This window comes from Filicampus tigris, chromosome 4 (assembly GCF_054856515.1).
Source record: "Filicampus tigris isolate MCC_2025a chromosome 4, RoL_Ftig_1.0, whole genome shotgun sequence".
NCBI classification, from domain to species: Eukaryota; Metazoa; Chordata; class Actinopteri; order Syngnathiformes; family Syngnathidae; genus Filicampus; species Filicampus tigris.
The window spans coordinates 13,547,591-13,691,769 of NC_141220.1; the positions used below are offsets into that span (position 1 = coordinate 13,547,591).

General features: G+C 40.4%; 1 long non-coding RNA gene across 1 annotated transcript; it reads left to right on the plus strand.

Annotated features, from left to right (window-relative positions):
- The first annotated feature begins 837 nt into the window (after positions 1–837).
- Positions 838–109,940, plus strand: LOC147148545 (uncharacterized). Its single transcript, XR_015086522.1, has 4 exons — positions 838–1,039; positions 30,406–30,519; positions 109,631–109,684; positions 109,795–109,940. It is a non-coding gene; the product is annotated as an uncharacterized LOC147148545 (long non-coding RNA).
- The last annotated feature ends 34,239 nt before the right edge of the window (positions 109,941–144,179 follow it).

Consider the following 144,179-nt stretch of genomic DNA (forward strand, 5'->3'; position numbering starts at 1 on the left):
CAGCAAACCGACACATTATGATGTACATAGTGCTCTCCATTTACTATTTTAATCAAATCGGTTCTGATAATGGATGGATGGATTTCTCATCTGTTGTGACCTTTGTTTTTCAGATTGACGGACAGGCGGATCTTTATGTTTAGCGACGGAAGCGCGGTTAAAATAACATGACGGTCTGACCGACAGACGATTACCGTAGAGATGACCACATAAATTTTGGTGCCGATTGATCGCCTTTTGGGGGGAAATTACCAATGTATGTACAATAATGGACAAATATTGTTTGGTTCTTTCCATGACGGGGGTCAATATTGCTGACTAGAAAGAGTAGTTATTACTGATTTCTCCAAAACAAATTGATAAAATTGAAAATGCAAGCTAATATAATTTTTCTGATTAAGAACAAAAAAAAACATAAATTGAGCATGTGGCCCATCCCAGCCGGATGATCTTTAAATCGTGGTATGTAATATCACATATCACAAAAAGCAAGCATGTATTATGCACATTCAAGACAAATGTAATGGTAAATGTAATAATAGTGAAAGAAATTAAATTAAGAAAATGTAATGAAATGTAAGAGGTGTAGTTAAAGTTACTGCGTTGTGTATATTCTGTGAAATAATTATTTAATACGCGTTTTATTTTATATTGTAATAATCGAGTACTTTCTTATAAAAGCGCTAATAAACCCAAAATCATTCTTATTTACTAGTGTGCTATCCATATATGATGACAAGTGGGCGTCAAAAGTGACGTGCAATACTTTGGATCCATTTCTCACTGCACGGGACCACTTCCTTCCGAATGTGCCTTCAGTGAAAGAAGAGACGTTGAGAGGAGGACCTCAGGTTTGAAACCCGGCCCAGTAAGCATTGGGGCGTGGACGAAACTCCTCTCAAACCAATCCCAATTCACGCTGAAAAGTTGTAAACAAGCCTGACACGCTGGTTTAAAGATCGACGTTTGCGTTTAAGACCAAAAACAAACCCAAAAAGAAGTAGGTGCTACGCGTGAGTGATCGAAAAATCACAAGCGGGTGAGTAAACTGCGTCTTTCAAATGTCGTACACTTACATAATTCCGTATTTGGCCGCGCACTTACCGTGTATATCATACGTGTGTGAGCGCTTGTGTTTTCTTGATTCGTAAATGAAGTAGTGGCGCAAAGCTGCTGGGAACATCTGACACTAAAGCTTACACGGATGGATAAACTAGTAGATTGACACACGCGCACGCACACGTTTACATGACATGTCTGTACAGTAGTGGCCAGTGGGACATCTTTGTCATACTCGTACTAAAAGTACATGTTACTCATTAGACAAACCTTTGCACTAGATGATATTGGCACACTATTTGTACTACTAGTGAAACATTATATGTTAAGTAGTTTATTTTACTTTTATAATCACTAGTAGTACTATATTAGCACACAGTTTTTAACTAGTTCACATTTTGACCTCACTAGTAACATGTAGTTGTCCTACTAGTAGGCTATGTATGCCAAAGTTATCCTACTACCAAGGGCAAAGAGCCTACTAATAAATGAATTACACCTAGTCATTTTACTATTGGCTTTTGCATTGTGGATCACTCCTCTGTTTCGGTGTTACTTCGGGCAACCTGTTGCAGTCTACTCTGTCACTCTGAGCGGATGTGGGCAAAATTCAAGCTCCTCAACATGTGCATGTTGTGAGATCCCTTGGCAGGACCATCCCTGTAAGGAGGGGCCGAGGAAGAAAGGTGTGGACATAGCTTCCTGTCAGCTTTGAGTTTTGGCAGAAATTTAGATGCTGTAACAACTGATTATACTTTTCAAGAACATTGGTCGATTTGACAGAAACTGTAATGATAGTTCATTGATCAGGTGTAATTTTTCTCCCTACTCCTCACAGATTTAAAAAATAAGATGCATACAAAAAAATAGAGTCGAGAATGAATAAACACTCCATATGTTGCTAAAATACATACCAATAGTAAGGAACAAATATATCACAGAGTCGATAACATTCAGGAAAGTAGTGTTGGAGAATATAAGCGTACCTGGCAAACTGTAAAAATGTGTCTGATAGTCGGCCAAAGTACTTGAAATATGCCAGAAGCATAGAAAAATGTCCATTTGGATTTAAAAAAAATGCTTATTCACCTAAAAGGTTTTGAAGGAGGTTTGTCAACTTCAAATTTGGAAAATTTGACAGTGTACTTGATCTTTCCGGAAATTTCGAAGTAGGATACCTGTTCCACGTCATCGTTAGTTCTGTATTGTCGTAAGATGGGAAACAATGCGGTGAAACTAGGAAAACAACAGTTGCATGAGTGTGGCTCATTGAATGACCACTTTAAAGAACCATTCAGCTTAGTGCAAGCGCTCTGATTCCTTCTGAACAATGCACAAACTTTCACGATCACCAGAGAGGCAGTCTTCAGTGGCCTTTTTGCTCAGGTCAGTGCTGAGCTTAGTTTCTAAAAGATGATCCAGCATCAACAAGGGGTTGTTTGCCCCTAGAACAGTTTATTTCTTTATTTCACTTGCTTGTTATGGGAAAAAATGTTTCATAATGTGAACAAATTTGAGCTTGACCAATTTAGGACTTTCATGATTCTAACTCTATGAATTATATATCAGAGTAAACATTTGTTACCAGAGAATGTCTGAAAATAGATTCACCATCTTGTAGTATTCGTGGAAACTGCAATGTTTGCTCAATCACAGCCTCACTGAAATATATCGCTGGCGTCAGGCCAAAACCATGTACCTCCGAAATAGTCACTTTTAAGGGGACCCCAAAAATGGCAACTATTAGCAATGTGACGTGAAAGAAAGCAAACCATTTTCAACACTTTAGATTGGTCAATAATGTGTAAAAGTAACATCCACATGTGTGGACTGACCAATAGTAAAGATTTTTGAAAAAATATGAAATTCACCAAAATGTAAGTTATGAGGTTTTGGACCGACGCCAGCGATATATAACAACCAATACAATACAACAAGCCATTTGAATTTTACAATAGAAAAAAAACATTCATCTCATTGCTTATGACATTATTGATCAAAAATGCACAGGTGGGCATTCCGTCAGACTGATGGACCAGACCGTCAGTCCGTCACTGGCGCCCCTTATGCTGACGATTGACAAATGATGGGACAGCTTTTAAAATGACGGACTGATGAATGATAGAAGGGGGTTTTCATCCGTCATTGTAATCGTCACTGACTGTCGCAACATGTGACATACGAGACTGTATAATTGCTTGCTTTTTTTTTTTTTTTAAACCAGTGATAAAAATAATGGCATCGATCTGTTTTTGACACTGAAAAAACACAGTATTGCACTGGTACCAGTATCCCGTGCAACACTAATACAAAGTATATATCACATTGCTGTTTAATTCATATTCCACAAACACAATATTAATCAAAATACTGTGTTTGGACTAGTGGGGCCGCATATAACATATTTGTAAATAACATTTCTGAGTTAACTTCCCTTTAAAATAAATTTTTGTCTGAAACTTTTTCATGCCTCTTATTTAGATTGATGTCGGCATTTGTGCAAAAATATGTGGGCTACTGTAATACTTCTGTTTGCATTTGATGATTTTATATAATAGTACTACTGGATGCATTTAATTTGATACAAGTCTGTTTAATGTCACTTCAAAATGAAGTGAGAAAGGGTAAGCAGTCAAGGTGTGTTGGATATTTTAGATTTTAGATTATTGTGGTATAAAATGGCCTTTATCATGATGATTTTTCTTCGACATCAGCCAACAAAAACAATATAATGTAAAATCTAAACTTTGCTTGAGTGTCATCTAAAGAAATGAGGATGCTTCACAGTAAGATGAACATTTATTTTCAGGTTGAGTTGCCCCCGCAGATAAACAACAAGTGCACTGACGTCAGTGTTTCCTGTCAGAGCGGCAAACAAGTGTTGCTGTGTTGTGCTGTGTTTTGATAGGTTAAATGCACAACGCAGTTGCGCTGCGAATGTGCCGCTTATATTAAGAGTGAGTTATCTACATCTAGCATCCTTTGGTTCTTGTGTGGAAAATCACTTTCAGCTGTTTAGTTATGGGAGGGCAATCAAAGCAAAGACCTCACTGAAAGAGGAATAAGATTGACACATTTCAGGTACATTCATGTGTGACATTGTCAAACAGATCGTGGGCAAATTGTTACCTGTTTCTAGTACGTTAGCATTCCTACAGGCTAGCCCTTGTTTTTACATTCTAAACATTGTCAACGTGTTCCATTATGTGTAGCAAGTTATCTTTAATAGCTGAGAAGGGTAGAGAAAATAGGGTTCATCAATGTTTTATGAATTCATTTCGTGGAAGTTCCTTGATTTATGTATTTACAGTGTTACGGTTGCTAAATTATGTATTCAATTAAGTGGACACAAAACAGTATTGTACTGAAAGAGAAAGATAAAAAAAAAACATTCATTATTCATTGGATTATATGATTGAATAAAAATGAATTGCACTAAACAAAACGGACTGAGGAGGGCACCAATACACCACAGAAGCATCCAGCCTATCGTTGCCAAGAATAAGAATAAACAGAAACACTGCTGCTATCAGCAGAGGGAGCTGTTAATTCAATCTCACCCATTTTGCTGGCTGGAGAAGTCAAACTCCTTTGAAGCCTGTAGCAGCATCGCTAAGGTTGCACTATGGCCCCATTTCTCAGGTAGCATAACTACACTCAACCAGATATGGCATCCAAACAAAGGTTCACTCCGCTTATCCTTCTGTAGCAGCATTTGAGATTATGCTATTATCTGAACACTGTATCGGATTGGCCAATATTTTGCATTTTGTGCACATTTTGTGATTGGCTGTAATAACCTAATACCCCGATCCACGAATTAGTTTGATGCATATACATTTGTCTGTGGTGGGCCACTACAAATGAATTGTGACTTCCGACAATACGTTTTGGCACTACTTAATATGATGATTAATATGATGATCAGAGCTGGGCACTTGACCGTTTTTTGCCGGTCCGGCCACAACCCTCCACCCTTGACTTGGGTACCTGGCCCGCGACCCTCCGGCCATATTCATAAACATGTCGCCAACGGCACAATGCGTTGGTCATGTGAATCATTGGCCCATACATATCGATAATCGAGTCTAATTTTAGCATTTTTCCTTTCCGCCAATCTAAGTCAGAAAAGTCCTGTTTGTCTAATGTTCCTAAAAGATTGTGTCAGCGTGGGAGTAAATTCTGAAGTGGTTATCAAAACATTTAAACATCCATCCATTATCCAATGCGCTTATCCTCACAAGGGTCGCGGGCGTGCTCGAGACTATCCCAGCTGTCTTCTGGCAGTAGGTGGTGTACACCCTGAACTGGTTTCCAGCCAATCGCAGCCATTTAAGCACTATGGAGACAATATAAGGACATTTTCCATCCATTCATTGTCTATACCGCTTATCCTCACAAGGGTCGCGGGGAGTGCAGGAGCCTATCCCAGCTGTCTTCGGGCAGTGGGCGGGGTACACCCCAAATTGGTCGCCAGCCAATCGCAGGGCACACAAAAACAAACAACCACTCGCACTCACAATCACACCTAGGGGCAATTTAGAGTGTCCAATCGACCCACCAAGCATGTTTTTGGAATGTGGGAGGAAACCGGAGTACCCGGAGAAAACCCACGCAGGCACGGGGAGAACATGCAAACTCCACACAGGGAGGCTGGAGCCGGGACCGAACCCATGACCTCTGAACTGTGAGGCGGACGTGCTAACCAGTCGAACACCGCGCCGCATTAGGAAATTGTATTATACAATATTTAATTTAGTATTGATAGATTCATTGGGGTGGCAGGTGGAGTGGTGAAACTTTAGGTGGGGGTGGCAGCTGTGCCTCTAAAATTTCAGGTTAGGGGCCACTGTGCTCCGAGTAAAAAATAGTCTGGAGCCCTGTGTGGAATCTTTCTCTTTTGAAATACTGTTAAAGAGGAAGTCAAAAAGTCCAACATTTTCTGTACAATAATATCAGTCAGTCAAACTTGTGTATACTGTACGTATATAACACTGTTCACACAAAATATGCAACTCAAAGTGCTTTACATGAGTTAGAAACGACCCCCCACAATACTAGCCCACGAAAATAAAGCCCCCCCAGACACACACACACCACCAGAGAAAGAGAAAACACGATGAAACAATTGGTCAAATTGTGGCCACTGGTGTTGTAATGATTCACACATTTGACTTTTGTGTATCTGATTCCCTCTCACTGCCTCCTTTAGAGCTGTCCGTGATTCACTGATGAACAACCGCTGTAATGCTGCAACCTGTTTCATTTGCCTTGTTTGTACCTTATTTTGTATTTTACCCTTTCGACCACCATCATATCGGTTTTGCTGAAAACAGATGGCAAAACAGTTTTACTGTGTAGGCAGCAACCTCGTTTAAATAGTTTACAGCAGAACAAGTTTGCAAACTCTCCAACGTACATGCTCATTTAGACAAACTCTCACATTATACTGAGGAATGTGGCACCAATGTGTTGGTGCTTTTAAGGCTTCTTTTATGGCTGTTATAAATATATTGTTGCTCTTGGTTGCTTGTAGGTTGCAGTGTTTCTGTTTCAAGACTGTGCTCTGTGCTTTTGCTGCTTCATTCATTGCTTTGTTTTGTGGCTGCTTACATCAACAAGTAGTGCTTCATGACATTCATTCATTTATTGAATAGTACACAGGATAATTCTAGCAGTGATTGGATGGTAGTCCCCAAATTTTTAATTTGACCTTCAAAACCAGTAGCCAAGCACCACCTCTCTCTGGGGCTCAGTATAGTATAATAAATGTAGCAACAGTGCTTGGTTTCTTTAAGCGGAAGTCAACCCAAACATATTTTTTCAAGAATATGTTCTTTGCAGGCCGACTTGTTGAAACACGGCATTCTGATTAATATGGTGTTTGTGGAATATGTGGTCAGGAAAGTCACGCGTTTTTAGCCACCTGAAGGGGCGGCCATTTTGTCACGTCTTTCGATTGAAAATTACATCAAAGTTGCTCAGGGCTCTGATAGCAACCAATCATGGCTCAGCTTCAGAAAACAGATGAGCTGAGATTGGTCGTTACCTGAGCCCTGAGCAACTGTGATGTCATTTTCAGTCGACAGAAGTGACAAAATGGCCGCCAAGATGGCTAAAAATGGGTGGATTAACTCTTATTCCACAAACGCAATATTTATCAGAAAGCCTTGTTTCAACTAGTGGGCCTGTCCAGAACATGTTCTTGAAAAAAATGTTTCGGTTGACTCATCCTTTAAGTTCTTTTTACACTGCATGTAAACGCCAGATTTGTTTCTGTCATTTTATAAATGGCACTATTGTGTGCCTTCTGAACTAGTATTAGAGCCATGAGAACGATGGTGTGTGTAAGATTGTTTCGCAATACGGGACCGAGCAGCGAATTTTTAACACCTGACACTCACTTCTCCCACTCTGTTGTGTTGAAAGCAATTGCCGCTGTCTGAAGAAGTATTGTGTACGTCACAACAGACACTGGCGCTAATATCAGCAGGCATCTAATTTCTCATCCTGCTTCGCTGGGTTTTGTGTAAAAGGTAGATGCCAGATCTGCTGTTACTCTGTTGTGCCAAATTTAGTGGACCTCTTTGGAGGAAGACTGGTCTGAAGACTTATATTCTGATACATAAGGACAGTCATGGTTTTATCAGGTTACACACTGCTTGAAATGACACACTTAAAGCATTTGTGTCAAATCACAATGGCCACATAAGTTATAATGCAGCCATGATGTGTGCTTGGTCTGGTTTTTACCTTGCTTGTTTTCATTTTCTGTGTTTCAGTAATATTTTTGCAATGTAGTCTTTGGTTGATGTTTTTTTCATAATTTTTCAGTCAGCCGAGTGTAATTATATTTGCTTTGACTTTTTCAATGTTTTTTGAGTTTTTGACATACAATATTTTACTTCTCCAATACTGTACTAAAACATACATACATTGCACTGGCCTGAAAACAGATTTGTTAGTGGATGGGCTCAAACACTGTTTTGATTATATTTATGGTTAGTCATCTGATCTGAAGCATACATTTGACATCAGGGACATTCTTGCTCTCATTGAGTTACTCAGATGCTGCAGTGTGCGTGCGTTTGTGTGTATGCGTGTGTGTGTGCGTGTGTGCTTTTCAAAAGGCATTAGCAGGAGGTTCATCAAGGCAATGTTAGAAAGTTATACATGTGTATGTTAAACTGTCCACATTTTCCAATTCAGTGCATACAGTATAATGTGGATAGAATGAAAGTGATAAACAATGTTATCAGGTCGAATGTAAATCATAATGTAGCCAATTATTCACTGGTTTGTTGTTCTTGTTGCCACCTTGACAATTATGGCGGGTAATTTATTTTTCTTTCTTTCTTTTTATTCCTCTAATGATGCTGTTTCGTCCATGTAATAAAATGCTGACCTCTAGCGGCAGTATCGTGTTCTGCACCAAAATGTTACAGTGGCACTTGATAGAGCTACCTTTCAAGACTAAGCATTGATATTGACAATCAATAATTCAAATGTTGGATTACCACATTCCAATGCAGTTTATTAATTTCTATTTCATTGCTTAATTCTTCTTCTTCATCTTCTTCTTCTTCTTCTTCTTCTTCTTATTCTTATTCTTCTTCTTCTTCTTCTTCTTATTATTATTATTATTATTTATTTATATTATTCTTGTATAATTTTAAGCACTAAACATGTGTCGGACTAGATTATATCTTCTCTAAAATCGGTTGTGCTCTGGCTGGAAATAACACCTTAAACTGGCACAAAAAAAAAAAAGTTAATTTTAATTTGTTCATTAGTTTTCTCTTGTATATTGAAGCTACCATCACTTGTTGATGAGAAATAATGTAGCCTGTCATAGTTCTAACACTACAGGTGTTTAAAAGCATTGTATGTATTATGATGTAATTTAATGAATCCTTGTCCTTACATCTAGTTTATATTGCTTTGTCACGGGGGAAGCTCGAGCATTTGAGTAATACAGCAATAAGTCCTTTAATACCACTAACGTTTTGTTTTCCTCCACTAGGTGGCACAACAGATCTGATGATGGATAGGAAGCAATTTATCGGCTTTATATGGGTGATGCTGGAGAAGTGTAGTATTTACTGACTTAGACAATTTGAGGAGCTAATTTAGAAGGTGTACCACATTTTTTCATACAATAAATATTCTTTTCCAATACTCAAAGTCCCAAAGTATGAACCTGATGTTTTGTTGTAAAGCAGTCCACTGGCCAAACTATAGCACAGAAGGAAAAAGTCTGCATCACAAATCTGTTTGTTTCAAAGTTGTAGATCTCTCTATAGAATAAACATCTATCTTGGGTTTTTTTGCTTGAGAAAGGAATGGACTTTGAATATACCTAATTTATACACTTTATAAAGGTGTTAGATGGTGACAACAAAGGGTATCGCTATTTCAATTATTTTTTTATTTTCTTGTACAATTTGACAGTGTATTTATAAACAGTAGTAGAGCAATAATCCCTGTGATTCGTTGGCAACCAGTTGTAGGTGCACCACGGGTTGCAAAGTCAGATGGCATAACATCCGCCTCATCCCCGGCTCAAGTGAGGATAAGTGATGTAGAAAATGGATGGATGCGAGAACAGTAGTCATACTTGTTTATGATGTATTTCATTTTTATACAACATGTAACAAAATTAAATATTAATGAATAATGTCTTATTTCACAGACAAAACCATGAATTCTAAATGCAGCAATTAGTGAATGTAGTACTGCTTAGTATGAGCAAAGTCATGCTGTGAGTGAGTGGTTATAACTCGTAGCTGAGACTTGACCAACTCAGAGCTCCCAGCTTTGACCTACTTCTCTTTGAAGTCAAGCTACATGGCCCCTGTGACCCTAAAGTCTGACCCTAACATGGAAGTTTACACTAGAAGAAAACCAATCTGCAGTGTTTTCAGGGAGGATGGATGTGGATTAGATGGGAATGTGTGCATTTAGGTTAGTGTTTGTAAAAGAGACAGCACAGCAGAGAGAAAAATCAGCACTAATATAATAATAAATAATTGAATAATAATAATAATAATGAAAATAGTTAAAAGAAAAAATAAGGTGCCAATTAAGAACAAGAGTCCTTTTCAGTGACGTCATATACCATAGGAAGGATGTAGTATTATGAACATCCAAACATTTCTCCAAGTGAAATCCCACGGTGAAAAGAACTGAGCCATATTGTTGCCTGGTGTTATTCCTTCATTTTGAGCTCTGAATATCCTTGTGTTATGTGGTAGATGGCCCAGGAAGCTTGGGAATATCTTTGCACGCGTGGATGTTTTTTGTTTTCTATGGCATATTGAATGAAAAGAAAACTTCCCCGATGAATAGTTTAGTGTAGATGACCTTTGGTATACATTGTCATTAGGATTTTGGTGTTTGCCAGTTATTGAATGCACAAGGGCTTCTGATTGTGTTGGGGTATGAATAACACTTGTGAATGACTATATAGAGGAACCTCGAAATTGAACATGCCTAAAGTTGTACGGTTTGGAATTAAACCAAAATATTTCTCTTAAAACAGTACTTTAAAGTTTCATAAAGGTTTTAGCGGTTGACCCACCGGCAGCATCTTTAAATGATAACTCCATTTGTCTTAGGCTATTTCTATTTTTTTTTTTGGGGGGGGGGGGGGGGGGGGGTGTTTTCTGATGGCACCACAAGGTGCCAGTGATCGCAAAGATAAATGGTTATGACGATGACCACTGAACAAAAATGTGTTTGATTGCAACACACGAAAGCAGTGCAATGTGTAAAATATGGCCAAAGCAAAAATATGTCAACATCAATAATATAAGAACAAAGTCAGTCTCCTCTATAGTAAGCACAGTAATAATCGAAGTAACCGCTCACTCTGTCACATTTTCTTGTTAAGTTTGAACACTGCAGTTAACTTCTTTTTACACTTGTATGGGAGAGAGTCAAGCAACACTGTCTACTTCGTTAAATTGTGTGTCTTGTGTCATCAGCAGGTGAGGAGTTTTTGTTTACTTTTTTTTACATGCATTAGAACATGATTAGAAAAACTTGTGTTCAACCACAGTGCTGTTGTATTTGCCAAGGGCCTTGTATTTATGAGGGGCAGTAAGGGACATCATTCAGGAATAGCTCTCACACTACTGAATGGCTCTCATTCACACTAGTGTGAAGTTTTTGTTGCTCAACCAATTCAGGGTATACCCCGCCTACTGCCCAAAGACGGCTGAGATAGGCTCCAGCACGCCCGCGGCCCTCATGAGGATAAGCGGTTCGGATAATGGATGGATGGATAAACACAACTGAAACGCGCTCATACACACTACTGAAATGTTTTCATACACACAACTGAAACCCTCTCATACACACTACCAAGATTTTTGTTACTCATAAAAACTGAAATGTGCTCATACACGCTAGTAAAATGCTTTCCTACACACAACTGAAACGCTCTCATTCACACTACAGAAATTCTTTCATACACACAGCTGAAGCTCTCATACACATTAATGAAATGTTTTCATGCACACTACTATAATACACACTGGTGACATTTTTGTTGCTCATTCACACAACTGAAACATACTCACACTTACTACTGAAACACTCTCCTCCACACTACTGAAATGCTTTTCATACAACAACGGCTTTCTTGCCACAATTGTACTTTTATGAATATGAAATTAATTTGACGCACTTGTGAGAAGACGCTGGCTAATAAGAGTATGCGGATGGGTCCGCTGTGTTCTGGCTGCAACATTCAGCCGAAGACGAGGGGGGGTGACTGCTCCCGGATTGGAAACGTATTCGATTCATTTGCCTACTTCAGTTCCTTAATGCATTACAGATCTGATAATTTGCTGTAATAAAGATTAATTGTTGAAAAATACATTAGGAAGTACACTGAAAAAAAAATCTCAACTCAAATCGCAGTCGCAATTATTTTGGAAAAAAAAAAATCACAATTAGATTTTCCATAATTGTTCAACCCTAGTGTGTATGAAAGCATTTAAGCAGCATGTATGGGTGTGTTTCAGTTGTGTTTATGAGCAAAAAAAGTTTCATTAGTGTGTATGAAAGCATTTCAGTAGTGCGTATGAGAGCGTTTCAGTTGTGTGTATGAAAGCACGTCAGTAGTGTGTATGAGAGTGTTTCAGTAGTGCGTATGAAAGCATTTCAGTAGCATGTGTGAGTGCCAAATGTGTTTATGAGCAACGAAAATGTCACTAGTGTAAGAGTGTTTCAGTAGTTATGAAAGCATTTCAGTAGTGTGTATGAGATCGTTTCAGTTGTGTGCATGAAAGCATTTACCTGCGTGTATGAGCGCATTTCAGTTTTGGTTATGAGCAACAAAAATGTCAGTAGTTTAGAATGAGAGGGTTTCAGTTGCTTGTATGAAAACATTTCAGAAGTATGTATGAGCGTGATTCAGTTGTATTAATGAGCAACAAAAATGTCACTTGTGTGTATGAGAGCCTTTCAGTAGTGTGAAGTGTGAGCGCTATTCCTGAATTATGTCCCTAACTGCTTCTCATATGTATTGTGAAACCAACTACTCATTCACGAAAAGGCTTGCTCACCAAAACCTCTAAGGGACATGCATTGAAGCTCATTCTAATTACCACAGAGCATCTGCCTCTGTGTAACTGCAAGTTGAACAGCAACCTGCCCACTAGCTTGCTGTCTTTTTCCAAACGCGTGAAAGAGCAGAATTTGTACTCCTTGGTGATTTAAACTGGGATATGATTAAACCACCTGGCATCGTTTTAGAGCAATATGATGCACCAGATAATCTGTTCTCCCACTAGAAATGACAATAAAAGTCCTGAAAAGGCAACTTTGATTGATGTTTTACTCACAAACACACCCCAGAAGTACCTATTTGGGGTGTTTTGTGCTGAAATCAGTGACCACTGTTTTACTTCTCGTGTCAGAAATGGATATTTTCAATAAGCAGGCCCCTATTAAAAGGTTTAGGATTAAAAGTCGACATAGCCCCTGGTTTACTCATAAGCGACAAAAAAATGCTGCCTGACGTAAAGCACGCCACACTAAAACTCAAGCAGACATCCCGGCCTTTGAGCAAATAAAGAATAACTCCTTGCAAGCGGTTCGCAAAGCCAGGTCTGAATATTTTCAAGTCAATTTTGTCTTTGTGGCTGTGATCCGAAAAGTTTTTGGAAAATGGTGAAAGTCCTGGAAAACAAACCATCCTGCCATCTGCCTGTCTCACTGAATGTTGATAACATCATAGTATCAGATAAATGCCGTATGGTGGACTTTTTTAACAATCATTTCATAACATCAGGCTCTATTTTGGATTAAGTAACTGATACTTTCCTTCCACCAGATCCTACGTTCTCTTTGTCTGCAGCCTCTCCAACATCCCTCCCAGCCCATGCCACAAACCCCACTCATAGTTTTAATCTGCGGGCGGTTATCCTTTTGAAAACTGCGGCCCCCATCATTGCTGCTCAAATCACAGGTATTTTTAATTTGTCCTTACACACTGCTGAAATTCCTCTAGCCTGGAAATCAGCAGCAGTGCATCCTCTTTTTAAAGGGGGTGATCAGGCTGATCCAAACTGTTATAGGGCCATTTCTATTCTGCCATGTCTGTCTAAGGCTTGTGGGTAGACAGTTAACTGACTACCTGGAGGTCCAATCCGGCTACAGAACTGGGTATGGGTGTGTAACAGCAACCCTTAAGGTCCTTAATGACGTCACTTCTGCCTTAGATTCTAATGTGTTTTGTGCCGCAATTTTTAGAGATTTAAGCAAAGCTTTTGACACAGTTCATCATTCTGCTCTCATTGTACGGCTCAGCCGTATTGGCATCACAGGGAACTCCTTGTCTTGGTTTTCTAACTACCGCACAGACAGAGTGCAATGTGTGAAAGCAGAACAATTTCTTTCCCAGCCTCTCGCTGTCACCAAAGGTGTCCCCCAGGGATCAATTCTTGGCCCTACAGTTTTTTCAATTTATATCAATCATATCGCAAATTTTGTAAAGGATTTGTCTATTCATATATACGTAGACGATATGGTCCTCTACTCCACTGGTCCCTCTACTAGAGATAGACCGATATGCTTTTTCCAGGGCCGATACCGATGCCGATTAATCAGTGATCAAGGAGGCCGATAACCAATATTTGAAACCTATATTCATTTGTAGAAAAAAGGGTTAAAATGGTGTCAAATTTTTGAAAAATAAAAACTCCAGCACTTGACTTGGTTTAAAAGCCTTTAAGCACCTGTATATTCAAAAACTTTTGTGATTTACAACATTTTAAAGCTTTTTTAGATCTTAGAAAATAGACAATTTTGTTTTACAAGTTTAACAAAAAGTGTCGGGAGCTCCCAGGCTCAGATGCATGTCTTATACTTCAATGAAAACAAACATGTCCTCAAAGTTTACTACAGTAAATAGTTTTCTAAAAATCCACTATAACTGAAATGTTTATATTTCACACATCTTTGTTTTAAAGTTCAAAAACAGAAAAGTGCATCCTCAACACAGCTCCTAGCCAGAAAAATAATCTCATCTCTCAACACGGCTGTGTCTTCTCTCCATTGCTTTTTGTGGCTGTTCTGACTTTCTGTGGAAGCAGAAGAAGTGACACTTTTTGCTCTAAATGCATGTGACCGGACTTTCACTTACAGTACTTTGCCGTCAATTTTTGCACCATGTACGGCACTAGTTTGTATGGAGCGGTGGTTGTTTTAAAGTGCTCTATAAAGTTGAGTCGAGTTAATCTTTTCATGACGTGGGTTACGCACAGACTCACACTCACTCACTTCTTACTTTTATCAACATTTTCCTGTCAGCAACTTCATTGCTCTCCGGAGCCATGTCGTTCACAAAGATTTCACCTCCGCATTGTGACAATGACGAAGCGGTTAGCTTCAAGGCAAGATATCTTATCGTGGCAAGCAGAACTGCCCCTTGTGTTTATAAGACATAGAAGGGCTCATAGTAATGTTACAAGTGGTTGTCAGTTATAGTAGACTGACATTTATTAACATTTCCTCAAAGTCTGTTTAATAGCTTGAATTTCTCCTGTGCCGTGCTGCTCAAGTAGCGAGTGCTGTGCCTTGCTGCTCTAGTAGCGAAAGAGACACAGGCAGCTTTATGCTGATTGGCTGTTACCCACTGCACAAGAAACCAATCAGATGGTGCTGTGGGCGGGCCAATCTGCTTTGGAGGCAGGGCCAGTTGCGCAGCACAGAGAGAGAGAGAACCATGCCGCAGCAAGCTGCAATAAACCAGCTTTTAATTTATCGGCCTTAGAATGAAAAAAAAAAAAGGCAGATGCCGAAATCACCAAAATGCCAAATATCGGTGCCGATAATCGTCCCGGCCGATAATCAGTCTATATCTACCCTCTACTGATATAGTCTGTCAAAAGCTTCAGCAGTTTCAATAAAATTGAGCAGGCTTTATCTCATTCACATCTTAAACTAAATACCTCCAAATCTAAAATTATGTGGCTTGGTAAGAAGGAATGTGTACCCTTAACTGTCCCAAGCATTTCCACCTTTGTTGTAGCTCTTCTAGACCACGTTACAGAATAAAAATATTTAGGTATCTGGTTGGACACTCACATTGACGAACTGCAGTCTAAAGGCCCTGATATACCAAATTGACGTCGGAGGTCGTGAAGCGTCGTGGCGTCTTTAAGCGCTGTCTGATTGGTGTAGTGGCCATCGTCGTAGTGTCGTGACCCGTCTGTAAGCGTCTTTGGGGCGTTTACGCATGTTGAATCGGCATCGCCAATCGTGACATTTGGTCACTCTGATTGGTTGTTAGCTAGCAAATCAGCGCGCGGAGCACCAACGTGAAGCGGCAAAGGCGGAAAAACAGTGAGCACGCCTTCGCTGCCTTAATCTTCTCACAAGTACAAGAGCGAGGGTTGACAATATAAGTATTTCACAATACCGTGTCAAGAACGTGATGGTTTACTTCGCGTGGGAGTTCATCGTGGGCGAAGAATAGAGCCGAATGCATTGTTTACGTTGTTATAATCAGCCCCCGGCCAACATCTTTCCAGTTGGAGTTTTCTAACCATGAGAAATGGAAAACTGCGATCCGCTTAATAACAACTGCTCCCTTCAGGACTCACCACTGCACTCTATATTCATCTGTAAGTTGGCCTTCATTGAGTACGCGACGGACAACTCACTGGTTCTTGTTAATCTATAAAACACTCCTTGGTCTATCTCCCCCCTACCAGTGTCAGGTGCTGCATATATCAACCCCTGCGTACAATACTCGCTCAGCTAACTGGATTCTTTTGAATGTTCGGTATAAAACTTCTGCACTGGGTCTGTCTGCGTTTCATGCTGCTACAGCTACCACCTGCAATGATTTGCAGAAATCACTAAAACTACAATCTCTGATCTCCAAGGCAACTTTTACAGCAATAATCATGGACCTGCTTGAAGACGAGTGTAGATGTTCCCTGGGCAGTTAGCAATGTTTTGGTTTTTTTGGTCCTTGGCACGTAATTTCACCTTGTATCTTTGTTGTCATGTTTATTGTTTTACTTATTGTATTACTGATTTGATTTGATTTTTATTTTCTGTTTGTTTTTGTTTGCTGTTTTGTTTTTAATTACATATTTTTCTTTTCTCAAGAGGCTTTGCCTCTTGTCAGGCCACAGTTGTAAATAAGAAGTTTGTACTTAATCTGTTTTGCCTGGCTAAATGAAGGTTAAAAACCATAAATAAAAAATGATACTGTTTGCCTTAGTGAATTTTAAGCTTGGCCATGGCCTTGGTCATATGCTGAATTCTTAACTATTTGGCTTCAGCTAACTGGACTGAAACCAAGATAGTGATGTTTTTGATAGGATGTGACAGTCAGTTACATTAAAAATCGAAACAAGTCAATTGTCAGTGGATAGAGTTTGGTGGTCATTTTCTGCTTTCTTAGTGATTGAACATTTCTAATTGTAAAATATCCATTAATTTTCTTAATATAGATGTTCTAAAGCATTTGGATAAGGCAAAGGATTTTTAAAATGTATGACTATTGTTATTGAAGGTTATCGAAGTTATCTGTACTAGATGCTGCCTGCTGGGCATTTAAGTAGAAGACTGCACACAAGCGTGGGGGTCACAACAGGAGTCAACCGAGTGTTGTATTTGGGCAACTGAAATGCAGTAGACAGCGGATGCCTTGTAAATACGACAAAGTTGCCAAACCTTATGAAAAGGTGTGATGAAGATGATTGATGGGTGCGTGTGTGCATGACAATGTACATCATCAGCCACACACTTGCTAATATGGATCTGCCAACACACTTGCAGTAATAGTCGATCCTTGTACCAGGCAAGTAGGGCAAAGGGCAGTATAGCTTTATGTGACCCTAGACAGAGGCTATGTGTTTATTTGGTTCTGGCTGCATATGTATCTATATGTGAGGTCTGAGGAAGAAAAGATGAAGAAGCTCGACCATTTGGGAAGCACATTAGGGGCCCATGACCCAGCAGAGGGCTATCCTGATCGGCTCCAGAATTCCCCGGAGCAGCACCCAGCATGGAGGAACAACTATGGCCTTTGTTGGGAACGCTGTTGATCTCACAGTCAGTTAATATAGACTTTTCCCACTGACACTGCCAGCAGTCTGAAGTCATTTAATGAAGTGGCTGCTGAGTTTAGAAGGAGTCAGTGTGCTCGCTGCTTGCTTTGACAGAATGGAAAATGTCTGTGCTTTGCAGTGTACAGTGAGTGTGACCCGTTGCGCATGCTCAGATACGCACGTCATCCATTGTTCCCTCTAAGCTGCGCACTCGAGCAATTGCGCACTTCTCTCGCCCTCTCAGCGCACACGATGACGCGAGCACAAGCCATGCACACACATGACATTTCTGCGCTCAGTCCTTCATTTCCACCCCAGTTTAATCTACAAACAGGACACCACACATTCCCACTTCCCTTACAGTTTCAGTAGCGCAACCGAGTGTGCACATGCAGTTGTTCTACTATGGTTTGATGCATACATTAACATACAATGCTAAGATGCTGCAGACAACACACAGATTGCTTAATTCAGGAAGTCCAAACATTGGTGCAGTACTTAAATTAGGCTCTTCCGCGCGTTTCAGTGGTCAGGTAACTAGAATTTTTTTGTGTTTTATTAAGTGACATTTTCCATAGTATATGAGTGGACAATGTGGGACCACATTTATACAGTATATCGAGACTTAATGATTTAATTTTAAAATTATGCTGATTTTATTCGTGTCACACATCTCTATTCAATGATATGATATATTTTATATCGGTGGTTTGAATTTTTTGTGTAACATTCTTGCATCATGTAACGCAGGGGTCACCAACCTTTTTGAAACTGAAAGCTATCTATCTAGGGGTGAAAAGGTACACGTGGATGGATTAATACGTTTCGGTATGGCATGTTCGGTTCGGTCCACTTACTAGCGCGAGTTTACGCATGGGTGCTATTGACTTTTGCACGCGGGACAGGAGGGTCGCGGCACAAAAGAGAGAGCCAGAAAAGAGCCAGAGCTCGAAGGTCCCCCGTACACTGCTGTCTCCTGTTTGGGAACATTCTGCCTTTCCTGTTAAAATCGCCGATGGGGAAAGGTTCGCGGAGGAGTCCCAAAGTGTTGTGCTGACATTGCTACATGAGATTGCCGGCTATTTTGCAGATAGCGCGTCTAACATGCATGGCATCACCCAACTGTGAATGTTTCTTAGACGAGGAAGCAAAAACGTCAAACATAATTACGAGATTTTCATATTGTAGCGTCTTCCAGGAACACTCCGTCAGACGTAGTTTAATTACCACGTTTTTATTAATTCAAGTACAACTGCTCGCGCTCTTCTTTCTCCGCTGCTCCACTCGCTTGCCGCACGATGCATCACAACTCAGCAACACACAAAAAAAAGTTAGTGTATTTTTTTCATTATAAAAAGAGTTTTAGTATAGTTAGCAATACTTGTAACTGTTATTGTATTTTTTTTTTCATTAAAAAAAGTGTAATGCGTAAAGTGTAATGACAACTTGTCTTTAACTTGAATACTTAGATGTGTCATAGTAATAGGCTGTTGCTGCTGAGTATCTAAAGATTTCAGTGTTTTAATAATTTACAAAATCAAGAGATCTTTATTGTTAGTGTATTTTTTATTCTGGTGTAATTGCTTAGAATATCACCTGAATGGTTCGCTTTTGTTTATTTTTTCCCCCCCAAAATATACCATTTACTTGTCATCTTTTCAAAATAAACATATTTAAAAAAAAAAAATCTGTTTTCTTGTACCGAAAATATACCGAACCGAAGTTTCCAAAAAAACTAACCGAACTGAAATGAGATTTAGCTTAGCGTCACACTCCTACTAATATCTAATGGTTTGAAGACACTGATCATATTCATAATTTCCCAATCATTTGGAAACAGATGAATACCAGATGCAACACATTATTTTCATGAATCTTTGATGGGGTTCACTTCAACAACATTCCTAGAATATAATCTACCATCACTGGTGAGCTATTTTTAGAACAGGCCCGCGGGCTACTCATTTGGTCCTTGGGCGCTACCTGTTTGTGACACCCAATGTAACTTGTTATCATCTTATGTTTTGGACAGGTGTGATGTCTGGTGTTGCCCACCGTGGTCCAATGAATGCTCAGAGAGTTTGTGTGAATGCTCAGACGCATGGAAAACTAGAGGGAACATTGCTTACGCCTCTCTACAAACATACTGGCACGTGTATTAGCATAGTCGCACATTCCAAGGTGTCATGAAGAGTGACTGTGTTTATTCAAGGAAAAATGAAATATATTTATGGAATAATTCCTTGCGCATTGTTATAACCCCCATGGACATGCTGTTGTTGAAATAAACAGGTTCAATTTCTCAGGTTTGGTTCCTTTGATCAAGTGTCACTGCCATCAACTGAATGATGGTGTAGTCTGGCTTTGTTAGAATCAGTTAGGATGAAATATGAGAGCTGAGTGTATAAGCACTGGCCAGTATTATAATGACAATGAAATAGGCCACTGTGTAATCACAAAACATTTAACAGCTAAAAGTGCAATTCAGTAGTCCGCTTTCTTTTCGAGAGAACACCATCGTCTGTGTCTTCTTTAAAAGTAATTTTAGAAGTACTACATGGCATGGCATGTCTTCTCAACTGGCAGAAGTAGATATTACTGTATTATTGTTTTGGAAGTTTGAGATTCTTGTGCAATTGTGGTTAAAACAGCCAAGTGAACCAAACTGATGCAAACACTGACACTAATGCAAAACACTCCATGTATCATTTTTTTACAGTATTAAATTCCATAGAACCAAATCACATGGTTGAAAACCTGTCACAATCGAATGCCATTTTCAGTCTATGAATGGCTGAAGACAACTTATGAAAAGTGCTTTAATTCTTTTGATGGTTGGAACAAACTGTAAATGATGATGATGAAACTATTCACCACTGGTTTGAATACTGTTTTTAGAAAGCATTTTGATGGTAGCCCCTGTCCGTTGGTGAGGTTGTCGTGACTGTTCTCAGTATTTATCAATTCTTAATTGATGAATCTTACTTGTTAATTATCTGAGGAGAGTTTGTCCACATTCTAGATTGCTAAGAAATATTGTTTATAATAGCAATATTTTCTACAGCGCAGTTGCCATGCATTTTCTTTCAATGAGCAGTCTGGCAAGGAGTTTGAGATTGAGAATGTTTGTCATCATGCATGTTTCATTTACCACCCCCCGCTTTTAAGAGATAATTGAAACTGTCATTAACTTTAGTGAACACTTGCATCAGTGCAACAATACGATTGTCTAGATGAGTTTTCCAGCTCGGTAGGCAACTGGCTGTATGGGGGAAGGGACGCAATATCTGTCAGACACTTAACGTCCTCCAATATATTTGGTGGGATTTATTGAAGAACATTACAATTTTATTCCGCTGTCTTTATGTAGAGTTTGTAATTGCTGTTGTGTTATCGTGCTAAGAGGCACATGTAGGCAGTGTACAGTGAAATCTGTGAAGGTATTCATCTTTTATTACTATTATAGTGTAGCTCTATATTGTGTGTGTGAGGGGCGGGGGTGATGTGAAAGAGGAAGAGAAGCAGTGGAAGAGGTCAGAGAACACGACTCACGATAGTCTTGAATAGCTGTTGTCTCCTTTTGTTCAAAACTATTGTTTCTAATTTACAGACCCAAGGCTGGGGACACGAAACACTAGGGCAGACACAATGGGGCGCCGCGCATCAGCACATTTTGGAGATGAATGCATTCATTTAAATAATATCATCTACACACAACGTTTTTAGCTCGCTGATAGGTTCATTATACATCCATGTGGTCAATGATTTGACATCCGAATGGTTGTTTTTGGTGTTGTCCGCCTTTGTATTAATCTGCTATCCACTTCAATTTACTGTACTGTATATCTGTACTGTATGGGTTGGTGTAGTACAGGCAGAATGATCTTAAAACAGTTTCCTTTCTGGCAACCAAGTGACAAATACAAAATAGCTAATAGGTGATATCAGCAGATATTTGTCAAACTCTTCCCTCAGGACATCCTATGTTGCTCGCGTGCTTGAAATGGGACAGTCTTGATTGTTTTGTAATGTCTTTGTGGTTATTTCTTTGGTCCATTTATGAGAGCAAAACTTCACCTTTCATGTCCATTTTCACGGTTGTCTATTTATCCACATTTGCTATGAATGGACAGTATCGCTGCATGTATTTGATCGCACCTCTATTCAAGTCCCCATCTTTTCATCTAAGGGCAGATTGCAGTCTGTTTTGGTGTCCTATTGTGCAGCTGTCAGTTATTTTCAAAACACTCAAGTGTCATTTGCCTCAGATTCCGTCCCTTTCAATTCCCGCTTCTTTTCCATGGCTCTCTAGCATACATTTCATTGAGTGTGCATCAGCGGGCAAATTCATTCTTTTTCAAACATTTTCATAGCAGCCATAAGCCTCCCTTTTAAATCCAAGGACAATGTGTTTTTGTCCATCCTTTTCAGCGGCAAGTGTGGGGATTCTCATTCTCTCCCTCTGCCCCTCGCTCCCTCTCTCACTTTCCGAGGGCATCTGGGGGGACCCCAGAGCGTGGTGCTTCTCTCGGCACTCAATTGTCTGACTGTAATGAACCATGATGGGAGATAACAGAATGAAATGTTATAATTCATGCAGACCTCAGTGAAGAGCACGTGGCTAGCAGTGGGCCTGGTCTGTGATTGCCTCCTGCTCATCTTCTAGAACAATACGCTTGCGCTGCCAGCGCCACTTGCCCTGCTCGGTCGGGCCAGGCCAGCGTTGTTTTGTCCCCTCACTCCTATTCAAAGTCATTTAGAGCTGAAAGGTTGTCTGTGATCACCGACATGCCAGAACATCTCTTTGGGAAACTAGGCAAACTGTCTACCTAAACCAGATGTCGTCTTGGAATTCTCTCATTCTTTTCACATCAACTCTTGATTTACATAGAGTTGACCCTTGGAACTTCAACTTTAAGGAGGCTGTTTGACCTTACATTGGGGATTTCAGATTTTGAATTATTTTTGCCAATAAGCGAGAGTACAATAAATCCATCCCAGAAGTCAGACTTTAGCAATCACAGTTCTGTACTTACAGTATAATAATAAATGCCACGTGTATCGTGCTTTTCAAGACACCAAGCCAGATGCTTCACAGGTTGAAGACCACCACTTTCCCATGTATTGCCTTTGGTTTATCAAAAGATATACTCGGAAAAATCTTTTTGCATCAAGGTTTTCACATAATTGAGGTCATGTGAGACAGGATTCGGTTATTCACATGCGAGCTCACCAGATGCTTTGCCCCTTTGTCTTACCATCTCATCCTGTTTTGGTTTGGTTGGTGGATCATGTTTTCGATTCTTGATCAAATTTTAGATCACAATTTAGCCCAAAAGCTGAAGCCCAAATTCTGAGTGTTTTGACTGTTAGATGTTTCTGATGGTCCACTCTTTTTGTTCTCAGGTTTTGAACTTAATGTCCTTCTGGTGTGCGAAAGTCCCCTGGAGGACAAAAGGAAGTTATTTTGTAACGTTATTTATCCAGTTAAAATGTGCAAATACTTACTTAAAACTGTAGTTGCATTGGCCTGTCCCAGAAGAAGAATTGTAATATATGTGTGATTAGTACACGTTATACTAAAGAAACTTTTGTATTCTCCGAAGGACTTTGTTTGAATAGTTATGGATTCATTTGCTTCACTGCAGAATTGCACTAATGCTTGTGTCACATTTGTAGGCTAACCAAAGTACATTTCTGCTTCTGTCCTGTGTGCTCTTAAAGCGGAAGTCAACCCAAACATATTTTTTTCAAGAATATGTTCCTACCAGGCCCACTAGTTGAAACAGGGCATTCTGATTAATTTTACGTTTGTGGAATATGAGTTAAGCAGCAAAATGCACTCGTTTTTAGTCATGACTGGGGGCGGCCATTTTCTCTTCTGTCGACTAAAAATGACATCACAACTGCTCACAACAGCCAATCGCGGCTGACCTGTTTTCAGAATCAAAGCCGTGATTGGTCGTTGTCAGCAGTTGTGATGTCATTTTCAGTCGACAGAAGACAAAATGGCCGCCCCCAGAGATGGCTAAAAACGAGTGGATTAACACTTATTCCACAAACGCAATATTTATCAGAATGCCCTCTTTCAACTAGTGGGCTTGCATAGAACATATTCTTGGAAAAAAAATGTTTGCGTTGATTTCCCTTTTAAAATATCAAGAAACTACATCTTGCTTTCACTGGCAATTTAAAGCAGCACTGGGCAAGAATTCGACCAAAATATATTTTTTTCACAATTTTGATGAAACATTGACTTATAAGTAGTTGAATGTGACTTTTGTCATGACCTGGGGGGGCTGGGGCAGGGGGCTGTATTATTTTCCTCCTTTCGCTATAAGTACGGAAGTCGATTCGAACGTCTACGTGCTATGACTCGTGTCATGGCAGAAGCCCCAAATTAAACAAAAAAACAAAAATATTATTTAAACAAAATTTGATTAATTACCTCATCGCTATTCAACTTTCACACAGCCACTGGTAATAGAAATGTAATTCAGTCCAACTTGCAGGCCTCCGAGAGCTCAGGAGTTCACTGGCGCGCATGGGAAATGCGGTTGACTTTTGTAAAAACATTACCGCTTTTGTCCACATAGCGCTGCCATAATCAACAAAAACTGACATATGACACAGTGACACAGAACCTGAACTCACAAAAAATGCTAAGAATTGACAAAGTTTTATCGAGTTTGTGATCGCTTATAACCTTGCCACTCCATTCCCCAGTTCTGAACTGCCTGAAGAGATGATTATGGGCCTGATTTATGAAGATCACAAAAAGTGTGATAAATAGTGTGTTTGCGCTGGCAGACTCTGCATGCTGTTGATGAGCGTGTTGTGTGTGATTTACTCATATTGCAAAATTTTACTAAGATCCTAAATAGTGAACACAAAATTGTGTGTTCACTCACTGTAGGAATACAGGTTGTGATTATCAACAGGGCACCTTTGTATTTCGAAGAGGGTTTAGCACTGTAGATTTAGATTTGTTTTTTGTTCATGAGATAATTTGGGAGAGCACCTCACGCACTTATTGAAGTTTGAAGTGATGGGACTGAAAGACAAACAAACATTTCTGAGTTACAGAAAAAGAATCAATCTCGCCGATAACTTTTGGGAAGCGAGTCACCGCATAAAAGCCACATTTTGTTAAACTTGTCCCGAGTGCATGGCAGTTGGATATACATGTATGTGTTCATCCTGCGCAATATTATAGAGGTGCAACGAATAATTAACAACTAATTGATTATAAAAGTAATCAATACTTTTTTGATAATCAATGAATCGTTTAGATATCTTTTTAAATTTAAAATTGTCCAAATGCTCAGAATTTCAGAATTTCAGCTTCTCTACAGTTAATGTCATCCGATTTGTGTATCCCTCCATGATAGTGGACTGATTATCTTTGTGGTGAATCAGAATAAAACATTTGCTTTGGAAAACGATGAACATCTAGGCCAATTTTCTGCCATGTTACGGACCAAACCAGCAACTGAATCATAATTGATTTGTTTGTCAATGGTTGTGGTCTCTGCACTGTCAATTTGAAATAATATAATGTTAAAGTTTTATTGAAATTAGATGATTCAATTTAGCCACAAAACAATCAATAGTCGATTCTTAAAATAATTGTAAATTGCAGCCTTACAATATTGCGTTGAAAATGTGGGACAAATCCTTCAGCTTAGTCTTTAAGAGACATCCATTTTGTTGACTTTTTCCCCACTCATCTGTTTGTGTGTACACCGCAGCAGTGCGGACTGTGTGTCTGTGATCTTTTTTCGTTACGGACATTGACGATCTTCTCCCTCTGATACTCCTGGTACAGCGAGCAGTTGACTGTCCGTAACGTCGCTTGAAATGTTCTAACCATCATCCGAAAACTGCACTGGGGGTAGGCCAGCACCAATTGTCACAGTGTGCCGTAATGACCCCAGAGGAAGAGAGAAATAGTAGTTTGGCCTTGTGTGACAAAGCATGACTTTTTTTTTTTTGTGAGTGGCTCAATATTAGCCCTTACATCATTTAGATTTTAGAAGCTCCAAAATTGCATTGCTGAAGAGATAATAGGTCACAATTATTTTGGGGGTAATTTAAAAAATGGTTACACAACAGCATCTGCCTGATGCCTCTTATGTTGCCTGCCTTATGCTGGCACCTCTTTGCGTGGTAGTTTGCGCCTGCCTTTCAGACATTCTACTTGAAGATGCAAAATCGGTGGATAAATTACATTCCACGTATTAAATAAATATATTTGCATATGCACCTCCCGCAAACCAAAAGTGCATGACAATTTACCATCTTAGGCAGACACAATCCTGGTTGTTCCCATTTAGTGGATCAGCTTCCACATCTTTTTGAATGGGTAATCAAGTTTGCGTCTGTATTTGCACGCGCAAACCTGTAGTAAAACATGCCCTAAGAATGCAAAGCAAATTAGATCAAATAGCTGCTTCTCTGCTTTAACAAGTGCATGTGTGTGTTGTTGTGACAGAACTACCAATAAATAATGTAAACACAGTACACTGACTAAAATGAAATATCTATTATGAAGCTGGTCTGCAAGTTTTCTGGAGGAAACCCTGTTGCTTGACAGCAATGTTGCTTCCAACAAAACAGTGGCACCAGGTGCCCAGCAAAATGACAAGTAAGGAAGAAGACGATGGCTCCGTTTCTTCTGACTCTTTGGGCGGCGGTAGTCACTATTTCTCATTGTTAGAAAACTCCAACCGGAAAGCTGTTGGCCGGGGGCGTATTATAACAACGTAAACAATGCATTCGGCTATATTCTTCGCTCAAGATGAACTCCTATGGGAAGTAAACCCTCACGTTCTTGACACGGTATTATGAAATACTTACATTGTCAACTCTCGCTCTTGTACTTGTAAGAAGATTAAGGCAGAGAAGGCGTGCTCACTTTTTATCCGCATTTGTCACAACCCGTTGGTGCTCCAAGCGCTGATTTGCTAGCTAACAGCCAATCAGAGTGACCAAATGTCACGACTGGCAACACCGATTCAACATGCGTAAACGCCCCCCAGACGCTTAGAGACGGGTTACGACACTAAGACGGTGGTCACTACACCAATCAGACGGCGCTTAAAGACGCCACGACGCTTCACGACCTCCGACGTCGGTTTGGTCTATCAGGGCCTTTAAATATTATGACCACAATATAATTTTAACTTGTCACACACACAGGTAAAAAGGATAATAATAGTTGGTGCACAATTTACATGTATTTAGGCGTCTTAAAGCTTGATTAAGCCGTCTTAAAAAAAAAAAAAACGGCTTCAGAATCTCTCTTTATCCTAAATATATGTGGAAATATGCATCTACAACCTGCATCTAGTCGGAAGACTGTTTAAAATTAGAGGCGGACCGGCCTATAGACAGGTACTATCCCCCCTCGGAAAAAAAGGCCAATGACGGACGGCGGGAGTGTACCCACGCGGCTGACGGATGACGCATGACGGACGCTCAGTTTGTAGTAAAATGCCCAGCTCTGCTTTTGAGTTGGCTCTACATTAGATAAGACTTATCTAAGTTGATTGTTTATTTGGGCATACATTTTCATTGTGCTTCGTACAGGCATGTGCCTTTACATGAGGCTCACTCAGTACTTTCTGACTGTCTTTAAGATTTCTACACAACCATCAAACAAACAAACAAACAAACACAAAATAGCCTTCAGTGAGTGACCTGTTTGAAGGTCTCACAGGAAAATTGTTAATGGGTAGAACGTAGACTAGTTGTGCCACCAGCAAAGATGAAAAGAGAGTCATAAGAGAAACTGTACTGATGCCAAGAAACTGGAATTTGTGAAAGTTGAGAGTGATTCCAAATGGTTTAGCAAAACCTGGAGAATCCCACAGCTCCATGCCCCTGAACCATGTGTTCGCCGCAGGCTCCTTGCATGCAGTCAGACATACCACAAGACTAAAACAATGAACATTAACAATTAGCCTGGTAAAGAGAATTCTAAAATGTGATTACATTCTTGGGTTTACAACAATCCTATCCCACTTACTCAAGAAATCGCAAAAGGAGCATAACCAAATCAGGACTGAGTGAAATATGTTACAGTGCAGATTTGTAACAACTATAAAAGCTGAGAGGAAAACAGGGAATCTCGCTGGCAACACATCCATCTCAGCTCCACACAATGGTGGCAGCAGCCTTCCTTCGCTCCCAGGCTTTACTGAAGGAAATGAATGTTTACCCGTGTTATTTAATGGTTCCTTTTTGTGTTGTTAAAGAATAGAGCCAAGCAGCAGAATGATCAAAAAGCTTGAGATCCTGCCGCCGTTAACGCACGATGCCGCATCAGGTGTGGCTTTGCACTCACAGTTGAGGTGGGTATGCTGGAAAGGTGGCATCTTGTCAGCTCGGCCTGCCCCGCTCCACGCGTTAAACTACTTTGTGCCCAAGATATAGGTTCAGGTTTTGGAGCAGGAGAGGTTTTATATGGAAAATATAATCATTATATCCATGGTGCACTCACCCTGGCTGGCCACACTGTGGTGCTTTATGTGCAGCAGATAGAAGGGCTGAAGGGATGGATGACGACTTACTGTATTCAAACACAGATAGATCACTTTGACACAGAAGTAGATCTGCAACAAAGAGCTTTTTCTTTTTTATTTTGATAAATGGTATTATGTCATTTTTAACTGGCAAAGCGTTGAAGCGTGTCATTTTGTATTTGATCGATTTAGTCCGCTTCTTCTTCGGTGGATGTTCACAGCACGACAAAGATGCAGTAGTCTATGAAACTCTTGAAGCTTTGTAATGTTTTCCCAGCTTTGCCTCTCGTTCTGTGTCTTCCTTTATGGTTTCCATCCTAACATCTGCTCCCAGCCAGCCACCTGTCTGCTGTCAAATGCAATATTAATGTACGCCATCCACTGTTAATTATTACCCCTGAATGTGGTCATGTCAAGCTGAATATGCATAACAGGATTGCAAAGACCCATTTTATTAGAGGTGATCACTCTCCTTCCTCTCCCTTTCTCCTTCGCTTTTTCTCCCCCCCAGACCAAACGCCATTTCTCAGGTCTTTCTATCCACTGAAGTTGTAATTGTGAGTGTGTGTTTTTGCGCGTGAGTGTGTTTGTGTGTACTCAGCGTGCCTCCATACACCACTGCAGCTTGTTTCCCAGGAGACGCACAACTGCGTGTGCGAGGAGGGTGGCAGAGGGATGGTCGAGGGGTGGATGAAGGGATTGGGTGATGGAGGGGTGGCATGTCGACCCGGGGAAGGAAAAGGGGGGACTGCGGAGGGGTGAAGTAATGAGAGGTGTTGTCGGAGGGGAGCTGCGGAGGGGGTGGCAGTAAAGCGAGGCCAGGCGGGTGGCATGGCAGTGGGGCCTCCTTGTGTCCTCGTCCCCCTTGTCCCTCCTGGTCCCTTTTGCGGACAGCATCTGCAGCCTGCTTTACATGCAAAACACACCCTGCGGAGAGGGCGTCTACACATGGGGCTAAGGGGACAAGAAGAAAAGCATTCCTGAGGCAGTGCTGGGAGAAGAGGGAGGTGGGTCTCTTCAACAGCCTCTCTCTACCAGTGTCTCTCCCAGATGAATCCGCGGGGGAAAGCAGTAATGAGGGATGAGAGGATACATTCACTACAGATGATTTTGCTTTGGTTCTGCTCGGCGCTCATTTCCATACACAGTCAATGCCATTTTTCTCCTGTCAAGTTTCATTTGCAGCAGACTTGACACAATCAACCAATTTCATCCTTATGGCAGTTTCTACTTAACCCAAGAACAAGCTATTAAGTCCGTGAAACTTGAGCGAGTGCAAACATGAGAAAACCGTGAACGGACCACTTTTGGAATTTCAGCACTATATTTCACTTGACATAAACGATTATTCCGGTAATCACTAAACACTTTGCACCTGCGGGTGAGTGCAGTATGTATACGCCCAATAGATTGCAACACAACACAGACAACAAATATGATGGACATGCCATTGATGTGGTCCCTACGATACATAGAATATTTTGTCCCAAGTGGGTCCATGTGGTTTGTTTTAGAATCGGGGGAAATCATTTTCAACATAGTTAAAGTTAGGGCCTCTAACAAGTACAAATGTGAAATGTGCATTTTACAAATTATGTCACATTTTGATTTTTGTGTGTCCTTTCTTTTGTATTTTATTGGATCTTCAATAAATAAAATGCTTTAACATTAGTGATGACCATTTGACAATATTCACTTATTGATTCGGAGGAACATTGTTTTTATTGGCCATTGATCTTTGCTTGGTAGTGGGAGAATCTCTTTCTGAATGTTCTGAACTCCCATTTCAACATGTCATAATGAGCAAAATAATGCTGCCCAGAGTGTTTTTGTCATAGCGGAGGTCTTAGCTGATATCTTGTTGAACAGTGGAACCAACTAGTTGAGACTGAATTAACAGTGCCTCCGCTGGTTGGCACTTTGTATTGCACTACATTTTGCCTCCGATTTATTAATGACGCGATTGCTCAACAATTCCCCAAAGTTGACTGAATTAGTAATTATTTTTTCAATTACAAGTCTCATCCATAGTTAATATGTTTGGGACATGACTTGTCACATAAGCAGTTTTGTTTACTAAACTATTTTGCCAGGAAAAAGCTGCAGCCAAATGAATGGCACCCATTTAATCTTTGACAAAACAAAAACAAGTGAATTGTAAATGACCCACACAATTGATTTGCCATGCTACATGTAGCCAGACATTTTCAACTACCTCATTAACTCCACGCTCTCCTACGCAGGTGGATCTCTAAGTCTGGCTGGGTACAAATGGACAAAACTTGGATTCTTTACGAACCTTAAGCTTTGGTGTGTACTAAAAGAGAGAGGGCGTCATCATCATCATCACTGGCAGGGTAAGTGTCCACATTTGTCGTCTTTTGGGAACTTTTAGAATGTGGCAAGATGATCTCCCTTTCCCATCTACTCATTTGCTCTGGCATCATGGAGCACAAGAATTATCAATCATGGGTTGACTTCCTGAAAAATGATTTGTTCAACCAGCAACTAATCCCAGTGAAGTCAGCTGAATAATTAAAAAGTATAAAAAGATGCTACCTGAGTGGCAAAAAATTCTGCTGTAGAACAGAATTGGCCTGTTGGATTAGTGATGAAACGTCTTAAACAACCAGGAAGAGTCCTATTCCCTCAACTCAACTTTTGCGTATTGTGCGTTTTGGGCGAATACACATGTGGGGTGGTTTCGGTGTTAAGTAAATGTGAAATCCATGATTTCGACTCTGGTTCACTTGAAATGCACATTTATAGAGCGTCAAAGTAATCTGAAACAGCCATTATATTGGAATTGGTCAGTTCCATATGCAGTGTAAATCCAGCCTTAGTGTTTCTCTCAAGGAATTCTCCCAGTCTGAACCACACTTGTAGGAAAGCATTAATCTAAGTAGAATTTAATATTTTCCTCATACCCATTGTCTCTTATCTTTTTCTGCTGAATTTGGGTGCAAACAATCTGTCCACAGAAGTTGTCTGCTCCTGGCAGTAATGTTCCTTATTGTTAATAGAGGGAAAAAACATCAAGGGATAACCCAAGGTCTAATATTGTAATGCTGCATATTATTTCATAGCTTTCCCATTTTCCTTCCGTTATGTTCAGTGTTAAGTCACCGTGGTGCCTCTAACAATGTATCCAACACTAACCAGATGTCCTGGCATGTGAGTCATCTACATGTGTGTGACTTTGTGTGCCTGTGTGTGAATGCCACCTGCCAAGGCAAGCAAGCACATATTTCAATGTACTCGTATTGTAAACGCACGCCCTTTGCACTGTTAAATATCAATTCAGACAGGTTGAATGGGTCACAGTTCGACAGGCAATGGCATTAGACAAATAACACAGGCACACTTTTAGCCAATGTTTCTCAGACATTGGTAATTACACCAGGACTGTCATTTTGTGCCCATTTTGAAGATACAAGTTACCAAAAATGCCTTTTTTTATCCTGCCAATTGAGTCATTCTTGGGATGTGGGACACTCAAGTAATAGTTTGCGGTGTTTCGTCTGATGCAGACCATCTTTGAGAGCTTTTCATCCTTCCTAGTGAGGCATGAAGGAATACATATCCTGCTGCTTTTCAGGTTTGTCAGTAAATCCTAGAAAAAGAAAATCTTAAATTTGAGGAGATCTTGGATTTGAGGAGTAGATGGTTTAGATAAATTTCTACATAGAACTACCACACACAAAAAGTCTATACACCCGTGGGCAACTGACAGGGTTTTATACTGTAAAACAAAATGAAACCAAGACAAAAAAATGTCAAAACGTTTTCCGCAATTAATGTACTTGATACCCGTACAACTCAATAGGTGTGCACACGCTCTCATAACAGGGGATGCACCTGTGCTCAGAATTAACCATTGACATTCCAACTCATTTTGTCGTGTGGCCGTCATGCGCTGAAAAATTGCCGTTAATGGGCCGCCACGCGCTGAAACTTATTAAGATAGATTCACACCGTAGGCAAATGCGTCACAGATCTGATTGTTTTGCCTATATGCAACCTGTATCTGATTTATTTATGACAGTCTGAATGGCTTAATTCAGATTTTTTTCAAATCCGACCTGGGTCGCTTTCATATGCGGTTCTAAATGGAATAATACGTATCAGATTTTTTGGCTAGCTCGCATATATCTGACATTGATATCTTCCGTAGCCCAAAATACGCTCAGCGCGTGCGGAGGGAAAGTACTGGCAGCAGGGGGATCTAATCTGCAAAGTTGTTTTGAGTAACATTATTTACTTTATATTTTACTTTAATCCCACGTGAAACATGAAGCATAAAGTGGACATTTATGGTAATAGTAGTAATTCAGCCACGGTTCAGATCGATTAATTTTTTACGCACGGTTATGACATAATGTCATTGTTAGTGATGTCTCCATGAAATGAGTTATTAAAGCATTACCTCATAATTTCCCCCAAATACTGTATTTATTTCTACCTCCTACCTAATCGCTTCACTGTATAAATGCCCCGACATGCTGGACCACACTTACTTCTGCAAACACAACGTCGGGACGCGACAGTGACGTCGTCTCTTCTTCTGCGCATGCGGGTTATATGCGACGCATGTGTTCATACAGCAGACAAGACCAAGGTGGCATTTATAACGTAATATGAACGCTTCCACAAAAAAAATCTGATTTTTTTCCAAAAATCCAGCCGTCACACGCTGAAATATAATCATTGACTTTTATATACATTTTTGTTAGACAACCAAAGAAGAGTAAGAAAAAAAGACAAATGTTTTCTATTGATATTACTGTTTTTCCTTTAATTTCCAAAAAACGATAAATGAAAAGTAACAGGCTATGATTATCAACTTACCCCAATTTCTAAATAAGCCACCACTCTAGCTGTTTGTACTTTCTCTTCCCACAAACGTAAGCTTCCTCTCACTTGTTTCAATAATGCTGCAGAAATGATTTGTGCAAGATTGCTGTCTTTGTGTAACTACTGTTTGCAACAATAAATAGAGGAAATGAGTGCAATTGCCTGACTTAGTGTTAAGATTGTACTATCAGGAGTTACATTATTGTCAGCTCAGGTTTCAAAGGACAGATTATAAGAGCGCTGGTACAAGTTACATTATGTTGAATGTAGTTGTTGTACTTGTCAAGAGTCCTGCACAAGTTTCTCTTGAACAAGCCAGCCGGTCTCATGTGTTCTATTGCCCAGCGTGTTGTCAGATGCAACATCGTAGCCAGGATCTAAAAAATTAAGCCTTTCTCTGTTTCACAGTTTCTATTTCACTTGTGTGATTATTGTGTTGAGGAAATACTTGCATATTGTGGAAATGACTGCGCTACAATCACATTTTTGGTAAACTATATCCACACACTTGTAGCATCCATATGGCCGTATACGTAAAGCGACACAAGTGCCTTTTTTAGTGTCGTAAAGCAAAATAAGTGTCAGCAAGTCGGGTTCTAAAGCTACCTACTTAGGCCTCAAGAGCTCACTGTGGATATTCTCTCTGGATCTGAATTAGGGTGCATTATAGTAATTATTTTTTTCTGTATTACCAGTCGCCAAGGCATCAACAGTACCGTCCACCCCCCAATTGTCTTTCCCCATCCTCCAGGACACAGCCTGCCAGCTAATACAGACAAGTAGATGGACAAACAAATTTAAATAAAAAGCTCAACTTTTGTTCAGTACAGTACTGAAATGATCGGTAATGTTTAAAGGAGGAAGTCAACCCAGACGTTTTTTTCCAGAGAATTTTATATGCAGGCCCACTAGTCTAAACACTGCATTCTGATTATTATTGCGTTTGTGGTATATGAGAAATCCACCCATTTTTAGCTAGCTCAGGGGGCGGCCATTTTGTCACTGGTGTCGACTGGAAATGACATTGAAGTTGCTCATGGTTCAGATAACGACCAGTCATGGTTCAGCTTCAGAAAACAAATGAGCCATGATTGGTCGTTATCTGTGGGTGCATTTTGCTCCTTAACTTATACTTGATAAAAGCAATATCAATCAGAATGCCGTATTTTAAATAGTGGGCCTGCATAGAACATATTCTGGAATAAAATATGTTTGGGTTGATTTCCACTTTAAAAATGTTCAATTATTTCCATTGTTCTAAAGTGTTTAAAAAAGATCAAAATCTATTTATTTTATCAAACATCTAATTATAATAAATATTATAATTTCCTGATTTAATACAAATAAAAATAATTACAAATTGTTTTGCTGTCAGCTATTATTCCACTGTGTTTTACTCGTTTTAAACTTTTTACCGTGGTGTTGATTCACGTCGGTGTTATATGGTATTCTATGCAAGTTTGTTCAACGTACAAATTTTGGTGTTGTGAAAACACTAGCTTGTTATATCATACAACTTGAATGACAAATAATGTTCTTCTTAGAAATACTGGACAGAACAATTTGATGACTAAGATGAAGTTTCATTTGGCACCGCTGCAATCGTTCATCGCCACCAGTAAAGGCTATGCACACCAACTCTGTCTGTCCTCCCAGCTCATGTCCAAAAACATCTATCTCTTCATTTTATGTCAGCGTAAATAAGGGTTTAAATGTTTATCTTTCATTCATTATCCCTACCGCTTCTCCTCACAAGGGTCGCGGACGTACTGGAGCCTATCCCAACTGTCTTTGGGCAGTAGGCAGGGGACACCCAGAATTGCTTGCCAGCCAATCGCAGGGCACACACAGACAAACAAACAACCGCACTCACAATCACACCTAGGGGCAATTTAGAGTGTCCAATCAACTTACCATGTTTGTTTTTGGAATGTGAGAGGAAACCGGAGTACCCGGAGGAAACCCACGCAGGCACGGGGAGAACATGCAAACTCCACACAGGGAGGCCGGAGCCGGGATCGAACCCACGACCTCTGAGCTGTGAGGCGGACTAGCTAACCAGTCGACCACGTGCCGCCCTAAATTTTTACCTATTGTAGGTAAATCCACAGGTTACAGGGGATCGAGCATAGATGCAACAACACCGTTTAGAGCCACTGGTGTTGTTTTCAATTGGTGCATACTGTGGCATATTGTGGCTATCTAGACTGAGCACATAGCACACATGCACGCATTCCATATTTTCGGATTTAATTGTTTGCAGCATTTTGTCAGAAACAAAAGCTGCCATTTTGAAAATTTCTACTCTCATACCATATTGCAAATGCCTACATTTCAAGCTTCACAAGCTCCTCATATGAAAGAACAGCCAAAACAGCCGATTTTATCAATTAAATAAAACGGAATAAAACATGTAATTTTTCCATGTTGTTTACACACAAAAACAGGTGAAAAATGCAAGATTTGAAATGCCAATTTTCCTATGTAAACGCTAAAAGCTAAATCTCCTCTAAAATGGACAACTTGCGCATGAACGGAGTGTGTCACATTCACTCATGAATGGCAGAAAACGGAACTGTTGCACGTGTCTATCAAGATGATTCTTCTTCAGCGAAGTATACTTTTGCAGTGACCAACGCAGACGCATTAATCCCATAGCTGTAATTCTAACCCTCAATATGTGACTGAAGCAAGGGAAATATATACTGTGATGTGGGATCAGACCAAGAGGACAACCAATTAATAAATGTCTGTATGGTACAGCGGCGAAGCCATGGCTCACCCAGATTGACAGACTTCCCACCCAGTGAGATTCATGAAAAAAAAAAAAGTTTAAAGTTTTTGTAAATCATAATGAAATTACAGTGGTACCTCTACTTACGAAATTAATTGTTTCTGGAAGAAATTTCTTAAGTAGAAAATTTGATTAAGTAGAGACGTGTATTCCATGTAACTGCCATGCAACTGACATAAATGTTTTATAAAGCATAAAAATGCATGAAAACATGTTACAATTAGATTATTGTCCAATAAATTAGAGTTGTGCTTAATGTAAAAAAGCAAAGAATAGAGTAAGGAATAAAAATTATGGTCGTTTACCTTTTAATTACCTTTTTTTTCTTTTCCTCGTTTCTAACTCACGTCAAACTATCGGAAGACCTCATGGCTCGAGGGGCAAATGACGAGGACGCTATATCTATCTATCTATCCACACACATAGAGACATACGGAAGAGGTCCCTCTTAGCCAATGGGATGCCAGGAAGATGCTTGGCCAGTCAATGGCAGAGCAGCTATGAGTATGTTGCGTTCATGAAACTCCGGAGCTGCGAGTAGCAGCCCATACTGTAAGTATCACCCCATACTTTTACCTTTCGTATCCTGAAATTTCTTTCGTAACTAGAGGCAATATTTTCCTGTTGAGGCGTTTCATAACTTGAAAATTTCATATGAAGAGACGTTCGTGAGTAGAGGTACCGCTGTATTTTTGAATTTGTGTTTTATTGTGTTGAATATTAAGAATGGCACAATTGTGGTTGTCTAAGGAAGATCTGAACTTCGTATTATTCACTTTGTCATTTTATTTGAATATACGATGTGTCGGGACAGGAGGATTGTGCTGAGTGAGGGAAATATTCAGGCCCACCCTGATTTTTCCAGGCCCACCCATTAGTCACGTTCTGGCTCTGCCCCTGGTATGGTACAAGCACAATATGCAAATGACAATGTTATTTTCTGTTTATAGAGCTCAACATAATTAGACAGTTTTAAAATGTGGGTTTTAATATGACAAACATACAGAGTAAGAGAATAGTCAGGACCAAATTTGACGCTTCGTAAATGCTGTTTCCATTTCGATTGCCCAGTTCATCAGAGACATATCTCTATTATCAGACCAATTGCAACAGATGCTCTCACATTGCTAATTTGTTTGCTTGTAACATAATCATATGCCACCAAAACATTGCATGTGGAGGCTTGAGCATGCAGTAAACTGCCTCTCAAAAGCTGCATGGAGATCACGGGAGCATTAGTTGTGGCAGCTGGGGCTGTTGGGCTGACTCAACAGCTGTCTAGATTGTCTACTTTTTGGAGCTTTGCGCCAAAAGTGGAACTCCAGGAATCATCCTCGGTGTCCTGCAGCACATACTGTACCTTGCATGCTTGGGGAAAGCAAGCCTTTGCTACCTTGCAGCCACCGAATCTTTATTACCGTGAATCTTGTCGTTCATATTTTCTGTCTTGTTTATGTAGTGGTCTATCTTAATCTTTCTCCCCTTGCAGTGGCATAGAAAGCCTTTTGGATACCCAATTCCAGATGTTCAAGCCACTCTGAAGAGGAGAGGCGTACCATTGTATAATTACAAATGTACACAATTAGGATCCGGTTTTAAGACTGGCTCTAATCTTAGCTGAGTACCTCCCTGGGCTGTCTAAAGAAAGAGTTGGTATTGGGAGTTTGGGTTGACTGAGCATGTGGTCAATTGGATGGGATCTTCAAATGGAAACTTTAAGAAAAAAACAAAATAAAACAGTCTGTTCTCGAAAAGGATACATTGCTGTTTGGAACTTGTCAGTAATGTTGTGTATGCGTCTATGGCGGTCTGTGTTTGCAGTATACCAACATACATTCGCAAGAAGCAAACATGAATCACGTGTGGTGGCACATGGCAAACTCACCACTATTACTGAACATTTATGTTTTGTGAAGTGAGGTTTTGCTGTAAGATTTGTTTTATGGTGCAACCGCCCTTGGACGTTCCAAAATCTCATATGACATCTTTGTGTGCCACGCATCAACAACTCAGTGCATACTCTTGTTGAAAATAGTTTATTTCCTTTCATCGTCCTCCTTTTTAAGTCACATTTCCCCCGACACCAAAGACAAAATGGAAGCCACAAAGGCCTCTCTCTCTGTAATTTTCCATGTCTCCCTACGCACAGAGCATAAGCAGATGGAGATGCAGCTAACTGCCCTTATGTGTGCGTGTGATTCTGTGTGAATGCATTTCCAAATGTCTGAAATGTACAAATACGACCTGGCTTTCTACATTGAGCTTTTGGCTTCTTCCACAATCCACAGCTGTCTTCAACTTTTTTGCACTCGCACATTTTGGCCTGTTTTAATCAAGCTGGAGGTTGTTTTCCCCCATGGTGCAGTTTATTTGGTTAACACAGTAATTTAGAATGGGTGCGAACCAAAACAACTGTTGCGAGACCATGCTTATGATATATTTTCGAGAGCAACGAAGCCTAGATTCTCCATACAACTATTGAACTGGTTAACAAAGGCCATGTTGTGTTTCACTGTGCTGGTTGGTTCACTCACTAGTCAGTACACGAAACTGTCTTATTGTTTACTTCAATACGAGAATAGATGTTTCACTGTGATTCATTTCGGTTTACATTTTTTACTGTCTAAAAATATACCAAACAAGTGTAGAAACCAATCAACTCATTTGGACCAGAGAAAACAGTTGTGAAGGCACACTAACTTATAAAGATAAAACCAAAAATAATTGTATAAACTGACAGCGAGTCTTCAACCTCCTGCAGCCATTAACTTCCTCCTTTGTCACTCCACATTGTGTCCTCTCCATTAGTTTTGATCAAGAGATCTTGGAGCTGGAGTTGCTTAGCTCCTCCCACACTGGGAAGGCTGAAATACATTCCCTGTTTGTATAATGACTACGTTTACATGCAGTCAATATTCGGGTTAAGGTCAAAATTCAGGTTTCTGAAACATTCGGAATAACCCGTTTACATGCGTGAGCGGACAGAGTTACTCCCGTATACATGGTTACTGTGTTCAGTTGTAATATTCCGATACAAACGCCGATGTACAGATAATGCCATGACCCAAATAGGCCCAATTTCCATTTCTTACTTTCTACCATCAATAAAAAAAACATATTCATGTTAGGCGGCACGGTGGTCGACTGGTTAGCACGTCCGCCTCACAGTTCAGAGGTCGTGGGTTCGATCCCGGCTCCGGCCTCCCTGTGTGGAGGTTGCATGTTCTCCCCGTGCCTGCGTGGGTTTTCTCCGGGTACTCCGGTTTCCTCCCACATTCCAAAAACATGCATGGTAAGTTGATTGGATACTCTAAATTGCCCCTAGGTGTGATTGTGAGTGCGGATGTAGCCTCTGTGTGCCCTGCGATTGGCTGGCAACCAATTCGGGGTGTCCCCCGCCTACTGCCCAAAGACAGCTGGGATAGGCTCCAGCACGCCCCGCGACCCTTGTGAGGATAAGCGGTACAGATAATGGATGGATATTCATGTTACTCACAACAGTAATAAAGCAGTCGGTTTCTTCCTTGCTCCAAAAATGTGGTTCTGTGGTGCGTCTCAGTTTCGCCATGTTTGTTTACCTTTGCTTGTGCATTTCCGGTGAGTTGAGCGCCACACACACTGACTTGTATGCATACATATTTGTGTGTCTGTATACCAGTGGTGTGCTATCAGGGTCTTCAAGGGGTTCTCTGCATACCCAACCACTATCACAGGGTTGTCAAACTCATTTTTGTTGCGGGCCACATCGTGGTTCTGATTTCACTCGGAGGGCCGTTATGACTGTTAACCCATGTAAATGTATATTATTTATACACAACTAATTGATGGATCACTAGTTTTGAAATCAGAAGCCAGTAAATAGTTTGTTCAACTATTTTTCAATGTATTTTAAAGGAAGGATTGGTAACAAATGCTTGAAATATCGAATATGTTGTGTGAACAGTGAAGACAGTTTAAAACCCATGGCAAATCAACACATGATTTGTCTTCGCGGGCCACATAAAATGAGGTCGTGGGCCGGATCTGGCCCCCGGGCCTTGAGTTTGATACCTGTGCACTATCAGAAACACAGACCTACATTTACAACTTAAACGAAGTGGTATTCATTTCCAGCAGTCATATGTTTTCATTACATAGCGTGTCTTGGCCGTGCGGCTCCTAGTCATTTGTAGGTTAATTTTTTTTGTCCAACCAGATATAACCTTTGATTTGTTGCCGTGCAAATATTATTTTGTCCAATGCCTTTAAAACCTCAAGTGCAGATGTTGGTGACCGTCACACCATTGAAATCGCTGGTTCTTCTTTTAGCCGATCAGATTGTAGATTCACCTTCAGAAAAGCCGTCCCACAGGCCTTGTGATAGTGAGTTCCTCCATCCTCTCAATGGTTCAACGACTATCACTTCTGATTGTCCGATTGGTTCAGCTCTACTATATGTGTGGATGAAGGTTGATTTACGATGGAGAACAATATCTGACCATGATTTAAAATTTTCTTTCAAGGCGACCTTGTCAAGAAAAACTGGACTTTATGAGGCTAGTTCAACAAACAGTGCTTTGCTGAGTGGCTTGTTTCACTTTTTTTTTTTTTTTTGGGGGGGGGCACTTTCTGAGTAGTTATGTATGAGCGGAACAGTTAGCATACACAGACAGGCAGGAGCCTTTGCATTAGCATCTGTGGTTAGTACAGTCTTATTTATTTGTTTAAAGTTTTTATATTGATAAAAATTATTGTGAAGCTCTATATTGTACTGTAGAGGTTTGGAGTTGTTGTGGTGATGTATTGGAAGATAAAGGTAACTGTGTTTTTTACTTAAGTAATATCCTCAAATATGTGGAATGCTCTTCTTTAATGCCATACATCAGCCTTGCGTTTGTGGGTATGTATGCAATGCGTGCGGTTGAGAGGGCTTGGAAGTGAGATTATTCAGGCAATCGTCTGTGAATCTGCAAAGATATTTTTAGTAACAGTTTAGTAACACGCTGTGTGAATGTAGCCATAGATATATAGCGTTTTTTTGGGCCATTATTTGTGACATGATGCCGTTATTAAGAGCTGGATTAGGTCACTTAAATACCCACTGAAGGCCCATGTCCAAAACTCAGTCGGCCACTGCCATATACACACTGTCGTTTTCCGTGGAGACACAAAATAATGTGACAATGCCGCAGAGAAATCAATGTATTCAAGTTGGGCTCGCTTATCGAGTGTCAACGTAAGAGACCCGCCATTGGCTTCACCCTCTCACTACGGCAAGTAAGCAGCATCACCGCGCATACAAGTACTTCCTGTACTCAAAAGACCAAGATTCCTTGTTGATAGAACTTGCGCTGAACACAAACCAATGTTCCTTTCAAAGGAGGTATCACAATCACGTTTATATGACCAAATATTCGGGTTAGAAAATGGGTAATGGGTAAAAACCCAAATATGAGCATATTTGTGTTTTTGCACGTTTACATGGCCTTTTAAAACCCGACTGTTACCAGTATTCGGGTTTTGAAAAGATTATTGACTGTAATTAAAGTAGTCATTGTCACCCTCCTCTTTTCCTCACATACACTCACTCACCAAATGCCCTGAGTTGTCCTAGCTAGCTAGCGGCTGTAGAGCAAGGGAACAAGAGGCCCCACCACTGGGCCAGCTGTTCCAGACTCCCTCGCTACCCTCTGCCCCACATTCCCTCATTCAAGGGAGCTTTGTAGTTCTGACATCTTGGAACAGTTGAGCAGCTCAGGTTCTAATGTTGCTGTAATAGTAAGGAGAGAGGGAGACAGAGGGAGTGTGGGAGTACGTGCGGGTGGAGAAAAAAAGGCTTTATGTGTGCTTGCATGTTACGCTCAATCCCTCCGCTTCCCCCTCCGTTGATCCACTCAAACCCCTCATCTTGAATCTCTTTACTGTACATTAACACGACCTATGCTGGCGTGTTACACTTCACCTACACTATCCCATAATACAGTTCTGTCTTGCCTTTAGGGGTACAAGGCTTTAAAGATAATACTTCTTAAATTCTGAGGTAGGGTTTTTTTGGCACTGGAAATTGCAGTTATCGTTAATTAATCCCAATAGTCTACATTCGTGAAGTGTTTTCTTCAAGACACAACCATTGACTCCTATTGTGTCCCTATTTGACAGTGTCAATGTGCTACTTTATCGCCCAAAAATTGTTCCTTCATGTCAAGTCAAGTCAAAATTAATTTATATAGCCCTTAATCACAGGAAGTCTCAAAGGGCTTCACATGTCCATAGCTTCATCTCCTAGACTCCTGGGGCATTGTTGATGTTGTTTTCCTCAGTGTCCACAAGCTACTTTTTACTCTGGTAAAAGCAAGCTAAAGCACTGGACACAACTAAAACGATCACAAATAACAGTCTGAATTTACACAAAAGCCTGCAGTTCAAACCACGGTATTGCATGATGTCAAGCTAGATCTCCACTTTCGAGGCCTCTGTCAATCTGTGTACATACAGTATATTGTTCAGCTCAGTGAGCATCTCAAAGTTTAAAGGCTCTCCCGCAGCTCTGAGTCGGCTTTGTCTTTTATGCAAATTGCTGTCGGTGCCCAGGCTGCTCAACACAATATGGTCAATTCGTCAACCTAAAACATTTGCCGTTCTTTGTCATCATGCGTAAGGCTGCACGCATATTATTGATTCAAAACAACAGGAGACATGTAGCTCTGAAGATTTGTTCTTTTGTAGCATGGCGATGTCATATTTTTAGATAGTTCCAATGTCAACATGCCTAGCTGTTGTGTGTACGAGTGTACGAATCGGAGTAGAAAGGAGTTACAATTTTTCTCAATTCCAAGAGGAAACAGGCCATTTCAGAAACATCGGAGGAGCCTGTGGCTGCAAGTTATTAAACGCACAGACTGGACCGAGGACATTATTAGGAGTGCCCGCGTTTGCAGTGCTCATTTCATATTTGGTCAATTATTGTGGCTATTTGGTTTAACGTAACCTCTATGTCTTGAAATGTTGAATGTTGAGTAAGTGGTCAGGAATTGTGCCGTAATGGCAAGGTCTTTACCATCTCCAACTCATTCAGCTATGAGTTTTGGTGCATACGAGCTCCATGTATCCATGTAACTTCCATCCATCCATTATCTGTACCGCTTCTCCTCACAAGGGTCGCGGGGCGTGCTGGAGCCTATCCCAGCTGTCTTTGGGCAGTAGGCGGGGGACAACCTGAACTGGTTGCCAGCCAATCGCAGGGCACACAGAGACAAACATCCACACTCACAATCACACCTAGGGCCAATTTAGAGTATCCAATCAACTTACCATGCATGTTTTTGGAATGTGGGAGGAAACCGGAGTGCCCGGAGAAAACCCACGCAGGCACGGGGAGAACATGCAAACTCCACACAGGGAGGCCGGAGCCGGGATCGAACCCACGACCTCTGAACTGTGAGGCGGACGTGCTAACCAGTCGACCACCGTGCCGCCCTCCATGTAACTTAAACTCTTAATTCGTTAACATTATTGTTGGTGATGTCTACCTTAGCTGTTTTTCCCTGGCCCGTCCTAGAACACCTCAGCAACTGAAAAGTAGCCTGACACTGCGGTGCCACTGACATCGTCGTCACAACAATTTGACACGATTCTCAGGCAACAAAAGAAACTAGCTGACTACCTGGCTATGTTACTCACCCTGCCATGCAAGTGCAGTCATCTGTTAGGATGTAGTTATCATTTCGACTGACGATGGCCCAAGCAGCGCTCTCAGTTTTCTCTCTAGTGTAAACACTAGGTTTGTGAAGTAAAGATGAATATCTGGCCATTGGACATTGGACCACTTTGTAACATCTTCCTCCCACTCTGTAATCCCATAAGGAGTCTTTTGGTTCCAGGTCCGTTAAATCCGGTATTCATTGTGTGAACACATCAGAAGTTGACAAGCGTCTCAGAATTGTAGTTTGCCGACGATGACTGAACCTTTTACCAATCTGCTTTGAACTGTCATTTGCACCAAACTTTTACTTTCAGCCAGAGCTATCTCTGTCACATCTCATAATGTTGATTATTGTCATAGCTCAGGTAGAGCTTCAGTTTAACTTGCTCAACTTATGACACTTGCCGTGGTTCACTTTGTATGTCTCCCTTTCCCCTCAATAACATGTCATTCAGAGAAGGCAATTTAGGAAGGTTTGTCTGAGGTTACAGTACATCAGTAAATCCTCTACTTCTTTGTCTCAGTATAAGAGCTAATACATGTGCCTCGCAGTAATAGGGCTGGTCACAATTCAGAAATTTTGCAATATAGCAAGTAATCTGTGCTGGATGGAACGGAACCCTCTGGTCAATGACATGCAGACCTCTTAGATTCCTCTGAGTGCAACTGTCAATGGTCTCAGTGATAGAACTTATTTTGCAGATAATGCATTTTTTCTCTCATTCCGCTGTCATGCCAATACATGACACGCATACAATGAATGTCTTTTTGTTGGAAGTTTAGAAGTGCGTCTATATGAAGTCAGTCAACTACAAAAAGATGTTAGAAACTGAAATGTTGTGTTTCTTGTAGTAACCACTGGTGACCTTAAGATGGAACTGCTGCATATATTTTTGGGGGTTTCAAAACAGAGTTCTCAGCTTATGATGTGGTACTGAATTGCCATTCAGTGTTTTAGTCAAGCACTAACTTAAGTGTGTATATGCATTGATTAGGGCTGCCCTCATTTTGTAAAAGTGTCATAGCTAGTTTATTCTGTAATGCACCGATTAAAGCATCAACTGAATTATGTATAATGACTTAAAATAAATACTTTATTTGAACGCCTGATCAACAATATCAGCTGCATCGACTGTTCTTCTTCACACTCGAACACTCTATTACATTTATACACCACATTTTATAAAGTATATGATTAACATAACTCGTGATTTAGGTAAGAGACAATTTATTAAAATTATAAGATTTTGAATTAACAGTGTTTGTATGTACAATGTCATGTAGCATAAGATATTGAATATATGAATTTAACAAAACAACAACTGAGATCTTTGAATCGGTATTTCATTTCGGCCATTTCCCACACATCTTTCATGTGAGGAAGATGTCTGGACCTCTTCATTTTTGTTGGTAACTAAATATGTAAGTACTGCGATTCAGTCCCAGAAGATCTATTTTGAGAAGTTGTCATTTGGGGGCTTGGGAGCCAGTAACAAGGTCATACTAACAAAATAAAATCATGAATCATTGAATTTTCTTTGCATCAAGATTCTTTATTCAACCATAAGAAATATTGCCAAGCAGCCTGGGTATTACTTCAGCATTTTTTCAGCCAGCACTACAGATTGTACTTATTTCCATATAATATCTGGGCCAAAAGGAAGATGTCTGTTCAGGTAAAAGGCAAAAATTGCCACCCAAGCCAGGCCCTCTTATTGGGTAAAATAATGTGATAGTGTTCTTGGCAAAGCGAGTATGCGTTTTCATTTTTTTTCTCCCAGTACTCCAGTTGCATGAAGGTTCATTGAGATTGTCCATATGTGTGAATGTGAGCAGTTGTGTATAAGTTCCCTGTGATTGAGTGGTGACCAGTCCAAGTGTATCCCACCTCTCGCTGAAAGTCAAGTGGGATTGGATCGAGTTACCTGTGACTCTAAATGACAAAAGGGTATGGAAATGGGATGGATGACTTTTAGATCAACAAGTGGTCTCCAAGGAGACTTTTCTATTGACGCCCACAAATGATTAGAGCGCAAAATCATTTTCTGCACACGTTTCGGAACGCTGGCAGTGGAAGAAGAGGGTAAAGGGACCGGGCGGGCCTGCTTGGAGCCCAACTGAGGCAATTAACATTTTAATGCATTCTGAGACACAAAATCTGTCAAGGTATCATCTGGAGTTTTCTTTATAAATGTCATTGTAAGTGTTAAAAAGACAAATTGCATTCCTGATTTATAAATATTTACTGTCTCAAGTTCTCAACTCAGATGTATTGCTAGAATGATACATTTGCTGGTATAATGTAAAAAAGAAAAGGATAATTTACTCTTTGCTCCCTAACTTCATCAAACATACACTTTGAAGCTTTTTCTCTGGTTGTCCCTTCTAATAGGAAAATACTAAAAAAGCCATTTGTTAGTAAAATAAGAAAGTCATTTGTCAACAATTGACTCCAATGAGACTGATTATCCCCACACAAAACAGCAGGTGTGAAAGCACAAAGAGTGAGGTCATAAACACTGGGACAATTTAACTGTCCAACATAATTGTTTTATTTTTTATTTTTGAAGGATTGACTGAGCCTGACACCAAAAACAATACATACATACAATGCATCTGATTTTGATTTATCCTTTGATATTACAGCAAGTGCAACCAATTCTTGTTTTTAAATTCTGCAATATGGCACACAAACCAGATATGACTGTAGTCTGATCTGTGGTCATGAGGGCATGAAATTCAGGTTTGGAACCCATTTACAATATCAATATCAAATCTGGTGGTTTTAAGGTTTGGTTGCTTTCTTTGAGACCTACAGGTGTGACGCCATCTGGGGCTGTACTGTTAACGGTCTTCTTTGAATGATCTCCACTTGGATCGTATTCTCTTCTACCCTTCACAAGTCTTAGTTATTGTTTAATCAGCAGAATATTTTAATAGTATTTTTTGTCTTTTCTTTTGTTATACAAGCAGCCCTAAAGGGTAACTGAGGAAGAGTGGCGACTCTGTCTCTGAGCATGCAATCTCATGATATGTGACAACCAGAGGTGGACATTCCGTCCGACTGACTGATGGTCCATCTGTCCATCACTGTCAGATGCCCGTTTTCTGACTTTAGACGATAGACGGGAAACTTAAAAAAAAGAGATGGACTAAGCACAGTCGGAAGTGGATTTTTCTCCGTCTGCGGAATCATCACTAACCTGGTCAAGTCCGAACGGAATTCACAGTCCATCATTGACGGACGCCTGTTTTGCATATGGTGGTAGGCACCAAATAACAGTCCGGAACAGTCCATCCCTCTGGCCCGGACGGACGTCCATTTTGCTGAGTGTACAGCACGCTGTTTGTGATGTAATACTCTCCGAGGCTGATTGCCTGCCGCGAGAGGGGAAAAGGCTTGTTGCTTGCACTCCAAACGCATCATTTGCACCGCCCCACATGCAACTACGCCTGCCCGGGCTAACTACATTGACTTCAATTGAATCGCGGCGCCATATTCAATTGAACAGTCACATGTGGTAGTACCAAAACTGCTCCTGCGAGATTTGTTTCTCCACACACGGACTGATGGTGCTCCAGTCGACACTCCGGAAGTGGCGGGGAAACCAACGAGCCAATCAGCAACCCGAAGGGCTGACCAATGGAAGCGTTCCCTGGACTGGGCGTCTCCGCCCATCCATTCATGTCCACTGCATTGACATATAAACAATGACCGCTGTTAAATAAAGCAGTTACATTACAACTCTCGACTTGTTCACTTCGTCTCCTTACACACATACAATGTGTGGTGGCAAGCGGTTCGTCAAACCGTTAAACCAAAAGTGGGTGCCCACAAGTTAAGCGGATATGTATAGTAAATTAGCCAGCTAATGAGCTTCAAATAAACCTCTTAAGGACAGAGAGACGAGGACGGAAGAGTACTGAGGTCGTGGACGGAGGACGTACGACCGTCAAAAAAGGGTTAAGTGCCCAGCTCTGGTATTTTGTATGCAGTTTTTGCATGAAAAAAGATCTTATGACAAATAAATGTACATTTAATTGTTACTCAAATACCATGTAGGAGTTTGAGCGTCCTGGGTAAGAGTGAACACAAGATCTGTTGACAAGTCACCAAACAGTACAATGGAAACATACTGGTGCTATGACGACTGCATGCACTTCCTGTTCTTGGTATTCATGTTTGGGAGGATTTCTAGGAATGTGTAGCAACTGTTTTTTGCTGTGTATAGTCAGATAGATTTGTCAACACATTTTATGAAGTTTCTCATATATATATATATATATATATATATATATATATATATATATATATATATATATATATATATATATATATATATATATATATATATATATATATAGAGAGAGAGAGAGAGAGAGAGATTTGTCAACACATTTTATGAAGTTTATATATATAAATGTTTTTATATATATATATATATATATATATATATATATATATATATATATATATATATATATATATATATATATGCATTACATATATCATGTAATGCTCATTTAAAAGTGGGATGTCCAGTATTTAAAAGTTATTGTTGGGCTTTTTTTTTTTTCTTTCTTTTTCGGGGGGTCTTTTGTGCCCTTCTTCTCACTGATAATTTCAAAACACATCAACTATAAGTGGGTGTGCACCACATTATCCCAGTCATTTTTATTTAAAGAATTTTTTTTGTTTGTCAACAAATGTTTTTGTCCCTCTCAAAAAGGTTTCTCTTTTTTCCTATTCAGTTGTACAGGTCTTAGGTCACATTCATGATGGAAAAAGTTTCAGCATGATATATTTTCCTCTCAGAGAGAGATACACATATGACATATTATACATTATTTATATATTATACATTATTTATATATATATATATATATATACTACCAATCACGGCTCAGATTCAGAAAACAGGTCAGCCATGATTGTTCGTTGTGAGCAGTTGTGATGTCATTTTCGGTCGACAGAAGACAAAATGGCGGCCCCCAGAGATGGCTAAAAACGAGTGCATTTTGCTGCTTCACTAATATTCCACAAACGCAAAATAAATCAGAATGCTGTGTTTCAACTAGTGGGCCTGCTGGGAACATCTTCTTGATTGAAAATATGTTTGGGTTGACTTCCGCTTTAAGAAAAGATTTCATTAAATATTGTTGTGAGTACTATAAACAAATTGTTTAGAAAATTTGATATATTGCCCACCTGTAGTTATTTAGTTATATTTTATATTATATGTTATATTTTTTATGCAAAAAAAAAAAAAATAGCAACTTTTATCACAACTTGCAACTTTTAGGAAAATTGCCTGCGAAATTAGGCATTTTAGACCACAACAATCATAAAAAATGAACTTAAAATTGTGGATGGACTGGTTGATTACTATGCCATGTTGTGTTGTGCTTTGTTTCTCATTTTGGTTACCATGGTGATATTCGAGCAAAGAAGTGATATAGCATTGTGACATATTCACCTTGTTTGTTGTGTGGGCAAAATATATCTAAGGCAACAATGTAAGATCATAGACATGATAAATTTAAGTACAATTGCTTGAAATCATATTCAATACATTAGTCTACATTTTCCTCTTTTGATCTTTCAAGGTTTCATATTCATAGAACACAGAATTAATTGTGGGAAAATCTTCTCTAGTGGTGTGTGGTCACCATGTGACAGTTGCCATCTTTCTCATGTATCATCAGTCTGCTCCTGTGATGATTTAGTCAGAACGGAACATGGGTCTTCAGAGAGTTCCATCAAGTCAAAAGTCGATTTTGGAGCCATCTGGCATGCCAGGCTGCAACACTGCAAATTACTTCAATACTGTCTGTGCGCTGTGGCCGCCAACATTTGACTTGTGCTTACAAGGTCATGACCCTCAAGTCAGTTCCTTCCAGGCGGCCTATCTGACAGCAGGGTTAAGTTTATTTGATACCCATGCCTTGGCTACTTGGAAGTGCTAAGTTTCTGGAGTTATCCCACTTGTCTTTGATACTAAGGTTTCTGTTATATCCCCACTCCGTCCATTGTGGCTTTTAGTCCATCTGGACAGAGACAACTAGACTATGACACACAAACAGAGTTTCTCAGTCGCACATCATTTGTCAGCCATTGACTTCACCTTCAACCGAAAGTTATTTCCTTCTCATCACCTAATACGTCGACCTCCTCATCACCAACTTTTAAGTGACCAAGGTAACATTTTTGACCAGCATGCATACGGTAATTGCTATTACTAATTCTTTTAGACCTGGAATATACGAGGTGATGTACAGCTAACTTTAGTGAACACCATTTTGAAATGACGTTTAGGCATCACCGTATGTTTAGTAATTGTAACATTACGACCTTCAAATATATGGGCTTTTATTTCGGACTTTTGTGGTCACTCACAAAGTAACTCTCCCCTGAGAGCTGCCCTGGAATTTGCTGAATCTTTGAACCCTGTGCACAGCCGGCTGGTTTCACAGGCCTGAGGAATCTTTCAGTGGCCCCTGGTGCCAGGAGGAAGGCATTAGGTGTCAGGCCAGATCCTCAGTTGTCCCTGCTCAAGCAATCCCTAATACAAAAAAATATGTCTACGAAGCTACAACTATGTATCTGTCTGTCGTTACATACTGTTATTTATAAGTATATTTGTGTGGCAGGACTACAATAATAAATTAGTCATCTATTGTATGTTTGTTAAATGTTAAGTTTTTGTCCTGTTATATAAGGATGTGCTGTTGAACAATTATTCATACCCCTTGAGCCTTTTGACATTTTGTCACCCTACAACCACAAACTTCAATGATTTGTTTTTTATTGAGATTTTAAATGATTGGCCAACACAAAGTAGCACATAATTGTGAAGTGGAACAGGTATAGTTTTCAAAATTTTAGGCAAATACAAATCTGAAAAATGTGGTGTGCATTTGTATTCAGCCTCTGAACCAATACTTTGTAGAGCCACATTTCTCTGCAATTGCAGCTGCAAGTCTTTTGGTGTATTTCTCTAACAGCTTTGCACATCTAGACAGTGACATTTTTGCCCATTGTTTGCAAAAATTTGAAGCTCAGCCAGATTGGATGGAGACTATTTGAGAACCACATTTTTCAAGTATTGCCACAGATGCTCAAAAGGTTTAGGTCTGGACTTTGACTGAGCCATTCTAACACTCTTTGATCCAAACCATGGCACTGGAGCTGTGGCTTTATGTTTATGGTCATAGTCTTGCTGGAAGATCAATCTCCTTTCCATTCTCAAGTCTTGCAGCATCCAACCAGTTTTCCTCGAGAATTGCACCATATTTAGCTCCACCCATCTTCACATTGTATTTTATTTGTATTAGCTGCAGTCGCCACGTTATAACATGGGATATTTGCAAAGATAGAGGTCACACAGATGGATTTTTAAAAAACGTTTACCTTAAAGTGAAATCAACCCAAGCATATTTTTTTCAAGGATATGTTCTATGCAAGCCCACTAGTTGAAACAAGGCATTCTGATAAATATTGTGTATGTGGATTAAGAGTTAATTCACACGTTTTTAGCCATCTCTGGGGATGGCCGTTTTGTCACTTCTGTCGACTGAAAATTACATCACAACTGCTCAGCCTCAATACCACTAACTGTATGTCCACTTCTCAAGTATCAGTATTGCAAGGTTTTAGGTTGTTGTCAGATTAATATGGTATGAAATAAAAGAAGGTGAGCTATTCCTCTACAATGAACAGGGTTGTTTTTCTCTTCACTGGTGTCATATGAGGTTCAAGACAGTGCTTTTGTAGTAGTCTTGAGGGAATGAAAATGTGTACAGTATCCCAGAAGTCCTGGCCAAAAGTCTTATCTAAAATCTCCACATTGTCCTTCTTGTGCCGGGATGGCATTCATGAAAGAGCTGCAGTGTGTTAGCTTCCTGGTAGTATGAGTAGTGTCGTGATGCAAGCATGTTATTGTTGAAAGCATTTATTTTCTTTCAGTAACTTGGACAGAGGAGTGGTACGTGGACCTAATAACATTGTTAGAAAATATCTCTGACGGAGGGGTTCTAATAAGAAAGTTGGGTTATATTCTATTATTATTAAAACATGAGTTCAGGTTTTCACTCAACGGTGTATTTGGTTCCCATCATGGAAGCATTTCCTCATTTATGTTTTATATATTATAAAGTTATTGTTTCCCGTGTACAATATTACAATCGAGCAGTCACATTGTTTGTGGAGCACCAGAGGTTGAAGGCATCACTCTGCAACACAGGCTTTGAATGTCAAGCCTGTCTGACTTGGTCAGGAGTTCAGCCATTCCGCATTCTTGACCAAAGTATAAAGCAGACCTAATCCCCTTTACCAGGTAGCTGGAGTTGGCAGTGGAGCCAGAAATTCCTACAGCATACCGATTTGGGGAAGTTGCTAGGGTTTGGATGGACAATTCGGACAACAATAGAGCACTCTCATTCAAAGAAAAATAGGGTTTAAGTTGTGTGAGAAAGCCCTGCCACCACAGAGATAGGTCCTATGTGGAATGTGACATATTTAGAGTGCTTTTGATTCACAAACATTGGCCGCATTTGGAAAAAAGTGGGTTGGGATAAAATAGGGCATCCAGAAGTATGGTCTCGAGCTGGGAAAGAGTGGGAGACAAAGACAGAAATGAAAACAGGGAGGGGAGGTGGTTATAGAAGTTAGGGATGTTTGTTTTTGATCTCATGACAGCCAGTCTGTAGCGCGAGTGTCCAGCAAGGGAGGACTATGGTAACACTGGGCTTCACAGAAGCTTACCTGGCCATCAAACTGAGCAACTGATCTGCCAGCCTTACTTCCAATAGCACAATGTCAGGGATCAGGATCAGCTCGACAAGAGTGATTTGAGCGACACAGAAGGCAGCGTCTAGCTCCTTTATCTGGTGTCATAATGCTGCCAAAGTCACAGGCCTCCTCAGAGGTGGAGCAGTAATACTGACCTGTCCTGCTGCTCCTCTCAGGCCCAGTGGATTAGCAGTGAAAAGGCCCCTAGAGAAAAACTGTGGGTGAAATACACTGGTCTGTCTTTGTCTCATCTGTCTGCTGGGCTGGGGCGCACTGACTTTAGCCCTCTGTCAACCAGGCCCGGTGAAACCTCTCAACAAAAGCTATTCATCTCTTGTACTGTATATGCCAAATGGTGGGCATTCCTCTTCACGAGTTGTTTTGTAAGCTGCATCTGTCCGTCTGTCTCTCTGCAATTACAAGTCTGTTCGGAGAAGAATGGTTTCTGTGCAGCTGGGGTTTTCTGCATTTGCCGAGTAGATCTGATTAACCTTCTGTCTGCTCGTTAATGACCAATGGACCGACATGGTTTTTTTTTCTGTGTGATTTAGTCATTGAGAACCATTATTAGGTTTTTGCTTGTAAAAGAGCTGCACTATTTAAGGATGTATTTGCCTTGTAAGGTTTTCTTGTCTTGAGTTCTGTAGCATTATCCACTTGTATTTGGTTCTTGAGATACTGCATTAGACCTACTGCATTATACAGCGGAACCTATGAATTAGAATGCCCCTCAAGCCGTACAATTTTCTAATCAATAAACAAAGACGCAAAGGAAATATACTGGCTGATGAGTGTCTATTATACTTTTCAAAGACCAACCAGAATCCAAATCCATATACAAACATGTCGGAACTTTATGTCAGTTCCACACTATGCTTCTGTGTAAGGGTCTGACTAGGCTGAAGATTTACCCTGGTTTCATTTCAATTCTGTGTTATTGTGTCACTGTGTTTCTGTACTCTCCAAAATAGGCAACAAAGTGTGACTCTGTGATGTTTACCACTGTGTTCCCATTAAAAAAAAAAAGAAAGAAAAGAAAAAGCTGCCCAAAGAAAAGAAAAAGCTGCCCAGAGGTCAATTGCCCATTCCCAACCAGCTCACCGTTTCAGTGGCTGGAAATCCCCGTGTGCACAAAGAGGCCAGATATGATACCACAGCACTGCAGGCAAGGGAGGGAGCTTGGGACAGTATTGATACGGTAAGCACTTTTATCTGGGAAAGTCCTTAAGGCGGTGTAACCAATTGTTGTTAATTGTATGGGACTGCAAGTGTGGCAAGTATGTATTACTGGGTTTGAATTGAGTTTATTATGGTAATCTTATTGGCAATCACTGCTTGTCTTTTGTACTTACAAGTCATTTCCATTCAGTGTATTACTGTACACAGTGGTACCTCTACTTACGAAATTAATTGGTTCTGGAAGAAATTTCTGAAGTAGAACATTTTGTAAGTAGAGACGTGTCTTCCATATAAATGCACTAATCCGTTCCAAGCCCCCCAATATTCAGACATGTTATAAATGTTTTATAAAGCATAAAATTGCATCAAAACATGTAACAAATAAAACATGTTACAATTAGATTATTGCACAATAAATGAGAGTTGTGCATAATGTAAAAAACAAAGAATAGAGTAAAGGATAAAAATGATGGTCGTTTACCTTTTAATTGCTGTCCTCATCGCTTTTTGCCCTCGTTGGTTCATGTTCTCTCTCAGAGGTGGTTTTTGCCTGGCGTTTTGTAAAGAACTGATTTAATAACGTGGCGACTGTCGATACATGACGGTCATATTCTTTGGCGAGATCAACCAAACGCATCCCTTTTTCATTCCTTTCTATTATCTCTTGCTTTGATGGACAAAATAAACAATTTTCTCCTTTTTTTCTTTTCCTCGTTTCTAATTCACATCAAACTATCGGAACACCTCATGGCCCGAGGGACGAATGACGAGGACGCTGCATAGACATATTTATCACACATATATATCTACCTGTCTATCTACACACATAGACACATACGGTAGAGGTCCCTCTTAGCCAATGGGATGCCAGGAAGATGCTAGGTAATATCCAATGGCAGAGCAGGAAACTCCGGAGCTACGAGTAGTAGCCCATACTGTATTTTTAGCTTTCGTATCCTGAAATTTCTTTCGTAACAAGAGGCAATATTTTCCTGTTGAGGCGTTTCGTAACTTGAAAATTTCGTATGAAGAGACGTAAGTAGAGGTACCACTGTATGATTTGGTCCAGTTGAAAGCAACTTTTGAAAGTCACTTGTACAAATGTCACAGGTTCCCTTTTTTCAATGCATTAAATAATACCTCAGTTTAACTATACTGGGGAACCTAAGGACCGACTGTGCCTGTTTAATTTTTAATTATTATATATATATATATATATATATATATATAATGATTACTAATAATAATAATCGATGGTCTTTGGTCTTTGAGCCCTAAACTGGAAGTTACATCAGAATATGAGACAGCATAGATTAAGGAGTCAATTTTACTTATCATTACATATCATTGTTTTTATAAAATACAGTGCTAATTCTTTATTAAAAAACATGTTGCACAATAAATGGTGCTTGTTTTTGAGGGTCTGAAAAAGATTATTTTCTTTTGCGTCATTTCAATGGGGAATATTGATTTTATATATGAGTAAATCGAGATATGAGATTGGTCACGGAACTAATTCAATTCCTAAATACCACTGTATCGTAAATTACGTCTGACGCACTTGCTATTTTCCCAGCAACTGTTCTAGCACTAGAGACTTGGATTTTATCAGTGAAAGTTTGCAACTTTGTTTCGATAATTGATACTTAGAGGGAATAAAGTTATAGTTGCCTGATGGAAATACATGTTCCTATGAGTTCCCAGAGTCTCAATCAATGGTTGTCAGGGTGAGTGGGACATTTTTGGTAATAAGGATACACGTGCAGTGGATTCCTGGCGGTCCTCTAGAGATCAGCAAGGTGCATTCCCAGTTAGACACTGCGCCATAGAAAGAGAAACCAGAGAGTCCACAAAGAGATGATGCAGCCACAGAGGATGTTTTTCCCCCTAGTATCATAATGCAGTTCTCAGTAGGTCGACATGATTTGATGCACTTCAGAGAGAGAGTGGGAAAGAAGTGCCACCTATGTGCATCGAGTTGCCACATAATACTGTATTTTCAAAGCCATGAATGTGCTTCTCACGCATTACTTTCACTCCAGTCTCAACTCTCATTTTTGTCTTCATGGCTATGGCTGGGTGATATGGCTAAAGAAAATTACTAAAATTGTTAAAATGAATAAATTAAGATAATGTCAGCCTGCCTTGTTTTTAGTTGGTGTTGATTACTGTACTTCCTGTTACTCGTATTGACTTCCCCAGAGCCCAAACTTACAGTAATTTACCGAGCCTTCTTTTTCTGTGTTTTATGTGGCTATAAGCATGGCTTCATTTTGAACGCTAAGGATGTGTCTTGATGTTGTTTTTGTTTTTCATAGTGAGGTGCTATTTAACTGTCTAATTTGGTCATAGTCAACTATCCATCCATCTATTATCTATACCGCTTGTCCTCACAAGGGTTGCGGGCGTGCTGGAGCCTATCCCAGCTGTCTTCGGGCAGTAGGCGGGGGACACCCTGAATTGGTTGCCAGCCAATCGCAGGGCACACAGAGACAAACAAACATCCGCACTCACAATCACACCTAAGGGCAATTTGGAGTGTCCAATCAACTTACCATGCATGTTTTTGGAATGTGGGGGGAAACCGGAATTCCCGAAGAAAACCCACGCAGGCACGGGGAGAACATGCAAAGTCCACACAGGGAGGCCGGAGCCGGGATCGAACCCACGACCTCTGAACTGTGAGGCGGACGTGCTAACCAGTCGTCCACCGTGCCGCCTCAAAGTCAACTAATCACATAATATTTTAGAGAAACTCAGCCATGAGCTTAATGCAGTCCAAACAAAGACATTTATGTAGATGCCTCTCTCAAGCCTTATCTACACATAATATGATTAGTGTTTGTCACATTTGTTGTATTATATAACTTGACATTGTTACATAACACTTTTTTGATTTATTAGGGTCAGGGTCATTTTATTATTATTATTGCCCACTGTTCCTGAAACTAACTTTGAAGCTACCGGTATCTTGGCATGCAGCCCTACATTTGCCATTGTTGCTGTCCATTTCATATAAAAATATATTATGAAACCTGCACATACCACTTACCGAGTCAGATGGATACCTCCAGTTGATCATATGACTTGTGGAGCAGTTTATTCAAAAACAGCATCAAAGGTCTGATGACTGATCCTATGATTTTGATAGAATCTGATGATAAATAAGACCAATAAGTGTTAGAAATGAGTGTGCAGGAAAATATCTGCTATCTGATGACTGTGGTGCTTAAATGTTTGTGTCAGAGCCTCAATAAAGTTAGTGTTCCTGTAAATGTTGCAGCATTCACTAAACTAAACGTTATGCTGCTTTTCATTAACAAAACTACTTTCATGATCACATAGCAACAGCATTCACAGAAACTACATTTCGCCAGACAGTGCTAAACCATAAAAACATCTCTTCCCTGTGTTGTCCCATTACGTGCTTCAGTATCCTCCTGCTGATGCCCACCCTAGACGGTGTCCAGGATATGTGTGTCCATAATCGGCCGATCCAATCAGCTGGCTAATTAACCGGTCGGGCCGTATTCCTAAATAAGTCTGCCTTGCCTGACATAAAGCCGCCTTGCTAAATGGCAACAGTTGAGAGCACGACAGACAGGTTGGCAATTGTGACACGTCCAAATAACTGAATGATGAAAATCACTTCAAATAGAATAAATCAGTAGTGTTGTTTTTAGATGTGAGAGAAGTCACACACGTGTACGTAGCTGTGGGGCCGCTTCATTTTAGCCTGTTCCAGCATATAAATAATTATGTAAATGTATAATTTAACAATGAACATATCAAATGCACTCAAACAGAGGATATTCATTCATTCATTCATTCATTATCCATACCGCTTATCCTCACAAGGGTCGCGGGCGTGCTGGAGCCTATCCCAGCTGTCTTTGGGCAGTAGGCGGGGGACACCCTGAATTGGTTGCCAGCCCATCACAGGGCACACAGAGACAAACATCCGCACTCACAATCACACCTAGGGGCAATTTAGAGTGATTAATCAACCTACCATACATGTTTTTGGAATGTGGGAGGAAACCGGAGTACCCGGAGGAAACCCACGCAGGCACGGGGAGAACATGCAAACTCCACACAGGGAGGCCGGAGCCGGGATCGAACCCACGACCTCTGAACTGTGAGGCGGACGTGCTAACCAGTCGACCACCGTGCCGCCCAAACAGAGGATACTTCACTCAAATTCAAATTCAAATTCACTGAAATTTACATCCCCAGGCACTTACATGAAAATACATTTTTATAAATTATCCTACACATGGATATATATTGTGTTTAAAGTTAATATTCAATTATCATAAATGTCATGACTATACTGTAGTTCCTGTATTTGCTAATTTCATGCTAAAAACGCGTGAAGCGTTTCAGTACAAAAAACAATCAGGGGTGGGCATTTTACTAAAAATTGAGCCTCCGTTATTTTTCATCTGTTCGGAGTGTGGGTACACTTCCGTCGTACGTCATTCGCCTTTTTTTCGGGGGGAAAGATAGCACCCGTCTAGAGGCCGGTCCGGATGCATGCTTTTTTTTTTAATGCATTGCCGAGGTGTTGGATCAGGGCTTTGTATTGGCAGATAATTACGCCAAAATCTCGGACTTGGACATCCCTAGTAATTACTAGTTACATTATGAAAAAATGCAGCTTTAGAAACACAATGGCATTCAAGTGTTGCAAATATGAATTGAAAAGGAGTTGCTAGAATGATGTACATAGAGAACATCTCTCTTCTCGGCATGCTCCCACTCATTCTTCTCTCTCCTCTGCCTGAGTATTCAGAGGGTCCTCTGTCCCCCTTTCTAGCCACTCTGAGACAAGTGTGTGCAAAGAAGAAGTGTAGTGTGTGTGTGTGTGCTCTGGCGTTGGGAGGTACACGTTATGTAAGAGTCGCTAACCAACAGGCGCTCCATTCTCTCAATGATGTCCTCTGGCAGAGGTGCATCTGCATTAAGACTTTAGGCATCTATTTGAAAAATCAAGTTGTCAGGTGTTGATCCCATTGCACCCAGCTGACAATCACTTTATTGTTTGCTGTCATGATGCTACACACTAAAAAGAATTGCTTTTAGGGAAGGGTTAGATGGCCAAATAAAAGAAAGGAAATGTCGACATTGGACTTTTGATGAAGTAAAGGTCACACACACAAACACATCTGAGGCGATGTCTGACATGGGAATTATTTAGTTAAGTATTGTTTTAGATTGTTTCTCACTGGCCAGCGAATGCATCATTGGCTCAGACAATACAAACCATATCAAAACCAATCAATCAACGGTTTAATCCTGACCCCCGCCGCAAAACAACACACTTCCATCCATGTTCTATACCACTTGCCCAGGGATGTGGGTAGCTGGGTCCTATTCTGTCTGACTTCAGAGAAGAGGGTTATACTCTGGACTGGTAGCCAGTCAATCACACGTACAGTATGGAAATGGTCACAAATTGTTAACCTTTACCTACCATTTAGTTTCCCTGAAATGGTTCTTCCCCACCATTCAGCATTTACTCCACTGGTCAGCAATCATTTTCCCTTTTTAATGTCTATGCACACACCCGTCGCTATGGGTGGGCCATCCCGCAACCAAGATGCTTGAGGCATGGCTCTTTTAAAAAAAAAAAAAAAAAAAAAAAAAGGTCCATTATATCATAGTAGCTATTATTGTATTAAGAAATACTGGTGTTGAGTTCTGTATCAGTAAAACATAAAAATTATAAAGAAAACATGATTTTGTTTGATTGATGCTCAATCTAATCTGCAAAAGCTTGTCTCTGCCTTACTGAAAATAATGTTAGGTGCGCACGCCAACGTGATGAATATGTCAGTGTTGGTACGCAGGAATCCCACACAATTTTGAAAGTGAAGTTGCGAGTTTTTGGCATTGTGTAATGGCATGGCATGTCTGTAAGGTATGTTTTCAAATAGGTATATAATGAGTTCACTGCAGTAGACGCAATCACGAGCGTGGAGGGACACATTTGCAGTGTTAATCGTTACCAATAGGGGCAGGGATCGGCAACTCAGAGCCATTTGAACTTGTTTGATGCAGAAAAAAAAACACAGGAGCCACAAACCCCTTTTGACATGTAAAATGTAGATCCTATTTTCTTGTCCTTTTTTTTCTTTTTAATTTCTGTATCTGCATGCAACAAAAGTATTTACAACTCCTGGGAAAAAGACACTGGGTTGAAGCTTAATTACTTTCAAATACAATACAAAATGCTTAAATGAGTCCTCCTTGTATACATGAAATAAAAATCGGAACTTGAATTGTCCACCACAATACGTCAGTGTCCACCAAATTGGATACGGCCATCTGATTAGCCACAAAATCTGCAAATTATATTGGTGTTACAATGCTAACACAGTCAAAAGTAATGTTTCAGTCTTGATCTCGTGAGTTCTGACTTTGAGTGTAATAAAGCAGTTGATACATCTCAAAGCAGCAATTGAATGAGAGATCTTCACAGATCGCTTCACTTCGCCACATTCAGTATGGCTGCGCCGTCGATGTATGATTGTGTTCCACACAAGGTGGGGTCTTTGTCTACGTTGGCACACTGTTGTCTATTGTAATACTGTATTTGCTAGTGAGTGTCGCACAGTACACCATTCACAACTATTGATGCTACTGTTACTGCTACAATAGAAGTACAGTAGTTATCAGATCATCCAAAATATGGAGCAAAGTGCTGTCTGATTATCCACCCCAACCAGCCTCCCGTTTGCACCCCATTAAAGGGAAGTCAACCCCCCAATTTTTTTTTTCAAGAATATGTTCTATGCAGGCCCATTAGTTGAAACACAGCATTCTGATTAATATTGTGTTTGTGGAATATGAGTTAAGGAAAGTCACTCGTTTTTAGCCACCTCAGTGGGCGTCACTTCTGTCGACTGAAAATGACATCACAGTTGTTCAGGGCTCAGATCATGACCAATCATGGCTCAGCTTCAGAAAACAGGTGTAATTCCTGTCAAAGTATTAATTCCTGGTGACATCACCTCAGAGAGGCTCATCATGCACATGCCTTTATGCAAACACACACATGTAGTATACCTAGAAACAGAATAGGTACACTTTGCTCTCTCAGACCTCAGGGCCCTCTGTACATGCACACCCACGCGTTCCTGTCGCTGCTCCTATGCAGACTGCACTGACTGAGCCAGCTGGTGATAACAGCACTTCCTCCTTTCTGCACTCTTGTGCTGAGCTGTTGTGCTCTTAACATCGGCGGAAACTGGCAGAGGCCAAAGCATTATGTTACCTACACAACTGCATACCAAAGAACTTCAGAGAAATGTTTTCGTGAATAAAGATTGACCGGGTATAGGTTCTGCCGCAGGAGGGAGAGAATAGAAGCATGAAATCATTGGCATCAATATGCTCACCCTTCTTTTCTAGACCACATTGCTGGGGAATAGTGATGAGAACTGAACTGAATAATCAATTGACTGATTTCTGGCATATCCAGCAGTAAACAGTTAACAAACACAAACTGCAATTCACATTGATCCAAATTAATTTAGCCCTGCTCAGCTGTCAGCACCAATACAACTGTGAGGGATCGGTTCACCACTCACAGCAGCCAAGGGCTGTATTGAAATAGGAAGTCTGCCTTGACAAGTTTGGATTGATAATATCACATAGCTGAAGTAAAAGCTCTCCTACACTGTCCGCCAAAACTTGCATTATTATTTTGGCATTGTCTAAAATAAAAACAAGAAAGCAAGATGTATTGTTTTGATTGCTGTTGCTTTATTCATGCAAAAAGTACATAAGCTGTTTTCTTCAACGTCAACGAAGCGTCAACGAAAATATAGATAGAAATGCAGGTGATGCAGGATGTTTTTTTCTGACTCAAAATGGACATATACCCCCTGCGTCTGAATGCTAATGATGGGTCCCCTCCGTTGAACTTGAATATTAATGTTAGTCACTAACGGCACTCACCTGCTGACTGACAAATGGACTAACATAAAATAGAGACTTCCAAAATTGTTTTCACCTCTTTTGTTAAAAAAAACCCCAACATTATTTGAGAAGAAGCAAAACAGTGCCAATTTGAAATCAAAACATGAATGGTAACCATTACACATTGTCGTATTTGGAGTAAATTCCTGAATGAAAAATTGTCTGATCACCCACTCAATGGAGGAAGTAGAGCGGGAGCAGAGGAGATCGAAGCTGTCCTGCAACAAGGGAGGGCAAACAGTGGCATAATGCTGGATGGTATCCTTGGGAAAGTTTGCAGCTCACGCTTCGCTCTCTGGATTTTAGCTGGGGACAAATACCACACAGTGCTGAGAGGAAGCCCGATGGAGTGTGCAGGGCCACAAGCAGACGAGAATGTAACTCTTCAAATGGAAACTTTTCACATAGCTCGGTTCAGCTATCTTTTTACTCTGTTTTATTGTGTCATTGTTTTATGTCACAAACTTCACTCGCTGTATGCTTCTGGTAACCATACAGCGTTTATTTTGAGTGTTATTGCTTGCTTTCATATAAGTACTGAATATTTACTGAAAAAGTAAATGCCTCTTTAGTGGCACTAGAAGTAGCATTAAAAGATGAGAGAGCAGATGAAATGATGATCAAGACAAGTAAATGTGTACAAAGCGTCGTTTTTGCCGTTTGTGGAATATACCATACAGTAGAAACGGTTACGGTTGAACACAATCGTTTCCATGATGGGATTGGCCTCAAATATGTTTGGATTTAGAATACATGTTCACAATAGATTTGTATTTTTTTTACTTTGTAAAACAGAAATACTGTAATTCATTCCAGGGTCAAACTGTCATCAACACGAATCATATTTGAAATAACTATATGTTTAAGTAACATTAGAAGCCTCATACAAGTGTAAGAATAATGCTGGGCTGTTGCGCAACACGACACCTTGGTTTATTAAACTGGCCTTTTTTATTTCTCGCAACTTTGGCCAAATATTTCACAAATTCCAAATTTTTCAGGGTCGGACGCATCTAACTTCCATGTTGATGTGCCATTCTGGGTGAATGAGAAAAGACTTATTGTCAGGTACACATATTTCACGACAACAGAGTAACCAAATTGACTTCAATCAAAAGTTTGTCCTAGACCTGATATTCCCATTTGGCTCTATTTACATTTCCGGCATTCATGAAGGTAAATCTTATTAATCTAATTGATACATGTATACAGTCGACCCCAGCTATTCGCAGGGCATAGGGACTGGGCCAGCACGCGAATAGCGAAAATCTGCATATAATTGGCGGCCATTAGGGACCGAGCCAGCACACGAATAGCGACATTTTTTTGAAAATAAATATATATATATATATATATATATATATATATATATATATATATATATATATATATATATATATATATATATATATATATATATATATATATATATATATAATTGACGCCTGTTGAAAAGGATTGGGGGAAAAAAAATCTTCACAAGATGCAGAGGAAAAGATAAAGAGAAAAATATTTTAAAATATTGGTAAGAAATTGAAAATAAAACAACTGAACTGCAAGTATGCAGGGGTCGACTTTACAGTTACAAATGTTCATGTGTAGTTCAGGCATCTATCTACAAATCTGAGGTCTCCTGCTAATACAGATGTATTTATAATGTTCAGCCACAGCTGATTTCTTTGTGCTTGAAGACTGATTTTTAGATCGCAATACAGTGTAAGAGAGAGAGAATGGAGAGTACACCACCCACCAAGCCACCCACAAACTTATCCAGACGCTTATACTAGGATTTGCTTTTTTTCTTTTAAAACCACTTCCCTGTCTTCCCTTTGCTCCCTGTGACGACACTATGCTGGAATTCACTCCTGGTTGGTCCATGCTCCTCTGAGAGAGAGAGAGAGAGAGAGAGAGAGACTGAGACAGAGAGAGAGAATGACTATTGCTCAGATGTCTCTGTTTAGCAGCCACTAAACTTCACAATTGCTTTTCCATTGCCTTTTAATCACTTATTCTGTGTTTTGTATTGTTTTCCTCATGGACTATTCTTTTCCCATTCGGGGTAGTTTCATTACCACATGGCTGTTGTGGAGTAGGTTATGTACTGAGATAGTTCTAAGATCTTGTCGGACATGTCAGGCAGGTTACAGTACACTGTGTGCAGTAACATGCATCTTAAATTGCTGGAATTAAATGTACTGCTGATAATCAGGCCCTGTCAGTGTGGATTCAGTAGCTGTGTGTGAGAGACATGGGGGGCACGCTGTTGGGTCTTGTGGAGGCCTGCAAAGGGACATGCTCTCACCTCCTCCCCAAAGCCCAGTGGCTCTAGATTGATGGGGGAGGTGTTGCCTCTGCTCAATCATCCATCACACATTTATTTGTGTTTTAGAGGAAGGGAAAATGGAAGAAAAGACGAGAGAAAGAAAAAAGACTTCCAAAAATATCAGAGTTGGGGGCTGCAGTGTGGTGGGTTGAAGAGTTGAGCAAGGGGAGGCCCCATGCCTGCACAACTCTTCTCTCCTGCCCCCCTCTATGCAAGCAAATGCTGGAAAAGAAGTCTTACCCTTGTGACCCCCTACCATTCTCCAGAACCGGCGCTGATAACAAAGGCAGATAAAGCCAAATAGGGGGCAGATTTAGTGAAGATTAGCCAGCAGGTTTGGGATTTCCTCTGAGGTTTCTGTCAAGTATGAGTGTCCATGCACATGTTTTGTGTGCTTGGTAAACACCAATAGCAGATTATAGGAGAGGATGGCCAATGAATGGTTGATGGTCTCTGTCTTCCTTCCAGACAATGCTTGGTATATGTGTGACAGGACAGTTAGGCCAACTAACTTGCTGGCGGAGGAAACAATACATGTAGTGTCGCTGATCAAAACGTCCCAAAGGAGCTTTGTGGCAGATGGGAATGACACAATTCAGCATATGAACAAAGATTTCACAAGCTAGACCAATCAACAAGAAATTTCAGATGAAGTGGCAATGAACAGCCAAAGTTGCTTGGAGGCGATCCAAATGTCAAAAAGACATATACAGTACACAACAGGTCAAAACCTTCGAATCAGTTCTCCGGCTATAGTTTACTGTCTGATTTGCAACTTGACACATGGGCGAATGGGCTTGGTGTTCAGATAGGTTGTGACATAGGACTCATTTGCACTTCACTCCCCATTGCAAGGAGTTGAAGGAGGCAGTTGGAGTGCGATTAGTCAAGAATACGGACAAAGAACCCCACAAAATGCACCTTCTCCGCAGATTCTTTTTGCTTAGACAGGTATCTGTTCATACAAATTCAGTCAGCTAACTAGATCAAACAGTGATAGCTGTCACGATAACAAATTTTTCACAGAAACTATCACGATAAGCAAGTACATCCTTTTTAAGAGCAGTTATCTTTCAATTCTGAGGAATTTTGAACATTTGCAGTAAAATGTGAACAATAAAATATCGTAGACAAAAAATGTAAATAAAAATGACTCAGGCTCCGTTAAAATGCACTTCAACAAATCTTAACACAACACATACAATCACATACTATCTGTAGTGGCAGAGTAAAACGAGATGTCTTTTCGCCTTCACAATATCCTCTTTCACCTGTTTGTACAAGTCTATAAAGGCTGTTTAAGAAATCCACAATTTTTAGGCAATTTGTACTTCCTATTTAGTCTGCAGTTCGGTTAAAAGTGAAATAATGATCCTAGGACGTGTGTTAACAGCATAATTACTCTTTTCATTATTGTTGGTTGTTTTTTTTGTTTTTTTAATAAAATGTATTATTCGAAATTTATCGAATTGTATTTATCTATGCCAGTATGTATTGGATGGCAACCCTGTGTATCCAATGTTACCATTTATACAAGAGTATAAATTGTGGCTCTCTGCAAATGTATCAGCTTTGTGTTCAGTGAAACAAGGGCAGGTGTCACACCAACTACATTTATGACTAAATAGACACAAGTTACATTATACCAGTTAGAGCTGCACATTTTATTGAAAAAATATCGATATTGCGATAATAGCCTATGCAATATGCATATTGCAAAGACATGCAATGATTTTCTTATGGAATTGTTATCTCAATTTGACCAGTCAGATGCAAACTAAAATGTGCATCGCCACCCACTAGTTGGACATTATCTAGGGGAATTACAATTAATTAGCTAAGACCACATTGAGCTTGCTTATGTTGACGCATGAAAAAAATGTGCTTCTTTCATTACATCATAAAAAATGGTTATAAATAGTGGTTAAATAATGCAATATAAATATCTCTTCAGTCAACAACTATATCGTATATTGCATGTTTTTCCAACATTTTGCAGCCCTAATATCAATATTCATAAGATTTTTTTTTCATTTTTGTTTGATGGTTACTTGTGAGATTTTTCGAATGTAAAATCGATACCTTGGCTCAACAAAGGTTGTTTTCCAACTGATCTAATATTTACTCTCCTAAATAAACAGCTCAAGTTATTTAATAAGTCATATATGATGAACGTACAGCGACTTCAAGCGAGCTGTAATCTCTCCATCACAAGACCTCTGCACCAGAGAGCTTGCATTGCAGAGATAAACACTCAGTACACTGGTCTTGCTGTCAATTCCGGCACTTGAAAAAGTCCCTTTACGTTCCTGGAGGGCGTAGCAACTGTTCACAGAACTGATAGTGCATAAACAAGCAATGAAATAGTACAAAAAGAGCACCTAATAGAATAGCTGAGAGCCAAAGCGCATGGCTGCGCTGGCTAGTATTAGCGCAAATTGGTTACGATTACCACTACTGTACACTGCTGTGCCTCATTAATGAATGAGCTAAAGAGCTTTGCGTACCTATGACGCGATGGGACACATGCAAACCTAACTGAAACAGTTGAACCGAACCGTTTAAACGCTTCTCGAAAGCCGTTTCATACCTTGTGTTTATGTGTTAATGTGCGTGCTAACTCTCACATCGGCGAGCAAGGTGACCGACAGAAGAAGGAACCAATCAGCGTGACGAACTGCTGAGGATATATGGAAAACAAACACAAAACACTCATGTAAATGACCATTTATTAGATCTGGAAGAAAAAACTTATCGTGTCCATTTTTTTCATTGAACAATAAGTTGATGTAGGTAGTAATTATCATGATAGTACCTGGTGATACTAATGCACAGGTTGTTTTCTCTTGTAACTTTTTCATACAAGTTGTTTTTGGAGCCACCTGCATCTTGTCCAGCTTTTGTGAAATACGGACAGCTAATACAATTGTTCAAGCATGTTGCCACAGTGCAGCATGCTGTACAAATAAAAACGAGTTTTGTGTAAAGATTTGGCTTTTGGTTAATGTGCCAGCTGGAAAACTGAACAAGTCTAAAGAAATAACTGGTTTGCATTATTGATATTGTCAAGCTTTGATGTGACTTCTGTAGCTTATGTCACGCAAATACAAATGGAATGGTAAATAAACAAAAATTGGAAATTATTACCTCCTTCAATTATATGCTGCAGCCCAAAGTGAGCTTCATAAAATGTAGCTTTTGCGTTTGTTTGTTTGTTTGGTTGGTTGGTTGGTTGGTTGGTTGTCTGTTTGTGATTGATGTTTACGGCTTGGACCAGAACCCATTTAAATTCTGTATGTGTTCAAAGCAAAGTAATGAAAATCCCAATGTTTTGTCATAAAATACCATGAAGATGTGATGAGAAAAAAAATGTGTGCGGTAGACCGGAGGACCTGCTTAGCAGGTCCTTGAGGCTATGGGAGAGTGTATGTTTCTTCTGAGAAGTTTTCCCAACTGCATACCTCATGGTGGAACCCCCAGAGATCCTATTTGAATCACAAATGTCTTTCGTTTCTCAATCGTTCACAGGTTTTGGTCAGTTTAGGAATTTTGCGACCCATTAAAGCCTTGTGACAATGACTTTCACCCCTGGGACCACCGCAGGGGTCTGCCCCCCTACTGACCTCTCTATTGCTGCCCGGTCCTACCTCCAACGGTTTTCCTCCGGAGTTCTGATTGGTTCAACTATGTACCCCACAAACCCTGTGAGGTCAACGTCTCTTTTCTCTCTGCCCGTCTTGTCCTATTTTTCTGGCTCAAGTCGGCGCTTATCAAAGACAACCCATTTCTGTCATGTGGCCAAATCATCTTGACATCCATTTTGCATGCTCATCAGAGATAAGTTATGAATATTCAAGATGATGCTAGGGGTCATCACGCAAAAGAAAAGAAAAGATGAGAGTGGCATGTAATGAGAGTGTTTTAAAGAGGTCGAAATAAAGCGAAACAGAGAATGATCCACAGGTACTTTAGTCACTATTGCTCAGACCTCCAAGAGACTGACATCAGTTTTTCTTTAAAGGGACACTTAGACGGGCTGAACATTGACACTTAAATAATAGGTAAGCATGTAAAAATTACATCGGCACCAACGTTAACCCCCCCTAAAAGAATCTGTAGTGATTTTAAGGGCTTTTTGGGATGAGATTTACGACAGATTGCCACACCCCTTTTGTGAGCTTGGCTTGTTATTTTTTCCGTCTCAGCTGTCTACGTCACAGCAGGAAGGCAAGCGTTGTAATATTGCTTGGTTTGTCAATTCTGTGTTGTGTTTTCGTATCTTGACTTATTAAAGAATTGTGATGTGTTCAGAGTGGGCATAAGTAAAGATGTCCACATAAATTTTGGGGCCGGTAGTGGATCAGTTCATTTTTGACCCAAAATTGTGTTATTTTTAGCCCAACTGTTTTTGGAGTGTAGTTGCCCATCCCTGTGTTACACTCACAATAGTGTCATCTGCCAATTTGAGATGCTCTGCAATCAAGGTAATCCCGGAATTTGGCAGCACCTTCAGAATCCACTTGTCCATTCTTTGATGTTTCGGGTGTGTTGATGGCCGCAAGTGGGGTGATCAATGGTATTGTATTTTCATGAACTAAAAGTACAGTTTGATTGCTGCTTTTTCTCCCCTGGCAAACATTGACATTTATTTTTCATTGAATAACTTGATTTATTCAGAGACGCATCAGAGCATCTTAAGTAAAGAAGACATGAGTGATACTCAAGTTTTCTGAGGTTTTTGTCAAAACACCTATTCAAGTCTGAGAGGCTTCCATTCATCTAGAGCTTGGAAAAAAAGTCAACCAACTCAGTTGTGTCAACTACAAAAATTGCTCGACACAAAAATGTATGCCTCGAAACTATTAATTTTTAATTGTATTACCATATTTCCAATGCACACTGCTGGACCCACATCACACTCTTTCGGCACCTCAATGGATTATGCCCAGGATTGGGGTGTGTTTTTTTCCCCTAAAATTGGTAAAATGAATTCTAATGTCTTTACTGCAAAGCGGACCTGGGGTCGCTTGAAAATGGAAACACGGGGACTTTTAATGCAGAAGGTACAAACATATTTTCTGCTCTAACTTCCATGAAACGGTTCTGAACCGTGCCACATGTGTGAATAAAATCCGAATCGAGTCTCTTGAACCTTGAAATAAGTCAATCCAGCCTTAGAGGCTTCACTAACAATCAATGAATCAATCTTCAGTCAAGGTCAACACATTGCCCAACAGATTTTTTTGTACCGACGCTCTCAAATTAGTTACAAGTGTAATCCCCTAGTCAATTTCCCCCATCCAAATATAGATTTGTGTGAACCATGACCACAATGCAAACCATAATCTATCCCTGAACATGATGACTCTTTGTGTGACCAAATTCAACATGTTTATATACACAGATGGATGGTTGGATATACAGCATAAGTGGCCACCAAAGCCATCTTGCCACTCTCATTGGCCTGGCCCCATTTTCATTTCCTTGAAATCTATGCATGTTGCATATTTGGGAGCCTTTGAACATCCCTCTTCCTGCTTCTCACCAAGATGACTATAGGTCAGCACTGGCTTACCCACTTCATGCCACAGCCCCAAACCTCTAAACTGACTAATTAAAATGTGCTTGAAAAATATGTCAAATGCACTCAGATTGTAGATGTGCAGATGTGAAATGTATTTTTAACTCAGAAATGCTCATCACTTCCACTTTAGCTGTCAAGGGAGGGAGCCAATTCCTACTCATAGTTTGTCAGTGTCAACTACCACTGGGTTGGAGAAGCAACTGGGATATTTCAGTGAGAAACAGCATGCTATGTCATTTAATAACAAGATTTGAAGACCAATACACAGTATGGATTGTAATACGTAGTGGTCCGCATCACCACACCACACCACACCAAATCAGTAGTTTGCAACATCTGCGGGCCATAATAATATTTCTTCATACTTCCTCCTTTTTTCATTGTTCAATTCCAGTCATATTTCTCTCAAAGGAGTTCTCAGACTCCAGTTTCAAACTGACATGGATGGAGGGTATCTGTCTGAAGAGGTCCATCTGGGTCACAGGCTGAGCTATTATGAGCTTTTTATTGTTCTTTATTGTTGTACTAAGTGTCTGTTGCCCTATCCTCTGCAAGGGCTTCTTAAAAACAATGGGGAGGTGACAATGGCATTTGTACTCTACTTACAAAACATATTTGAGACAGTTTACAAGAACACCCGGTCTCTCTTATTCAAATACAGTATTGTGGTTGATATACTGTATAAATCATAAACTCCCAAATGAGAGAGTATCTCTGACAATAAAGCCATTCATTATCTCGAATGTATATGATTATCAACATTTTAGGCAACATAATGGGCAGTGTTACGTCGGTCACAATTGTTATTTTATTAGTGTTTTTGTCATTTATAAAATGCACACAAGTTGTTTATCACAGTGACATTTTTTTATTTTTTTGATAGTGATTTATATCATGACATTTTGTCAACACTGCAATTTCTATAACAGACTTAAAAGATTAACAAAAATTACATGAGTAAGCCCTGCTTCTCCTATTTTTTGTTTTTTTATTGGGTTGTGTAAAGAAATTGTGTTATCCAGCCAGACGGATGCTGGCCTATCTCTTCAGCTTGTTAGCAAGGGCAGTGAGGTAGATAATAATTGTCAGCTTGGCTGTCTTATTGCCAATGACAGGGTGGGCTACGCCGGGTGGTTTTGGCACAGGGAGCACTCATTCACTAGACATCAGGTGTCCACAGTGCTGTGGGAAGAAGAGAAGCTTAAATGGTACACACTATAGCTCCTGGTCTTATGATGTGTTTTTATGCTTGATTACAGATGGCTACCCCAAACATTGATACAAACCATTCTCAGAAGGCATCACATAATGGAACAAACAGGCATCAGAAACAGCACCTCTCATTTTTGCTAATCGGTCTCCTACCACACATGAAAGGCATCATAAACAAAGCCAGTAAACTGGACCAGTAAATAAGTGATCGTACATCTGAGCAGATTGCGAATGTAAGTCACATGTTTCTAGAATTATTGAAATGATTGATTTTATGAGTCTGGAGGCTTTAGACTGGCCTCCATATTCTTTCATTCTACAATGTCTCCTGTTGTTGATGTAGACTTTATGTCATCAGCTTGTTGTTGTTGTGTAGTAATGATACACTCCTGGACATTGTGCCTTCTCTAGCTTTTGTTACGCTACTTCATCACAAAGTTGTTTGAGGTCAGGGATCTCACGTTCTTCAACAACAGAACAGAGAAGTCAGACAGGAAAATGCGGACCTAAATAATGAATAGGGATGTACCAAAGATGACGGGCTTTCTCTGTGGGCCAATTAACTAATTCACTGCCAGACATTTTCAGACCCACTTTTACCCTAACGTTTGAAACGTTTAAAAAAATATATAAATAGGTTCCTGGGATTGAATGGCTGGACTGTGAAAAGACAAGTTAATTTGTCAATGGCAGTGAATGAGTTAATAAAGTTAGTTGTGTGCCCAGTGCCAGGCTGATGTCTGGATCAACTCTTGGGGCAGTGGTGTCCAGACCACAGAGGGGATTTCCCCAGGCAATTATTACTGATTTCAGTATGGGCCTTATATATTCTCCTATGGACTATTTTACAGTATTTCTCTTGCCTAAATGTTAACAGAGCGTGAGAACCTGTACACTGATAAGTATCTGTTCTTAAATTTAAAAGCAAATCATTCTAAATACACTATTTCAAAGTGTATATTGATTGTTTGCTGCGATTGTGTTGTGGAGGTCGAGCTTGCTGCGCATTGTGTATTTCTAACGCACTGGTGGTGTTTGCCAGAATAAGCACCACTAGTAAATGGTTTCTAACTCTAGCTTATCTTGGCCACCGATTCAACAAAAGCTGTCATTATCTGCAAAATTACCTTGCTTCCTTGATTCCAACACCAATAATGTATTGAATAGTCCCAGATAAGCATTCTTTTTTCCACGAAGAAAGAGACATTTGGCCCACGCAAGCGTCTTGTTGCTACTCAGTAAGTTCACTTGTTTATGCTCCAGTGCTTCTTCAAATATGAGCACCCGATGCTTGGTTTGAATCAGAAAAATGCACCTGTTGTTTCCTATACTGAACAGCATTTACTGTCATTATGGTACATCTAATGACATTGTTTATATAGGCCGAGAGACATTTATTTCCATTTTTTACATCCCTCTCTCCCACTTTGTCTGGCTCGTCTCCTTGAGGCCTGAGGATGGTTGGCACTGGCCTGAAGCTGTCAGCCAGTCCTGGGCAGCTGGGATCTGGGGTACTCCCTACAGTTCTTGAGTGAGCTGGCAGCCCCTTCTCATTTGCCCCCGCACTCTTGTTTCTGCCTTTTTTCTTCTCGCCAGCCGAAGAACACAATACAGAGAAGCACTGTGCTGTGCTGTGCTGTGAATAAAGACCCACACCCGAGGGCGTGCACACACATCCACACTTTTATATGCCATTGAAAGAGACAAGGCTAAATGCAAAAAGAAGAGCAGACGCCTCTCAGATGCTGGGCTTGGCTTTGTGTGCCACTTGACACAGACGGTGGCAAACAAGATAACTGTTGTTTGTTGTTTATGGAAGGACCCTCTGCCACACTCCGCTGTCATCTGCACACCCCGGAAGTGGCAGCAAGCGTCAGGGAAAAAGAATAATTAAACTCACTGTATGCCGACTTCAACTTTGTTCCTGTGTGAACACATGTCAAAAACAGTACAGTGGAACCTATAAGATCAGGCACAGGGTGCTGGTCAAACTCTGATTTGGTTAGATTTTGGAACAAACTATTTCTAAGAAAATAATAGCAATATAAGTAATCAGTTCAAGTGTCAAACCTGCTATTAAACCTTAATTAGGTGTGCAGGAAATTCTGTAAATAACACGTTAACATTCTTAACTGTCATACAAAATTGTGTACTGTTGTTAATAGTATAATTTAGATACAATAAACGAATTGTTTTTAACTTTAACAACAAGCCAAGAACGTCTGTTTGAAGGTGTGATGCATGGCAGATAACTGAAGATTTGAGGGAACCTTAGTACCACTAAGCTTAGTACCACTTCACTAAATCATACTTTTGAAATTTGCACTGTGGGTCAAAGTTAGATCACAATATTTAAAAAATGGAAATACTCCACCTATCCATTTTCTATACCGCTTGTCCTGGGTTTTGAGTGAGCTGGATCCTGTCCGAGCTAACTTGTTGTGAGAGGTGTGGTACACCCCGGTCTGGTCACCAGCCAATTGCAGGGCACGAATATACAAACAAATATCCACACCCATATAGACCATTTGGACAATTTAGAGTCTTCTATTAATTTACAGTGCATGTTGAAATGTGTGAGGAGTTGAATACCTGGAGAAAATACATGCAAGCTCAGGGACAACATGAGAAAAAAATATATTCTTATTAGTGGTTCCCCTCTTTTTGATCACTGTTGTGCAAAAATGCAAAACTATAATTACAAACTCATCAAAAACTTTACAGTCTTCCTGAGGAAACAGGCTAATGTCATTTACTGTGTTTGTGGCTTTTTTTAAACCTTTCAATGACGAATTAAAAAAAAAAAATCGTAAATCTACACTTTACACTCCATTATTTAAGCCTCCTGGAACTTTGCTTGTTTCGATGGAAGAGGCATGTCTAAGAGAAAAGGAGAACCGTTCACCCTGCCTGTTCCACTGCGAAGCCCATTCACTGTACCGCTTTCATTTCCCTCAAGGCCGGGGCCACAGATAGGCACTTTAATTCAGTGATTCTCAATGAGTGTGTCGGGGCACATTAGTGTGCCGTGAGAGCTCCGAAGGTGTGCCGCGGGGATTTATCAAATTTCACTTCTTTGTTTAAAAAAATATTTATTTATAACAAATAATGTCTCTTTGTTCCTCTATCTTTTACACTGGCTTATATTTAAAGACAAAACAAATCAATTATCTCCTATTTGATCATAGAAAGTAGGGATGGGCGATATGACCTCAAATCAATATCACAATAAATTGGGCAGTTTTACTTCAATAACTATAAATGCACGATAATTCCCCCCCGCGGACCACTCTATATTTATGCCATCTGAAAATCGCTGCAGGAAATGCCAATTTACTGCTTTTCGTTTTGATGAAATATAAAAGTATGAAAATCCCTTGTAACCATTCAAGTATAAACATTCATAATAGCTTGCATGACTTGAACAATGTCACATGGCGGTAATGTCTTTGTGGAGGTAATGTCTTTTGTAAACAAATATAAATACTGCCATGTGTAAAGGAAGGAGTGTGGCTTGTAAACTAAATGATCAAATTAAAAAAACGTCAACGCAACACTAATAAACAATTGCGAATATCTACTTCCAAATGAAAGGTAGACAATGTTTTACATGTTTTTAATAAACATTTTAAATCGTGTCATGGCCCATGTGCAAAAATGGCAGTGTAACACTGATGATTAAAAGCAAGAGGGGCTTAACTTGTCAGTTATAATGGCGACGAGGTTCTCTCCTTTGAGGTCCCAGGCAGAGAGCATCATTCCCTGTGCGATCATCTCTCCTGTTTTATCATTAGGAAAATATGCTGTCCGTCTCGAGCACTCTGGTGCGCAGTTGCCACTCGCTTGTTGTCTACTGCACAGTCAGGCTCATATAGAGCTCCATGGTGCGACTTGACCACAGGTTGGATGTGGCCGCAGCATGCTTAAGCTCAGAAATGACCTTCTCCCTTTTATGTTGTACATATTGGGAAGCACTGTTTGCGAGAAACATTTTTGCGATGGTATGGTGTACTTGTCGGCTACTGTGAGGCGTTTAAACCCCGTGCGCTCTACTGGAGCCGTATTGTTCGCTTTATGGTAGGCTATCGCGTTCTAGCCACCAAGACATTCTCTCGTATAGTGTCACCCCTATAAAGGTCTCCGTTGTGGGCTTCTGTCGTGGGGTGGCACTTCTCGGGCCTTGCTTCTCACTTTGACCTTTCTGTACATCTTTGAACTCAACAGCATGTAGGTGGTGTAGGTGGTGAAAAAGGTTGGACGTGTTTGCTCAACATCATCTTTGTGGAACCCAAAATACTTCCAAACGACAGATGTCGAATTTCTTTTCGGGACAAACACAACAGGATCAACTCGATTAACGTTACTTCGTCCTCAGCTGCGTCGGCCGTTTCTTCATCGTCCATTTCTCTCCTTGTTCAAACTGGATAGGTGGAGTCACGTGACTACACACGCTGTACACCGTCTTCAGGGGGAATGAACATAGCCTACCAACACACACAGTCCAAACAGTCAAAAACGACTTTTATCGGGTTCTTTTTATTAAAACAGACTTTACCGACTTGGGCAAGATGACGTCGCTTATTGTACTAAGTTTCGGTAACGATAAATTTTCAGTTTATCACCCGGGCCTACTACAAAGTCTGTTATTGACATGTATTCACTTTTCGTCACATTTTTTGTTTGGTGGTGTGCTGTGAGATTTATGAAACTTAAAATATGTGCCTTGGCTAAATAAAGGTTGGGAATCACTGCTTTAATGAAGCAAGCGTCTTCTACTTGCAGAAGCGGAGTCAAGAGAGTGGAAAAGTGAAGATAGTTAAGGCATTATCACTCATGGAGGCAGCACTTCATACACTACAGTTCACACACGTGTCAAATAGAGTGCTGATCCGTGTGTGTGGCGCAATCAGTGAACACGATGACAAACAAATAGCTCTGCTTACATTTTTGGGCTATGACACAATAGTGTTTCGGCAGGCGTTGTCCGGCTGTGGCTTGAAAACAGAGGCTCTCCACTCAGCCTAACTGTCAACTCATCGGTGGTATTAGTTGCTACTTGTAGCTACTGTATTTGATGCATATGAGTAAAATGTTATCATGTCATCAATGTGTACTTCTCGGGTAACAAGTATTAATTGTATTCAGCTTCTCATGCTCTCTGTGATTTGAGGTAAACTCTTGGAAACAGCAATTGTAGTGCAACCGCAGCCTCAACCTAATTAGATATACAGTACCTGACATGTTCAACTAAGGCCTTGCCAGTAATATGTTGACGTGCAAATGCTGCATATACCGTAAATGTGTCTATGTTAGTAATAATAACCTTTCAACATGTCCATTCAGTCTATTTTCTCAAATCAGTAGAAATGAGATTTCTTACGTATAATGATAAAAATAAAAGTAATTAGTCCCAGCTATTATTATTTGAACGGGCAACACTGCCCCTATGGAAAATCCCATTCAATTTCTTTCCGTTTTATACATCTGAACAGTTCAAGATGCTTTGATGTGTCTCCCTTGACCTTTTGTCAAAATGTGCGCTTGGTAGGAAAAAGACTGCAGCTGGACACTGACGGCAATGGAGCGAGCATGAATAGCAGGGTAGCCCTGGGCACCATGAAAAATCCCGCTGAGAACTGTATAGACAGGGTCACAGCCCCTCCTTGCTGCTCCCCAAAAGGAGAGCGAGAGTAAACATGCGTAATAGGGAGAGCCTAAAAGAGACTTGGACTGTGTTCTTGTAAATAATTGCGTTCATTGTTCTCTGCCACTGTTGGTTATGGTCACAAGCTGTTTGGTAGGCCCCTGTCTGTCTGGTGCTCCCCATGATCCTGGTGTCAGCTCCTACGCCCCCAAGGGGAGCAACTTGTGCCAGGGGTGAGAATGCCAGCTCCCTGACCCGGTGGCCCCACGTCTGATGTGCCCACGCTAGGAGCAAACGCTCCCTCGGCCAACTCTGAGACTCGGGGCGTGCTGTGCGCATGCTGCTACGCTGTTAAATAAAGCTGGTTCAAAGAGCACATTCCTGCCCCTGGCCCAGCAGTGAAATGGCCAGCTCGCCTGCTCGTAGTGTCAAAGCAGCAGATTGTTTCATTTTATTGCGTCGCCTTTATCTCGGCTGACGTTGGTATGATCTGATGTATGTTATTAGCCTCTGTTGTTGGATGTGGGTACAGCAGATGGCCCATTAGGATTGCATTACCTGGGCTCCTGAAATGACAAACTCGCTGCGGTTTCTGGGCTATTTCAAGAAAGCCGCGTAGACACATTATAAATGCAGCGCTGTTTTGTTCACCTTATCGGAATGTTAACACCCACTCACTCTATTTAAATTTGTAATAACTGGTGGGAAGAACACACATACAAACACATTGGGTTTTACATTTTTATCGTATGCTGAGATAAGAAATAATAGGTGACCAAGTACATATGAATATATGGACGCACTTAACCATTAACAGCAATTTCATCAGCGTAAAGTGAAAGTGAAAGAACCTGCGCGTTGTCACCTAAATCATTCACCCGTTCTTTTAGCTGTAGCTGCCAGCATCTTTGGAAAAGTAAAGTACTCGGGCTGGAAAAATTAAGTCGTCAAACTCGGCAGCGTCAACCACAAAAAATCCGATCGATCCAAAAATGTATGCCTCGAAACTATGAATTTATTCAATATTATTATTTTTGCAATGCCCGGAACCACTGTGTCATGTTTCCGCACGGACAGCCGGTGTTCTGAAATTCCTTCCTACCCGTAGAGCCGTCCTACCAATGACCAGTGTGCTTGCACACGCATGCGCACGACGCCAATAAGTGTTTTTTTTTGTCCTACCTGAGGTACGGTTACTATTTTCCTTTTTATTGAGTCTTATTTGACTTTTTCATTGCCTCAAGAATACTTGGCGTGTGTTTTTCGTTATAGCTTTTAAGCATTGTGTGCTTTCTTGTTGTAGCTTTTGATCATAGTGTTGATCTGTTGACCACATTCATCACACAGTGTATGTATACCACAGTCAATGTTGTCGCATTCAATTGTCAGGATGTCCTACCTGTTTCCGCCTCCGTTTAAATATTTTCTTAAGGGTTTTTTAAGCTCTACCTACATGCATCTGAAGAAAACAACCTGAATGCACACAGTAGTATTTCAGCTGTCAAATTAGACTCCGGTAGGATGTTTCGCACAGGTAGACAGAACACCGGTCAATTATAGCACTCTTCCAGAAACAGAAATATCAACCCAGGATTTATGCACATTGTTTTTTATTCTTTAAATAGTTAAAATTAAAGTTTTGTGTTATGACTGCAAAGTGGAGCTGGGATTGCTTGTAGACGGGGGTCAAGGGGACACAAGAACGTACACGCGTGACTACGAGTAGGTATGGCCAACCATCACTGCATTGTGATGGATAAGGTAGGATAAAAGTTTTTTTTTTTTTTTTACTCATTAGCTAATGTAACATACCCTACCATCGCTAATTAGAATGCACTCTATGGGGTTTGCAGACGCCACACTCTATTGTATTCATTTTGCAAATAACGCTTATGTGAGTGGCTATTTACTGAAATGCCTCTGAGCCTCTAAGTAGTGCAGCTCAGATTGAGCGGGCTAAAGCCTCATCACAGTTAGTCTGATCACTACTTAAACGGGCAACAAAGCATGATCTTCAACAAAATGTTTATACATGGTTAAATTTGTCTTTTAAATTCAAGATTCTCTAGCGAACTTAGTTTAGCATAGCTTTCTCCAGTGCGCGCCTACATGGCTAAGTGCTGATCGACTGTGAGTGTAACGTGACGTGATTTTTGTGGGAAATGTATGAGAAAAATAAATAAAGAAAAAAAAATTAAGCATCAGGCAGTTGGTGCTGGATCATTTTTTTAGTAAATCGCCGCTGTAGCAGTATTAATGAGAAAGAGAGGCACTTGTGAATGTGAACGACACAATTCTTTGAAAATCAATCTTAAAATGTGCTTTAGTTTGAAATTGGGATAGTGTTCAAATGTCAGAGTTACTGTAAATGCCTCTACTCACCAATCCGACGCCGGACGTTGTGACCAACTGTCGCGTCGGCCTAGAAGTCAGCACATTGGACCGGAAAATGACCAAAGAACACACTGCAAAAGAGACGGCAACTACTCCTGACCTTTTGTGCATGTGTGAGAAATAGTAGACTCCTCCCCCCCTCCGTGCCATCGGAGTTAGTATATTTACCAAACAATTACGAACGGTTTCTGTATGAAAATAAACTCCCGTATCAAAATAAATCCCTCCTGGTATAATCAGCAGTGTCTCAATAACTTCCTATAGCTTGCCTTGCAACACTTGTTTGGCGTAGCCTTTCACAGCAATGTCGAATAACGCTGGTCTCTTTTTTTTTTTTTTTGCGCTCTTCTGTCCAGCCAGTCATTATGTCCATAGAGTTGATGTGAGTAATGAACGAAGTTGATTTGCATCTTGAGGAAAAGCTTCAATTTTCACCGTTCGTCTGCATTCGTCACTTCCCGTTCTGGTCCAGTGCCCTTATTCGCTAGCTAACAGCCAATCACGGTGATCATTTGTCCCGACAGCCTGATCTCTACATGTTGAATCGGCCGAACACGCCCGCCAGACGCCCCGACAACGGCTCCGACCTTACGACGGTGCGGGACACACCAAACAGATGTCTTTTACTGACTTTCAGACGGACGACATCGTATTGGTGTGTCGAGGCCTTAAAATGAGATTAGAGAAAAATATAACTCAGTTAATCTGTTAACACTAGATTTCACTTTCTGCAATCAGATTCATTGTGAGCCATAATCATATGTATTTGTGTTGTTGCTTCCAAATGGAAGAAGCATGGGAACTCACCCAGCTCAACACAGAATCATCTCCAGGCTGTAATGATCGAACCTCAATGACATCATGTGTTTGAGATTGGGCTTCTGGTAATGGTGCTATGCATCTTCTCTGAATACCAGTGGCCAAATGGAACACACAAACTGTGGAAGTCATATGCTCTTGAGTCAGCCCATTTCGTTTCTCATCTTTTGACTGGGTTGGGGAGGCCCCTATAAGGGATCTGTATGGTAGATGTCAAAAAGTAAGTGCAGGCCTTGGTAACAAACTGGAATTGGATCTAATCAGCCCCAGGCTCATGTGTTTGATCTGCACCCTCACAGTACAGCTACCCACATCTTGAAGGGAGCGCAATATACAACACAGTCAGGATGTTATGGTATTTTGCTGTATAATAATCACATGTCACAGTGAAGGGAAACTGTTTTCATATGTTAGTTGATTTCATGAGAACTTCTTGCTACTTTAATTCAAACTTTTTTAAAATTCTATTTAACGTCTACTTAAGCAACAACCGGTTTTGATATTGTATAAATTCTCCTGCTGAGTCCTTGCCTCTGTGACCATTACTACGGACAGTGTAACGTGAAAAGCAAATATCTTTACCCGGCAGCTAAATCAGCCCTTCTGCCGTGATTTAATGGCCCCTTTACAATATATGAGTGCAAATTATTCTGTTGTGAGTGACATGTTCTTCCTGTGAATTGCAGGAAGAATTGGCCAGTTTTATCAGCTCTGACTGAGGTCGGGGCCATTTAACCATAAAGGAGTAGACATCAAACCCAAGAGAGAACAAAGCCTACAGGTAGTACTGTAGTTAAACCGGAAGTATGTAATATCCGCCCACACACAATGAGTTTCCCAACCAGTGTGGGATGATCCCTAATGCTCTGAAACTCTGTATGGCGTGATGATCGAGTGCTGAAATGGTCAAATACCACTAAGACCGGTTGTTTATGACATGTTGAACGGTTGTTTGAATAATAAAGCCCTGCAAAGACTTCTGAATCATCCATCCATCCATTATCTATACCGCTTATCCTCACAAGGGTCGCGGGGCGTGCTGGAGCCTATCCCAGCTGTCTTTGGGCAGTAGGCGGGGGACACCCTGAATTGGTTGCCAGCCAATCGCAGGGCACACAGAGACAAACATCCGCACTCACAATCACACCTAGGGGCAATTTAGACAGTCCAATCAACTTACCATGCATGTTTTTTGGAATGTGGGAGGAAACCGTAGTACCCGGAGAAAACCCACGCAGGCACGGGGAGAACATGCAAACTCCACACAGGGAGGCCGGAGCCGGGATCGAACCCACGACCTCTTAACTGTGAGGCGGACGTGCTAACCAGTCGACCACCGTGCCGCCCACTTCTGAATCAGATGCATATTTTATTCATTCACTTTCACTGACTACCTTGATGTTTTATTGATACACATAAAAGTTTATTGTTTTAAGTTTATTAGTCTCCAAATGGAGCAATGAAACAAAGGCTGCATTTCAATGATGACATATATAATGAATGCTCATTTATTTGTCCATTCATTTTCTGTACTGCTTATCCTGACCAGCGTTGTGAATGTGCTGGGGCCTATCCCATCTGACTTTCGGTGAGAGGTGGGGTACGTTTATTGCAGTTATCTCATATTGAACATATTGCCTTTTTATAGTTTAACGGGGTTTCACACTAACCTTTTTTTACCAGGAGCACAGTGAAGACTAGCCTGAAATTTTAGGGGAGTAAATACAACATTTTTGCATGCACACGAATCACAAATTTCACATTACATTACCACTTATTTTCACTATATTACTGATTAATGGGCAGAAGCGTGGACCAGACGTTTGTCATCAACAAAAAATAGTCAAGAATTAGAAAAAAAAATCTGCAAGTTTATTGGTCATACATACGCGAGTAGCTAAAAGTTTTTGTTGCAATGTCTCTAATTTTAGGTGCAAAATGCCACCCTTTGGGGGCAGTCTGGAGCCCTTAGTTTATTTCACGGGCAATTTATACAATATTGAAAACAAAAAAAAAAGGAAAAGTGGAAGTTTTCAAAAAAATATAGTATTGCTGTTTTTACTTAGCCCAAAAAGGGTCTGTAGTATTTAATGGGTAAGCATCAAAACAGCAATGGAGCTGTTAGCCGTTATGCTTCCTATTGTTTTTCAGTCAAGAACGTGAGATGGCTGTTGGGTCTTTTTTGCATTCAAGCTTGCAGCCTGGACCAAAAAGAGGAATACTGTAATAATATCTCTTCTACTTTCATTTTGATTAAAGATTAATACAATTGTTACAAAGAAACTTACTGCATTAATCGGTAACTTTCTGTTGAAATGCTCTGAACTGCTCTTCAAGAGCTGAAAAGCAAATTACAGCTTTACTAATGCTTTGAAATTTTCTACCAAGCGTAATGGCTTTCTCATCACAAGTTTTATTATTAAAAATGCATTTTGTTTTAAATAAAACAGCATAGTTCTCCGGGGTGTGGGCAGAATCAAATTCTCAATGTTCACATTCCAATCTCACATTTCCACTCAATGTAAATTGTTGTTCCTCTCTGTGCCCTGCGAGTGAATGGCAACCAGTTCAGGTTGTAGCTGCAGTACCCCGCAAAGCTCCTGAACAGGATAAGCGTTGTTGAAAATGGATGGATGGATGTCATTTGCGCATTTCCAAAAAAGCCACCCCCGCCCCCTTTTTTTGGTTACTGTTGTCGTCATATAAACAACCCCTTAATCATATTGGAATGTTATCCCATCAATTGCCATTATAGTAACGGATACAAACCTGTGGTTTCATTGTGTAATTCATCTTTTTTTCTAAATGAACATATCATGCAGACTTTACTTCCTGTTTAACTAGCAGTATCGCAGTTCTTTTTTAGCAGGAAGTGTGGAAATACGCTACACTTCTGCATTAAAGTTTCTGTTGAACTTTGTCAATGGCCAAAAGAATCTGAAAAAAAGGTGCTTGTCAGGCTGTATTTTACCTCCTTTCCCACATCTGTTTGACCCCCCTTCCTAAGAACCAGGAAATCAAACTGCAGCAGACACAGTGTCAAACAGTAATATGCACTTGGTTCTACCCCATCTATGGGGCCAGATGTGATTGAGTCAAGAGCTGGTCTAGCCTGCCTGGAAATACGATCGCAGTTACTCAGTGCAAGTTGCTCACGGATCACACACGCAAGCACACATGCATTTACTCACATCCCACAGTTATGTTCTAAATCAAAGTCATATTGCTATCAGAGTGTGTCAGCTCAATTTTTAATGTTTTAAAATAAGCATGGAGGCATGCAAGGCCAATTTGAACGAATAGGCCTTCTTTGTTTTACTGTTATTTCTTCTGATTTCTTAATACAATGGAAGCTCAAAAGTTCAGTGTCCCTAAAGTCATTTGACATGCATTTGGACTAACATGTTCTGGAATTTTACTCTAAACTTGCACAAAAATAGCTGTTTTGACATGCTGTCATGTGAGACCTTGGTGGGGTGCTACCACACAGAGAAGACACAAAGAAATGTGACGTTGACCACACCAATTTTAATTAAATTCATGACTCATGAATGTACGGGCAAATGTTTAAAGTTATTGGAATATTACGTTTACCAACTTGGCTGCCTTGGCTGACAACGGTTATCAAAGCTGTGAATGTGCTTCTGATGCAATTCTTTATTGTAATGTAAGCCTTTAAGGTGACATGAACCTGTTTCAACGTGGGAAAACTTACTAAGATGATGTGAGATGATGTCATATAATATAGAGCAGCCGCATGTTGGGGGGGTTATTGCATAATTTCGAGAATCGCAAGGGAATGCGCTGAAAAGTACACTACAAGAAGCTGCGAGAGATAAACACAACTTGGTATGTAAGTGCCATTGCCGCAATTGGTCTAAGTATATGGTGTGCTTTACTCCAAAGTATACCTAACATGGTTTGTTTCATTACACAATTTTGAAATGTGAAGATACAGTTATTCTTTTTTTTTTTTTATTCTTTTGTTGTTTACTTTCTTGAGGAACGACGGTGTTGCTAAAAGTCAAGTACCAGTGTGATAATGCCAAAATATCACCACAGTTAAAACTGAACTCAAGATCTGGAATGAATTCTACACTTAAAGGGAATGGACAAGGCTTTGGAGAAGTTGCCAAAGGACTATACCAATTGATGACAGTTTTGCAATTGCCTTCTTGGTTATTATACTCATTGCACTGTAAGATACAATAGATCCATATAAACAAAATGTCACACCCAGCAAAAGGAGGAGACAGCTCTCCAGTAATCTCTGAGTCTCCAAGATCCAGTGAGCATTCACATTCAAGTACTACCTACAGCAGAGGAATGGATGCAGAAGCTCACCAGGAACAACTCAATAAATGGGAGAGCAACTTTAAACTTCGAGAGGCAATGTTGTTGTCAGAAATGAATCAGAAAGAAGTAGAATGGAAACTTAAAGAGGCAATGTTGCTGTCAGAATTGAAGCAGAAGGAATGGAAACTTAGAGAAACAACACTGCTGTCAGAAATTAAGCATAAAGAGGTTGAGATGAAGCTCAAACTTGAAGAGGAGAGAACTAAATTGCAAGAGCTACAAGCAGAAAAGGAAAACAAGAATCCTCCGACGCTCGCGAGGACTTGCCACAGTTGCAAAGGCCTTAACCCTTTCATGGATGATTCAATTCACATTAACACTGCAAATAAAGAAACAAAAGGTAACACTCCAGCAAACTCAAATGTAGGAGCATTCCTTGCTAAACCAGTATCCCCTAAAATTTCAATAGCTCAGGAGCCTTTATGTCGGGCTCAAACTAGTTCAACAAGCCTGAATATTCCACAAGTACCACAGCCACCAACCTTCAGTAGTAAACCCCTGAAATGTCTTGACCGGAACATTTCTTCCATGTCATTTATCGACAAAAAGCCATCAACAACAAAGAAGATGGTTACACTGAAAAATGTTCCTGTTGTTGAGGGGCGCCAAGCTGTGGAAGATTTCCTCCACAGAGATAAACAGAAAGTACACAATGAAGCTTCAGCAGTAGTCCAAGAAAGAACTGATAGCCCGCCTGTTCGAGAAAGTACGTTCAGAGATAAGCTGTTGAGATGGCCCAAGATCAGAGATAATGATCCGCTGGCACTACAAGCATTTATAGACTTCTTGAAAAGCTGCAAAGGAGCAGTTCCACATGGTGAAGAATTAACCTTTTTGAACAGTTGTGAGGAAAACTATAAGTTACTTGAAAAAATGCCTGAATGGATCATCCACAAGTGGAGTCAAATTGTTGTTGATGAACTTGAAACCAATGGCGAATATCCAAATTTTGCGTGTTTCATACAGTTTCTGAGAACAGAAGCACAGACTCTCTGCAGTCATATCACCTCACCACCCGTTGTGAACAACAAATCCTTGGACAATCGATCACTAAAGCAGAAGAGGAGTCCCAAAACAAGTACACAACCAAAGAATGATATCTCCCAAATAGTGTCCAGTAACAAAATTTCATCTTTCTGCTTTTTTTGCAAAAAGGAAGGTCATGACATGGCTAGATGCGCCATTTTTGCAGCAAAGACTCTTGAGGGTAAGAAAACATTCATACATGGCAATCATCTGTGTTTTGGATGTCTAAAGAAGGGACACTTCATCAAAGAATGTAAACGAAGACACATTTGTAGCACATGTCACCGTCGTCATCCAACCAGCCTGCATACAAACACGATTAAAAGGAATATTGCAAAGAATGACTTTCCTCGCACAGAAGACCACAGAAGACCCGGGCTCCACAAGGTTCTTTTTCACTCATCAGCAAAACGTTCTTCTGCTACATCAAGTATTGTTCCAGTTTTTGTCTCGTCAATTGTCGAGCCGGATAAGGAAGTACTTACCTACGCAATATTAGATGCACAGAGCAGTTCAACATTCATCTTAGAAGATGTGCTTGACAAATTGAATGTGGGTATCCAGTCAGTAAAACTAAAACTGAGCACTATGACTGCTACTGACACAATAATAGCAAGCAAGAATGTTCAAGATTTACAAGTGAGAGGACTAAACTTGGATAGTCAAATTCAGATCAAGCAAGCATACGCCCGTGACTTCATTCCAATGAATAAGGGTCAGATTCCTACCAGTCAGACCGCACTACAATGGCCACATCTGGCACACTTAGCAGACAAATTACCACCATTTCAAAACTGTAATGTGGGTCTTTTGATTGGATATGACTGTCCGTCAGCCCTAGCTCCACTTGAGGTCATTGTTGGCACTACAAATGAAGCTTTTGCACAGCGGACACAACTAGGGTGGAGCATCATAGGCCCATCGAACCCCAGCTTTGACTGGGAAAGGACCAAATCAGACTCCCTAGTGATAATACAACCGTCTAAAGGCAATGATGTGAAACTGACATAACTTTGCATGATTTCTTTTTCCAATTACATGTATCCAGGACATACTGGATCAGGTGCATGCACGGATGATGGTCAACAAATCTCAATACCATAAACAGGCTGTCATTTCTAAACACAATGCTACTGTATGTTATTATCAGTTGTTCATGTATCATGTTTGTGGAGAAAAAAGAAAAGTCAAATGTAATATTTGCATTTTGATAACAGATGGGTAATTTTTACTTTTTAGGCCCTTTGACCAAAGGGATTTTAATATTTGGGGAAAAAAATCCTTCATGTCACACATTAAGACTATTTTAACTGAGCATAACGCGATAGTTTTCTCTTGTGTTCTGTGAGCAGTATATCAACTAATGGAAATAACATGTTTTTAATGAGGCTCTCCATTAGTCGTCACAACTGTCCATCAAACATCCACTGCCTCCTTCATTTGTGTGCAACAAAGTGACAGTGAATACAAGAGCCGATCGCCAGAACTGTTATATTAAACCAAGTGCCAACCGCCTGCGGTATTGAATGTATGAGTTGATTATTGACAATAAATGTGTCATTTCACTAAACCAAGTGGAATCGGTGAGCACAAATACCAAATGTTGACATTATTATTATTAGTAGTAGTAGTATCCAGAGATCGGCATTTTATCCCAGGACGGAACGGTCCTTGTCCGGGACATCTCTAGAGCGTAAATATCTCTCCAAGCCGTCATTCATGCCAGCGCATCCATACACTTAAACCTACGACCCAGAAGTGTAAGTCTTTCGTCTCCTCCTAAAATAATTGTTATTTTGCAATAATGTTTTTATTGCAATGCAACGCAATAAGGATGGAGGAACGATGACGGAAGGGTGCCTAGGTTGCTGACGGAGGACGGACCGGGAAAATAGGGTATAAATTGCCCATCTCTGGTTGTATCATTATCATCCGCATTGTTATTATTACTATTATTAAGGAATCAACAATGTTTTGATGTAATAGTCACAATGGGTAATAATCTTGCTGAGATTCATATAAAATGTCAGTTTTTAAAGTGGAAATCAACCCGAACATCTTTTTTCAAGAATATGTTCTATGTAGGCCCACTAATTGAAACAAGGCATTCTGATTAATATTGTGTTTGTGGAATATGAATTAAGCAGCAAAATCCACCCCCTTTTTAGCCATCTCAGGGGGCAGCCATGTTATCACTTTTGTCGACTGAAAATGACATCACAAGTGCTCAAGGCTCAGGTAAAGACCAATCACGGCTCAGCTTCAGAAAACAGCTCAGAGTTTAAAAGGGAAGTCAACCCAAATATATTTTTTTCATGTTCTATACAAGCCCACTAGTTGCCCACTGTGCTCACTTCTGTCGACTGAAAATGACATCACAACTACCCAGGGCTCAGGTAACGACAAATCACGGCTGACCTGTTTTCTGAAGCTCAGCCGTGATTGGTCGTTCCCTGAGCCCTGACTGAAAATGATGGTACAGTTGCTCAGGTAACGACCAATCACGGCTGACCTGTTTTCTGAAGCTGAGCCATGATTTGGTACCTGAGCTTTGAGCAACTGTGATGTCATTTTAATTTCACAGAAAGTGGCAAAATGGCTGCCCCCTTGAGATGGACAAAAACGGATGGATTTTGCTGTTCAACTAATATTGAACAAACGCAATATTGTTTTAACTAGTGGGCCTACATAGAACATTTTCTTGTAAAGAAAATACTTATGTTGACTTCCCTTTAAAAACTGGTCAACACTGTAGTGGACTGTTATGCGATCATCAAAAATAGTGTCTATAGTTACGTGAATAGACATGTTAGAGTGGAGTTATCTTTGCACTAAACATTTTTCCCACGTATTACTTTCATCTTGCATTAGCAAGTGCAATTTTCCTTGAAAATGTTGTTTGAGTCATACATCAAGGGGCACAGTACTCTTCAGGTTTGGGCATAAGTCCAATTCACTGGTGACCTGAGATTTCTTATGCAAACTGTTCCAGTGTTCAAAGGCTGCTGAGTGCCCTTTCCTGCTTTGTCAAGCTCACACAAGGATGTATCAAGTATTGGCCGGAAAGGCATGACACTACAACTTTTCAAGTGGTCGCCAATGTGTAGGAAGGTCTGCCATATTCTGCGTGTTCATTTATAAAATTGTGTGTTCTTTCAGATGTACCAGTATGACATTTGTCATGCATTTGTGTAACATTACGTGTTGCTCTGTTGTCCCAACGGTCGTACATGTGTGGGCTCTGTTCTGTGCTTTACTCCGGACTTTGTACTCTTGAGAGACATGCCAGCCAGTCAGCTGAGAGAGCAAAACAAGATGTGTTAGAATTGAAACAAACACACGGGTGTAAACAAGGGCGATTACTAGGCCAACAGAACAGGAGAGATACGGTTAATGGAGAAGTGCTGGACTTTGCATTGCCGCTTTTGAAGCTTGTTACAGATGTTGAGCTTTGCAAATATCTAACATGAAAAGAAGACACATGCCAGATTAGACTACCATTCAGTCAACTCCAGGTGAATTATATTTTAATAACATTCATTCACCACTTCTCATAACGGTATTCTTAATTGTAGAATGTGTGATTCATTCCTGTGAATAACACACTTAATACACCCAATGCCTCCAGGGGTTGCCGCACAGATGGCAAGATTAAATCCTTTGCATTTAGTATGGCCCAATATGGACTCCAGACTTAAAACGTGCCATTAAGCGATTATACGAACAGTCTGGGGATTAGCTCTATTGATTATGTGTCTTATTATTCTAGGCTGACCTGTGACTGACAAATTATCTAAATGCCCTTGCTACCCTCAAGACAGAGTCTACCTGATGATGTTGTCATCTGGAAAAGTGCAAACAGCAACGACACTGACCGACCTGAAAATTCTTTGAACTGCAGAATGAATTGCAAATCTATCAGCAGCTGTTCAGGATGACCCTACCCCGCAAAAATCAATCAACTCAAACATAGTGCTGTGGCACAGGGGTGTTAGCACTAGAAAAAGACAGTGCATGTGCTTTTTGCATGTCGGTTGTGGTGGAAAGAAAATGGGACCTTACCCAAAAGGTTTTGACGTAACAGTTGTAAAACCTCAAAGGTTCCACTCATTCAAGTTGAGTAAGTTGAACCTATGGACTCCTCTTCAGGGGAAAACGCTCTGACCAACTCACGACTTGTGTCATCGTGTTCTTTTCAATGATTAAAAGGTGACTGCACTTGCTAACCTCTTATTCATAATCATTTTTGCTTGCAGTCCAAAAGAGAACTGTTGTGGATGATCACGGAAGCAGCTACAGTTCAGGGCGCCACTTGTGTGAGTGCCAGGTTGCCTCCTCCATCTGGGCATTGATGTGGACACATTGACTGACAGGTTGCTTGGCATTTGGCAAAACTGGCCATCTCAAGCCTCACATTGTCTTCGTTTTGCCATATTATGCATCTCTGCCTGCCTGTTGCCGCAGTGCATGCTAATGTGGGGCGAAGTATGTCGGTTATCTCCTTCTGGAAAAAAACGGTGCCCTTGTTGCTTCATATAGCCCCGCTCTAGCGACCGGCCATTGATAAGGCTAATGTCTACCGATAGCTACAACGCTTTCAAGTCCTGTCACAAAACAGCCGGCTCCCTTTTATGTTGTTTTCCCAAGCCAAGGACAGAACGGCCTCACTGCAGGACCGGTCTGGCTAATCAGTAATCACTAACTTGCTGAGCCCAGCATTCCCCTTCAGATGGTCTGCCGTTTCACCTCTTCTTCTCCATATTCTTTCTTTTGCTTCTTGTTCAACCTTCTCTCATCCTCCTCCTTTTGTTTTCTTTTTGCTCTTCTCTTTCTTTCTTCTCATTCTCAAGCTTCCCCGATGCTCTTCTATTATTCTTAAACCCCGACCCCCCACCCTGCGTGCCCCACCCTCAGTCTCTCTTGTTACTGTGCTCATCTTCGCGCCCTTCTTTCTTGCTGGCCACCGAACAAATGCTGCCCCCTTAGCCTGCTAATGAATGAAGATACAGAGGGGGTGTGGTCATAACTGTGCCACTGACACATGGCGTTATATTAAAACATTAGTACCACTATATGACTTTATTTAGTACTTGCCAAAGAAAATTGATTACGTAAAAGACATGAGACAAAAGGGGGAATCATCCCTCCCCAAAAGCCCCCCCCCCGACTGGGGTTCTCATTCCTGGGCCAACTGCAGCAGATCCTCTCTAAACTTGTGCTGAGAAATCATCTGGCCACGCTTCACCTCTTGTTCAAAGGCACCCCCCTGTGCTCTTGGTTCAGTTCTGTCTGCGTTAATTCACTTGTCTGTCCTATAATTTGTAGACATGAACTTGTATGTTTACCATGTGAATATATCGGTATTTATAGTTCATCGACTAAGTGCGATAAATCTTACCATAATTATCGTGAGCAGCTTGGTGTTTGAGGAGTCTCTTCATTCTTTTTTTTTTTCTGAAAAAAAGTAGCAGCTCAGCACCATTGTGCTTGTAATTTTGTGGCATTGAACACTTCATTGCTGGTTATGTTCTGTTATTGGTCATTCATTGTTTTCAATGTTAAAAGTCGTAATAATCATTAACAGTGTATTTGAGATCTAAAAGAAGAATCGTCCCTTGTTGTGTTGATTTGATTTGCGTGCATCATGTGCATCCCAGGGACCGACAGATGGACGCCCGTTTTCGGGATGTAGGACAAGAAGGGTTGTTTTTTTTAAAAAAAAAAAAAAAAAAGGATGGACTAAGCAAGGACTGATGAAATGTAAGGATGGAAGCACTTAAAAGGGTGAGGAGAGGACGATTATTTTTCTGAATAAGGACGGAGGAACAATAACGGAAGCGTGCCCAGGTTGCGGATGGAGGACGGATCGGCAAAGTAGGCTAATGTGCCCATCTCTGCAAACTACTTTGCCAGCTGGACCACATCCATTGTGAATAGAGGAAGTGACCTCAATGAAGAGGAACATTTTATCAATTCCATCAAGGACATCTTTCAAACAGTATTGTCATCCAACTACATGACTCGGAGTTAAGGGTGGCCAGTCAATAACGCAATGACAGGGAAGTGTTTTGTGCATTGTCATGCTCCTGCATTTCTTTAACATCCAATACGGAATGAGCACTACTGTAGGGATGTCACGGTCAATCACATTTTTCACCTGATTTTGAGGATCTGACGATACTGAGTCCGATCTGATATATCAGCAATGTATTAAAGGCGAATTTAAGTCAACAATTATCTTTACACTATGTTCTATTTGGCCCCACTAGTCCAAACACAGTATTCAGATTAATATTGTGTTTGTGCAATATGAATTAAGCAGCAAAATCCACCCGTTTTTATCCATGTCATTTTGCCACTTGCTGTCATCTGAAAATGACATCACAGTTGCTCAGGGCTCAGGTAATGACCAATCACAGCTCACCTGTTTTCTGACTTTGGACGCTGTTGCCCTGTCTCTGCTTTCCACATTCCATCCTGGAGACATCATTGTTACATGATGCTAGCTTCACGGTAGCTTCCCATGACAACAACCAGAATGTTCCCCCATTGGCTTCCTTTACATTTGCTGTTTCCGTCTCTGTTGCGATATTGCATAGTATAAGACATATATAAAGTATAAAAACTGATATTTTCCCCTGATTCCAATCAGTTGAAAATGACAGACCAGATTCCTGATCACGTGGCATCGAGACATCCCTCCGCTACTGTACATTAGTAATTCTAACAATCACTTGTTGGTACCTACATTCCACGTATTCATGTATTGTACTCTCGAGCAGATTATCAGATGGGATGGAAAATTAAGAGACAGCTCACAGACATATTGCTTCTAACTATTAAACGGTTATTTAAATCTCCTAGTTTATGATTTGTAGATTTGAGGAAGTCCATGACAATGATTCATTAAAACAAATGGTTATTTCCTTTGTTCTGTTTTGTTTTGTTTTTCAAACCATTCCTGTTCACATGGAAAGCTTGAAAAAGAAAATGAAAGAGCTGTAATGTCCAACCTAGGCCAGTAGCCGCTTTCTATGTCCTTTTGAATACAAGCATTATGGACTCTTAGTTTTCAAACCCTTTTTTTCCCTTTGTCATTTCACACTTTAAATGCACATTCATTAAAATAATTGTCTTTAATTTCATACAAGCAAATTATACTTCTCCCTTAAAAAACCCTAATCCCATGTTAGACCATATTTTATACAATGTCTTTCAATTATGGCCCAGACTAGTGTTTATCAAGGTCATCCTGAACGTGTGGGTGACATGTAATAACCACAACCGATGACATTTGATTTCTCAAGGATCGATACCACAATTAACAGTATAAATCAATAAAAATATTTTCATGCCCCCTCTGCACCACAGCCTGCACGAGACCCACATGGTACTTGCAAACATGATGGCTGCCTGCCTTTGCATTGTTTTGAGTCAACTGCAGGCAGAAGACGTAAGTGAAAGTCACAACGAGGCCATACTAAGGGGAAAGGCTGAGCGGGGAGACCAGAGTGGAGGGAGGGAGAGCTTCAAGGAAAAGCAGTGTTCAACCCTTCAATTTGATTTCACTTTCACTTTAACAGAAAATAAAAAACAACCACCCGAAATGCACTTTTCATTTTCATTGTCTTTGAATTAGTATTGAAATGTATGTCGTATGGAACTGTTTGCTGATCATTGAAGCTATCATCTCATGCAACATGGCAAGTTATTTATCTTTAGCACTGTCTTTTAGATTGCACGACTATGTGCAAAGGTGTGTGGATTTATTGAGTGATAATATATTCACACTGATATTGTAAGTGCAAGACATTTATGAAAATGTAAAATGTGAAAGTATGCTTGACACCGGTCATCTCTCCTCTTCAGATAAGACTTGAACTATGTTGGCCTGTATCCACTCAAGGCTTAATTGTTACAGTTCAGTCTTATGTGGGAAAGGCTCATGTATTACTTTAAAATATTCTGTGAATTCAAGGTGTGTGTTGCACACTCTGTGAGTAAAATGAAAAACTGGCCATAAACCAAATCAGATGTTTAAAGGTTTTGGGCTTAGTAGTTCCAGTCATCTGTAAGGTGCCCCTTATCAAGAATCAGTGTCATGTAAATGAAAAATACAGGTTTCATTTTCACTAATTTCATACAGAATAAGTCACAAAGTAAACTTTCCCCACCTACAGTGTCACTGAAGCACCATGAAAGTGTTTCTTTGACCTTTTTGTAATGTCCACAACGTAAGAACCAAAATCTGTCAGTTGTGTAATACACTACATTTCAGAATGTAGTATTGCTTCTCGCCCATTTTATCACCCATTGTGCACATTTAGATACATTTATAAACCTTCTTTTACGTGATTATTCTTTGGGTGTTTGGTGTGTTTGATGCATTGTTTCACATCACTTAAAACAACTAGGCTAAACTAAACATAGCTGGTGTCACTGTCTGTGGTTAATTTTCAAAGCTGATGCACATTGAATAGAGCTGCGGATTTGGCCTGTTGCGGTATTTTATTTCTTAAATGACAAAAGGGCAAACAGATTCTAGTTTGCATTCTAATGCAACTTTGGCAAAATAAAGATGTAAAAAAAACATTTGTGGAGTATATCCTAGACGTTATAACTTACTTCTCGCATGACTTATTTGTGGAGTAAGTGTGACTGATAGCAGAGCAGCTGTTTCCTGGGGGCTGCACACACACACACACATGCACACACACGCACGCGCACACACACACACACACACACACACTTTGTCTCTGCACTGAGACTTGCTGTTGGCCATTCTGCAGTGTGCCTGACCAGCTGCCTGCACTGTTCTGCTGAAAACCTTTTTACCAGCTGCTCCTAGAGGGCGCTATTGAGACTAACACTCTGCAGCTGCTGGAGGGCACAGAGGCAATACAGGTACGAGCATATAGTCTGGCTGCCCAAGGCTGTCTAAGAAAGTCAGGCAGACATCCAACGTATTGTTGACACTCGAAACATGGGATATTGGCATTTATGTTTAGTTCACTGTTACAGGTCAGTGACTTCATCCACATTTTAAAAAGACAACTTTAAAACTTACATTTTAATGGTCATCCTGTCAAAATAGATTGGTAACTGCAATTGAGCTTATAGTAATCGAATATTAACATAATTGTATAGTGTGTACTAAACAAATAATGTGTTATAGATGCAGATGTGGTCACCATTCACCTCTATTTCATGGAAAAGTATGGATTTTGATTTCATTCATTTTTAGGTCTGGAAAAGTATTGAAAATGGAAAGTATTGTATGGAAAAATATGTTTCCGAGACTGTTACCAGCAGCTCTGTTTTCCCCCAAAAAATGTCAGATCGTTTTTTGTTATTTTTAAGACACGTGTGAGAACGCAGTTTGATCCCATGGTCTGGATGAACACTTGAGTCAGAGTGTATCAGAAACAATAATCTGAAGTAGTTTCTGTCCCCCCCAAAATAAAAATCATTACATTCTTCCAAATTAATGCATTGCGTTATTAGCCGTCTGTTAATACAAGCAAGCATGGCAACATGACAGGTCAAATTCTCAATAAATAAACGTGAAGTACTCCAAGGACAGAAATTAGCTAATTTAAAACAATAATGAGTGATTTAATCATTTACTTTATTCAGTGATTACAACACCTTTGATGACTGGGATGGAACTGAGCATTAATCAACATCGTCAAACTAGATAATCTCTTTTCTGCGGTACTGAATAGTGTTTACATTCCCTAAGAAAGTTATGGGATTAGAATGACTCTTCATAGTCAAGCCCTAGGGTGAGGACCGCTGCTCCCTATACGCAGATAACACGGTGCGTAGTGCACCGTTGTCTGTGGGGGTCCCCAATTTGTGCAAGGGGACGCATTGCAACATCATTGAGTGCACATGTCATGCATGAATGCTCCGACATGCACTTGACATGTCGTTGCGGTTCAAATATCTTTAGCTGCCGATTAGTTTGTTAGTGTCTGTAAATACTTCAAAGTGTCCTTAAATTGTGTTGGACGCCTTGGATGTTGACGGTGGCTACTTCCTGGGGTTGCACAGTAAACACTAGAACATATACAGTACCTGCTCTGCGGGTACTGAATACGTAACATGAATTTGCTATGGTATGGCCACAGGGGTTCAGGAGATGAATACAACTCTGCCCCCTCCTCTGTTATTGTCTCCAGCTGCACGCTTTCCATCCCACTCTGATGCATTATCGGTCATTACGCGTTCATATTTTTCGACTCCATCAAATGGATAACTTGCATTTAAGGTTTAGCACTGCCTGGGGAAATGTAGCTTCTGTGGACACTACTGCGCTATTGCTATGTGATATTGCAAATAGATTCACTACTGAAATGTTTTTTTGATGTTAAAACAGTAAGGTTATGACCACACTACTCAGAACTGAAGTTTATATTGATGTTGCTACCTGTAACGCTACTTCGGCAACAGTGGTGTTTTTTTGTGTGGTTGCATATTTGTGCAAAATTTCAAGGTTGCTGCTGCCCTTAACCTGACACTGTTGGATGGATGGATGGATGGATGGATGGATGGATGGATGGATGGATGGATGGATGGATGGATGGATGGATTTTCATCGATTCTTGTAAACTGATGATACATTTGCTCAGCTGAGTCAGTGTTTTTATTACGCTTGTTCATTACTGTTTGCATTTTTTAGCCACACTGTTTCCTTAGATGTAGATTTCTTCATTTTCAGTGATCTATGTAAATATGAATATGATTATGTGGGGACATGTGTATGTGGCTGATGTGTGTACCAAGCATTTCAAAACAATGGTAATGGCAAAAGAAATCATGAGAGGAGGTCGGTGCTAGGATGTTTCCATGCTCATATCAAAGCTGGTGCTAAATTACATTTGACCGCAAAAGCAGTGCCTTTTACTAAATCTGATTATTTGAATAGTTTCTGTAAATCTTCCTGCCCAACTATGTTATCGTTAATCAAGTTGTACCAACTTCACATCCTGCCATATGCGATATATATTTGAAAAGAATGCAATGCAACAATTCATGCCATTGTGTAAAAAGGTGCAATGATGTGCTCTGCTCATGATGCAGCAGAAAAGCAGCAAACATACATGCTGAGTCAAAACGAGACTTGTCAGCTGTTGCGTTGCTGCAGCCTTCTGCTTACCACACCTAAGTTTACCCTTTGTTTCACGTCCTTCTTGATGTCTGCTGCCATTCGGATGGATGTGTCCTTTGTATCATTATATGCAATAGGCCCCCCCCCCCTTTCGATTATTAGTCACAGGAACAGCTAGAGTCCAAGTGTGACCCTCTATCAGTAACTGTGTATTACATGAGTCGCCTGCCTCTAGGTAGCTGGTGAGTTAATGTATTGTGTCTGGATCAGGGTTCACCAAAGCTTGACTTAATCCAATGTATTGGCTTCTGTTAATCAGTGATTCTGCCTCTGTCCTTTCATGTACAGTAAATTGTGCATGAAAGGTGGCGACAAAGATTTCAAAGATTCTTTCCGTCATTCCAAACATGGCAATTATCAACAAGTCACATGGGAATCTGTCGCCCTGTTGTCATGCGGAATTATTTAGCCTGGCAACAGTTAAATTTTAGTCAGGTCCCTTTGGGAGTGGAGGAGGATTCTTCACACAGACCTCAAACACAGAACCTTTTTTTTTTTTGAAGTGCCTAAATTAAATAAAAGAGGCAAATACCTCAAATCCAAGACTGAAAAGACGTGGTCAAGAATTGAAAGGTGGCATAAGTAGCTTTTAGCTGTAATTATAAAGACACTTCAACGATGCATTTCATTTGTCGCACAAAATTTTGTCAAATAACTTGGAAAATCAACTGCACCTGGACTGTTTGGATTGTCTTGAAATTTCTAAGACAACCCAAACAGTCCAGCTCAATGCAATACATTACTAAGCAATGACCTTGATCAGAGATGGGCAACTTAAACGATGTATAACAGAAATGCCATTTTAACAATTTTTTTTTTTTTTTTTTAATTGAACCAATACGCAGAAATGTTCCCTCCCTGGATAAAGGGCTCTCTTTTGCATACAAATTCAAAGATGGTGCAAAACTGCCGAATAGCAAAACCGACATTAAGTGCAAGAACTCATTTTTTGCACGTTTTGACAAAAAAAAGAACTCACTCAAAGATCTGAAAATTATTCTAACTTCTTTGGCCTGCGTCTTGGTGAGGGAAAACAATTTTAAAAATGGTTCTCATCTCCTAGGATCATTTGCGGCACACATACCCCTCCACTACCATAAGGTGATGGCTCAAGGAGGGGGGAATGATTTTTAAAAAGTCCCAAAAATAATTACAATGGCAAACAATTGACATTAATATCTCGATAAAATAACTTGTTTACTTATTTAGGTTCTTTTCTAATTCTCAGCCTTAAGATACACATTCAACAAATATAAATGTAAAGTAACTTCGGAGTTTACAGATGTACAGTGCGTCATGCTCATTGGATTGCTCTGAGTGTATTAACAGTGAGAATACATGGTTATATGCTTGTCTGTGATTTGCATTTATCTGCAAGTTTTTAGTAAATAAAAATTTGGCTTTAGCAAGGAATTTACTGATTGACTTTTTAATTGGCATCAGTCAATTTGATATGTCGATTTTAACTGATTTCATCACAAAACTTCTTTTCATCAGGCACATAAATTAGATGACAATGTTAGCTTTATGATCAAATGTTTTAAAATATAGCACGGTATGAAATTTCTCTTGAGTTCATATTGTATTTTTCCACATTGTTTTGCATTCATTTGAATTAAAGTCTTTGTCACTAAGCATTTTCTTATGCCTATTTTCCCGTGGCTGGGTCTTTGAGATGAATGCAGGAAGTTGACTAAGAGAAAGTGTGTGTTTGTTTGACGGCCGATACAGTATTTCCGAATACATTGAGTGTTTTATCTGTTCTCGTTCTTTATCAAGTGATTGTTGCCAGGGTGCTCTGCTCTCGCTCTCTAAGGTTCCCCTTTTTGGTAACCTCTGTACAAACTTCCTTTCACAATCATGAATGAGTTGTATTTTAAAATTGTGCTGCAGTATCTGCTTTATTCATCAAAGTGACATTCTTGGTCTAATGCTCAAGCCAGCAAACATGAAGACAGTTCTATATAGATGAATGTGTGTTGGGAGTTTTCATGTCCTGTGGCTAAATCATTAAGAATGCGGCCTTTGTACAAAATAAATATCACAACCAACCTTTAATGTGTCAAATTTAACTTGTGGCTCAGCAAGCATCAAAGGATGCTTTATTACAGTATAGCCTTTATAGCTCAATAGTGCGTTTGTCCGCGCAAGCATGGGCAACATCCATTATTTCCTCTCATTTATCATCTTTGCGATAATTTGGTCGGTGAATTAAACACTTGAGTGTTCCCAAAACAGTCCGAGTCCCAGGTGTTTCTGACACTCTCACTCTTATTTGCGTACACAGATGTTTAAGCTTCCACCTTCTGTATACATACTGTGGCGCAGCAAAATCCCCTAAGCCTCATTCTCAACTTGACACCACTTCTGTCATCCAGAATCGTGCGTGTGTGTCTGTAACTGGCATGCACATTTGACTTCACTCTTTTCGGGGCATTAGGGACTTTATGTATATCTACAGTGTTTAGCTGTGGTTGCTAGTTATGCGTGTGTGAGTGCTGCCAGCGGAGGTTATGAATGACCTACAGCTGGCCTCGCTAGACAGCTGACAACTGAAGTAGTAATCGTCGAAATGAAATTCTTGATGGTACACCAACGCTCGCTCGGGTGCTCTCCACATCGCTCAAGCCGTATCTTTGTCACACTGCACTGGCATGGTTTTCTTATGGTTTCGGTACATAAATACCACAGGATTCTGTCTCGATACTAACATTTTACAACTTTATGTGAAAGTCAAAGTCATATTGTAGAGTCAAACAAAGTCGAGGTTGGACAATTCAGAATTTGATGACAAAGGTGCAATTAACTTCACAGCTCAAGTTCTGTGCGAATTCAGCATGTCGCACAGAGACCTACACAAAAGACATCAGTTCAGTGAGCATGAAAGAAATGAGCCGTGTCCCCTTGAAAATCCAAAACGTTTGACAATTTAACCAAGTGACAACAATGAAGTTCAAGCCTTTATGTAGTGATGAAATGCCGTCACACAAATAAGTGCAAAACAGAAGAATACAGAGAGCATGTGCTGTGTGCAAAGTCTAAACAGATGAAGATGACAGACGGCAAACCAAAACAAATTTCAGTCACTTGTGTGGACTGATGACAAAGCAAAGCTTATGCTGCATAGGACCTAAAACTATTTGTATGAAAAAATGTGAAAAAAGGTTGTCCGGGAGCCAATCGAAACGATATCACAGATAGTCTAATCGTTATTTAGATTAAATTGATGTGCAGTGTAATACACACTACTCACCAAAATGTCAGCTTCCTGCTGAAATTTCCAGATGAACCTAAAATGCACTTTAACCTTTACAGGTAAACTTAATTTTAGCTTCTCTGAACCTTTAAATGCATAGGTCAGACTGGTCAATGTTTCAGTACTTTTTGCACAGCTTGCTATTCTGAAGGGGAAAATTCACTTTTTGGGGGGGTTGGGGGCACAGGTGCAACAAAAGACTGGAAAAGCGGAGGAATGTGCACAAAACAGCTGTTTGGAACATTCCACAGGTGAACGGGTTAATCGGAAACCTAAGTGTCATGATTGGGTATAAAAAGACCACCCCGAAAGGCTCAGTTGTTCACAAACAAGGATGGGGCGAGGCTCACCACTTTGTGGACAACTGCGTGAGCAATTAGTCCAACAATTTTAAGAAAGGTCTTTCTCAACATAGAATTGAAAGGAATTTCATCATCTACGCTCCATAATATCATCCAAGATTCAGAGTATCTGCAGAAATCTCTGCATGAAAGCAACAAGGCAAAAACCAACATTAGTTGTGTCCAAATTCGTAGGCTGAGTCCTCCAAAGTAGGGTTTGCTCGATTATGAAAAAAATATGAATCATGATTGTTTTGGTAATAATTGAAATCACGTTTATTCAAATGATCATTTTAGTTTTTGGTACAAACCAAGAAAATCTTTAAACGTAAAAAATATAAAAACAAATAGCTCCAAACAAAATTCATGAAATTAATTTATAACATTTTTTAAAAAGGTGAAAATGTATAAATTCAAGTATGATTTCCCTGTGTAAACAAACACAGTGTGTTGGATATAAATGAATATTAATAATCATTTTTTACAATTATGCCAATTTTGTAATTGTGGAGTGTAATAATCGTAATTAGAATGAATTTGAATAATGAATAATAATGAATAATGAATTTCGATTAATTGCTCAGCCCTACTCCAAAGGCCAAATTTTTCTGCCACATGACACAACTTTTAGCGTGACTCAGCAGCACGCCGGTGTCCACATTCACACTGTCTTCGAATCCAGACCTTCAAATCTGGCCTTCGTCTCCAGGGAGACGGGCCCTGAGTGAAGGCTGCTTCAGAGCACACTTTCGTAGCCTACATTGCGTCGCTCTTCTTCTATGCCTTATATAATGAATATATATATATATATATATATATATATATATATATATATATATATATATATATATATATATATATATATATATATATATATATATACATTAGGGATGTTCCGATCAGGGTTTTATGACACCGATACCGATTCCGATCACATGGAATATCTGTGAATGTTTTCATTTATTTATGGTGACTGCTATTATGTAATATTATCTGAAAAAAAGCAGCCATATTATTGCCGTAATTTTGACAAAAATCTCAATATATTTTCAAAAGCATGAAAAAATACAAAACCCTTGCTGGCACAATACAACAATAACTTAGTCACAAAGTTAACTGAAAAACTTAAATTTACCAGCTTCTAGTAATACAGTTTCGAACAGATCAAAATAATCAGCAGTCTCAAAAGACTTAATTATGCAAAAAGTCAAATAAATAACATGCCACCTAAACATTGCATGGTTCAGAATATAATCAAATTAGAAAAAATAGTCACATGCAGGCTTCATGCAGGCTTCACTCGAATAAACAATTCAATGACTTCCTGAATTGAAACAACTCAGAAACTTGGTCTATTAGAAATTATATAGAAATTATGTGTTTCTGGAGGGTTGGACCAAAATTGCTGAGAATGGTACAAAAAAAAAGCCATTCCCAAAAAAAAGCTGTTACATCAACTGTTGTATTTTCAGTCTCTGTAGGTGTAATGGCCAGGTTTCCCCAATACTTTTACCGGTATCAAGTGTCAGACTTTGAGAGGGAAGTAGTGAAAGCGACAGATGGACAGAGAAGGAGGTGACAAAGACAGGGAAACGGGGCTGGTGATGGATAGACAGGCATAGAAAAAGGGGAAGAAGGGCAACGATAAGGACAAAGACATCAGTCACGTTTATGGGGGGTTACCCTCCTCCCCATTGAGAGTGGACCTTGATCCAAGCCACACAGACTCCACTGTGTCATGGTGTGTGTGGGCTTGTCTCTGTGTGGGCCCGCAAGTGGTGACTGGACAAATCGTGACTAAGCAGAAATTTCACCAAATGGAAGAGAATGGAGCAGCACTTTACTCTTTGTGCCATGATCCATCACCTAACAACTGTACACAAAAGCAAGAGAAGTGTGCTGTTTCTTAAAGTTGAGAAGTTGAGATTTTCTTGCATTTCACTCCATTCCTTTTTTTTTTTTTTTTGCTTTCAAAATAAAACTTCATATATTGCTTCCAGTGTTTGCGTCTCAGTTTTTCTCTGTGATTCCTTACATCATAATACTGGCAACTATGATGATCTACATGAAGGTATGCACAGGTCCAAAGATACTCTCATAGACCTCCAAGACCCCAGGGCCCCCTGATGAAATTTCAAGTGCACAAGCCCTCATTCTTAGTGGAGTGTTGATATATTGGCCAGCCTATAGCAAGTCTCCTTTTTAAACCTTGCACATCTCTCACATTCGCTGTCTTGGGGCAACTGAATAGCAACAATCTCTACAATAACTTGGCATCAAGGCCAGTAGCCTGGAAACAAACTTAGCTTTGTTTTGCTGGTAATTAATCTCCCTCGGTGATAAACGTGTGAATGGGGAGCCTCATTCTAAATATCCTTTTTGTCTGGTTGCCTTAGATTCTCACTTTTAAGTGATCAGATGAACTTGTAAATGTGGGACAAGGAGGTCAACAGAGGCAAGCGCAAATGAATAAACAACCCGAATTGAACGACAATGAATGTCACTTGATGATATTCTCAAAACAAGCTCACTGAAACATGCAGTGCTTTACATGCTTTTGAGTATGTGTGTCAAACACTTGCACTTGCAGTTCCTGTTTGGGAGGTCCGCTGGTTCGGGCAAACAGTGTCTAGTCTTATCTCTTGTGTTTTATGTTCCTAGCAAGCCGAGGGTACAAGCAGCCCTTTGTGGCCCAGAGGTGGCTGGTCTCGATCCAGACAGACCCATGCAGCTGTTCACCATTGTTGGCCTTACATGTGCGCGAGGGTTACTCGTGTGTATGTGTGCCTAGGCGCATGGATGGCTTCACGAGTAAATGTTTCTGTATGCGAACAAATATGATGGTGTGTATCATGTTCAAGGTTTTATTGAGCGATTGATTAAAAACACATAAACAATGTCATATAATACTTACTGTAATTGGCAGGGCCTGTCATTATGTAGTGTCTAAAAATAAAAATTGCAGTGTAACAGCACAATTGGCTGTCTCCTTTGCTGTAATAAGCAGGTCATCCTCACTGGTCAGTTTTATGATGTCTAGTTAGGTTAGGAAAAAACTGAAAAACACTTTGGTATGTTTGGTTTCCGTTCCGTTTTGTCATTTAATGTTGTTCAGTTCAGTCTCGGCTCACAGTTGAAAGTAAAGAGCAAAATCGTTTTCTGGCAAAGTTGGGCATTCCTTAACTCAAACATTGAGTCTATTTCTTTATGGTACCAGTAGAGGGCGTCTGTCACTCGAACGTTACGATCTTTCTATTGTGGGGCACTTTCATTTACAACATGGCCCCATTTGTTTTTGTTGGAGAGTCGCTGGGTCTGAGTGGCTGTGAATGGTCAGACTGCAGGTTGGCGACATTAACTCATGGTGGAGGTGGATGCGTGTGGTAAAGGTGATGCTGTTTCTGAACTTCAGCCCAGTATTTTAGCCCAATTCATGGCTCTTTTCTCCCCCAGCTCCTTCACCTGAACCCTGGTGACGCCAGTGATCCCCTCAGTGGAGGTTTACTGCTTGGTAACACAAAGTGTATTGTGCGTGTGACCTATTAAGAACTCCTAAAAGGAGCCATCGGCGAAGCCTGCACAATGCCACGTGCTGTGTTAGCAGTTGAGTGAGGGGAGGTCAAGAATGTGGCCCTAAGACTCGGCTTCTGGTTTTTCTGAGTGTTACAGAGATCTGCTGACCAGGGAATATGAAGTTGATTTTCAGGCATTTAGGCTATGTTCAACAATTCCATTTTTTGTGTCAGACATGTGTCTGATTTTTTTCCATGCTGTGTGAACAATAAAATTCTTTTTTTTTTCAAATCCGACCTGGGCCTCTTTCATATCTGGATATAAAAGGGATATGTATGCGATGCATCTGAACGCTGATCCGCACACATCATACATCATCAGAAGCTCGTTATTCGCTTCGCGTGGGTGGGAGAGAGTTGAGCCACTACACATGGGACTATATTTATTTGATATATATTTCACCAATGAAAGAGAGTTACCTTTGCCTTTACATTTACCTTTGTAGTTCTAAAATGGGACATTTTGGAAATTGGGTTAGGTTTAGGATTGGGGGAAAATAAAAACGTGTATTTAATTAAGTATTTTTCAACATTTTTTTGTAAAAAATCCACAAATATGCGAATCTGCAGATGCTGAACTGCAAATATGCTGGGGTCCATTGCATTAATTTTCGATTGCAAAGCTTCCCAAAATACTCAATGCATATGGTCCCATTATTCAACACTTCATTTTGGGGGACCAGTTGCTTTGCTTGACAAACAAAGTAACACTTTTTGACGTCATGTCAGAAAGTCGGCCATCTGTGATCGCTAACTACAGCAAACACAATAGGTCAAAATATGTAGATAATGCCTAAACAATCCGCAGTGTGTGTTTGTGGGTTCGATCCCGGCTCCGGCCTCCCTGTGTGGAGTTTGCATGTTCTCCCCGTGCCTGCGTGGGTTTTCTCCGGGTACTCCGGTTTCCTCCCACATTCCAAAAACATGCATGGTAAGTTGATTGTACTCTCTAAAATTGCCCCTAGGTGTGATTGTGAGTGCGGATGTTTGTCTTTGTGTGCCCTGCGATTGGCTGGCAACCAATTCAGGGTGTCCCCCGCCTACTGCCCAAAGACAGCTGGGATAGGCTCCAGCGTGCCCCGCGACCCTTGTGAGGATAAGCGGTACAGATAATGGATGGATGGATGGATATATATATATTCATTACCTTTAAAATAAAGTTCTATTAAGATATACACTAAATAAATTATACATTTTACACTTTAGTAAAGGTTACTTTAACACCAGGTAATATGGATGCATATAGACACTTTGCCGGTGTTAAAACGAACACCCTTGGTGTTGAGTTAACACCAGCAGACTTGCAGTGGAGCGAGGCACAACACGGCCTGCCAAATTCCCAAGCACAGTAAACTAAACTTGCCCCGGCATGAAAATGAAGATGCACCACTTTTACGCTGAGCGCACGTGCGAAAATAGGGCCCTCCATTTTTATTTTATTTCATTATTATTATTATTTTTTTTACACTTTATGTACATCTCATTTCTCACTATGCTGAGCAATGGAAACATCTGACCAGGCAGCTGACATTACTTTTACTGGCTAAAAATGTTCATGTTCATGTCAAGATTCTTTGACATGTGAAAACAGGCCGCTTCTTTGGCAGCAGGCACAATCCTTCTTTTCCTCACACATTTGAAATGCATCTTCTGAGTCGATCTTTGACCTCCATGACCGGGTCACTTCCTTCTCCAGTGGTGCGCTACTCCAGGGGGTAATGCTAGATGGACCGCGAAGTTTAGCAGGCTTAGCTGTCAGCACAGGTTTCACCTGCTAGTTTGGGATTTAGATGGACCCACAGAGACCGCATGACACTGTGTGGGGTCACAACACATCTGATGGATTACTTTTGTCACAATGGATTCGATAGTCTTTGCTCAAGTTCCTTACGTCCTTACACAGATGCAAAGTGTGCTCCCTATCCTGTACATGAACAGCTTACGTGATCATTCATGTTAGTTATTAACATCCATATTTCTTTTTACTAGTGCGGGACTTGTGACTGCCTCAAGAATGTTCTCACAAGGTTTTATTTTGTTCTGTAGCTTTTGAAATCAAGTATTGATGTCTGAAGCCTGCAGGGTAAGTCAAACTTGGTATCAGATCACTTGATACTTGAGGTAAATTAATTTGTTGCCCATCACCTTTTTTTGCAGTTCTGTCTTGGCTATTTTTCCCAGCGGTACCAACCTGGATTAACAGGACAACAATTCATACATTGTCCACGTTACTGAAAGCGCTTCGTCTCATTAGCGGCTTTCTTTTCTGTCCACAAACCTTTATGTTATGTTTCCTCTTTCTTTAGATATTTGGTACGGCTGTCAACAGCCTATGTTTGTACTTTTTCATTCATTTGTCATTCTTTGTATTCTCTGTCACCTGAAGCAACATGGCTGTGCAAGCAAAGGGCAAACAGATTCCTAACAGGCCTCAGAGGAACTGCTTTACAAAAGAGACAACGCTTAAATTTGCTATGAAGCAGATTTTAGATCAAGCCGAGGTTTAAAATATGGACAAACCCTCCCTGAACAAATTGTCAATGACGACCAAGGCGTTTTTACTCATAGCCTGTTGACTCAGGTTCTCAAATCAAAGTGGGGAACCAAATGAAAAGATTAGGAAATTAGAGTCTGACTACGATTCAACCTACGCCCAAGTTCTCTTTGTTGTCACCCACCTGGATGAAACTTCATGCTTAGTAACATCACGCATGACTTTCCAAAACCCCGGTAAGACAAAATACAGCTGCTTTTTTTCTTTTCATTTCATTTCAAAACTAAAGTGATGAGTCAAGCTTTGTTGGAAATAGGAGAATCCGATTCCTCTGAAGCATTATGTCCGTAGCTCTCTGTGTGGCCTTTTCCTGCAGCTGCAGCCTTTCCAGGACATGACATGAACATTAAAGCTGCGGGTACATTGTTAGAACACTTATTCTTGGACCCATAGGGAGAAGGAAAGCAAAGGCAAGATAGACAATATCAACAGGGACTGCTATAGGCTTTCATCAAGTGAAATAAATGCAACAAAAAAAACAAAATCCTATCAAATTTGTTTTAGCGCTAGTCATGAATGAAATGATCAAGTGCGGAAGACGTTTTTCGATGTCAAAAGGCTCCTGCCAAAACTTCAGGTTTCAAAGACAAGGCTGGATAATGGAAGCGCTTTAAAGTGTGTTCAGACAATGCAGAATCTTAAATCCTTGATGTCTGCACTTCATTCATCCGATCCCATTTCCTGACTTCTGAAGATGTTGGGACCTGATTCTGCTTTTACAGTCCCAATGTATGCCTGAGTCATTTTGATTCAAGTTATTTTAAGAAGTTATCAACCTTGTAAAAACACTGTTGTATGCATGTGTGGCCAGTAGTTGGCTGGTGATGTCACTTTTTGTCCATGTCCGTTTTCATTGTTCATACAGAAATGATGAGTGTGCTTTCCAAAAGTTCTACAAACCCAAATTACAATGAAATTTGAATGTTGTATAAAATATAAATAAAAGAGAGTACAATATTGTTTTTCCTTTTCAACCGATATTCAATTGATTACACTACAAAGACAAGATATTAATGTTCAAACTGATGAACATTATTGTTGGGGTTTTTTTTTCAAATATTCTCAAATTTTGTATTTGATGCCTCTGCAACACGTTCAAAAAAAAGCCGGGACAGAGCAACAAAAGATTAGTAAAGTTGTGCAACGCTCCCAAAACATCTGTTTGGAACATTCCATAGGTAAACAGGTCCACTAGAAACAGGTGGGTGTCATGATTTGGTGTGAAAGGAGCATCCCCAAAAGGTTCAGTTGTTCAAAAGCAAGGATGGGTGAGGTTGAGTGAGCAAATTGTCAAGCAGTTTAAGAACGTTTCTTGATGCCCAATTGCAAGGCTTTGAAGGATTTCATCTGCGGTCCATAACATCATCAAAAGCGTCAAAGAATCTGGATAAAGAAAAACCAGCTTTAAATGCTCATGACGTTCGATACCTCAGGCGGCACTGCATGGAAAACTGGTATCATTGTGTTTGTTCAGGATATTGCCACATTGGCTCAGAAACACTTCCGAAAACCATTGTTGGTTAACACAGTTCCTCGCCACTACGACAAATCTCTGGCGTCTGTCTGAAACTTACAAAATGCTGTTAATTTCAGATTTTTTGACAAATCTATACTATTAGTCAGTGCACACGTATGGATTAGGTCTGTTCGATTTTGCCTAATAAGAAAATCCAGAATATTTTCTCTCAAACCCGATTGTACGATTACGATGTCTTTGTAAAATAAAAAAATACTGAAAAATGAAGTATTTTGAATGTCTTTTATTCAAACGTAATTTTTCTTTCTTTGATCTAATCGCTTAATCGAGCAGCCCCACTGTGGGTGTTTGTTTTTTGTTTTTTTTTTAATTATTCAACAATCTAAAGTGTTGAAAATGAATTGTTCTCTTTCTTGATGCAGTGTTAAGGGCGCAGCAAACATGCTGTTTTGGGGGTTTGCGGAAAAGTAATGATTTTGGAGGTAGAAGGATTCCGCCCAACGCCAGTGAAATGCAAGTTAAAACGCTACCATGCAAAGGAAAAGCCATTTATCACCAATACCCAGAAACGCTTCTTGGTTGCTTCTCATCTGTAGTGACAAAGTGGAAAAGTGTGCTGTGGTCTACCAGGTCCTCATTTAAAATTGTTTTTCGGAAATGATGGATGTCATACCATCCAGGCCAAAGAGCAAAAGGACTGTCCGGATTGTTATCGGGATGTGAGAGGAATTCAGGTCAACCATGTTCTTGGGATGTTTGGTGTGAATCATTCTCTTGCGGTCATGCTACAGCATCTTAATGGGATGTGGTCAGGATTCTGACTGCGTCATACCAGAGGGCATAATTTCATTTGATCAAGATACTCTGTTGTTGATTTACTTCTCTCCTTTTGGCCATTGTCCTGGTTCATCAACCATCCGATGTCAAGCTTCAATTTGCAGATTTTCTCCTGCAAAATCTAGATAAATCCAGACAATCTTTTCATTTTTTCCATCCTGAATGGTATTGTGTCCAGTATCCGAGAGGGCAAAGAAGTCCCAAACCCCATCTTGGGCCCTCTAACATAGTTCAGAGTCATGATGTTGTTTTTGATGGTGTGATGTGCCTTGTGTGTTCCCTCCAGACAACTCAGCTTTGATTTTATCAGTCCACACAATCATTGTTCAGTAAGACTTTGGAATATCCAGGCACTTAAGTTGTGGCTTCCTCTGTGGTGTCCTCCAATGACAATCCATTGTAAAGGAATGTTTTATCATAGTTTTGTCAACACAGATGATAGCATGTGCCAGAAACACGTACATCATAGCGTGTGTCAAACATTTCTATAGGTCTTTATGCAGCACTCTTGGATTTTTTTCACCTCATTGAGAATTCTGTGCTGTGTTCTTTTTTTTTTTATTTCTTTTTTTTTACAGCACTGCCACTCCTAGGGAGAGTAATAAAAGTGCTAAACGTTCCCCATTTTTAGACTATTTGTCTTGCTGTGGACTGATGAACATGATCATTTTAGAAACCATTTTTTAATTGTGAATTTTACTAAAGATCTTTTGTGCAAGGTATTGGTTCACATTGGGCATGCTTATTGAGAAGGGAAAACTCAAAACTGATTTGTGTTTTTCAAAGGCAGGATAACTTGAAGCAACACCTCTTAACTCCAAGTAACTCTTGGGGAAGTGATTAGCCTAGTTTAGCATTCACATGCTTTTCCTACCTTGTACGTGTCTGTGATGTCTACACATTGTTTCCAATTAAAACATAAAATCTTTTTTTTTAATGGGGTATTAGTGCAGACTGTGTCTATTATTGTAGTTTAGATGAAGATCAGATTACATTTAATGACTGATTTATGCAGAAATGCAGCTAAGTCCAAAGGGTTCACCTAATTTTTCATAAATGTTTCTACGCCATTGAATTTGCCTGCAGAAATAATATAAAATATTTTTGGAGTTTTGAAAAAAAATATCTTAGAAAGAAACAAAAAAATACCATATACCAAACAAAAGTTCACCAAGTCGGCGAGGGCATATGCTGCGAGGGTAGAAAGGATCAATATCTAATTAAAAAGCAAGAGATTAGGCAAGATAAAGGATTGTTCCTTGATTTGTGTGAACAAAAACAACAGTCATTCTTCGATATCTTTGTGCTGAGAGCCTGCCTTGAATGAAAATGATAACTTGAGTAATCCATCTAAAGACATGTGTCCTGTCACATGAAACCACCACTGTGAAATTTCCTTTCATGTGAATAAGTGTTTACCTCTTCAGTGATTTTCCAAGGGCAGTTTAAAAAACAAAAGTAGTATTTCTCATCAATGTAAATGAAGTACACAGGGTAAAATGTGTCACAGCTTATACTGTGTGTTTATTCAAGGCAGTCAAAATGTCATCCCTTTATATCATTTATCCTCTACACCGCCAGTGTGCTCATTGTACTCCTGATTTGTTTCCTTTAGGAACCTGATCCTATCCATAAGAAAATACTCAGGATTTGCCATGAGAGTTCTCAGGTAAGATGAATTAACATTTATATTTTATTTTACACGCACAAACACACAACACATTAGTGTAGTACATTAGTGTTGTTCTGATAGATATAATTTTTTGCTTCTTTTTGTAGAGGGCGACTTGTTGCTCAAGCTCCGCTTGGTTTTCTGGACTGTGCTTAAAATCATTTTTACGGATGTCACTTTTATTGCGCTCTGGCAATGACTTAATCGACTGAAAAGATTAATACTCGCTGCTCGAGTGTCTAATAAAGGTATTTTGTTTATTAAAATTCTGTTGTGGGCGTATTTTAATGTAAATTATGTCAGATAAATGAATGAGAAACAGTTGGTGGACCGCTGAGATTGTCCCGTGCGGCTCTCGCGCTGCATGTGTGTGTCGTGCTGTCATAAAATGGAGGAACAAAAGGCAACCCTGAATTTTTTAATATTAATTTGGGGATTGCATACATTATTTTGTATTTATTATTTTTATAAAATGCTGCACTATTGCTTTGTGAGTATATATTTATTTATTTATATTGTGCTTAAGTATTTATTCCTTTTTGATTTGGTTTGGTCCATCGCATTTCCTGAGTGAAGAAGAAATGAGAGAGAGAGATGTGAATTAGAGCGAGGCTGTTCACGTCTGAATAAAGACGCAACAAAACACTGTCTTTTGTCGGTTGTCTTTAGCAAGGAACGCGCCAGAAGAAATACATAAAGTCAAACCTATATTGTAACCCGCTATACCACGGCCTCCGAAGATAAGGAAGACCTACGACACGACTATCACCGGGGCAGGGAGATTCAGCCGTGCATGTGTCAACCGAGCGATTCATCCTCATCGTCAATATTCTGAAGCAGATGTAACGCCTCAGCTACTCTAAAGCTTTGTTTTTTACATCCATCCATCCATTATCCATACCGTCTGTCCTCACAAGGGTCGCGGGCGTGCTGGAGCCCGTCCCAGCTGTCTTCGGGCAGTAGGCGGGGGACACCCTGAACTGGTTGCCAGCCAATTGCAGGGCACACAGAGACAAACAAACATCCACACTCACACCTAGGGGCAATTTAGAGTGTCCAATCAACTTATCATGCATGTTTTTGGAATATATATATATATATATATATATATATATATATATATATCCATCCATCCATTATCTGTACCGCTTCTCCTCACAAGGGTCGCGGGGCATGCTGGAGCCTATCCCAGCTGTCTTTGGGCAGTAGGCGGGGGACACCCTGAACTGGTTGCCAGCCAATCGCAGTATATATATATATATATATATATAAAAGCCATCGTTTACCTGAGTATGTGCTGCTTTAAGAGAACAGTTGTGCTGCATCTTGTTGGGGCGGCATGGCTCAGTGGAGTAGTGGCTGTCTCCCAACCCAGAGTGTGTGGGTTCGATCCCCGGCCATCGTGACCATGTCGAAGTATCCCTCAGCAAGATACTGAACTCCCACTGCTCCTGATGCTGCGTCATCAGTCGGTTGATGAGGTACAGTGTGAAGCGCTTTGAGTACCAAAGGTTGAAAACTGCTTATATAAGTGACAGCCCATTTACCATTGTGAACACTTGCTTGAGCTGGTGAGGTCTGCATCAACTCTTTTTCTGAGGCAAGCTGCAGATGTATTCATCGCACATATTGGCAAGCAGAGGCATCATGACCTTGTTACAGTCATTTTCAGTATCACAATTACATGATTGTGATGCGATTGTGTCAGTTGCTCTCATGGAAACCCCAAATGTTGGATTCCTGTAAACAGAGTTTCTCTGTTATGATTAAAATTGAGTGGGTTTTTTCAAATTATTTTAAATAAGATTTCTCTGTGGGAAAACTGTATTGGCAATGAAGCACTCTGTCTCTCAGGATGACTCAGTCCTTTTGCATATGTTAGATTTTCAAGTTTAATTATCCTTCAGTGGTTGACCTCTTTTTACACTTATATTATCATGTTAAGAATGTTTAACAAAATAATTGGGTTTTAAGATGACAATACTTGGACGGTGAAATTATTTCCTATTAAAGAAAAAGTCAAACCAATCAATTAATTTTTTTATAACACTTGTTTTTATTAGGGTCGTGAATTGTGGGTGAGCTGGAGCCTGTCCCTTTGGGCAGGAGGAGTGGGTACACCCCGACCCGCTTGCCAGCAAATCACAGGGATTGGATTGTGTTTGACGTTTAAAGTTGCACTGTATTCTTCCAGAGAAACCTGCAAAAATGAGATGGAACACTCAGTGGAAAATTTAGTAGCTAAGAGCAGTTTTCAAGTGCTGTGTTATGATTATGATCATAAGGAAGTATTACGAGTAAATATAACTCTTACATCCTCATGATCGTTATCTCTACATAATCATTAATATTAGCCTATTAAATTTTTCCACATGATCCTAACAAAATGTTTATTTCGTATCTTTAACGCTACACAACATTTATGTTTTTATTGCGATTGAAATGGATAGCTTTAACATCTTGTGCGTAAACTCTTCATTAGCTGATTAGTCCATCGTTTAGGTTAGGCCCCTGTTTTTCCTTCATGGTTGTGTCCTAGTATCAAACAGAGGAAACATCTGCTTTAGTGCCATTCTAACTGTTCCTGATCCACACAAACACACATCGCACACACACGCATAAACACACACGTGCACACAGATGCTTGCCTGTCTTCCTCCCATCCTCATCCTGTCTCAACTACCAAGCAGTTCTTGGCCTTTTGCAACACAGCCATAAAAGTTATTCCGTCATCCTTCCACTTCTCTTGTTTATACAGAACATATAATAATTTATCAACATGGCCATTCTAGTAGGGAATTGTACAAAGCATCGCGCATTCATCAACATGTCGACCAATTTCAATCTACATTGCCGTTGTCCCAATATCATCAAAAGTTGCACTTATTACTTCTATTGATGCGGAACCTAAATAAAATCGTTATATGCCTGCACCATCCTGCAGTTTACATAGGTTAGTAAGGTTTTATTGAATTTGAGCTCTCATCACAGACTCTCAACAGAGTTAGTGTGCTGCACTTATCTTACTTTCTACAAAACCGTTTGGCCAGTAGAGCTAGTTTTATGTTATAAAACCGGATTTTGTGTGGCGACGTTTGTAGTATGTGTATTTCTAAAAATGCGATGTGTCATGTGATGCGACAACAAGACTGCTTCAAAAAACAACTCAAAAATACCTTCTAATCAGATGAAAATAAACCTTGGTTTTAGTCTGTGTTTAGTTGAAATCCAAATCTGAGTATAAATCATTTTTAACATTTCAAAACTGAAAAAACAAGCCTGCTGAATAAAAGGGACTCTATTTTTTTTCCTTTTAAACCAACATTGGCTTTGATTAAAGAGATTATCTGGCCGGGATGGTCCATTTTTCACTAATAAGCTCAGTTTATGTATTTGTTTTTATTGGGAAAATGATATTAGCTTGCATTTTCAATGTTAGCATTTTGTTTTGGAGGAATCAGTAAAAAAGTAACACCACTAGAAACCGCCATTGGAAATGAGCAATATGGCCACGCCCCCCTCCCCTCCCTCCATATCATGGTGGAAGTCACGACAAGGACCAGAGACCAAGGTTATTTTAGTTAATGAAAAATAACGAAATAACTAAAACTGAAATTGAAAAAACATTTTCGTTAACAAAATAAAATAAAAACGAAAATGCTTTTTAAAAGATGAATTTCCGTTTATAAAACTAAAACTAACTATAATTATAGCGAAAATGTCCTTCGTTTTCGTCTTTGGCAATTATTTTAATGCACGAGCTTTTGATGTCGATTTTAAATGTATTTATTTCGATTTTACTGCACGGGGGTTAGTCGGAAGAAGGGGTCGAACAGTCGTCTGGGAATCGTTGTCCTCTTAATGTGTGTCACACAGAAGTGACATTCTCAATTAGCAGCCAATTAAAAAGAGCCAACAGATGACATCTTTCCTAGGAGATGCGTTTGTGTGTGGTTTTGTCTCGAATGGCTCCTCATCTTTTGTTATTTAACTGAGCCTGAAACGCAACCCTAGGTAAAAAGTGCTTTCCTTTTTTGCTTCATACATGAACAAAAATATACATATATACAGTATGTATAAAAATATAGTACACTGTACCCCTAGGTTTAATAAACTTCTCAATAGGAATTCAAGCCACAAATCCACTTTAGAAATTGGAAAACAAGGCATCCTAGCTTTTTTTAATTAGGGTGCATGCATGCATCTAACTTTGGAAGTGGTGTTATACACTGCTTATTGTAATTCAGAGTGTGTGGACTGTTTACCGGACCCTGTACAGTATTATCAAAATGTTGTTTCATTTATACTACACAATATTTACCATGCTGTTTTATAAATCCTGTACAACAGTAAAACAATAAAAAAATGAAATTAATAAACTAAAACTAACTTAAACAAAATTAAAAGTAATTTTTAAAAAAAACAAGTAAAGCTAAAACTAATAAAAACTAACTAAGCCGCCCAGAAAACTAATTAAAACTAACTAAATTTAAAAAACAAAACCCTAAACTAAATAAAAACTAACTATAATTAAAATTCCAAAACAATTACTATACTATACTGTACTATATAAACTATAATAACCATTCTGGAGACTACAGTATTTGTCTATTCGAAATCACTGTAAATACATCGCTAATAATGTGAAAATAATGGGGATCAATCGGTCCTAAAATGTTTGTGGACATTTCTACTTAGGCCAACTTCAACCTCTGAAAATATCACAAAATGAGCAATTAGCCTTTCCATGGCCGACTTAAAAGAGCAATAAATGAGCAGCCTACGTGCAGTTTACTATAGGTGCCGTTTCTCTCATGTCTGTTTTCTTTGACCAAGATACGCAAACACAATGCCTTCCGAGTGGCTTTTCGAAAGCTGAATTGCTCATAGGTCGTAATAAATGAAATGTAATTCTGTAGGCGCTGGTTTGATTTGCTTTTTTTCCCCCCAAAGTCCACCTTCATGGGGTATGCCATCCAGCGCCTATCCAAAAATGAATTGGAAGAGGGGGCATCCACAGCATTATTTGTTTAGCACGACCCATTTTGCAAGTTCTCGGAGAAGTGATCACCTAAAGAGACAGGCTTGTAACTGTAAGTACTTCAAACTTCTCTCCCCAATTGATAAAATACATGTGGCCGTGGAAGTGAACTCCAAATAGGCCCTGGGGCCTCCAGCAGAGCAGTGGCGACCAGATTAGATTTTAGATTTTGATCACCAAGAAGCGGTATAGTTCATCTTGGGACAACAACATACCCTTTTCATTTGTTGATCCTGATTAGCGATGCGTTTGTGTGTGTGGGCAATGAATTCAACAAAGGAGATAATTGTGTGTCACTGACATGTGCTGACATTATCCGCATGTGGGGATAGCAACAGATTTGATTCCTCCCTCCGTCACTATCCATGTAATACTGACATTTCTATTTTTGTTTGTGCTGTTTTCTTCATGACAATTCTCTCCCCATCAAGCCTTGGGTTCTTTGTGGCATTTCAAAAAAGGACAAAACTGTGTTTGAGCAGCTTAAACAAATGATGCATCTGTAGTGTGGAGAATTCACAGAGATCTGCCAGACCTGGGAAGTAGATGGTGTCCGAGGATATTAGTTGCTACGACTTGCGGTCAGGCGCGACATCCGTTGGAAACAGAAAAAAAGTTCTTGCGGTGCCTTGTGGGGCTATAATAATAACCCTTGTCACCGAAAGTGGCAAAAGTGTGTCCTTCCCAACCGTGGTAGTGGGAAGGATCGATGACTCCATGTTTTCCCCTTGGGGGACCTAACAAGAGTCTCACTTGTATTAATAGTGGTCCTCGGCTACTGTTTGTGGCGACACAGCCCTCAATCTCGAACCATTGTTATACTATTTAAGGGCTCTTTCAGATGTACTTTTCCTTGGTATCCTGTTTTTGTTCATCCCCCTGTTCGTAACTGTACATGGACGCCATTTTCACAGTACAAAGGCTGTCTTATCACTCGAGGCTTGACATTGTTCCCCCTTCAGATCATTGGATTATGTACATTTTCCACCATAATGTCATAAAATCCTGGTAGCCTTCTCACATTGGCAAAGCCACTATTTGAACTGGCAGATTTGCCTCAAGACCAGAAAAGCAATTCACCTCATCACATTGGTCTCACTGGGAGTGCATATATAATGGAAATCGACTTTACGATTGGCTCATTGTTTCTGACGGGAAACATCATGCCATGCTGCAGCATAATGGTCCGAAAAACAGAAGTTGTGGTGGGAGAACGTTTTGAACAAACAGGAGTGAAAGAAAAACAATAGCATGGCTATATTGAGCAATGATTCTTACTCGTTGAATGCATATTATTTTTATTCCTTAACTTCTCCGTGAGTTATTTTTGCAGCATCAGCTGGTTTAATAGCATTTATGCCCCAAAATAGGTCCTATGATGAGAGAGCATGGGAAAAATAGCTGGCGTGCGCTAAACTGGTGGGAAAAGACTGTTTTCAATGGTAGCAGTGCACGGCGATGGGGGATACCAGTGCACTATTTTGCTCAGACTGAGGAGGAGGAAACATGGAAACATGGACAAGAAAAGTGCTGAGATTAGACCAGATCAAGCAGAACCAGCCCATTGCAGTTTATGCTCGCTTGGCTTCACTTCACTCAAAGATGAGAAGATGAGAAGTGGATGGTCTCTGATTGAGGCAGTAGCCATGCGGTGCAGTGTACCGAGGTAGGCCCCATTTTTTTTTTTTTTCTTGATTCTTCAATCATCTGGTCCCGCTTTCTCAAAATCCCCTGACGTCTGCAAGAGCTGTGGCGGCACACATTCCGACATACCAGCCTGATGGTTGCTGGCCCATTAGCACGGCCCAAGTGGAGGAGCCCACCCAGGGCTGCCCACCCTCTCCTGCCTACCTTGGGCCTTCCTGCCCAGCCCTGGCTCTGGATCAGAGGCAGGCCGCATGTCAGGGGACGGAGCTAATGATGGCCACTGCCATGCCATCCCTTTCAAGCCTTAACCCAAGAGTACAATTTGACTAATGCTATTTCCTGGTGATAAGATGCACACAAGCTCATTTGACTTTTTCTTTTTTTCTTATTTTTTCCGAGGTTCGGGTGGTAAGGGGATTGTTCACTTACATGATGGAGAAAGTGCTCTGTTGTTGATGCTGCTTACTTCTGCACGTAGTGGCAGTGCCTATACTCTCATGTTTTTTATTGTCTTATAACATGATGTTCAGTCACAGAAATGCAACAGTGTGAACCGAACATATGCTTGTTAAAAAACCTCCTTGAAACCTCCCTTGGCCCCTAAGTGGTTTAATCAAGGCTCTTTTACTTGATTATTTATTCACCCAAGACTGTCTAAATTGTTTCCATCTTAAATTGACATGGTAGCAGACATTCACTCAACGCAGAAAAGTGTTATTTACAGTTCACTCACCACTTTTTTCCCTTCTGGAACTCTCATTTAATTAAAAATTAAATGTTCCATTTTTGAATGATTATTAAATTGTTTTGCCAATAAATTGTATTTTTTTTTTCATGTTTGTTTTACCTCAATTTTACATTTCTTTAATATCACAGCTTTATTCATTACTTGTATATGCACAAATAAATTTGAAGAATCCATCCATCCATTATCGATACCGCTTATCCTCACAAGGGTCGTGCTGGAGCCTATCCCAGCTGACTTCGGGCAGTAGGCGGGGGACACCCCGAATTGGTTGCCAGCCAATCACAGGCCGCACAGAGACAAACATCCGCACTCACAATCACACCTAGGGGCAATTTAGAGAGTCCAATCAACTTACCATGCATGTTTTTGGAATGTGGGAGGAAACCGGAGTACCCGGAGAAAACCCACGCAGGCACGGGGAGAACATGCAAACTCCACACAGGGAGGCCGGAGCCGGGATCGAACCCACGACCTCTGAACTGTGAGACGGACGTGCTAACCAGTCGACCACCGTGCCGCCAAATTCGAAGAATATTTGATGATATTTAATGACCAAAAGAACACAACATACAGTGTAACAATACACCCAGAGCTGGGCATTCCGCCTATGTGACGGAGCGGTCCGTCTATCCGCTTACAACGGGCACACATTTTGTAGGCGATAAACGAAAGACGGGAAACTTAAAAAAGAAAACGGATTAAGCAAAGTCGGAAGCCCATTTTTTCCACCTATGTAATCGTCTATTTTCGCGGTGAGGCTTCAATGGCCACGGCGAGGCTTCCGTTTTCGACTCGTTTTCACAGCTCCTGGGTCCTAAAAGGAGACTCATTTAGTCCGGCCGCGGTGAGCCTTCCCTGCCACAGTGAGTCTTTCGTTTTTGCTAGAGGAAGTTTGTCGAAGTTGGTAGACGGAAACGCTAACGGAAGCCCGTTTTAAAATGACAGACAGACCGGCCCTTAGGCAATTACTAATTGGTCCTGCCGGACAAAAAGTTGGATAGACGGACGGCGGAAGGGTTTCTCGGCTGCAGGCGGAAGGCGATAAAGCGAATATACCATCGAAAAGTGATTATACCCTTTGGAAACAACAGCCAACAGCAGTTCAGGAAAGTGGGACCAAAACAGTCAGAGAGAAGAGCATGACATGCTGACTAGGTTAATCTCCCCTGCAGCCACGGACTCACAGATGATTGTAAAAAACTTTTTTAGTTCCAAAAAGCGGACAGATTTTAAAGCAGGGGTCTTCAATTCTGTTCCTCGAGGGCCAGCTGCCTTTTTTCCATCTCTCCCTGTTGCAACACACACCCGATTCAAATGATTAGGATCGTTATCCAGCTTCTGCAGACCTTGTTCATTATCTGATCATTTGAATCAGGTGTGTTACAGCAGGGAGAGATAGAAAAAAGGCAGGACACCGGCCCTCGAGGATTTTGTTGCTTAAAGGTCAGGGTGAAAACATTGAAAACTTTACATCCTTTACAAGGCATAACTGTCATTAAAATGTGATTAGGTCGTTGGTAGACAGCAGTGTAATCACTAAATACAATTCAGAATGTGTCGTCTGCCGAATGAATCTCGCGCCCCCTCATCTTCGGCTTTTTCCGGAGATGTGACGTCACAGTAGCCGGAGGATTCAGTGCCTACTAATCATGAACGGTCTGATAACGCCACCTTCCGTCGGCTCGTGTGTTTCAAAATCCTCTCATTCCCAAACATCGGTCGCCATTGAATGTGCTGTGTTGTGTAGCACATGGAAATTGTACAGTCTATGGTGTAGCGAGCGGTTTAGCTATATCCACGTCACATCCGGTGGCTAGAGCCACGATTCCTCGAGCTTCCATGAACTTCGGTAACACTCGGAATGAGTGGGTAAAACCTATTTTCTAATCGATCTGTGGTTGACAACTTTCAGGAAGTGACTTGTATGTATTATAAAACCTATAACCAATGAGTAAATGAATTTTAACAGACTCTGAAAAATGTTTGCACCCTGACCTTTAACTCATATTCCACTAACACAATATTAATCAGAATGCTGTGTTTCAACTAGTGGGCCTGCATAGAACATATTCTTAAAAAAAAAAAAAAAAAGATGTTTGTTTGGGTTTAATTCTGCTTTAACAGAGTTAAGAGTTTTATTTTATTTATTATTTTTTTTAGATTTTGATGCCAATATTTTCTTTTTTACCAAGAATTAATATCGTCTCCAAATATCAGTCATTGACTACTAATAATCGGTATCGGCTACTTATAATCGGTATCGGTAACATCCCTGAAAAAAATCCATATCTGTCTGTCTCTAATAAGCACACAAACACTGAGAATTTCTCTGTAGGGGAATTTCTTCATGTTTTGTATGAAATTGGCTCTTCCCTTCTCACTGACCTTCTCTGTTATGTAGTTTCCTCTTCTATCTCCACCACTCAACAATTATTCCTATCTGACTGCTAGACAGCAGGCAAGGAAAATTCCCTTTAGTCATTTAACCCACATTTAACAGTGCAGGCAAGGCTGTGCAGCCTAGAGGCTGTAACTTACCAGAATGTAAATAGAGCAGTGTTTTTTACATTACTTCACCACTTATTTTTAGTCGCGCAGCAAGAGCAGGCAAGGGTGTGCCTTTTCAAGCCCCTCTGAGTCTTATCAGCTGTATACACAGCAAAAACTTGGAGATCAAACAAAACAATATTGACCCAATAGGAAGTGATGTCTTGATTTATGATTTAACTGTTAACTGCTATTGGCAGACATATCAGGGTCAACGTTTTTAAACATTGACCCTCTCTGTACTTTCTCTTTCCTCGATTACTGGTTGACGCCTATCTTTTAGCTTCACTCTGCTTATAGGCACATACCGGTCACACCAGTTTTGTTGTTAGCAATGTCAGTCGACTCCTCACTTCCTTGCATGCCGACGCTGTGCATGCTTACGTGCATTTTAATAAAATATTTATTGAGGACGAAATGCAGGTGTTGCCACCTTTGCCAGTCACCACAAAAAGGATAAATACCTGTAAGAGTGGAGAAAAAAGTACTTGATTTTTGGTTGCACATGATTACAATGTGTTAAACTAACACATATGATTTGTTTACTTTTGAGGAAAGCATAAGAAAATGACATCGGTTTACCACCTTTGGATCATGTGTAACCGATGTACGTGTTCGAATGATGTAAATACAAAGGATATTTGTTTTCACTGTAATCTGTTATAAAAGCTTTTGCTATGCGCAGCACCTACCATCACCACAGCTTTTCTCGATATCGACTCTGCATGAGCGGGACTTTGAATGTACTTTTTGCAATTATGACAAATGAGGCAGCGCCAAAGACGTTTGTCCAAGTGGTGTTGCTTTCGGACTTGTGTGGCAGATCAGCTTGTGACGGCCAACTTGCCACACCAGGAAGTGTCTCTCTCTGAATCCCAGCCTTCCATTCACAAACTAAAAGCAAAAGATCTTTTGCAGCCTAGATGTATTTAAAGAGTGGTTTGTTGTTTTTTGGTTTTTTTTTGCTCACACATAAGGTATGCGTGTACCAGTGTTCACTGCACACGATGACTCAGTTGAATTTCCACTGAGGTATGCTGTCACTCTCTAATGAGCGGTAAACTCACAGAAGCACACGCACGCGCGCACTCAATCAAGGTAGGCCACACAGATATTCAGTCATCAGTACGTCAACAAAATAGAACAGAAGTCATCTTGCCACCTTTGTGTTATAATCTGCTGGAGCCACACACACTTAAAGAGACACACTCATGCGCACACTCATTTTCGTTTGGCCTTGTCCCTGTACAAACAGTCCTTCTATAGTGACAGATTCCAATGGACTGGATCAAGTCCAGCAAAGACACCCTCACTCGCTTCCTCCCTCCCTTTCTCCAAATCCTCCCTCCTGTGTGACCGCAGGGCCTTTCTTCCTTCCTTCCTTCCTTCCTCCTGACACAGAGGCCTTGCCGAGTCGCAGGGGAGTCAGGATGGCCGGATGCGCCTCAACCAGACAGACGGATTGACAACGAGCAGACATGCAGACAGGAGGATGCAGCTACTGTGGACTTTGGACGGGGTTTTCTTCCCAACCAGAGCTCCGAGAGTGATGACATCACTTCTGTTTTGATAGGACAACAGGAAGGTTGAGGGAGACGGACGCCGAACGGCGGGGTGTGTGGTTGAGAGCACCGAGAAGTATGCGGTCATGAAAGGACGCATGAGTGGTGATCAGTGAAGAGGCCAGAGAGGCTATGTTAGCAGAGGCACACATTGCCCTTGGGAAGTTTTTTTTTTTTTTTTCCAGTGCTTTCCATCCCCCCGCGTCCGTCCTTCTCTTTCATTGATGGCGCAATGAAGACTAACTACAGAAAGCACTACAGGATTTGGGCCACCAGAATTCTTCTAAAACAATCAGTGTTAAATCTCTGTCTGGTTGGAATGATTAGTCATTATGGAATTATTAATCACAGGTACACTGTATGGAAAAAAAGGTGTTAGGATGCATCAACACTAAAGGAAGTGAAATTTATAGGTATAGGGTTGCGCTTTTCCTGGAAGATTTTCTACAAGACTCTGCATTGTGTCTGTTGAACTTGTCGTACACATTCACAATTGCTGTTCAAGTTCATACCGAAAAGGAATTGTTCTGGTTGATCTCAGCGCTTTCAAGTTCTTCTACACGAACAGTCATCCAACCATAAGTTTGTGGATATACATTCATTCGTTTTCAATAGCACGTGCCCCCTTAAGAGTCGCAGGTGAGTTGGAGCCTAGCCCAGGTCTCTGCCAGCAAACTATATCATGGACTGATCGCAAGTCAGTCACACAACAAACACCTACGAACAATTCAGAGTCTTCGACGTTCATGTTTTTCAAAGCGTGAGGCTGAATATGCAAACTCCACACATATATAATAGGGTGCCTGTCTTAGCCATCATTAAATTTGTTTTTCGACCATTTTAAAGCATAACTACACTTTTCCCTACACTAAAAATAGTTGGATTAAAAATAACACAATTTGGGGTCAAAAATGGACTGATGCACTAATTGGGTCAATTTTACCCACCTTCTTTCGTTTTTACAAAACAGCCAATTTTTTGGGATTGTTTTGTACAAAACAACCCATTTTTGTGTTGTTTTCTGCAAAACAACCCAGAAAGTTGGGTCAAATTGCCCCTAGTAGTGGATCGGTCCATTTTTTCAAATGTGTTATTTTTTAGAGTGTAGTAGAGCACAGTCATCCTCAGGTTTTGTCAAAATCTGTCTAGTATTTTTTTTGTGTAAACCTGCCAACTGTACTATATCTGTCCTACCATTTACTTCTTATTATGTCATTAAAGCAGCAAACCTAGTGGGCTTTTGCACAGTACTGTGAACTTCATACAGGAAAGGTGATCCGCATGTAGGCTAAAGTACTTGTACCCTCGTGTCAACAAAAGAAAAAAAACTGTGTTAAGTAACTAAATTAAAATAGAAACTGATGACGTCATAATGAGTACACATTTGAGACCAAGCTTGTTGACACTAGACAGCAGCTTTGGCTTAAGAACACATTGATAGTCTTGAGAGTTCATTGTACTCTACGCACAGATTGTCTGTGTCTGTCCGTGCCAACTGATTCGCTGGTGACCAGTCCAGAGTATAGTCCACGTTTTGCCCAAAGCCAGTTAGGATTTGCTTCAGCTCCCTTTGACCCTGAACATGATAGGCCGTACAGAAAATGGAGGGATTGAAGATGTCATTTCCCCTCGAATGGAGAAGAGCGAAGAATGGAAGAGAGGACAGAGAGCGTAAAGTAGCTCACAAGCATAAATCCCTCTTCATCGCCCCCTCCTCTATTTGTCTTTTTCTTAGAAGAGGATACAGTGGGTGCCAGCTGCAATACAGAGCAGCACTTCACAAAGGTTAACATCACTACTGCACTCCATCGAGCGCCTCTGCTCATCAATTCCGAGCCTTGTGCTGTCACTGCGGGCCTCCGGACGGAACAGCTGGCTGCAGGAAGACAAGCGCTCTTCCACAGGCTGTCCTCTGATCAGCTGCGTCCAGCTGTCCAACAGCAGCCCCGCTATTCACAGCGCTACCGGCCAGCCAGGCCCTCTTTCACTGCTGTCCCCGTCGCCTGCACTGTACTTGTCTGGTTTCATCACTTCTTCCTTCCTGCGTGTTTTCACCCCCAACAGAAGCTCCCCCCCCCCATGAGCTCCACAGCAGAAGCTCATCTGTCTCTCTGAGTTTTTTTTTTTCTCTTCGCCCGGTGAAATTGGACATCCTAAATCCGGGCTCTCCCAAATTTTGCCCTGCCATTTCCGTCTTGCATTGTCTCAACCACCATTTCTCTTCCTGTCTTTCACGCTGGGTCTTTAAATGAACTTTTGTCCTTGTTTTACTCAAACTTTTCTTTTTGTTTTGCCCTCGCAGCAATTCTTTATCCGGCCTTGATTACCATTCGCCCTTGTCCCTTCTGTCTGGCCGTCTTTTGGTAGCCATTCTTCTTTTCCTTCTTTGTTAGCGGTGGTGTCTCACTTTCGCCACTCCTTCCTCGGCGCTCCATTCTGCGTTCGTTCTTTGACACGCCACTGCAATCTAATGTGCTTCCTTTTTCCAAATGTCACAATACAGTGTCTTCTCTTCTTCTTTAGAGCAACTTGCTCTGTGCCCCCATTCTGCAGGGCTTTTTCACAGGTGTCTGTAAGGTGGGGATTTACATTTTCTCAGGACAGGGAGCCCGTGGAGAGAGGCCTACTGGCAGATCAAAGGCTCCGCCTGTAAAACGATCTGAAAGAGTCCCACATTAGCATCCATCAGGGTACCTTGAAAGCTCCCTGGTCTGCCGAGAGGGAGGCTGTGGGCCCCCCGAAGTGGAAGGCCAGTCTGCAGAAGGGTGATGGAGGGGAGGGGATGGAGGGAAAGAGGTGGAGGCAAATCTACTAAAGAGACATGAGGGAAATATCAGTACAATTGAAGATAATTCCAAATCCAAGCTGGAAATGTTCTTTCGGGTTTAGCCCCTACCTCCCTCATCGCTTTCTTTTAGTGCATCCACTCTTCGTCAAAAGGGAAAATCATCTCCTTGTCGGCACCATCATTGCTCAGCTCGCCAGATGCTGCGGTTTATTAATTCACTGTGTGGTTTGCACATAATTGTTTCTGGTGTACAGAGTGGGAGAGAGAGAGAGAGAGAGACGGAGCGGGCTGGTTTTGCTTGGAGGGGGGGGTCCAATAGTTTGCCCCTCCAAAGTAGCTAAATAACAAAGCCAAGCTGTTCAAAACATCTCTCAGTAGGATTTGGAACCACAATAATGAACCTGCTGTTAATCAATATTTTTCTCACAAAGCTAATCAAAACATTGCTGTAGTCATGTATGTGAAATGGTGATGATTAAACAGTCAGTGATGTTATTTATATGTGTCTACTTGCCTCCTATTGTACAAACCAATGATGTCCGTCCCCCGCAGATTTTCCCAGTTTTACAGAACAAAGCATTAGAACAACTTTAGAGGGAGGCAGCATATGCTAGGGGGCTTCAACTAACGTCTAATCCACACAGTACAATAGACACAGATGACAACCGTTTTTTGGTTTTTTTTACAAAGCTGTTCAGTGATATCAGAGCTGTTGCTACTAGTCATTCATAATGGGTGCATGGATTCTGTGGTATCGATATATTGATATTCTCAGGAGTATCAATTGGGTTAGGGTTAGGTTGCTCATACAGTATCAAGGTACATTCGAAAATACACCCCAAACGCGCTCTGCCACAACTGTTCGGAAACTCCCGGCTTTGTTAGAGTGTGCCATTCGCTTATTCAGAGCTCCATGATCTGGCAGTGCCCGGAATGTGCTGTGGCTGCTGTGACCGGGGACACGCATCTGGTACAAAATTATCAGTATTGATATCGGCATGCCCAAAAAGTCATCATTATCATATTGAACCAAAATTGTCTGGTGTCGCCCATCACTGTTAGTTATAATGCCTTCATGAACACTGGCTTAATATATCAAAATATTTCAAGGCCATTATAAATAATAAAGGCTGACACTCAGATCAGATCTCACCAGCTATGTAAGTATTCTATTGATGCTTCAATTTTGAGTAGTACTGTATGTGTAATGTTGTAAACCCTAGTTAAGTTGACTGGCTTTAAAAGTTCAGAAAAAATGGCTATGCTCTCAACATGAGTGGTACATTTAGCCATGAACATCACCAAATGCTGAGTGTCCTCCCTGGAAATGCTGGAAAACATCCATTATCCAAATACCTCTGGACCTAACTGTATTCTGTTTTTGCATAAATGTAAATTTTTCAAACTGTCACTCTAAGAAGGATTTTAATAATGGAACAAAAATCACCTCCATCCTACAACTACAAAAAATACAACATTGATTTATATTTTCCTTTCAATTGCTTCCACTTAACTGCTTTTGTCAGATAAAAACAAAAAATAGTTGATGTTGGATCACCTGTTTTTTTGTGTTTGATAAACAAAAGTCACTCTAGACCTACAAATTACCCGACAAGTAGCATTTATTTTTGTTCTCCATCCTTCAAAATTCTTAGGGATTAGACCGCTGTATGAAATCTGTGCCGACTCAAATGCTCATTAACAACATCTCTTGCGACAGTACATGCAGAAACAAATGTTAACGATCAACACACATATTACTAATGAATGTAATGAACTTCCCGCCCTGGTTCACCCAAACACACTCACACGCACACGCTCTGGTTGTGTGCAGCTTGCGGACATGTGTGAAGCCTCCTGCGTGAGTGGCTGCATGTCCCGTTTGTTGCACAAACTCAGACAGATAGTGGCGTGTCCACCCCAAGATGAGTTCCTCCTCTGTTTAGGGAAAAGGATGTGATCTCACTCGTTAAAAATCCAACCTATGTCGCTTGCCACTCATGACTTAATCCAGGCTTTTCTTTTGTACAGCAGAGCGTCCTCTTTTCCCCCACTGCTCCTCTGTCTATCTATCTATCTATCTATCTATCTATCTATCTATCCATCTATCCATCTATCCATCTATCCATCTATCCATCTATCCATCTATCCATCTATCCATCTATCCATCTATCTATCTATCTATCTGTCTAGATATAGATATAGATATATAGTGTCTGCATAAGACTTAGACTATAACAGTTAAGAATGTTACTTAAATCGTTGCCTGTAGCACTAAATTACAGTTTTACAGTTTTGAACTTTGAATGGATTGTTTAATTCTCCTGTGATTTGTTTAAAATCAATTGAACTTGACTGAAGTTAAACTCTTTTAGCGAATACTGTTATAATGACACTCGTTTAGACCTCTGTCCAAGGCCGAATAATCCTAGTTTTTGTCAGAATTTTACACTTTCATATCATACAAACTCTTGCATATCATCGCTCTCCTGTGAAAAACACTTATGTTCAATTTTGGAAAAAATGTTAATTTTCACATTAATACAATCTCTGTAACACGGAAACACCATTCACATAAAAGAATATTGAAAAAAAATGGACATATGTTTTTTTCACAGGACAGCGACAACATGCCTGAATCTCACCATTTAGAGTCATATGTTTTCATATAGTGGTGTTGGGCATATTCGTTAAGCAGCTGGTGCACAATCACAACAACTAACAAACAAAGGAGCAAAATGGCAACGAAGTATGGGTGAAACAAAAATGCTTGAGGATTTTTTTTCTGCCTTGGGCACCCATTTATTTGGTTTGCATGGTTGGGAAGACGCATGACGAAAACACAATGGCGTGGTGAGAAAACCAACTTAGAAATAAAATCTTCCCAAATACAGTAATACACGGATATCAGTGCTTTGGAACGCTTTTATTTTGAAGTTGTTTGCGTCAGTGCGTGGTCGTGACTTGACTTGTCGCCCCAACTGGAAGTTGGAGTCCAGTTAAAGATTAAATTGCCATCACAAACTCTTGCCACCAACATCAGCATGTCATCCTGATCTTCATGTTCAATCGCTAATTAAGGATGCTAAAAGATAGAATTAATTACGCTGATATAGTAGAATGCGGCACCTGTTCCCAGTGTTAGCAGCTAGTGGCTAGCAGCTAGCCACGAAGCATTTTCACCATAAAGCTAGCAAGAGCCATCTGACTTCTTTTCAAAAGAAAAGCAGTTTAATGGTGAAAATGACTGCGCACTGCTGCTGACAGCCTAACACAGTTGCAGTTCATACAGATCAATATTTAACAAATCTGGCTTACTTAAATGTGCTGTTTTCGCCAGCAAAATTTGACTGTGGTTCTGACGTCACTTCGTCTCACTGCCCAAAATCTCACTTACTTATGATTTTAGAGACGAAAATGCACAGCTAAAATTTAAGCAAAAAATGTTGATTATCTATAAATGAAAACTAATAGGTCATTTATTTTGAAGTGAAATGTGTTATTTTCAGAGGTGGGCATTTTACTAGTTTGCCGGTCCGTCATCCGTCTTCCAGCAGCCTGAGTGGCCATCTGTCATCCGTCAACCCGTCTATTTTTCAAGCTGAACCAAACTGTATTCCTCTGTTGGTCAGTCCGTCATGTTATTTTAACCACGCTTCCGTCGGTAAACATAAAGGTCCGCCTGTCCGTCTATTATCGATCCGTAAAAAAAAAAAGGTCCAACAGATGAAAAATACATCAGTCCATCCATCCATCCATCCATCCATCCATCCATTATCTGAACCGATTTGATTAACTCATTCTATCCCAATGACGTATCTATATGCCATTTCACAATGGGTCTGAAAAAAAAAATGGTAAATGGAGTGCACTATGAGCATCATAATGTGTCAGGTTGCTGCTCAAACAGCTCTGCACTTACACACAAGTTTTACTTTAAAGTTTTGCTTATCTTATTATAGTTATAGTTATCCTGAACCAAATGATGATTCTCTCTTTGGTGCATATTGCCACATGCTGTACATTTTCAGTCAATGCAGTCCAGCTCGCATTTCCATCTCTCTTCAGCAAAACGGGTGTCTGTCAATAATGGACTGTGTGGTCCATTCTGATTTGACCAGGTGTGTTGTGATTACACAAACAGACAAAAATCCACTTAAGTTCGTCTTTATTTATTTAATTTTTTTTTAATTTCCCGTCTATCGTCTAACGTTAGCAAAACGGGTGAATGTCATAGACGGATAGACGGACTGGTCCGTCGGTCAGACGAAATGCCCACCTCTGGTTATTGTCTATTGTGTATACATAATTGTTCTTTAACCAAGAAAAACTATTTATTTTTTGTATTTCATCCAAATACAGTACTCGATTATTCGACAAAATGTTCAGTAGGATATTTGAATACCAAAATATTCGATAGCTGCAGCCCTACAAAGAACTATACTTTCTGTGTAACGATGCGGTAATAGTTATGGGATAAGCTGTATTTCATTTTAAAGAATGTCTTCTCAACTTACTACTACAAAAGTTATATTTGTAGTTACTGAAGTTAAGAAAAGGTAAGACAGGACAGTTTCCCACTGAAAAATCTATCAAAAGCACAGAAGACCAAAAACAGTCTAGACTTCCAGCTGGAAACAGGAATTGAACAGCGGCCTCCTACAGCTAAGTCCACTATTTCGTTGAACCACCCACATTGCCACAACCTCCTCCCTAGGCAAACTTTCTTTATTGAGATCATCCAATTTCCTTGTTTGCATATGAACGACAAAAACGTTTCCTGGCAAACATAACTGAGCATAATTTTTATGACACGTGGATGTCCTTGTATGAGGTCGTCATTCAAACAAAAGCTCTGTAATATGAATCACTAGCTATCACTGTGAAATAGTAAAACATTTATGTGCTAAGAATTTGATTAGCAAAACATATTAATTTACAGTACATCGACCAACTTAATTCAATATTCTTTCTGTTTAGTTTCAGTTTTAAGTTTCCTAACTGAAAAGATGGGTATTTTATACTGACTTTTTCTAATCATGAATGTCAAAACATTGTGGTCCACAGGACAAAGCTCTTTGTTGATCGCTGTCGGTTTGTTGCACCCTTGAGTGCATGATGCCTTTATTCATCTCCTTCAAAAGCACACCGGCAACATTTGTCACCTCAAGGGGGAGTAGAATTAGAAAAGCACATTTTACTGGATTGTGGACAGGTTGCCATGAAGTACTTTTAACAGAGACATGTCACGTGCAGCTTTTCTTCGTGTCACTGCCAATTGCAGATTGCTTCCTTTCGTTTTGTCTGCGAGCAGTAGCAACAGGTTGTTCCCCTTAGATATTTTAATAGACCTTGTACACAATTCAAGCAACAAGCACTGACTTGCATCAGCTGTTTCCACATACAAATACATTACCTAGAGCATACCTGTAGATTATTTGCTACTAATTAGAGAACATTTGTAATTGTAAAAACTGTACAGTATTTGAAAGAGCAGGTTTACTTTTTAGGATGTTTGTCTCGTGTGAGTTTTAACATACACTACATATCCCTGCCACACCATATATTATCTCATGCCGAGTGCATTCATCATAATACCAGAGGTGAGAAGAAATGAAGAAGTTGCAGGCACCGAAACAAGATTTTAGAGTACAAGCAGTTTGTGTATGTATGTACGTACGTACATGTGTGCATTTGCGCGTGTCTTCATTCAACAGTGATCATGAAGCAGGTGCCATTGAGCAAGGGACACAGTGCATTGTCGCCCCTGTTGTGCAGCGGCTCTCATGCTCCTGCTTGCTCCCACAGCCTAAAAACTCATACAGTGCCAAACAAACTTATTAGAAATTATCAAGACAATTATTATTATTAAATTATTAAGTAGCACCATAGTGACCAACATTAAAATACCGGGGCATAGTAGGCTCAAATGTTCATCAAAAATGAGGCAGAGGATTTTTTCCTCAAAAGTAGATTATTTATTTTTGTTAGCCACTGTAACATTATGCACAGTTTGAACAATAAGACTGTGAGACTGAACTTGAATATAGAAAACAACATTCCAAATGTACTTAAATAATCATGTCAAGCCATCCATTTTCTATACAGCTTGTCCACATTAGGATCATACATGCACTGGAGCCTATCCCAGATGATATGATAAACATAAACAGTTAACCAGTTACACTCAAATTCCCAACTAAGGACAATTTAGAGTAGTTATGCTAATTGATTGGACACTCTAAATTGCCCCTAGGTGTGATTGTGAGTGCGGATGTTTGTTTGTCTCTGTGTGCCCTGCGATTGGCTGGCAACCAATTTAGGGTGTCCCCCGCCTACTGCCCGATGACAGCTGGGATAGGCTCAAGCACATCCGCGACCCTTGTGAGGAGAAGCGGTATAGATAATGGATGGATGGTTATGCTAATATGCATTCTTTTTTAATGTTGAAGGAAACCGGAGTGATTGAATTTTTATTTATTTTTTCTTTTTAATTTTATTATGGGGGATTTATACCTATATTAAGCCATGAATAAGTAGTGAAGTAACTGAGTTAAAATAATAAACCTTGTTGATAACAAAGGATATTGGACCTGGCATATTTGAGGCAACTGGGCGAAAACGGGCATGCACTCAAATGTAAATGTTTTATAATTGGATTCCCCATGCCACCATTTCCCTTGGCTGGAAACTATTGGATTAGCTGTTCTATCACACAAACTGTACACTTCTAAATGCATGGTGGGATGTTGCACCCAACATTCCTTATACCACCCGGCGCTACTGTGAGATACTCTTTCTTGTCCTGCTCTGTTTTATTTTACATACATTTCTTCATCGGTGCACCTGAAGATGTGCAGCATATCCACTACCAGGTTCTATGGTCACACCTAAGTTCCAAATCAAACAGATGCTCCAGCAAGATGAGTCATGAGATAAGATAGATCTTGGACAGGTGGCGTGAATGACAATAAAAGATAAAGAAATACTGAAGCCGCCCCACTCACTGGCAAGGAACTCACATATAACATTTATGACACTCCACATTTGCATGACCTGAGGATGTACTGGCATTCCCAATCTGCTCGTAGAAAGCCCAGAGGACAAACTGTCAGGAAGTTCACTGGGAGTGAAAACGAAGCCAAAATCACACAAAACCAGACCGTCCGGATGTCTGCTTGTGGAAAGTGGCCTGAGAGAAACTGTGAGAGCGCAAGAGAGACGTAATGAAATATTGATCAGTGAATCCGCACCAAATATTTTGCCGCTGCTATGCTCTTATGTAAGACAATAACTAGGGAGTGACCTCGGAGTGCCTGTTCCTCTTTTTCAGTGTGTGTCTTTCTGCTGAATTGACAACTGACTTTATAGGAAAGCAATCCCCTTTGTTTTAATGTGTTCAGGTTACACAGAAATTTAAAATTTTGTATTTATGTACTATTTTCAGTATACGAACGGTCTTGGCGTGGACGAGCAAGTGCATCTGTGTTGTGCTTCTTGCACTGCATAACCGTCACTGGCAACATTTAATAACGCTGTAAACTGAAAACGTATTGTATTCCTCCATGACGTAAGGCGGAAAAAGTTGTATGTGTAGGCGGTAGTTCCACCTCCACAACCTCGATCATCCAATGGCAAATGGTTGTCGTAGTAGCCAAAACGAAGTCTGAATATCATTTTATTTTCGTCAGAAAATGCTATTTACAGTGTGTATGTATGTTTATTGAAATATAGTGTCCCTTTAATTAGGACGACAAATGGTCAATGTCGGCGTAATCACGTCAAAAAAGCCGCACACGCATGTTGGTGCGAGTTCCACCCATGTACAATACATTCACCCAATCACAGATGAGGAAGCAGCCACGTTTTGTAAATGAATGCCAACATGTCAACACGATAAACTTTTATCAGTCAGAATAGCTCCTAAGAAAAATGAAACTGCTAAAGGGAGTGTTAGGAAACACTTGCCACATTACCTGTCAAGTTGTACGCTTTCAACGTAATTTGTACAGGGGAAACACCTTTTCAAACATGTACTCCGTAAATCATGAATCTGTCTAACCAACGTCAATTTTATCGGTGTTATCCTTTCCTGTTTTTGTCGCCTAACCATAGTCGGGAGACGCAGGGGAGAGCTTTTTTCAAACGGTGCGGTCGTCACACGTCGTCGAAAAGGGGGAGCCCAGTAGCCCAAAAACACACGTCAGAGGGAGACAACGTTCTTCCGCACTCTTCCTTACGCATGCGCACAACACACACACAAGCTGTCACAAATATCTGCAACATCATGTTTGCTTTTTTTTTTTTAAGATGATTTCCGATCACGTGACAGCAGCCATTTGAAAATAATGTGTACCGCTAATGTGTAAGATTGTATACAGATATGTACCGGCAAATTACAACTTTTGCTGGACCACATTTACTTCCGTAAACACTCTGTCATGAGTGACGTCGTATCTTCTCCTGCGCATGCGGATGACACACCAGACAGACCGAGGTTGCATTTATAATGTAATGTGAACGCTTACACACCCCAAAAAAATCTGATTTTACCCAAAAATCGGAGTTGAGCGTTATGACCTGCAGTTTGAACCTAGCCTTTGTGGTCATTTTGCTCTTGACAATTGAGAAAGCACTCACTGGTTATAGCGTGAGCGAGACAATCAAAAAATTATAAAAATGATCAAAAGAAATGTTTAACAAATGAATCTTTTCAATGACAATGTGACATCCCACACTTTGATTTTTTTTTTTTTTTTTATAGAAACAGACATTTTTCCCTGGATCGGTTTGCCTAAATCAAACAATGAGTTAGAAAAGAAACTTACCTAATAAAAAAACATAACTTTGAACCAGATTTTCCCCATGTCATTATGGAAGAAGACTCTTTTTCAGTGGAGTTCACCTACCATTTCCCCCTCCTTACTTAAAGTTAATGAGCAATAAATAGTTATTGTTTTTTAAGTGTTTTATATCTTTATGAGTGTGTTTTCACGTATTGCATTATATATTTTCAAGCACAGAGCGTAGTATCACAAATCAAACGCACGGATGACTGCAGCGCAGTGTGAGTGACGGCCAGCGGGGGACAGAGGAGGAGTGTAATCACCTCGAAACATGCTATAGTGGTCACCATCTTGCAAGTGTATCGAATGGGACAACAAGATTAAAAGGCAATATTTACATAATTCTTATGAAAATGTTGGTCTGAATTAAAAAAAAATCTCCAAGTGATGGATTATTCTTTAAAGGCCTCCTGGGTTGTTAAAATTTCTTCGAACAAACAATGACTGATTAGTCACCGATCATATTCGCCCTTTTTCTTTTTGTTAAATAATTTATTTCCATTTTACCAGGTGAAAACAATACACATTGGAATATAATTTCTTTCAAAATCATTTTAAGAGTCTCTCCTTTTTTAAAAGATGTACTCAATGCGTGGTTGAATTTTTGCTTAACCAAGGTAGAAATAATTTAGTAAATTTGCTGGAGAAGTGGGCGGCACAGTGGTCGACTGGTTAGCACGTCCGCCTCACAGCTCAGAGGTCGTGGGTTGGATCACGGCCCCGGCCTCCCTGTGTGGAGTTTTCATGTTCTCCCCGTGCCTGCGTGGGTTTTCTCCAGTTTCCTCCCACATTCCAAAAACATGCATGGTAAGTTGATTGGACTCTCTAAATTGCCCCTAGGTGTGATTGTGAGTGCGGATGTTTGTCTCTGTGTGCCCTGCGATTGGCTGGCAACCAGTTCAGGGTGTACCCCGCCTACTGCCCAAAGACAGCTGGGATAGGCTCCAGCACGCCCCGCGACCCTTGTGAGGAGAAGTGTTATAGATAATGGATGGATGGATGCTGGAGAAGAAAAGAAATTAAGAAGAGGAATGGGGGGTATGGAATGGGTTTACTTTTGCTTGGCACTTTGCGTTTGGACTTGAATAAAGTTGTTGAGTGTTTGAAGGTAGTAATGTCAACAGTGCTTAGCTTTTGCATATTTTGTCATCTCATCCATATGAACAGATTAAAGTCACCACTTCTGAAGACAAATAAAAATCTAATTACACTGACACTCATTCCTCAATGTTTGCTGTGGGATCAAAGATGCAGAAATGCCTCCAAGACAAGCAACTGTATACAAACATCTCCAAGAAATTGGAAAGAGTACAATGCTGGAGTTGCATAGTGTAATTAGTGAACGCTGTCACCTTTTACTCGCATATCATTAAATGAGCTCCGCGAGAGCACACTAGCTCGAATGAGGTGGATGTCTTGCTTGTGTGCAGACTGCGGTCGTATTCTCTCACCTTTGGAAGATGGCATACGTGTCCATGCTGACATTGTTTATTCGGCTTTTGTATTACAGTCGTGGGAAATGTGCTGGAGACTGTGAGGTCTCGGTGGTATCAGCTGGCTGCGCACAGTTGACCACACAACGTGCCCTCATTGGCACACACACATTGCGCTGAGGAATGCTGCTCACAATCGACCTTATCAGGTGTTTTGTCTGAGGGACATCCGAAGAGGGCTTGGCGTCTTAACTAATAGGCATTTTCGGAATACATACCTGCTCCTCCCTGTCTCATCTTGTATGTGTCCCCTGGGTCCCCCCAACTTTTTTGCATGTCAAGTGTATTGTGACATCCCTGCTTAATTCCAATCTCTAAGGTTGAGAGCACAAGGCATTGCATAGAGCTGGACATTGAAATGTTAACATTCATAACTGTCATGCAAGTATAGAAATAAGTGAACCACTGTTAGTATGAAAGCGTACAAATATGTCCTCAGCCTTTGCTGTGATGTTGAGTCACTCTACGGTACACGAAAAGGACATGCAGCTCGCTTTCTGCTGTACATACACTTCTTCCTCTTTATTATTTTTGTCGTGCGGCAGGGCAGAGACTTAGAGTACCGCTTTCCTACAACGTTTAATAAAATCCATTTATATATCACGCGTACCCTTCTGTGGTCGTCTCACAAAGAAATACATTCAAAAATCCAAAGAACAAGCCAAACACGCTAACGCTACACCTCGCGAGATTTGACGACATTTCACTGTACAGTCTTTGAAACGGGTATGGCATAAATTGTTCACACGTTAACCCCCGCCGTCTTTCTTCTTTCCCAAGTAGATCCCTTCCACCTTGTTCCCAGGCCTGTCTGTATGCCTGACCCGTAACTTACAATTGATTTATCCCTGATTGTTAGACGGCCTCCGAAGCTGCAATTTGATTGGCTCCATATGAGAGCAATGCCAAGGGGTCATCTATAACAATCATTTTCAGTGGCTCATTATTCCCCCGGCCAAACAGCCCAAAGACCTAATTTCCTAGCGCACTGTTCATAAAAGTGACAGATGGCCAAAACCTGGAAAAGCTTTGCTGTAATGGCAAGCTCACTGAAGTGCGACATACAATGCTCCTTAGTACGATGAAGGTTGGTGTCTGCTCCCTCTCTTTCTCACCCACTCCTTCTACCTTCTCCATCCTGTCCTTTTTTTTTTTTTTTTTTCCAAAGAGAAGAATGTGAAGGAGGAGAAGGCGCTGTTTAATAGCTTTAGGCCGTATTCCACCCAGTTCACTTTTCCTCCTCTTCCTATGGCCCTTAATGCGAATCCTGCATGTACACAAATATTTGTCAGGTAGTTTTTCTCTCTCTCAAGGCTCACACTGCCATAGCATGGGGCAGCACTTAAAAGTCACATGGACAGACAGAGGCCAACACAAGGTCTCTTTTCATCCCGCAGACCTGCCGCTCTCTGGGGTTCAGGGTCATCTAGTAACTTGAGCAAGTCTGCGCCCCTCCACGGCCGCCCGCGAGGGTCCTTTCCAGCCGGGGAAGTGCTTGTGTGATAAATGTGCGGCTTGGAACAACAGCTGAGACTAAGACTGCGCTCGGCGTTCCCACTGCTTGCCTCAGACACAAGCGTGGTTTTCTCATAGTTTGGCTCTTTGTCACGAATAACTTCTTTTCATTTCTCTCCTCCTGCTATGATAGCCAAACACTACTCAGCATTAAAAACTTTCTTGGAGGACTCTTTTTTTTTTTTTCCCTGTTATGTGTTTCCACTTGTGTGCACTTGGCAGAGGGAAATGCTAGGTCATTGCACAAACTGCATCCACTGCTTAGTCACCTTGCAGGCTTGCGGGGTGCGGGGATAGAAAAGGGGCTCGAAGATGTGCATCATCTTTCTATTAATCATCAACTGATTGTGTCTTAAGCTTAAAAACCTTTCGGTGCATTCTGGCGTTTTTTCTTCTTCTGATGAGGTAGCATGTGCACTGTGCCCAAAACATGTTGTCATACAAATGCAGTGGAACATCTGTTCCAATTTTAGGAAATAATGCAAATTGCATGAAATGCAGTTATGGTTTCCTTGGTTTATGTACTAACCTGAGATTTCACAGTAGTTTATCTATAACTTACTGTACGCTGAGACATTAGTAAGGTCATAATTACTGTGAATATTTGTGTAAAAAAATGACTCGGCCGTGAATATAAAACAGTCAAACGAGCGGGCCTTCTTGTGCCTCATGACAATGTATTTTTAAACCACTGCACAAACTAGTTCATTGAGTTCTGTTTATGATCTCAAAACCTCATATGTTCGGGCCATCATAAGGCAAGGACCCCCTGCGGTCTGTTCTACTGTCAAACTCTTGGCTGAAGAGCATACAAGTCACTCTAGAAACAGTTGGGTTAAAAATAACACAATAATTGGTCAAAAATGGACTAATCCACAAATTGGGTCAATTTGACCCACCATCTTGCGTTGTTTTGTACAAAACAGCCCAGTTTTTGGGGTTGTTTTGTATAAAACTACCCATTTTTGGGGTTGATTTTGCAGAAAACAACCCAGAAAGTTGGGTCTAATTGACCCAAGTAGTGGATCTGTTTTTTCACCCCAAATTGTGTTATTTTGAACCCAACTGTTTTTTAGAGTGTGGTGGGATGGCTTGCTGAATGCGAGTGAACTTGATGCATTACATTTTTTCATATTACTATCCGTCATACAAATGTACAAATAAGTACTTCTAATTCACCAATAAGTTTGTGACAGACATGGGGACGAATGTGTATTATTCAAAGTGGGGGCTGAGGTGGCAGGGCCCCGGGCTTCCACCAGGGGGGCATCCGGCCCATGGTCCATCCGTATTAACAAAGGGAGCAGACAGTATGTTTCAAAATCTTCTGTCCGCATATCACACGAATTTTTTATTCCACTTTCACCTTGCCCATAAACTCAGGCCATTTCAGTTGAGTAAACACACGGCCCATCCGCTCACTTGAGCCACTCACGGGTTTTTGCCTCATCACTTCATTCATCCTACTGTCACTTTCACCGCCAATTCATCTAATAAAAATAGGGGGCCTAACCCCCATCTCCCTGGACCATCTTTCATCCTGATTTTGTGGCCCTCCCATATGTGCCGCTAATCTCTCCCTTGTGTCTCTGAAATGTCAGGGCAGAGGAGCGAGCATGTACTTGCTCGCTATGGATTTCCAATGGAATGTGCCATTTTCCGTTCACCCTGCGTTCGTTGCCTGTTTGATGGGCGGTGATTACGGCGTATTTATTTTCCTAGTGGGTGTGGGAACCCAACCTGTTGGTACACTACCATTGTCAGGTAGCCTGCAATTCCTCCTGAAGCTGTGAGTCACACGCATATGTCGACACGCACACACACGCAGCCACACAAACACCCTCAGTCATTTAGATTCGATTAGATATGCAATTAACAGTCAGGCTTGCAGTCAAAGCCACCTGAAGGTGCATTGTTAACAATGGAGGTGGGGTGGGATGCGGCCCATGAGAAAGTAGAAAACCTGTCTGTGTAACCTGAGAATGATGAGTGTCAAAGCGGAAGCGGAGCACAATACTGCAAATGTGGTGTGATTGCCTGTGACTTTCAAAGAAAATGAATGGAATTTGAGTTTCGATCCTGTCAAGTTACCTTCTCACTTAGTTTATCTTGAGTTTCATATGAGATAACCTCTTATTTATTGCATCTACGATTGCGAACTAATTCTTGCGCAGGTGAGTTGGCAAAGCCTTTATGTGAGGGTCTGCATGCCTTCTCCTGTTTGTTTGTGTTTGAGAGGAGAGAGCCCTCACAAGTCAAAGAGGCTAAGTCCCAACTATCGGGCTCATTGGTAAACGCTGGAGGTCTGTGGACCAGGGTTTAGTGGAGGAGGGGTCAAAAAGAGTGAATGATGGAAGGAGGGAGAGCCGGAGGCCCCTGCAAGACAATTCCCCTGACGTTGGGTCATTCATAGACACAGGAAATGCTTGACCTCACACCCTGAGAAACGTCCACAGCGGCCCACTTGTGTTAAAGGTGTAATTGGGCATAATTAGAAGCTGGCAGAGAGAGAGAGAGAGAGAAATGGAGATGGAATTACGTGCCCCACATGCCTTCCCTTCCTCGTGCCTGGCAGACTGCGACACAGCGGAGCCAAAATCTCATTGCACAAATTTACAGAAAGTAGCATCTCCCAAAAAATAACCAAGAGCAATTTCACAACAACAAAGAATCCCTTCTTCGCTAGTGCTAACTTAAGACATATCACACAAGCCTGTGTGTTCATCATTTCAGCCTTCAGCTCCTTTGTTCAAGTCTACAGGTTCGCATGCGGAGCTGCCTCTGCAATTCTCCACCTCATCGTCATCATCGTCATAGTCACGTTCATCCTTCTCCCAGGCCTATTTGCTGTTGACCAATGTGCCTTTCTTTTCCGCGGGCTTGCATTCACTCTCTGCCCAACTCTCCAGTGTCTCAAGCGTGGAGGTAAAACACAGACAGGCTGACACAGACTCCAGCAAACAGCCAGCTGCTCCCCCTCAAAGCAGAGACTGGAATGCACTTTCGTTTGGCCCTTTCATTCATAAGAAATAAACCATGGTCCCGCATGCTGGGGTTTTAGTGAGAGAAAGGGCCGTCAGCCATTGATGTGATAGGGGGTTGGGTCAGCGGAGGTTGGTGGGTGGGAGAAGGCTTTCAGAAAGGATTCAGAAAGGGAGACGCGTGTAAATCTCTCTGCAGACACATCAGGTAGACTTCCAACTAACCCTACTCACTTTATTTGGACACTCGTTGATTATGGTTCAAAGTATTCCATAGTATTCCTTTTTTGTTTCTTGGATTGATGAGGAAAAAACGGGAACAGTCAATTTGTGTGTATGGAATGAGCTCGAGCAAGCCACAGAAGTTATCAATGGGCTTGATGAGAGCAAAGTTTTCCATAACGAAAAGGAGTGGGGGAAGAGCTTGAAATGTAAGAAAGCTTCTGGGAGCTCGGTGCCGCGCTGGAAGGGGGGCTGGGAAAGCAGGCTTCCAGCACAGAACTCCCGACTAGTCAGTGATCACTCAGGAGGTCTGGAACTCTGACCTCTTACCCCTTAGAGCAGCGGATGCCACCATGGTGAAAATGTGAGAGGGGAGGTATGCGAGCCCCCTGAGCCCTGGCGGAAACCATTCCCCCACACCCCATGATGAATGGGATGTTAGCATTGACACAAATTGGCCCATAATAATGACACAAGGCCGCTAAGCATACAGACACCAAGTGACAGAGTGGGAATTACAGAATGAAAGGCAAGGTATGCACTAAGAGAGGGATGAAGAAAGGCAGAAAAAAGTTTTGCAGGGAAAAAAAAAAAAACAAGCTTTCCAACGGCGATGGGGTAGAGATAGATTAATGGTTGAGGGTGTCTGTGTTTTTCCTCCACTCTCCTGAACAGTGGGGTGGCAAAAAGGCCGCCAACACACGGAAATCTGAAGATAGAGAGGGAAACACACAGATTTTGGGATTCTTCTATGCCACTTGGGATACTTTGTGAGTGTTGTCGAGCCCCTGTGTCTACCACTGCTGTGTACACAACACAGGAAATAGTACTGAACATGGGCCAAAATTGATTTCAAAATTGCTCAATGTTGAAGTTAGTGCCCTTTTCCCCTTTAGTGCCTAAATCCGATATTTTGGTCTTTTCAAGTGAACTTTATTTGATATCACTTTGGACGTGGGTTAACCACATGCACGCACAGCCAAACACTTGGAAACAGTGCACAGTGACAACACAGAAGCAAACAATATTGAATGACTAAAACAAATATTCAACATGACATACATTTAATGGGACGGACGGCCATTTTGTTCCATTGATTTCAGGGCAGACAAACCACCCCTGGCCGCCGTAAGCATTTCTTCCCTTTTAATATGGTTAACATTACTCTAATGACTGCACCAGCTTTATATCATATTTGAAAACTCTTTCACTATAATTTCAGAGGGTGATTTATTTATTTATTTATTTCCATAGGTCTGTTCTTTGGATACATTATCAGATATTGGCTGACTTGACCCAACTCATATACAGCAATACATTGCTTGCCATTCAATTGTTAAGTAAGTTAATAGATTTATTTTTGATGACTTTATTATTATAATTTGATGATCTATTGCTCTATTGACCTACTTGTATAGTTAGTACCAACATGGTGTCCGTGGACACAAGGGAGCCCCAAAGGACCACATGAGTTGACAGCGGGCATGTTCTAAAATCAGCTCACTGATGATGGGGTATTGTGATTTCCTAGGATTACGGTAGACATGATCCTTAGAAAATGTAATCTCTTGCAAGGATTTATAGAAATAAAGTGTTAAATAATTGCTGATATTTATTGTGATTAACGTAATCAGTGTCTTCAAAAAGATGAATATTTTTAATTATTATTAATAATATCAAATTAAAAGTTATTTGACCAAACGTGTAATTTCAGAAGTTGTATTATAAACTGGTAGCCCTTCACATTCTTCAATTGCCAAGAAATAGCTCTTAGTGTTAAAGAGGTTGGCGATCCCTGCTAAGGAGTTTCTTAAACAATTAGAGGATGTGAGGTGCAATTTGCTTTGGTAGTCTGCGACCATCAGAGGTGGGTACTAATACATTTGCTCCATTACAGTTACTCAAGTAACTTTTGGGATAAATCGTATCTACAGAGTAGTTTTAATGTAAAACACTTTTTACTTTTACTTGAGTATTCATGTTAAGAAGAAACAGTACTTTTACTTCACTTCATTGAGCTACATTCTGCTCTCTACTTACCGGTATATCTATATATCTTATCTGTTTGGTTTTAGTTCATTAGAGAGACTTCCTCCGTGGGTGCTAACCACTAGTAATGTTTGACTCCATTTCACCAATCAAAAGGTGTCAGGCAGTCACATGACCACACACGTTGTCGCCAAACGCCTTGTGGTTAGTTGCAGATGTATTTTGTTGTTGTTTTGGCTTTGCTCGGGTAGGCCAACAATAGCCCCATTTTTAAGTCATAAGTAACTGTCAAATGGGCATATTTGGGGGGAAATACTGCATTGTAGCCTCTCTCTCTCGCTCTCTGTCTCTCTCTCTCTCTCTCTCTCTCTCTCTCTCTCTCTCGCATGCACACACACACACACACACACACACACACACACACTAGAGTTGTTTTGCAAGTACCATAAAATTTAGCTACATACATATAGTTGATCAATAAATCTGGTCAGCAAAGCAGCATGGCATCATTACCTCTGCTCTCGAAAAGATTTTTTTTTAATTCATTTGAATTATACACATCACAATAATTGACAAAAATGTTTTGAAATTATCTTGCTTTAATATTTTTAACATCACAAAATCTGGCATTTGAACAGGGGTGTGCAGACTTTTTATATCCTCTGTAGCCTTGTCTCGGTGAGCCTATTGTGCTGTTTAACAGTTGGAAACAACATATTATAAGATCGTATATTTCATGATTTTATTATTGTTTTATAAGTAATATTTTTCAGCAATATCGGGATTTTCAAATTTATATTTCATTTGGGGTTTTTTCCTAATTGACATTCATGATGTGTTAAAAAACAAAACAAATCGGAAGTTACTCGCCAGTTAGTACTTCCACAGTTTTCACACTGAGTACATTTTCACTCTTACTCAAGTAATTATTTGGAGAACTATGTTTTACTTTTACTTGAGTCATATTATTCCAAAGTAACTGTACTTTAGAACAACTTTGGGCTACTCTACCCACCTCTGCCAACCATGAACTTGTAGCTATCTTAGCACTGCATGCAGTGTCCTCCTGCTTCCTCCTCCTCACTGTGGACCCAGTGGAGTGTTTACCTCATGTCCATGCGCCGTGTACAGTACGCTAAAAATAGCTGCTCGCTTCCCAGGCAGGATCAGAAGGAAACAGCGACGTCCTTTTTATAGCCATGGCATGACACAGCATGTTGATGCTTGGGTTTTTTTTTTCCCCTCTCTCCCCTGTCTAGCGCAAAAGGCATCCCTCTGTGTTTTAGGAAACACATGTATTAGATTAGTCATGTTGGGAGGCAAGGGTCACACTCCTGTCAGTAATTGAAATGTGATTATGTATGAGCTAACATGATTACAGGGGTGAGGGGTTGGGTTGGTGATTGAGAGGTAAATGCCAGCCTCTGATGTGCTAGCTTATTCCACAGTAGACATTCCAGAGGTAATGGAACATAAACGAGTCCCTCGCCATCATCGTGCCGATCCGGCGCTCACAGTTTCCGGCGGTTGCCTAAGCATAAAACTATAATCCGACATGTTTATATGAAGTCATGTAACACAAATGTTATTGTAAAAATATTTTAAATAAAAGTTTGCTTTTTTTGCATGTAATTTTCTGCTGCCCTGCATGTCGCGAGTCACCCGCGTGCTGATTTGACCCAACCCAATTTTGACCCAACATATGAGCAAATAAGTCTCCCCGCTGTTACACATTGAGCATACATGGCCACAACATATGTAGTCTAATGGAAATATCTACCTGGAAAATCAGGTTTCTCTAATCCCTCAATCTGATTCTGCAAACCAGTTTCTTGTATGACAATTAGGAAATCAGATGAGTGCAAAAAAGCCAAATGAAATGCGAAGTGTTTGTCAGGTAATGTGGATTCATGGGCCTTCCTGCAAACATGCAGGACTTTGTACATCCAAATCAGACCAAGGTCAAGTGGCTTTGTTGGATTGGCTTGCATACCATAGGCAATATATTTTGGGACATTTGTTGAGTTCATCCCATTGCACGCCTGGACATTTGGACTGAATGAACCTGCTGCATTGCCTTATGTTGTCTTTGTCTGGACCATGGCAATGAACAAGTACTGTGTGTCATGTGGGTAAGGAAGTAATTCTCCATAGCAGATGATGATGTAGTCCATAGTCGCTAATAAAAAAGGTACATCGTTGGCCTGTTGATGTAAGCAATTATGAAGGGTTCATGTTGTTTTGTAGCTATTTGTATCTTTAAATTACCAGATTATATTTATAGTGAGCATTTCCTTTGCTTTTTTTTGTGTGTGATCAATATGATTATTAATTTATATACAGTGGTACTACGACTTACAAGTTTATTTTTTTTTTGTTCTGTGACTAAGCTCGTAACTCAATTTAGTCATATATCAAATCATTTATACCCTTAAAATAAAATTAAATGTCATTAATCCAGCCCAGACGTAAAATTAAAAAACTCAATTTTTTTGTTACATTTTAAATAAAGAAAACACTGCATTGTAATGTAAAATATATAATGTAATTTCCATATATTAATGTATTTATATTTATTTAGTCTATAAAGAGCAAAACAACAGAGATAAAGTAGCCTACCTCCTGATGCACTGAGCCAACAATGCGAAAAGAAGGACAACATAGATCTTTTCGCAGGGAAGTATTTCCTGCGGTGGTCAAAAGGAAAAAATCTATATGGTTTATCTAGAAAAACTGCATCCAAACGCACTGATTGTATTAACCCATTTAGGCCCGGGAGCGCATTACCGCGTTTCTACGACTAGAGGCCGGAGCGCTGTTGCCTATTTCTACCTTTACAGCCCGGAAAGTGGATACATTTTTTTTAACCAATTCTCGGTCTCTTAGCCAATGAAATGCATCTGAATACATAAGTGACGATGTCGTGAGCGCTTGTAGTATATTCCGGAATTTTTTTCGAACAGTAATAGAGTCAACGCATATTTGCAGTTCAGCACCCGCAAATTTTCTGATTTAATCTTTGTTTTTTTCAATATATCAAACCTAACCTAAATTTTGGTCCGAAACACAAAGGAACATTTTTGAATAAAAATTACAAAAATTAATGGTAATTA